This window comes from Brassica napus, chromosome C3 (assembly GCF_020379485.1).
Source record: "Brassica napus cultivar Da-Ae chromosome C3, Da-Ae, whole genome shotgun sequence".
Taxonomy (NCBI): Eukaryota; Viridiplantae; Streptophyta; class Magnoliopsida; order Brassicales; family Brassicaceae; genus Brassica; species Brassica napus.
In genome coordinates, this window is record NC_063446.1 from 27,954,430 (window position 1) to 28,073,003 (window position 118,574).

The 118,574-nt window shown below is 34.4% G+C and overlaps 11 protein-coding genes, 3 long non-coding RNA genes and 1 other non-coding gene across 24 annotated transcripts; 5 read left to right on the top strand and 10 right to left on the bottom strand.

Annotated features, from left to right (window-relative positions):
• Positions 1–4,459: 4,459 nt before the first annotated feature.
• On the bottom strand, positions 4,460–6,408 carry LOC106406818 (protein LURP-one-related 12). The gene is made up of 2 exons (XM_013847556.3): positions 5,989–6,408; positions 4,460–5,027 (listed from the first exon to the last, which is right to left on the bottom strand). Exons 1-2 carry the CDS (start codon positions 6,232–6,234, stop codon positions 4,632–4,634), a joined length of 642 nt encoding a protein of 213 aa, XP_013703010.1. The 5' UTR covers positions 6,235–6,408; the 3' UTR covers positions 4,460–4,631.
• A 4,648-nt stretch (positions 6,409–11,056) lies between these two features.
• LOC106406541 (phosphatidylcholine:diacylglycerol cholinephosphotransferase 1) lies at positions 11,057–20,535 on the top strand. Of its 5 annotated transcripts, none has more exons than XM_048753109.1 (4): positions 11,057–11,071; positions 11,430–11,769; positions 13,082–13,219; positions 20,119–20,535. In XM_048753109.1, exons 2-4 carry the CDS (start codon positions 11,470–11,472, stop codon positions 20,446–20,448), a joined length of 768 nt encoding a protein of 255 aa, XP_048609066.1. In that variant the 5' UTR covers positions 11,057–11,071; positions 11,430–11,469; the 3' UTR covers positions 20,449–20,535. The 5 variants fall into 5 exon arrangements, with proteins under 5 accessions (XP_048609066.1, XP_013702687.1, XP_013702686.1 ...); XM_013847233.3 differs by lacking the exon at positions 11,057–11,071 and adding an exon at positions 11,108–11,315; XM_013847232.3 differs by lacking the exon at positions 11,057–11,071 and adding an exon at positions 11,113–11,246.
• Positions 20,536–21,860: 1,325 nt separating this feature from the next.
• On the bottom strand, positions 21,861–23,757 carry BNAC03G39300D (protein POST-ILLUMINATION CHLOROPHYLL FLUORESCENCE INCREASE, chloroplastic). The gene is made up of 8 exons (XM_013846768.3): positions 23,514–23,757; positions 23,303–23,414; positions 23,128–23,212; positions 22,980–23,058; positions 22,604–22,717; positions 22,387–22,499; positions 22,197–22,307; positions 21,861–22,097 (listed from the first exon to the last, which is right to left on the bottom strand). The coding sequence occupies exons 1-8, from the start codon at positions 23,584–23,586 to the stop codon at positions 21,975–21,977; spliced, it is 810 nt and encodes a 269-aa protein (XP_013702222.1). The 5' UTR covers positions 23,587–23,757; the 3' UTR covers positions 21,861–21,974.
• A 335-nt stretch (positions 23,758–24,092) lies between these two features.
• On the top strand, positions 24,093–25,962 carry LOC106406784 (palmitoyl-monogalactosyldiacylglycerol delta-7 desaturase, chloroplastic-like). The gene is made up of 5 exons (XM_013847519.3): positions 24,093–24,660; positions 24,728–24,868; positions 24,964–25,104; positions 25,376–25,482; positions 25,571–25,962. The coding sequence occupies exons 1-5, from the start codon at positions 24,136–24,138 to the stop codon at positions 25,770–25,772; spliced, it is 1,116 nt and encodes a 371-aa protein (XP_013702973.2). The 5' UTR covers positions 24,093–24,135; the 3' UTR covers positions 25,773–25,962.
• A 2,223-nt stretch (positions 25,963–28,185) lies between these two features.
• LOC106406785 lies at positions 28,186–36,419 on the bottom strand. 3 transcript variants are annotated; one of them, XR_007321428.1, is made up of 7 exons: positions 35,884–36,419; positions 35,403–35,569; positions 35,236–35,306; positions 34,834–34,961; positions 30,499–34,750; positions 28,659–30,422; positions 28,186–28,590 (listed from the first exon to the last, which is right to left on the bottom strand). It is a non-coding gene; the product is annotated as an uncharacterized LOC106406785 (long non-coding RNA). The 3 variants fall into 3 exon arrangements; XR_007321429.1 differs by lacking the exon at positions 35,884–36,419 and adding an exon at positions 35,685–35,879; XR_007321430.1 differs by having other exon boundaries at positions 35,403–35,895.
• Positions 36,420–46,358: 9,939 nt separating this feature from the next.
• Positions 46,359–48,617, bottom strand: LOC125582995. The gene is made up of 2 exons (XM_048749515.1): positions 47,780–48,617; positions 46,359–47,632 (listed from the first exon to the last, which is right to left on the bottom strand). Exons 1-2 carry the CDS (start codon positions 48,615–48,617, stop codon positions 46,359–46,361), a joined length of 2,112 nt encoding a protein of 703 aa, XP_048605472.1.
• A 1,911-nt stretch (positions 48,618–50,528) lies between these two features.
• Positions 50,529–54,542, top strand: LOC106405289. The gene is made up of 3 exons (XR_007321431.1): positions 50,529–53,145; positions 53,457–53,563; positions 53,658–54,542. It is a non-coding gene; the product is annotated as an uncharacterized LOC106405289 (long non-coding RNA).
• On the bottom strand, positions 54,231–61,315 carry LOC106406158 (topless-related protein 4-like). The gene is made up of 26 exons (XM_013846763.3): positions 61,163–61,315; positions 60,853–60,975; positions 60,582–60,761; positions 60,397–60,510; positions 60,122–60,280; positions 59,839–60,016; positions 59,641–59,761; positions 59,397–59,512; positions 59,141–59,309; positions 58,871–58,980; positions 58,574–58,643; positions 58,379–58,452; positions 57,968–58,063; positions 57,800–57,895; positions 57,328–57,455; positions 57,012–57,246; positions 56,769–56,933; positions 56,569–56,667; positions 56,206–56,349; positions 56,012–56,122; positions 55,746–55,925; positions 55,530–55,658; positions 55,360–55,455; positions 55,082–55,270; positions 54,833–54,999; positions 54,231–54,756 (listed from the first exon to the last, which is right to left on the bottom strand). Exons 2-26 carry the CDS (start codon positions 60,930–60,932, stop codon positions 54,561–54,563), a joined length of 3,402 nt encoding a protein of 1,133 aa, XP_013702217.2. The 5' UTR covers positions 60,933–60,975; positions 61,163–61,315; the 3' UTR covers positions 54,231–54,560.
• Positions 61,316–64,065: 2,750 nt separating this feature from the next.
• LOC106402722 (PTI1-like tyrosine-protein kinase At3g15890) lies at positions 64,066–66,461 on the top strand. The gene is made up of 4 exons (XM_013843508.3): positions 64,066–64,593; positions 65,005–65,152; positions 65,244–65,506; positions 65,680–66,461. The coding sequence occupies exons 1-4, from the start codon at positions 64,553–64,555 to the stop codon at positions 66,263–66,265; spliced, it is 1,038 nt and encodes a 345-aa protein (XP_013698962.2). The 5' UTR covers positions 64,066–64,552; the 3' UTR covers positions 66,266–66,461.
• A 1,442-nt stretch (positions 66,462–67,903) lies between these two features.
• Positions 67,904–67,991, top strand: LOC125584963. The gene has a single exon (XR_007321856.1). It is a non-coding gene; the product is annotated as a small nucleolar RNA snoR121 (small nucleolar RNA).
• Positions 67,992–68,535: 544 nt separating this feature from the next.
• On the bottom strand, positions 68,536–69,372 carry LOC106406646 (nuclear transcription factor Y subunit B-3). Its single transcript, XM_013847341.3, has one exon. It carries the CDS (start codon positions 69,276–69,278, stop codon positions 68,718–68,720), a length of 561 nt encoding a protein of 186 aa, XP_013702795.1. The 5' UTR covers positions 69,279–69,372; the 3' UTR covers positions 68,536–68,717.
• A 2,580-nt stretch (positions 69,373–71,952) lies between these two features.
• Positions 71,953–77,773, bottom strand: LOC106402853 (NAI2-like protein). 2 transcript variants are annotated; one of them, XM_048753111.1, is made up of 15 exons: positions 77,624–77,773; positions 77,458–77,540; positions 77,356–77,391; positions 77,155–77,234; positions 76,955–77,015; positions 76,797–76,871; positions 76,664–76,711; positions 75,894–75,947; positions 75,724–75,780; positions 75,553–75,633; positions 75,379–75,462; positions 75,212–75,268; positions 74,581–74,667; positions 74,288–74,403; positions 71,953–72,862 (listed from the first exon to the last, which is right to left on the bottom strand). In XM_048753111.1, exons 2-13 carry the CDS (start codon positions 77,477–77,479, stop codon positions 74,642–74,644), a joined length of 681 nt encoding a protein of 226 aa, XP_048609068.1. In that variant the 5' UTR covers positions 77,480–77,540; positions 77,624–77,773; the 3' UTR covers positions 71,953–72,862; positions 74,288–74,403; positions 74,581–74,641. The 2 variants fall into 2 exon arrangements, with proteins under 2 accessions (XP_048609068.1, XP_048609067.1); XM_048753110.1 differs by having other exon boundaries at positions 75,894–75,974.
• An 8,497-nt stretch (positions 77,774–86,270) lies between these two features.
• On the bottom strand, positions 86,271–87,853 carry LOC106406775 (nuclear pore complex protein NUP50B). The gene is made up of 2 exons (XM_013847509.3): positions 87,705–87,853; positions 86,271–87,464 (listed from the first exon to the last, which is right to left on the bottom strand). Exon 2 carries the CDS (start codon positions 87,448–87,450, stop codon positions 86,431–86,433), a length of 1,020 nt encoding a protein of 339 aa, XP_013702963.1. The 5' UTR covers positions 87,451–87,464; positions 87,705–87,853; the 3' UTR covers positions 86,271–86,430.
• A 488-nt stretch (positions 87,854–88,341) lies between these two features.
• LOC106404097 (coatomer subunit beta'-3-like) lies at positions 88,342–95,420 on the bottom strand. Of its 3 annotated transcripts, none has more exons than XM_048753114.1 (25): positions 95,228–95,420; positions 94,907–94,927; positions 94,738–94,799; positions 94,568–94,622; positions 94,354–94,390; positions 93,933–94,258; positions 93,698–93,829; positions 93,467–93,615; positions 93,258–93,326; positions 92,895–93,045; positions 92,726–92,791; positions 92,289–92,477; positions 91,845–91,985; positions 91,622–91,696; positions 91,343–91,519; positions 91,164–91,255; positions 90,943–91,059; positions 90,552–90,666; positions 90,381–90,452; positions 90,020–90,216; positions 89,830–89,923; positions 89,639–89,745; positions 89,325–89,454; positions 89,116–89,224; positions 88,342–88,743 (listed from the first exon to the last, which is right to left on the bottom strand). In XM_048753114.1, the coding sequence occupies exons 1-25, from the start codon at positions 95,228–95,230 to the stop codon at positions 88,724–88,726; spliced, it is 2,706 nt and encodes a 901-aa protein (XP_048609071.1). In that variant the 5' UTR covers positions 95,231–95,420; the 3' UTR covers positions 88,342–88,723. The 3 variants fall into 3 exon arrangements, with proteins under 3 accessions (XP_048609071.1, XP_048609070.1, XP_048609069.1); XM_048753113.1 differs by having other exon boundaries at positions 89,071–89,224; XM_048753112.1 differs by having other exon boundaries at positions 89,031–89,224.
• A 6,173-nt stretch (positions 95,421–101,593) lies between these two features.
• Positions 101,594–111,421, bottom strand: LOC125584515. Its single transcript, XR_007321432.1, has 2 exons — positions 110,596–111,421; positions 101,594–102,763 (listed from the first exon to the last, which is right to left on the bottom strand). It is a non-coding gene; the product is annotated as an uncharacterized LOC125584515 (long non-coding RNA).
• Between the last annotated feature and the right edge of the window lie 7,153 nt (positions 111,422–118,574).

Genomic DNA, 118,574 nt, shown 5'->3' on the forward strand with positions numbered 1-118,574 from the left:
TGTAGATTTGATAGATTTTTGTTAGGGTGATTGGTTAGGGTTTTGATTTGGTTGTATAATAGGTTTAGAATTGTGATTTGGTTGAATAATTTGTTTTGTTGAATTGATTTAGAATTTTTTTATAATTTTTTTATTTTTTTTGTATTTATAAAATTGATTTTTGTGTATAAATTCGATTTTTGTATTTTACAAAACGATTTTTGTATATAAATTCGATTTTTTGGATTTTACAAAACGTTTTTTGTATATAAATTCGATTTTTTGGATTTTACAAAACATTTTTAATATCTATAAAACTTTTTTTGTGATTAAAAACTATTATTTGAGATTTAAAAATATATATATATATATATTTTATAAATTTCTAAATTTATTAAACATTTTTAATATCTATAAAACTTTTTTTGTGATTAAAATCTATTATTTGGGATTTACGATATATATATATATATATATATATATATATATATATATATTTTATAAATATCTATATTTATTAAACATTTTTAATATCTATAAAACTTTTTTGTGATTAAAAACTATTATTTGGGATTTTTTTTTAAAAAAAAAATTTATATATATATTTATATTATATAAATTTCTATATTTATTAAACATTTTTAATATCTATAAAACTTTTTTTGTGATTAAAAACTATTATTTGGGATTTTTGTTTAAAAAAAATTTATATATATATTTATATTATATAAATTTCTATATTTATTAAACATTTTTAATATATAAAACTTTTTTGTGATTAAAACTATTATTTGGGATTTTTTTTTAAAAAAATAAAATTAATTTATATATTTCTATATTTATTAAATATATTTTTTTAATTTACAGGTCTCATGATGATCAGACCCGGCCTCGACAGCGTCGTGGTCGTGGTGGCACGGGGAGCCAATCTCGGGATTCCAGCCACTTTCTGGATTCCCCTTCGCTCCACAGCTCCTACCATACATCTCCCTCTGCTGCACCCGCTCCTGCTCCTCTCGCTCCCGCTCCTGCAGCCGCTCCTGCTCCTCCGGATCCTCCGGGCGTGATGAGTGTTGCGGAGTTGGTTCGACAGCCCGGTCGTGACCATCTTCCCTATCTCACTCCGTATCCACATGGACGGGGTCGAACATGGTAATTAAACATATTTTTTTTTTCATTAAAATTTGATTCATTATTTAGCGTTTGTTCTTTTTATTATGTTCAACCGATCCGGGAACGGGATCAGCGCATGGATCAACCGTATGATGTACTCGGCCCTCGACAAGGGACATCCGACTTTCACTCACTTCCCTACCGACAAGCAGCATCTGTGGTTTCGTCAGTTTGCGGTAAGTATTCTAATTTTTTACTTATATTTTTAATCTTTAATATAAATTTTCTACTAATTGTGTTTTTTTTTCCAGCAAGAGTTCAACTGGAATTCCGATGAGACGCTCTTTATCTATCACCACTTCGTCCATAAAGTTATGGACAACTACGGGAAGCAGATCCACGAGTGGAAGAAGAAGTGGGAAATCAATAAGGTTTGATTTAATTTATTAAACAATTTTTTAATTTATTAAACTATTTTCTTTTTTTTTATTAAAAGGTACCAAAGTCGATAAACAACACGGTCTGGACGGAGTTGTGTGCGCATTGGGATAAGGAAGAGACGAAAGAAACTTCTTCTACCAACTCCACCAACCGCAGGAGCGACCGCAAAGGGAAGGGCGTCTTCAAGCATAACTTGGGTGCTCAATCTATTGCCTCTCTGGGAGATCGCATGGTAAGTTCAGCCGCTTTTTCTTCAATTATTTAAGTTTTGAAATTTTATTTTTTGTCCATTTCTTCTAATTTCTAATGTTTCTTTAATTTATGTTTTTTTTTCAAGGCGGAAGAAAATGATGGCGAGCCGGTTGATGATCTCGCCCTAATGAAGAGGGCGTATACCAACAAGAAGACCGGCCAGATTGATGACGGTCTTGTGAGGGAAGTGGTCAGCCTGGTCCAAACTCAGGTGCAAGACGTAGTGTCTCAGCTTCAAACCGAGGATGACGGCTTCGACCAACTTGTCCCGGTTTCGAATCAACGAAATCGTTGAATCCGTAAGTTCTTTTTTTTTAAAGTTCAATTCATTTATTTTTTGATTTAAATTTGTAAATTTGGCTATTTTATATTTCAGTCGGTTCCAAAGAAGAAGAGACGTTTGGTCGGTTTGGGTCGTCGCACCCGGTCGGTTCCTCCTTCTTCTGCACCACCGCCTTTTGTTGATCCAGAAGTACTTACGGCTCAGTTGAAGGACAAGGATGATCGCATATCTTGGCGGCTCAACAGGCGGGCTATGAGGCACAGAGGAGGCTGAACCAGCAAATGATGGAGATGATGCAGAGGATGTACCCGAACGAGGTGTTCCCGGACGTGCCAGACCCGTAGTTTTTTTTTTCCAAAAACTCGGAATGTTTTATTTTTATTTGTGAAACTTTGAATATTTTCGAATTTTAATTTTAATTTTAATTTTAATTTTAATTTTAATGATTTCAATTTTAATTTAAATTTTATATTTTCGAATTTAAATTTCAAAAATTTTATTTTAAAAAAAAAATTAACTTTTTTTAAATTCCGAGGAACGGGGTCCGTCGGAATATACCGAGGGACATGTTCCTCGGAATTTTCCGAGGGACACTTTCCTCGGAATCTTCCGATGAAAATTCCGAGGAACATTTCGTCGGAACTTCCGAGGATTGGACCATCAGAAAATCCATCGAAATATCCTGAGGAAGCTCTCCCTCGGTATATTCCGAGGAGCTTTCCGACGAACATGTGGTCCTCGAAATTTCCTCGGAATTCCGTCGGAAAATTTCGAGGGATTTCCGAGGAAAAATGAATTTCCGAGGACTTGTTTCGTCGGTATGTCGTCGGAATAACGTTATTCCGACGACATACCGACGATTTTTTCCCTCAGTATGTCGCTGTTTTCTTGTAGTGTAACACCGGGATAGATCATTACCGGACTCAAGTCTTTTGCCACACGGTGTCGATTTGGGACGTCCTTGAGCGCTCTTGTTTCGGCTTGTGTTGTTATATTTCCTTCTTCACCATTTGTTACCCTTGTCGTGAGAGTTGTGGTTTGGTTTTCAAGGATTTCTAAATTGATTCGTTTGATTATGGAGATATATTGAATTAGCCCTGTAATTCTTCACATGGGAGTGGTAGTGGTTAATCACTTTTGACTTTTCGTTTTCAGTACAGAACTTCATTCTTTAACTACATGTGCTTATTTTGTAAAGATATTGTTTACTGAATTGATATGTTAAAATTTTATAGAGTTGGAAAATACAACAAAATTGAAGAGAGAATTATAACTTGACTGAATGAAACTCTAGAGAACCTTTACTACTATTTTTAGCATACTCAAATATATGATGTTTTGTTTATTATTTAGTTGTAAAATTACTACTATTAGTCTGATGTTAACATCGTGGCCCAATGGTAAGGACGGACTCCTTCCTGCACCCAGGTTGCGAGTTCGAACGCTGCTGGAAGGAACTAACTCATGATATTTTTGGATATCCCACACGGATATGAGCCTATGTTTTAGGGTCCATTTGCATACCCGGAAAGAGGATCTATCCGTGGACTGCACCTTCTCTTGGAGATTAGTCTGGGTCTTTCAATAGGTCTGGGATACTCCAGGTTAAACAAAAAAAATTACTACTACTAATCAAGTTTACGTAATGCAAGGATTGTGAATATGTGTAAGTATATCTATACTATTTAATTGTACGTAATTGACAAATGACAACAGCATGAAACTTTTGATTACGATGGTCGATAGCAAACCAAATATAAGAGTGCATGGGAGCAAGTAGTCAAGAATATACCTTCTCTGTTTATTAAATTCCCCTATGCTAACTGTTTTATGAAATCTTATTCGTCCACCTTCTATTTATATATTAATATTCTTACGCACTCCTGAGCTTATGTCAACATATACCTAAAATAGAACCGTTCTCGAATCAAAAGACTTATAAAATTTCAACTTGGCATTAGCACATGTTACAGACTTACAGTACACGTTACGTGATTAATCTAATATGTCTGATAATAAAATATGAGTACTTCGATAGAAACATATTGCAAATAACGCCATGTATACCTTTTCAAAAAAAAAAAACCATATATATTACTTAAGCTTATAAATATTTGAGAGAATTGGTGAAATAACCAAAGAAAAACTAAAATTAAGAATCTAACTATGAGTTAGAGAGATATAGGAAGAAAAAGGAAGAGTGAACCAAAAGGAAGAAAAAGAGAAGGATAGTTAGTTTTTTTTTATGGCTATAGAACCAAATTTCCCAAAATATTTTTAGGGTAAGATCAAACTGTTCTTTCTTACAAAACATTTAATATGATCTACAAATCAATTTTAAAACATTTTCTGATATAGTGTATATATAATTTAAAAGTAGACAAAGTAAACTTGTAAAACATCACATCTCTTTTATTTTTTTAAACATCACATATATATAGTCAACAAATTTCCAGAGGCGGACTATATATTATGTAACGTAGCAACTTTATGTTTTTACACATAAATGATACACAAACAACCTCAAACAGTACCTCAAATGTCCAAATCCAAAGATCAGCGACTAGTCCTCAACAAAAGGGTGCACCTGTTCATCACCAATCTCAACTGGATCATCACCGTTGATCTGGTCAAGCACAAGGACCAAACCCATCACGAAAGCTCCGTCGAAACCAGGTTTAATCTCGAGAGTGAACACATCTCGTCCAAGCATCACGTTCGTTGACGCGTTCACTTTGCGTTTGATCTCAGCCACAGTTCGCTTATTCGTGTCGTATATGAGACAGCTACGTTGCGAGAAGTCACCATCTATGGTGTACTCTTCTCCTGTTCCGTCGTAAACCTCTACTTCCATCGTGCACCGTCCGATTATTGACGATCTTCGGACGCTGAATATTGGTTTCTGACCGTCTGATCTCTCCCCGAGAAAACCCTCCCATCTTTGGTGCAGAGTTGGTCTCTGTTCATCAAAACATAAATCCAACCAACGAATTGACTCAGTATCATCTTGAATTAATAATTTGGTATAAAGACTTAGTCCATTTGGAACTCGGCTAAAAACAAATAGTTTATTAGATTGTGTAGCTCAAAACAATTTCTTCAGATTCTTTTCTAACAATTATTTAAATAAAACTTTAGCCAAATCCTTTTAATCAAATCATCCAAACACAAAAATTCCAAATGTAAGATATTTTCCCCAAATTATCAAGAACAAGAAGCATAGCCATCTATATATAAAATATCTTTACCAAACAAAACAATAGCTGCCAAGTGATCAATCTACACTCAATTAGATTTGTTCACACATACCATTTGTTTTTATGGACTGCAGCTGATCAGTTTATAATAGATAACAGTCCAAAAATGACTATGTTCAATGCTACACTCAATTTTATTTTTGCACGCATATTAAAAATAAGTATAAATATATCTTTTTGTAATAATTAAATTTCAAATAAATGTAAACTACTAATAATTTATTAATAAAACAAATTAGTTAGTTTATATTTTTATTATTAAAAATAAAGATTACATAGAAAACAGATTTTTTTTGTTTTGTAAATTTTTTTTTGTAAATGTGTTTAACGGAACAGAGAGAGGACATACTATGTCCACATGAACTTGTGATTCCTACCTGGACCAGTCCCAATTCAGTATAATCTTAAATTCTATCGAATTATTGTTGCAAATTTTGATTTACTGATTTTTTTTGTTCTTTTTGTTCAATTATGTTTCATGAATAAATACTTTTGTTACAGCGCAACAAGCAAACCATTTTGATTTAATGATTTTTTTATTTTTATTTTGTTTTTGTTTTAATTATGTTTCATGAGTAAATAGTAAATACGAGCTAGTATCACATATTCACATGAGAGGATGATGGATCGACTTAATTAATTCCTAGATATAATATGTTTTACCTTTCGTTTAACGGTGAGGAGACACTTTCCGGCGACATCCATGAGGACAAACTCGTCGTTATCTCTTGTGTCGGGTCCGTATGAATCGACCCTAAAGATGATATCGCCGTGACAGTCGTAGGCGGCGAAGCCATCACCAGTGTAGAAAAGAGAGGTTTTGCAGACAGTAAGTGGTTTGTCTTCTTCGTAGAGATATGCTTTGTCCACCACAACTCTTTTTTCACCCATCTCTTCAACTAATTCCATTTTCTTTTCTTTGGTGGAAGTTAAATTTTGTAGTTTGATCAACGAATGATTATGATATGGACACTCTTCTCCTCCTTGGCAATGCTTGTATTTATATTATTATATGGACACATACACGCGCGTGACGCGTATGTATTTTCTTAATGAAGAAATATCTCATCCTTCCTAAAGTCTAAATTATTATTGGACAGAAATAAAGTCATGAGTATAAATAGTTTTAATAACATGCGATGACTTTAGAAATGTTTTTTTTTTTTTACTTTAGAAATGTTATTTTTGATCGTTTTTGTTTTGTTTTTGTTTAGACGTAAGTTTAACCACTTTTATGTGTTTACACGCCGGTTTTAAATTGCTATGAATGTTCATTACAAATTTGTATATGTGGGTATTTTGAACATTGTTTAATGTTCTTTTTGTCCACAAATGTTTGATGTATTCACAGTTCACACAGCCTATTTATTGTAACTTCGTAAATATGTCTAACTAAACACTTTACGGTTTAATTAAAGTCTTTTTTGTAAATTATTAAACGATGCGAAAATGATGGATTTGGTGGATGGAAATGTAAATCAACATTTGTATCATCGTGAGATCTATTTGTACGTTAATAAAGTTTTATTAAAGTTAAGAAACAGTGAATCAAGCAAACACCAGCAATGTCCTAATCCTAGCCTCCACAATTAGACAACACACGTCGAATTAGGCGACGATTAGACAAACACGTCTAGTCTAGTTATGCGACACTCAAACATATATATACAAAATCACCATCCCTTGAGTAACATATATATTTGAATGATTACAATATACAACCTTTGAGAAATTAATATTTATCTTAATCATTAAATAGTATCTATAAAAATTTGTATTCTTCTACGCAGCTGCATTTCCGGTATTCTTTTTACAACATTTTATATGCACTAGATCCTTCCTCTACGCTACGCGCGGATAATATATTAAAATTTGTTACAATTATCATTTTTATTTGTATGTAAATTTTTGTATATTAAATTATATATAACTAATTTTTAAATTTGATTTTTTTTATATATTTTTAGTTTGAAGTAAGTATTTCTATTATATGTAACACAATTAACTCATAAAATATGAAGAATCAAGTCCGAGATTTTAGAGTTATGTAAAAAATATATAATTATGTATAGAACATAAATGATCTTAGTTTAAAATATCAGAATCTCATCTCGAATAAATTCACGAAAAGAAAAATACTCCAATAACCTACTTAAAATATAAAACCCAATTTAAAAAAAAAAGCGTACTTAATAATAATTTTTTTTGTGTAATAGTTGAAAACTGACAATTGAATATCGATCTACAATATTATTTTAATATATCTAATGGTGAAATATTAATTGTAATAAATAAATTTTGAATTTTGTAATATTACATGAATTAGAAGTCTTTAAAATCTAAAATCTATTTTATTAACATAATATATTTTTATTCATTTATTATTTAGACGTTACAAAATATTGCTTTAGTTTTATTTGTATATTATTTTTTTAATAATTTAGTTTCTTTTTAAGTAATTTTAAAATTATCAAGAATATAATATATTTAAAATTATTTATTTAAATATATCCAAATATGATGTCTCATTTTTATGTGTGTTTGCGTTGAGCATATTTAATTTGTAGTTTGTATATTTAATAACACTTTGTTGCGTGTCGTTCTATGGTTTTAATAAATGTGTTGTCATTTCATTTTTATTACTACTAACATGATTTTTTAGTGATCAGTGATAATGTATTTTTAACGTTATGTATTATATTTTATCGTATATTTTGTAACTCTTCATGATGGCACTTTTTTTAGAATCATTTTAATTAGATAATAGGTTTAAAGATGTAAATAAAACTGTGTATGTTGTAAATTTAGACTTTTTAGTGTAACTGAGCACTATCAATTATGGAAATTATATTATGATTTTATTTTACTAAATCTTTCTTTATGTGTATATTTTGTTTTATTTTGTATTTTTACAATTTTATTGCTTTATTCTTTAATTGCAGAGAATTGTAATTTCCAATTTTTGTTTCATATACCTTAAAAGTCATCGGTTGATTTTTGTTTGTTTTCTTTCTCCAATTACAATGTACAGTTCGACCGTTTCTTTTTTTTTGGGATCAAACTACTAATAACATCAGATAGAAAAGCTTAAACTCTAAAAATGGAGTGAGTATTTGTGCTAGAGAAAACTGATTTAACCACTAATATAGTGAGATATTATAATATTAGAAGATATGAAAACTTTTCTCTGCTGTCCTACGTTGGACATAATTAAGTTGTTGCCAATTGATTCTATATTTGTGATAACTGGAAATACATCTTTATGTCTTCCTTACATCATCCTTAATTGGTTTACGGTTCGACCATTTCTAATATACTGAGAGTAACATAATATTAGATGTTGATTATCTCCTTCCAATTAGGAATACACAAAATGAGAAAAATTCAAGGTGAGACCACTTTACAATTTTGTCCTCATATCTATATAGAGTTAGTTTATAGATTACTCTATTTGTTTCAAAATGTAATCAGTTTTAATTAAAATCTGTAATATTTAAAAGTTATTACTTTAGAAAATTGTCATTTAATATATAAATTTAATCAATTACACAGTAATTTACATAATTTAACTAGCCATACAATATCCAATAAATATAAAGTTACATTGAAATATAAAAATAATTTATATAGTGAAACAAAAATTACTTTTAAACCATTATATTATAAAACAAAGGGAATATTCAAATTATATTGAAACATTAGAATAGTAAGAATTAGAAAAGCTGAAATCTCAACGTCGATCATTTACGTCGGTCATGCCTTAGACTATCTTCAATGTATTCCTCTATTTTTTTTTCTCTAAAATAGATGAATTTCATAATAGAGATGGATTTGTCTCCGATGGATTTTTCTATTTTCTCTCCTAAAAAGAATATTATTTTCTAAGTTTGCAAATAATATTTTTTATTTGTGATAGTTGAAAACCAGCACAATTTATTTTAGTATTTTATAAAATTATGATATTATTTACACTAAATATTTTTTTTACAAACTATTAAGTAAATAAAAAAATATAATTATATTTATATAAATAATATATTTCACTAAAAAATATTTCCGGTTATAATTGTATAATTAAAAAGTTAAAGGATCATTTTGTAAAAACAAATAGAAGATGTGACATGGGAAAAATATAGTTTCTCATTGGTCGATTATTTTCGCCTACGCGGACACTCTATATGAGGCTTATATCCTCCAGTTTTAATTAAAATCTGTAATATTTAAAAGTTGTTACTTTAGAAAACTGTCATTTAATATATAAATTTAATCAATTACACAGTAATTTACATAATTTAATTGGCCACACAATATCCAATAAGTATAAAGTTACATTGAAATATAAAAAAAAATTGATATTGTGAAACAAAAAATACTTTTAAACCATTATATTATAAAACAAATGGAATATTCAAATTATATAGAAACATTAAAATCGTAAGAATCAGAAAAGCTGAAATTTCAACGTCGATCATTTACGTCGGCCATGCCTTAGACCATCTCCAATGTATTCCTCTATTTTTTTCTCTAAAATAAAGGAATTTCATAATAGAGATGGATTTGTCTCCGATGGATATGTCTCCGATGTATTTTTCTATTTTCTCTCCTGAAAAAGAATATTCTTGATATATTTTTTTCTAAGTTTACAAATAATACTTTTTATTTTTGAAAGTTGAAAACCAACCCAATTTATTTTAGTATTTTATAAAATTATGATACTATTTACACTAAATATTTCTTTACAAACTATTATGTAAATAAAAAATATAATTATATTTATATAAATAATATATTTCACTAAAAAAATATTTTCAGTTATAATGATTTAAGTAAAAAGTTAAAGGATCATTTTGTAAAAACAAATAGAGGAGGTAACATGGCAAAAATATAGTTTCTTATTGACCAATTATTTTCGCCTACGTGGACATTCTATCTACGGCTTATATCATCTTTTTATTACTTGTTTTGATATTGTCAGGATAAAATTAAGCCCATTATTTACGATACTAGGAAAAAAGTGTCCAAAGATTTAAAATATTGTTTTATTGATCAAATAGCAAACATTCAATGCATAAGAGTGAAAAACTTAGATTTAGATGTTTGTTTGTTGTATAAGTAGGTTGGTAGGTTCGTTTCATCTCTTCGAGTTTTGAGTTTGTATTTATAAAGACAATCGAATATATCTTTTAATATCATAAAAAAATTGTGTATATTCTAGATATTATAATATATTTATCTACAAGACTTTTTTTATCATTAAACACGAGTTTCCTCTAGTCCAATAGACATTATGAATTCTTCCTAGCTATGAAACTGGCGTTTGGTGTATTGATTTTAACCAAAATAACATCTTCTGAATTAATTTATGTCCAACATCTAATATAAATATACGAAACCTACAGTAATTATATGATATTGAACAGTTAAAACTCTTGGTTATGTTCGAATTCAATTTCTCGAATATTTTGTGCTAAACCGACATGTAACAAACTAAATGTCTTCTTCTATGTTTTTTTCGACAACTACACTGTTATGGAGGGACGTGCAATAATTGTCTTAAAAACGTGAAACGATGTGCGCCAAAAGGAATCATATAATCCTCAATGACATTATAAACTAGTCCTTATTCAACAAAGGAGAAAATCTTTTGATATTCTCCATTATCTTGAATTAAAGGTATATATACACATTGTTAATACGCACACCACTAACATGTATTAGTGTGAACAAAACTAGTCATTATACTATGGTAAGGAAACTCTCATACTCTTCTCTATCTTTTTGTGTGTGTTTTTCGTGTAAAATATTATACACTTAAGACATATAAAAAGAACAACAAGTAAAGCCCAACAAAGACAGATGAGAAAATAGCAAAGACTTGCGTAAACGTCGCTCTCAAACCTCATCTCATACTCATCGTTTTCGTATGAGTTTCTGTAGCCCAAACAATCTTCCTTTCTACGGTTTATAATATAAGAAACAATACTTCCTTCGTAATCTCCGCCTTGTATCTCTTATATAACTCATCTCTCTAAACCTAAAAAATGTTCCTCTCCGTTAAATCTAACGGTCATGTCAACTAATACCGTCGTCCCTCTCCGTCGCAGATCTAACGGATATCACACTAACGGCGTGGCCTTCAACGGAATGGAGAACATTGTCAAGAAAACCGACGACTGCTACACCAATGGCAACGGAGTAGGAGGGAAGAGCAAGGCGTCGTTTCTGACATGGACCATGCGTGACGCTGTCTACGTAGCGAGATACCATTGGATACCGTGTTTCTTTGCGGTCGGAGTTCTGTTCTTTATGGGGGTTGAGTACACGCTCCAGATGGTTCCGGCGAAGTCTGAGCCGTTCGATATTGGGTTTGTGGCCACGCGCTCTCTGAACCGCGTCTTGGCGAGTTCACCGGATCTTAACACCCTTTTGGCGGCTCTAAACACGGTATGTCGTATGAGTTAATTTAGGTTAAAACTATATTTAATGATTATCTTCAATTCTTCATGCCACACGGCCCACACCAAACATTTTGTATTTTTTCTTTGTCATTTAATTCGTAATAATATATTGAATTAGTCAAAATAAAATAGGTGGGGTTAGTGATGGATATACATAAATCTCAGATCTTTTCCTTTATTGTGTGTGGTATTAAACTATCCAGCTGGAGTTTTGCCGTCCAGGGTATCATGCAATGTTTAAGAGTTGATTTGAGTTTAGAACTCATTTTTTATAAAGATACATGTTTTACAAAAATAAATTTATTTCAAAAATACATTTTCTATGTATTAATTATACTTATTATTATTTTGTTAATTTTAATTTGTGAAAGTAGATAATCATAACAATAATGTATTTATAATCAAAATTTAATATTTTTTAATAAGTATAGAAACTCCAAAACATATATATATCGTGAAACACACAGAGTAGGTAGTGGTAGGTCTGGGACGGATCGGGTATCCGGGCAATTTTAAGGTATCCGGATTCGGATCCTTATCCGGCGGATCCATGATTTTACTATCCTTATCCGGATCCGGGGTTCTCGGATATCCGGGTGTCGGATATCCTTCTAAAAATTGTAATATCCGGCGGATATCCGGATCCGGATTTGGATCCTTAAAATAAATAAAAAATAATATTAAAATTTATAAAATATTAAAATAAAAAAAATATATAATGTTTTTAATTATTTCTATGTATAATATTACAAAATTTACATACAATTTATATATACTCTTATAAAAATGAAAATATATTAAATAAAATTAATTTTTATATATAGATATTACTATTTTTGAAATAGTTATTAGTAAAACTTACGGATCCGGATATCCGGACTAAAAAATAAAGATATCCGGATCCGGATCCGTCAACAACATTTTACTATCCGGATCCAGATTCGGCCACTCCGGATATCCGGATTTTCGGATCGGATCCGGATCAAATCTCGGATCGAATCCGGATCTCGGATAAAAATCCCAGGCCTAGGTAGTGGGCATAAATGTATTTAATGTAATCTCAGCTATCAAAGTAGTTGTATAATTTTATTTTTAACAACTGCCATATTTTTTGTTTGTTTTCTTTATAAAGAAGTAGTACAATAATAGATTAGATTGCTTTTAACTTTAAAGTTTCAACCCAATGAAAAGGGACACATGGTGATGAGTTGGAGACATGATCACATGCAATGTAAAGAGATTGGTTAGATTCGATTTGGTACTTGTAACTATTTAATATTGGTGGATGATGGGGACAGGTATTCGTAGCGATGCAAACGACGTATATTGTATGGACATGGTTGATGGAAGGAAGACCACGAGCCACTATCTCGGCTTGCTTCATGTTTACTTGTCGCGGTATTCTTGGTTACTCTACTCAGCTCCCTCTACCACAGGTCTCCCACCTCTTTACACAAATATTATATTATACTACCTCTCACTCTTATAATATATTTATATTGGCATTGTAGTAAATATATTTAATTATGTCAAGTCTCTAGATATTGTTGGACATGTGATTTTCCCTTGGCCGTTTCCATATAGAAAACAGTTGTAACTTTATAGGCCCCAAATATTTTGAACTTTTTATTTTCATTAAAACAAAAGACTATATATTATAATAATTTACTCTTAAAATTAATATATAGATATTGTACCAAATCGATATATTTATGTAGTCCCTATATATTGTTGGACGTGTGATTTCCCCTTGGCCACTACCGTACGGATGACAGCTGTAATTACAGTCCCCAAATATTCTTTTAATCCGGACATCTAAACTACAAATTATTGTTTCACAAAACACCTGATTTCTATAACAAAAGCAAAACAATTTGATTTATGAATGTTCGTTTTATACCTTTTATTTATAGGGTTAAATTATTTATTATTTTTCAAAATTTATATTGAAATGTTGTGAACTTAATGATTTCGAGTCTCTAAGTTCTTTTTATTATTAATCATAACATAAAGTGCCCTTATATATGAGAATTACAAAGAGATAAAAGAAAATACATAAATATGGAAAGTGTACAGATACAAGAAAAATGAAACTAGGATTTCTTTTCTCTAAGTCGCCTCTCTCTCTCTCTCTTGCGGCCGCCTCTCTCTCTCTAGGTATTGGGCCGGTTCTGGACCGGGCCGGTTATGGACATCCACAATATGATTTATAACACTCTCCCTTGGATGCCATAACCATACATGGATTGTAATACGCTTTGGATGTTGTCTCATTAAAACCTTACCAGGAAAACCCAGTGGGACAAAACCATGGTGAAGGAAAAAGAGTACAACACGTATTACTCCCTCTGTTCTGATCATCACTGAAGATCCTTCAATTTACCCATCCCAATCTGATGCGTGAGCTTCCTGAATGTAGAAGTCGGAAGTGACTTGGTGAATAGGTAGGCTAATTTGTCGCTGGAACGTACTTGGACCTCTCCAGCCTTTTGCAAATCGTGAGTGAAGAAGAATTTCAGGCAGAATATGCTTCGTCCTCGAACATGATAGTTGGTCCTTCTTTACCATCGGCCATGCCACAATCTGATTGAACATATTGAGTCATCGACCTCAAATACACACACACGAAATCTTGGATGATGTTGCTGTGATATGCGTGTACCACCATGTGTAAAACATAACTGTCTGAAAAACAAATCAACAAAACCAGATAACTCCTCTTTGGGCTGGTTAGTATAAAATAAACCAAAATCAAAGACTTCTTCATCGTCCTTCTTATGGACCAAACAGATCAATGTCTAAAACAAGACTTCTGCATCGTCCATCTCAGGAATAAATGGACTTCTTTATCGTCCACCTTTGGACTGAATGGATCAGTGTCCAAAACAAGTGATCTCACGCCCATGTACTAGATAATGGGTGAGGCTGATCCATATTAAATCTCTTGAGTACCCTTTTCTGTATATACTAGTTGATGCACAAGGATTTCATTGTTAATGTACTCAAGCTGTAATCCCAAACAAAACTTTGTTTTCCAAGATCTTTCATCTCAAACTCTTTCTTGAGATATTCAACTGTTTGAGAAATTGTATCCAGAGTTTCCTATGATATTCAGATCATACACTTTGATGATTTATCAATATTGTTCTCGAGAACTTGCTGTACTTTCAGCTCAATACCCTCTAGTACTTTCATTATCCAGTGGACCATATAAATATGCAGTCACTACATCAATTTGCTGCAAGTCTAATTTTCTCTCTTATATAGCCAGACTTATGAGAAATCTAAAAGTAGTTGCATCCACCACATGAGAGTATGTCTCCTCATAATCTATTACTGGTCTTTGTGAGAATCCTTGTGCAACATCAGCTTTATATCTCACAATTTGTATTCTTCACAAGACCCATTTATATCCACTGGTTTTAACATCATATGGCGTCTTAATCATATGGCCAAATATGCCTTTCTTCTTTAAACTATTTAACCCCATGTTTCCATTCAATCCAATCTGTTCTACGAGTGCGCACTCTTATATTGACGTGGGTTCATGATCCTCGCTTATATTCATAAATTCAAGTGCTACATTGTATGCAAATAAATCATCTTATGTCGACATTTCTTATTGGTTCCATTATGTTCCAGACATGATATAATCGATTGAGATTTATTATTATCAGGACCTTTAATACTTTGCAGCTTGGCGTCCCAAGCTACATTGTTTTGGTACCTGTACCTTAGAGCCGGTCGGCCTTATCTTCATGTCTGGGATGGTTTCCTTAGTAACCTCGGATTTGGATTTTGATTATCATTCTTTGCACCTTTTTTTTGTTTCCGAGGATTCTTATCTTTTGGAACCTATTGGTCTACCACGTTTCATACGTTGTCTAGACTCTGTAGCAACTTGACTGTGTCTCTTCTTGGACATCAAATTCGTTGGTGCTTTACAAGCTGGTTTATATATGACTTAGTCATTCTTTTTCGGGTCAGCAAATGTGTCTGGCATTTGATTAGCTAGCTTTGTAAATGTATAATCTTTGGACGTCCATTTCACATTCTTTAGCCCGAGGATCTTGCCAAGACATTGATGATTGATTCCATTATATTTCTTTTACCAGCTTTATTATTTTTCTCCTCATGGTCTTAAAATAATCTGTGTACCTAGCCTCAAATATAATCACCCGTAGTTGGTTCAATGTACTTTATTATTGTGGGAGAATCATATCCAACATATATCCCCATCCTCCTTTTGATGTCTCATCTTAGTTCTCTGTGGTGGAGCAATTAGTACATAGACAGCACATCCAAATGTCTTATGATGGAGTATGTCTGGCTCTTGACCTGTTAATAATTGTGATATGGGATATCTATGCTCACTAAATGGCCTGATGTGTATTAACTTAGGTGCATGTAAATTTCGTGTGGCCCAAGCTGTGAACGGGAGTTTTAAACTCATAAGTTATGGTCTATCAATCAGCTATTTGCGTTTTAAAAGATTTCGGCCAAGCTGTTCTTGGTATGAACATGTATCACAGAATTGTCCACACTTACCCCCATGGACATACCATAATCATTTAAACGCTTGGGACATGTATTCACCAGTATTATCTAGACATATAGTCTTTATTATGAAAAAGGGCTCGTAGCCGTTTTACTGGTGATGGCCTAATGAGTTTCCCTTGTGTACATGCTACACACGTGAGATTCTTTGGGATAACTTTTCTTATCTTTTAATGTGTGCATTTTGAATATCAATTTTCGCATCATGTTTGGACCAGGATGGCCAATCCGGTCGTGCCATAAAGTGTATATTTAGCAGGCTTTTAGCCTTTATCATACTGATCTATGCATAGTCTAGGTCAGTAGAGAATGCAGGTATAGTCTTTAGGACTTATTATGGCCTTGGACGATTTTATACATATATCTGAAGGAACTATTTGTTTCCTTCGCCCATTGTTTCAATATGGAAACCATTCATTCTTTTATCTTTAAAACTCAATAGACTGCTCTTACTCTTAGAGCTGGGTGAATATAAGGCATCACTGATTTCTAGATGCATACCCTTAGGGAATAATATATTAGCCTAACCATAGTCTTCTTTCAGACTGGCGATACCTGCTTTAGTACTTATATTGGCGTTTTTCAGTGTACTCATATAGAAAAATCATTCATTCATTTAATCTAAGCAGACAATGTAATAGAAATAAATTCAAGGAGATAAAAATCAGAGAAAACATACAAGCAAAGCAATCACACAAGTTTGATGTCGAAATCAGATTATCAACTTGATTCTTTTAGGCAATCATAAGTCTCATATTCCATAAGATCATCTTGATCATGTTCGAAATTATTTTCACCATCTTTATAGACCAAGTGGGTTTCAGGATTCTTCCCTTTCAGACTCACTTTGATAGAGGTCACATAAATTTTTGGAAGTCCTTCATATCTTAGTCCAATGGTTCCCCATTCCACATCTATGACACAATGATTTGGTCGAGCTTTGTGGTTTAAAGGATATACCACAACCACTGTCTTGACCATGGCTCAAATTGGGTATACCCACAGCCTCTGCCATAGTGATTCTCACGGCCAAATGTGTTGTAGTGGCCATGGCCATGTCCTTTTTACCCTCCACGGCCATGGCCGTGTGGTCTATCATCCTGGACGTGGTTAGATTCTTTGGATTTTTTCTTTTCCTTTGCGGCCTTATTGGCTTCAGGTAATGGGGTTGATCCAGGAGGTCTCAATTCATTGTTTCTTATTAGCTAGCAATAGACTCATCCACGGACTTGTAGTCCTGGATTTTGAGATTCCTCCATAGCTTTTGGTAATAACACCTTTCTTTGGTGATCATATCTCGATTTGAATTATGTCCAAAGGTCTAGAGGATTCTCAATTGTCAAATACTGATCTTTGAGACTCTCAATAAGATGATGGCGAATAATTAATATTTCCCTGTATCAATTTTTCTCATTTGGCATTATCGTCTTTTTGTGATTCATTCACCAAGTCTTTTGACTTTAGGATAAACTCAGTATCCAGTGCCCATTTCAAATAATTATCTTCTGAGAGATTTGGGGCAGCAAAATCCAAGTTGATTTTCGACATCTCAAATCAAATATCAATCAATTTTAGATCTCATAAAATATTTAACATACAACCATAAACAAGACATGCTATCAAGTCAATACATTTCTAATAAGCAAACAAGCCACACGACCAAAGGTGATATAATGCAATAAGGCCACACGGCCAAAGTGATATATGATGCATAATAAGTCACACAGATTTATCAAGCAAGAGTATCGACCAAACAAGATATTTCTATATGTTTTCATGCGGCCATATGGTTATAATGCAAACCTAGCATACTGATTCTATATGTACATGAGTGGAATTATGGAACCTCAATTTAAAACAATCAGATTCAATTAGGTTTTATCAAGACTAGCAATTAGATCAATAACCTAAAATAATCAAACGGATTCAAGCATTACACAATTTAGGGTTTCGATCCAAAAATAGGGTTTCAATCATGAAAAACCAAAACAATCAGTTTCAAGGCTGATTCTATCAATTTTATTAATCAGTTTCAAGGCTGATATTTATCAGTTTCAAGGCTGATATTAGCAAGATGGAATCAAGCAATCTGATTTTAGGAATACGCAAATTAGGGTTTAGGGTTTCAATTCTAAATTAGGGTTTTATCAATCAATCAGCTTCTAGCAAATAATCTTAAACCTGAGAACAGTTGATTATATCATGAAACTATCAACGTAGTATAATATGAAACCTCAAAACATTCAATTCAGATTATGCAAATACACTGATTCTATTTTAGGGTTTATCAATTCGAATTAGGGTTTATATTATAACAGATTCTAACATGCAATATTAAACCTCAAATCATTCAATCAGGTTATAAAAACTATCAATCCTAACTCACACGGATTTAAACCTCAAAGAAACATTCAATCAATCAAATAAAACAATCCATGCACACGTAATTTAGGGTTTACATATTTTAAAACAAGCAAAGCAATTTCAATTCATTCAGATTCGAGTTTAAACAATCTTAGCAACAGTTCTAGGTGATCAAAACAATCAATGAAGATTCAAATTCAAACAATCAAAATCGATTTTCAAATTAGGGTTTAGGGTTTCGAATTTGATCATTAGATCAAAGGGGTTTGATTTGAGATTCAAAACCATTAATGATTTTGATTTTAATTGATCAATAGATCAATCTCGATTTAGGGTTTGGGGTATCGAACTTTTGAGCTTCGATTTACTCAATAGGGTTTTGATCTATTACCCTATGGTTTTCATAAAGATTAGGATTTTAGGGTTTCATTCTTTATCAACAATCCAAATTCGATTATAGGTTCTTAGGTTTTGAATTACCTTTAACTTAGATGATTGTTGAAACAGGACCACCAAAGATTATGAACCGCGAGCTGCAACACAAACGGGAATGAACGCGAGCTATTCGCGAGCTGGACACGAGCTGATCCGGAACGCCTTGATCGTCGGGAACGCGAATGGTATGTTTGCGCACCAATCGCTATCGGCTTGCGGACGTCTGATCGGGAATGCGGGCTGAGGCTGAGATCGGACTGAAATCATCTGAAGCTGAGACTGGGACGCGAGCTGGAACAGACGCGGGAACAAGAGGCGCGATCGGATTAGGGTTCGTCGGTTCGCCGGCTAGGGTTAGGGTTTTAGGGTTTTGTTCTTTTGGTTTCTTAGCTTAGGGATTTTAGAGTTTCGTGCTGATAACGTGTTGTGAACTTAATGATTTAGAGTCTGTAAGTTCTTCTTATTATTAATCATAACATAAGGTGCCCTTATATATGAGAATTACAAAGAGATAAAATGAAAGACATAAATATGGAAAGTGTACAAATACAAGGAAAGGAAACTAGAGTTTCCTTTCTCTAAGTCGCCTCTCTCTCTCTCTCTCTCTTGCGGCCGCCTCTCTCTCTCTAGGTATTGGGCCGGTTCTAGACCGGGCCGGTTATGGACATCCACAATATGATTTATAACATGTAATAATAAATAACACTTTGAAAACAGAAAGATGTAAATGATAACTCATTTTGAAATGAAAGAGCAATCTGGTTGTTAGCGTAGAGAGGGAGGGTAAATGATAACTCATTTTGTACCGAGTACCGAACTTTTTTCTATCTATCAAAAAATGTTCCACGGGATGATTGACAGGACATATATCACATTGTCTCACTCATCTGCGTTCTACAGTTCTAGTTTCTTTTAAAAGACTACTTTCTTATGTTCAAGGATACAATGATTGAAGGTAATTATTTGACTCTTTTTACAGGATTTTTTAGGATCAGGAGTTGATTTTCCGGTGGGAAACGTCTCATTCTTCCTCTTCTATTCTGGCCACGTAGCCGGTTCAATGATCGCATCCTTGGACATGAGGAGAATGCAGAGGTTGAGACTAGCGATGCTTTTTGACATCCTCAACATATTACAATCGATCAGGCTGCTCGGGACGAGAGGACACTACACGATCGATCTTGCGGTCGGAGTTGGCGCTGGGATTCTCTTTGACTCATTGGCCGGGAAGTACGAAGAGATGATGAGCAAGAGACACAATTTAGCCAATGGTTTTAGTTTGATTTCTAAAGACTCGCTAGTCAATTAATCTTTTGTTTTCATTTTAAATGATTAGTTGAACTTAAAACATATTTGATTTAGTTAAAGTCCAATGAATTACATTTTTTTCTTTCAACTTTAATTGAATAGGGTTTCATTAGTTTACTTGAACCTAATTAAATGTGTACGTTATTGTGAAATATATAAGTTTCTTGTGGCCTTCCTACAACTATTTCATTCTATTCAATGTTAGCAGTTGCATGTGAGTCCATCCGAAATTCATAGGCTCTACAACTTAGTAAAAACATTGCCATATAAATTTGATAAAAATATATAACTAAAACAGATAAATCACAAGAAAATCATTTTATTCGACTGAATGGTGTTTTATAACATTCTGATATAATATAAATGTATTCAAATTGAAAAATCATTCGACCATATTGGTATTGCGTAAACTGCCAATATGCAAAATCTAATGATACAAAAAATCCGACATTAAATTATTAATGTACTTCCTTCACCATTTTTGGTGCAACATGTGTTTTGTTTTCCAAGAGTAGGTCAAGATGGTTTTCGTGTAAGTTAACGAGACAGGTACACCAATCCATGATCATTAATAGTAATTTGGTCCAGGGGAAAGCAACAGATCATAATTTATTTACTTTGTCTTTCTGTTGAGAAAATTCTCCAATATAATAATGTACTTAGCCTTTAAATATGTTAGTTCAACTAAATATATGCATCAACATGATTTACTAGTATTCGGTCACTACAAGAAAACAACTTGTTTCCTACGGACGATTTCGTCGGAAATCCGTCGGAATAAGCCATTTTTGACGAATTTCCGACGAAAAAATTCGTCGGTTCTAATTCGTAGGGAAAAAAAATTTCGTCGGAATTTCGTTGGATTTTCTTATGCATTTCCGACGAAATACCGATGGAGGAGTTTCCGACGAAATTCCTACGGATATATTTCCGACGAATTTCCGACGGATATATGTCCGACGAAATTCCGACGGACGACCGACGAAATTCTGACAAATGTTATCCGTCGGAAATTTTGTAAACTATTTAAAAAAAAAAAAAAAAATTTATTTTAAATATAATGATACAAAAATCTAATGATACAAAAAAATGCGACATTAAATTATTAATGTACTTCCTTCACCATTTTTGGTGCAACATGTGTTTTGTTTTCCAAGAGTAGGTCAAGATGGTTTTCGTGTAAGTTAACTGAGACAGGTACACCAATCCATGATCATTAATAGTAATTTGGTCCAGGGGAAAGCAACAGATCATAATTTATTTACTTTGTCTTTCTGTTGAGAAAATTCTCCAATATAATAATGTACTTAGCCTTTAAATATGTTAGTTCAACTAAACATATGCATCAACATGATTTACTAGTATTCGGTACGGCTAAGAAGAGTAAGATAATTTAAGTGTAAAGCTCTTATATAACTACGTAAAAATCAAGGGACACTTAAAATATTCAGTTACCACATGTATACATATTCAAATACTGATTTTAACATATCTGTGTTTATATATTTACATGAATAAAGATTGGTTCTATTCATCAGAATCAGATAACTCGAGGGGGCAAGAACCATCATCAACATTAGCCAACGGGTTGAAATGTTCTGAATTTGTATCCATGCACCCAGGAACGAGATCTAGATTGCATCTATCTCCCTGAAAGTCATTCATAAGTTAAAAAAAAAACGTAAAATATGTTAAAAAAGTATAATCCCACAAACGATTTGTAGTCTATAGACTTGGTGAGACACATACTCCTTCGACCGTCAAGTTGGCAATCATTGTGCACCGTGTCGCAACAATGTTGGAGTCAGGAAATATTGCTCTCTCACAGGCTCCATCTTGACTCAACTCATTCGCTAGACCCTTTGTGCACCGATTGATAAAAAATAACATTGGCAAAGTAGAAATAATATGACTTGAATAAAACAAACTCGATATATACCTCATTGAAGAACCCAATAGGTTTGTTTTGCCATCTCTTAGGGACTTGGAACTGAAGTCTGTATGGACCGTGCCAATCGACACCATTGGTGAACGAGAATATCAAATTCACAGCTAAAGTCGATTGATATAACACACAAAAATGTTAATTGTACTACTTAATTATAACTACTTTATCAATTAATAATGCTTTTATGTTGATTCTTTTAAAAACGGACCGTGCTTAGGAATGCAAATCTGCATAGTATAAATGGGAGAATCAGCTTTGCCTCTCTCTTTTTTAAGCATTGCTCTTGGTTCCCCACCACACATGATTGGTTGGTTAAAACCTCCTGTATCATTGGTAATCTATTGAATCATTTAATTTCCTTTTTGTTATTCCATAAGACTAGTCTATGTAACGCCCCACTAGTTTAATTTGACAAGAAGTTACTCACTAGTCATAGTTTGATGTAAAATTAGTGGATTAAAATTAGTAGTACTATAACAATTAGTTTGCTAAACAAATTTATACCAAAACGGTCACTTAACCGTCTCAACTCATTAGCAAATATTCTGAATACAAGCTAATTAGATGTTGTATTAGAAACTCACCGTTAAAAGCAACCCCATAGTCCTCGTTAGGAGTGAGTTCAGTTGCAGCTGGATTATAGAAAAGTTTCAACTTTTCACCCTAATTCAAGAAAGTTTTAGATGTTAAAGAGTCTTAGCTTTAATCTTAGCAATGGATAGAGAAACTTACTGCGGTTGGAGGAAGACCGTTCATGGTTTTCCAGTACACTGGAGCTTTCCCCATCTCAAACATTGCCCATGAAGGAAGCTTATATCTACGGAATTAATCAACCATGAACTATTTTGATTTATACTAATATAGTTATATATCCTAAAAGTAACAAGACGAGCAAAAAAGGTCATACTCTTTGATCTCTTCGGGGGGTGCCAGAGTCGTGGCAACAGCTTTAATTACTTGGAGATCAAGCTTCCTCGTTGGATATCGCCTTTGTAGTGGACTAATCGTTGAACTGTACACTATATATTTTATTAAAAAACATCAATTTTCTTGATGCTAGAGCATATTATATAGATTAACATCAGATAATCACATATGTTGAGTGTAAAAGAACTTACAAAGACTGCTTTTAGAGGATAAAGGCTTCAAAGGAGAGGCGAAAATAGCGGCGGTGTTAGCGGCTGCAGCCATGGGAAACCGATCTGATGAGAAGCTCTTGTGGATGGTAGAAGGAAGAATAGTTGATATATGGTTCTAAGATAAGGATTCTTTGGCACCACAAATACAAATATCTTCAAGATTTTTTATCACGTTTAGCAAAAAAAAAAGTTTTTTTATCACCAGATGAAAACAAAAAACTTGCAACTCTCACATAGAAAAATCTTATTTGAATTGTTGGAACATTTCCCTCTCTTATTATGGGTCGAAACATAATAGGATAACCAACCTAAGCCCAACACGGAAAAGTACTCACAAAAACAATTGTATTGGGGCGATTTGTAAGTTTCTGACAAAGACAAGGGCTGATGAGTAAACAAAATTTGAAGAGAACCACATTGATGAGATCTTGCACGTCTCAGTCATTACATTACTACACTACTTGTGTACATACGAAAAGACAGACCCTGTCTTATACACGCACACACATACATATATATATATATATATATATATATATATATATACGCAACGTAGGGTTAAGTCTCTTCTCTTCTTCTTCTCTTGGCTATCACGTCAACAATGGCTTCTCTTTTGACTTCTCCTCTAACAAAGCACAAGCCCTTCTGCCTCTCTTCATCTACACGAATATTAACAACATCACCGTCCTTAAACTTCACCAGAGTCTCATTCACCCACAGCCAAAAGCTCGCTCCTTTCAAGCTCCCGAGTCTCCTCTCCGCATTCTCCGAAAAGGGTCGGAAACGAGATATCACCGCATCAGCTGCGGAGTCGGGAGATTACAGAAGGATAATGCCGTCCGATGTGATGGTGAAGAAGAAGAAGGATGAGAACCCTTGGTGGGAAAGAGAATGGTCACCGATGGACTTTGGAGCTGTTGCTGTGGTGTTGTCAATGCATGTGCTTAGCTTGTTGGCTCCGTTTCATTTCAACTGGAGAGCTGTTTCGGTTGCTTTTGGGCTTTATATCGTTACTGGGCTTCTGGGTGTTACTCTATCTTTCCATAGGAATCTCTCTCATAAAAGCTTCAAGCTTCCTAAATGGCTTGAGTACTTGTTTGCTTATTTTGGAGCTCAAGCTCTTCAGGTGAGTTGGTGAATTCGAACTACTGTATGTAGTTTGGTCTCTATATGATGTTGTGTTGTTTGTTCAGGGGAACCCTATTGATTGGGTGAGTACGCATAGGTATCATCATCAGTTCTGTGATTCAGACAGAGATCCTCATAGTCCGCTTGATGGGTTTTGGTTTAGTCACATGAATTGGATGTTTGATGCCAATACTATCACGCAAAGAGTAAGTACCCTTTTTTTTTTACTTTTATCATTATCTGAGAACGTGGTCTTGTTGTTTATCACTGATCTAGTGTTGTGTGTTTTTGATGTTTCAAGGTTGGTGAGCGGAATAATGTTGGAGATTTAGAGAAGCAGCCTTTCTATCAGTTCCTTAGATCTACTTACATTTGGCATCCCTTGGCTCTAGCTGTTGCTCTACACGCATTGGGAGGCTTCCCCTTCGTTGTTTGGGGAATGGTATGTTCATTTTGAGTCTATCACTGTTAAGTTTGTGTGTGGTTATCAATTTGCTTGTCTCTTAGTGGAACTTAGATGATTTGATCTTTGGCCATGCAAGTTGTGTTAGTTAGACAAAGACAGAACCGTAAGTAAATGTTTTATGTTTCTTGTACGAAAGGTCTCTCTAGCTCATGCTTTTCTCGTCAATGTGTAATAACTTAAAGGTGAAACTACATTCTTGTCCCTTACGTTTCTAATCTCTATTTTATTTTCTTTTGGGGGATTGTAGGGTGTAAGAATAGTATGGGTGTATCATATAACTTGGCTAGTGAACTCAGCTTGTCATGTATGGGGGGAACAAGCATGGAACACTGGAGATTTGTCTAAGAACAACTGGTACAACTTATCATCCATCACCTCCTTAATATAACTCAATTGTTTGTAAGGTTTATATATAACTCTATTCTGAGTTATGCTGTTTCAGGATGGTAGCAGCTCTTGCGTTTGGAGAAGGATGGCACAACAATCACCACGCTTTCGAGTTCTCGGCTCGACATGGCCTAGAATGGTGGCAACTTGATATGACTTGGTATGTGGTTAGATTCCTCCAAGCTATTGGTTTAGCAACCGATGTTAAGCTGCCTTCAGAAGCTCAGAAACAACGAATGACATTGACCAACGACTAATCGTATAACTATGTGTGGTTATGACCAGAATCAAACTATACAATTGGCGCTATGAAAGTTAAAAAAGGTTTTGTGCTTTTTTGTGTGTTTACATAAAGGTATATATGTCTGTGCAAGAGACTGTATGTGATAAACTGATTATGAATTTTAAACTACTATAACATTCAATAAAAAAGGATAATAATAGATTGAAAATCACGTTCTATTTGGCCAAGGTCCCTTCTTTCTATTCTACTCACTTGATTCCTTGCCTTCCACGCTATGTTGTCAATAGCTAAGGTAAGGTCTTCCAACTTCAACATCTCCATTTCATCTAGTTCTTTAACCCATTTAAACGGCTACTTAACTCAAATGGCTCCCTCCATTTCCTACATCTGAACTTGTCTTAGAGGAAAAAAACAACCCTAATCGATTTTTTTTTTAAATAATAACCCTAACGATGTCCTATATATTCCTTCCCTTCGTATAAACGTAACTTAGATTTCCCTTTTACCAAAAGATTAAGTATTCCCCGCAAAAGTTAACATTCTTCACGGAGGATAAACCGTGAGAAAACGAATTAAAACCGGGGGAAGAAATGGAACTATTGGGATGTGATGGAGTAATATGGATCTTCGGTGCTCAGGAGTTGAGCTTAGACTCATAGATGGAACTGGGATTACATTGTTGTATCACCGGAGTCTATCAGTATAATGTTAAAATCGAGACACATCAAAAACACAAGACACAAAGTAATTCCAAGAACTCCTATATCTTTTATTAGAAATCCTTTACACAATTTCTTACAGACTTGTTTGATCTGAATTACACAACTCGACACGGATCGATTTCTAACACACCCAACTTGCTTGACTCAACACCGGTTGATCAAGTCTACCAATCCACTCAGTTATGAAACCCCAAAACCCTTTGTGTTACACTCTGAGAATTACAACGTAAAAGCTCTAACCCTAATCTTAGGTAAAACCACAATATATATTAAATAATCTTTTCTTATTATCTAATATAATATTTCCTATATTTTAGCATCACCAAATCTTCCAATTTGTGATCTATTAACATTCCTTTAATGCTTATTTTGTCAACAGCATATGGAAATATCACACATCATCGCATCTTGACGTTTCCTTTTTATTATCCGAAGCATGTGTCACACATTACTCTCCATGTGTAACACATGTACACGAACCAAAACTCCACCACTGCAGCAACCTATCAAGCTCCAAGTTCCTGAGCTTACATTCTCCCCCTTTTTCATTGAGTTTTACAACTCAAGCTCAATAACCTCAAAGCACAATATGCATCATACATCCAATCAAAGTATTAACTTAACTCCCCCTGAATCAAGTACCATCTCCCCCTGCTTGAGTGAAAAACTCTGTGAAAAACTTCATGATACTTGTTGGACCATAAAAACTCTCAATACCTCCTAGTCCATCGAACTGGTTCTTCAAGTTCAGTATATTGATAAACCATTCGAGTGTATGACACATTGGTATGCTCATGTGACACACCTTTCGGAAACTTGGGATACAAACCATTCTTAGCTATCCATATCTGTCCATACCTTCTAGGTTCCACATAACAAAGATCCATCCTCCAAGCTCGCTCAATCTGGTTTCTCCGAGAATAACATAAAGCAACACTATGTCCAATCTTACCACAAAAGTGACAGTCATTCCTTCGCTTAGCAACAACTTTTATATCTTGTATCTTTGGAATCACAATCTTTGCTTGAGTTTCATCCTTTCGTACAGCTGAAACAGCTGGGACTGAGCGTTTTACAAACTTGATTTCTTCATTCTTGTCAACCGTGTGAGAACTAGTTCCATGATGACCTCGCTTTCTACAAAACAAGCCTCCATTCCCACGAGCTGTGTTTTGATTCTCTTTAGTATTTGTCACTGATCCTGATTTTTCTTAAGCTTTTGGTTTGTCATCTGATTTTACTTCAGCTTTTATGAACTTTATTCCTCCAGCCTCGTCATAATCTTGTGAAGTCGATCCTTGATAACCTAAACCCCAATTAATTTTTGGAGATTGCCCCATTGACAAGATATGATCCAGACTTGCTGATCCAGTGTTCAACATTCTTACTTTCTTGCACTACAGGAAATGTGAGTATTAATAGCTGACGTTAAACGCTATTAGTTCGTTTTAATAGTGTTCCCTAAAACGCTCTGACAGCGCCCGTTATCGTAGGTCTGGCCCTTTTGATAGCGGATCTTTCGGATGCTATAGTTAAATGAACAACGATAGCGATAATTTCTATGCAATTGTTAAATATTTATAATAAAATGATACAAATGTTTATTAAATTAATTTATATACTTAAAATTTCTTTATTGTTTAAATTGATTTATACAAATTCCTTTTATTATATAATTAGCATTTTATATATTGGAATCGAAAATTTATTAAAAATTAAAACCACCAAATATAATTAATTATGGTTTACAAATAAATTCAGGTTTACAAAACCCGGTTTGCAAATGTAAACCTAAAAAGATTAACCTAATTAAATAAATTAACCCTAAATCTAAAATTTTTGCCGTCAACTTCATCTCCTTCGCCGTCAACTTCAGCTCCTTCGGTTTCTTCATCTTTTAGGCCAACTCCACCAGCCAAGAACACCACACAGTAAAGCTTATTCAGCCTCCTCCACCGCGCTAAGCTACCATTGACGAAGTCGAGACCACCACTGACGAAGTCGAGATCACCACTGCTGACGCCGAGACCACCATTGTTGACGCCGAGACCACGACCACAAGTACTTGTCGTTGTTAATAGAAGACCAAAAAGCACCTCATGAACAAGCCTGTAACAAGAACACAAAAAAGTCAAACTAAGATCTGTATAAAAGTTCAAGCAGTTATGAACGTGTACTTGTGCTTGGATAAGATCTGTATAAAGGCAGAATCTTATAGGATTCCTCCTTTGATGAGAGTAACAGCATCCAACCGTCGAGAGAGATGGAGAGAAAATCAGATCTCCAGTTCATCAAAGAAATCCGGTCAAAGGCGACCTAATACATACAAAGGCACATCTGAGCCAGTGGGATACGACGAATCAAACCCCCAGGAGAAGGAGTTCCTCTCCACGCGTCTCCACTCGCTTCCAACCCAAAGATCTAAACCCTCCAGAGAAAAGGAATCTAGAGTACAGAAAAGAGCCTAACAGAGATGAACTAACAATAGAAAGACGAATTAGGGCGAACGAGAGAAAGAGAGAAGAGAAAAGATCAAGTCTCGAGGAGAGAAAGAAGAAAAAAATTAAAAATAATTAATTAAAGTAGGTTAATTTCAGCCTTTAGATCGATACTCATCAACGGCCATGATTAAATATGGGTGATCCCCTTTTTCTAAATGAACCACTCAGAAGAGAACGATTGTGGACCTTTAGATTCAGTTTAATGAATGACCAAGATTGTGATCCACACACTTGTCTCTAATTGGCTCATATTTGCAATCCAAATATTTATTTATTAACCAGTGAGTTTTTTTCTTTTGTTTTTGTACTTTTTTTTTTTTAATGGTTTAGTTTAAATGTTTGGAAGCTATAATATGAAAAAAACAAAATAATCTATAATTTAAATTTTAGGATTAAAAATGTATATACTTTAACATTAAAATGAAAGGTGATCCACACCTTTGTAAAATGAATATCAAGAAAAATGAAATGATATGTGATTAGGGTTAAGGGTTTGACATTAAAATTTTAAAACTAGAATTGAAAGATTAATTAGATTTATGTTATAAGTTTGAAAAGATAAGATTTATGACTTTGTATGTAGGGTTTAAGCTTAGGGGCTATCGTATAAGATTTAGGGTGAAGTTTAGAATTTAAGTATTAAAAATATATTTGGTTGTAAAGCTTGAAGTTTGGAATATGGACTAAAAGTAAGATTTAAAATAAAATTTGAAAAATTTAGATTATACTTTATATTTAGGATTTAGTGTTTTAAGTTTTAAAATATTAATCTGACCTAAACCCTCAACATAAACCCTAACCCTAACCCTAACCCTAAACCCTAAATTTAATCTTTAAAACCATTTTTTGTAATTCTAAAAAAAGTAGATAAAATAGTTATTTTCATAAAAGTTATGGTATTTCTGCATTTTATTTGACTAATGGCATAAGAAATTAAAGTAAGTGTTTTGGAGTTTAAATTTAATACTTTGCTATCATCATAAAGTCTAACGAAGTTCTCTGCCTCTCTCAATAGCTTTGTCAGTCTTTTAACACATAAACACCAAACTAAATAACTTGATGAATCAACAAAGAAGTTTACGTTTTCTGAACTAAACAGCAAGAAGCAGATCCAACATTATACAACCAATATCTATTTCATGAATCTTAGATTTCCTTCTTCTCAAGAGCTTTAAACCAAATAAAATACTTAACCATAAGCCAATTGCTAAACGAAGAACCCAGAATAGAGCAACACAACAACAACAAAAAATCTAACACAAAAACGACAAAAACCTAACACAACGTTTCCTTGCTCTTCAACCCTTGAGGCGATGGGAAGGTCACGGGTTGACCTAAGCAGTGAAGCGTGATGAAGCGACGCTTTCTTGAATTCGCCTTGCTTCAAGACTATGAGGCGGTGACCCCCCAAACAAACGGCCGCAACCAGACCGGAAGTTCCTGAGAAGAAAAAGACGTAGCAATGAGGATCATGTTCATTAATAACCAGAAGTGCTTCAACACATAAGAAACTCACCACGCTCGTCATCATCATCCGCCGCACCACCATGAAGCATTGTCTTCACTTTTCGGTGAGCAGAGGCAGCTAGCACCACCACCACCACGCCGTGCCTCCTCTGTGTTCAAGCTCACGACTACCAAGTCTGCTCACGACAACCCTTCATGTACCAAAAAAACAAAACAAAATGAGAGAGAGAGAGAGAGAGAGAGAGAGAGAGACAGCTTGACAGGTGAGGTTCATGGCAAAGAGAGGCTAAGAACTTCCCCTTTATTCATCTCCGACGAGCTGAACCAACGAAGCCCCGTCCTGCAGAACAACTATGATACAAAATAATCAATCCATAAATGAAGAAGAAAAACATGGATTATTGATTATCAGAAGAAAGCACATATAATTACATCTGAGCGAGCCATATATTACAGAACGAGCTCAAACATACAAGAACACACACCAAGCTCCAAAATCAAGAACAACACAAAGTTAAAAGCCACAACAGTTACTGAACTATACTCATTGATTATGTGCGGACAATGAAAAAAGACTTTGTTCATAGCGGCTCTTCAACATAGAGAGAAAGAGAATATGACCCGTAGCATAGAGAAAACCAGAACACAGAGAGAACCATAAATCGAAACCCTAGACACATAAAAACAGTTCGAAAGACTCAGGAAAAATCAAACCAGAGATAAGAACAATCTTAATCGAGGACTAATCAGAACAATCATTTATCCCCAATTCAAAACACTAACACTGAAACCAATTGAAACCCTACTCGATGACTAATACAGAACAATAAATATCAGAAGAAGAAGAGAGAACGAAGATTCGCGAGTTATCTGGTGGAAGCCATGAGGATTCTGGTCGGAGGAGAGAACGCGAAGGAGAGTCGGGGGAAACTGGTTGGTGTCGAGAGAGAAAGATAGGAGAGTCCGACAGTGAGAGAAAGTTTTGTTTTTTTCTTCTTATAAATGTAGAGAGGAAAAGTACTTTGTGACTTAATGATAAACTTGGCAAATTAACGCGGATAATTTTATTTTTATTTTCCCGCGATAACAAATATAGCGTTTTAAAATGATAAACGCTATTAAAAAATCAAGTATTGATATACAATAGCAGAATTGTTATAAACGCTATAATCTTATGCTATTAATACTCACATTTCCTGTAGTGTTGTAGTTCTCAGTAAGTTGTCTTTCCAGAAGTTGACTCTTCTCAAGTTCTTGATTCAGCAGCTGTTTCATCTGATGAAACTTTATTTCAGACTCTTGTTGAACTCGGTTCTGCTCTGCGATTACTCTCTTAAGAGATTGAAGCTCATCTTCCTCATCATTCTCTGTCATCCTACACTTTGATTCACCCTTCGTGTCAATTTGTTCCATCTCTAGGATGTTGACTTAAGCTTTTAACATAGCTTTATCCTTGATGAGCTGCAAGTTTCCGTGACTGAGTTCTGCAAACTTACCAAAGAGAACCTGGTACTCAGCTACAAGATCCGCATGTAGATCACTTTCTGTATCACTGTGTGACGCATCAGAATTGGTGTATGACACACATGACGCACGAAATTCACCTTTAGTGATGTCTTTTTCAGACCCCATAACTCCATGAAGAGCCACAAAATTGAGAGCATCTTCTTTTCTCTCTGGCTTCTTAGCACTGCAACTTCTCTTCATCTTCATCTTCTTTGTGTTCACACACTCTGATTTTATGTGCCCATAACCATTACATCCATTACACTTGATTTCTTTTCTCTTGAATGATGGACAATCTGTTTTGACATGTCCAATACCATGACAATTAAAACACACCCCTCCCTGCATTTTATGTCTTTCTTCTTCTCTAGGCAGTCTGTCGTTGGACATCTTATACAAGAGATTCATGGTTTCTTCAAGTTTCTGAATCATCAAGTGAATAGATTATTCAAGTTTTTGAGCTCTTTGGATGTCTTCATCAACTGTAACTCTAGAGTCTTGAGCAGGCTTTGAAAAATTAGATTCCAATTCCATCTCCTCAGCCTTTAATATCCCTACTATCTCAGCAAACTTTAGTTCATCGCTGTTCATTGTCAAGTTTATTGCCGCTTTATGTGCTGCAAACTTAGTAGGTAAACATCGCAAAAGTTTCTTCACCAATTTTGCATCTCCGTATTTTTTACCTAGAACTTGTGCTTCATTGGCTATGGAGCTAAGCTTTGCACTAAATTCTCCTATCTTCTCATCGTCACTCATCCTTATGTCTTCAAACTGTGGTGCAAGTAAGTCCAATCTTATCCTCCTAAGCTCAAATTGCTTTCCGTCTACAAAACTGAAAATTATATCCAGTGCTTTTTCATTAAACTTTGAAAGCTTTTTCTCTGTTGCAGTCCACTTTGTCTTCGATTTAAGTGTCTTCAAGCCATCTTCTTGCATCACCCACGGTTCTTCCCATCCAGATTGAACAACTGTCCATATATCTTCATCAGCTCCACGTAAGTTTGCTCTCATTCTCACTTTCCAATATCCATAATTCATATCATTTAGCAGCAAAATATTGTGTGCCAAAGTCGCCATATTCTCTTCTCAGGATCTCACCTTGTTTCGAAGAACCCTCCTTTGTTTAGGTGTTCTACTCTGATACCAATTGTTAAAATCGAGATACATCAAAAACACAAGACACAAAGTAATTCCAAGAACTCGTATATCTTTTATTATAAATCATTTACACAATCTCTTACAGACTTGTTTGATCCGAATTACACAACTCGACACAGATCGATTTCTAACACTCCCAACTTGCTTAACTCAACACCGTTGATCAAGTCTACCAATCCACTCAGCTATGAAACCCCAAAACCCTTTGTGTTTCACTCTGAGAATTACAGCGTAAAAGCTCTAACCCTAATCTTAGGTAAAACCACAATATATATTAATTAATCTTTTTCTATTATCTAATATAATATTTCCTATATTTAGCATCACCAAATCTTCCAATTTTTGATCTAATAACATTCTTTTAATGCCTATTTCGTCAACCAAGCATATGGAAATATCACACATCATCGCATCTTGACGTTTCTTTTTTATTCTCCGAAACATGTGTCACACATTACTCTCCATGTGTAACACATGTACACGAACCAAAACTCCACCACTGCAGCAACCTATCAAGCTCCAAGTTCTTGAGCTTACATATAACACATGACTTTCACACTGCCTAAATAGCTAGAGTGTATATTTGCTTGATGTGCCACACTTCCTTCAGTTTGAAGTAAAACAATAAATTATCACACGTGTTGATCTGGAAATTATTTAAATCTAGGTTTACCCGTAAAATGACACATTCTTTAGGCGGATGAGCTCTTTTTCAAAATTGACATTTGGGGTGCAAGGGCTGAAGGTCTCATGCGGTACGGTTTCTATTTTAAGATTAAGAAAACTGATTTAGTAGATAAGAAAGTTTTCATTTAAAAGAAAGAATATCGAGTTTTTGAGGCTGTATAAATATAGGTCTAAAGAGTTGTAAATTATTCATTTATACAGTCAATATACAACTCGTAAAACGGGTATTTGATTTAGTTGTATTTTTCGTTTTCTTCGAGTTTACTTCGCGTTTGTTCACAAAAACATGTAGTAACCATTAATGTAAAGTGATGTCTGAGCATAGCGGGTGATTTAGTTAATCATTGTTTCCATCACCAATGCAGTGGTACAGCTCGTGATTCTCATTAATTACTCTTCACATATTTTGGTTTGATTACTTCCTCAGAATTGTCACTGCTTCTGTCCTCTAAAAGGTGATAAGTATTGTTATTAAATTTTAAAAAACTGGATTACATCGTTGCGATCATCAGAAATATATATATGGACATCTAGCCATGAGTCATGGATGCTGTAGATTTACTTTCAGTTCTGTATTATTCTACGTAAGTGTAAGTGTAACTCACAGAGTGTGAATGGATAGTTAGAGCATGATTATCTCTAGCGCCTCTGATGGAGCTCTTAATTATTTTTTTAGTAATAAATGTGTCTTAAGAACTTTACTTAAGATATCTCTAAATTTTTGTCCTTCAATGCAAGTATCTTATTTAGGGATTATTAAAAAAACATGTTCTATTTTGGTTAGCTACAAACTACACAATTGGCATCAACACAAGTGTGTGGGGTTTTTTTTGGCAAACCAGTGTCATTGGCGGAGAGAGTGAAGGCCAAGCTTGTCAGTAATCTCAGCAGCGTTCATTGCGTTGGGAAGATTTAGCAAAGACAAGCAGAACCGCATCCCTCAACTCATCCTGCACAGGAAAAAAAAACAATAACAAAGTCAAAACCAAATGGTGCACGCATATAAATCTATTAATTCTTATATATATTGGACCTCGTTCAATATCCTGTGAAGTTCGTCCCTGGCTTCAACAACACGGTCACGATCGTTGCTGTCGACAACAAAGATAAGTCCCTGCGTGTTCTGGAAGTAGTGTCTCCACAATGGACGGATCTGGATGACTAAAACAGAAACGATCAGTAAAGATTTTGATAATAATAATTCTACGAACAGAGCAGAACTCAAAATGAAACAACATAGTCCATTAATATGGGAAATGTCAGCCAGAAAATGACATTTCTTTGAGAATGAATCAAAGTATGCTCGATATTCCAGCTGATTTGATTTAGCTTATCAAATGTAGAGTGTTGGTACACGAACAAAAGTCACCAACACTGAACCTATATAATAAGCAAACCAAACCATCTTCGAAAAGACTAGCAAAAACAATAATACCTTGTCCTGACCCCCGACATCCCAGACGGTAAAGCTAATGTTCTTGTATTACACAGTTTCAACATTGAAACCTGCAAAAAATCAAACATGGAACTGTTTCATACAAAACAAAGTAAAAACATTTTTTAACAACATTACAACAAGATAACAATAGGAAGTTAACTTACCAATGGTTGGGATAGTGGTGACGTTCTCACCAAGTTTGAGCTTGTAGAGGATGGTCGTCTTACCAGCAGCATCGAGACCCACCATCAGAATTCTCATCTCTTTCTTCGCAAACAGCCTGCTGAACAGCTTCCCGAATGACAGACCCATGTTTTTTTTTTCAAAACCTCTTCACACACACAAAAAGAGATTCGATCAATTTAAACTAAACAAGTATAATATGATTACAAATTGCATCGGATCTCAATAATATCAGATCGAATCAGAATCTTAGTTCCCAATACAATATCTAATGACGGAGAATCATTGATCGATGGTTCGACAGACTCTGATCTAGAGAATCAACAGGAAAACACGTCTACTCGTTCGAAGAAATCGAAAGGAACACAACAGATCTGGGAATATGACAGAGCCGAAAGGATCCGGGATCGCGGCAGAGAAATGGGAATCGGAGCGATAGAGATGGAGAAGGAATAAACGTACCGAAGAAACAACGCCGCACGAGAGAGAGACACGTGTGTCCAATAGCACCGCTTCGCTTCTTCCTGCGCTTAATTAAGCATCGACTCTTCTTTAATTATGGGATTTTTCTTCTTTTTTTTTTTAAATCTAAAAATTATTAAGCACCCTTCTAAGCACTCCGTTCTTAGTTAGTTGGATTCTCTTTCGATTACATATAGATATTTTACATTTTAGAAGTCTTTCAGCAATGCTGTTTGGAGGTACGTAGCACCCTCTCTCTCCTCCATTATTTGAGTACTTCTTATAGTCGTGAAGTTGTGAACACTTGTACTTGTACCTCAATTTGTTCGTTGAATGCCAAAACGTAAAACTCACCAACCTAGTGCCGTGCCTAGGTGAGGGGCCTAAGGCGAAAATATTTTTTTCCCTAGAATTTAGTAATAAACTTCTATCACATAAAATTCTCAAAATCATATATTTATAAATATATATGAAAAACCAAACATAAATTTCTTAAAAATTATATAAGCTATTCAGTTCTAAACAAAAAGTAAAAACATATATACCAATATTCAAAATTATGTAAGGCGATTTGTAATATTTATTTAAATATATGTTGATTTAGATAGGCTAAAAGGCAACTTAAAATGTATTATTACAAGATTGCAAATAAAATTACATGAGCTAAAAAAATTCTGATACAAAAATTAAAAAATGAAGACAAAATAAAGCAAAAATATTTTAGGAATACATATGAAAGTTTTTTTTTTGGCCAACTTATAGCATAATATGAAATATATATCTAGACATGTGTAAATAAATTTATAGCAACAAAAATGTATATATCAAAGCTAATAGAAATTTTTTATCTATAAAATTATAAAAAAGTTGAATGAAATATTAAAATAGGATCCCCAAAATATAGGATGCAAGTTGGGGACCTAAAGCAATTGCTTTTCTTATAACATAATGAGCACGGCTCTGTCAACCTAAAACCAAATCTTGTACTAGGTTAGTGGAACGTGTCACCACAAGTCACACAACCAGTCTTTCTTACTTTTCGTCATTTCCTGCAAATGGCAACCACAGGAGTACAGGACAAATAATTGGAGATTAATGAATAAAATATAAAAACTTGCAAAAAAAAAAAATTCCTTTAAGTTGCAAAAGTTATATGATCATTCTTTTGTATGGCAAAGGGATGCGTTACGTTTCTAGAGGAATGAGTAAAATGTTTTCCATAATTTTCACAGGGTATAATTTACTCTAATTTCTGCGCAATACCAACTTTAGTTTTCTTAAGATAAAAAAGCAGTTGGTGGAAACTGGAAAGAAAAAGCAAAGCATCCATCTATATTATTAAAAGAAAAGTAACAATTAAAAAATACCCCTAAATTTTCTAATTTATTTACACTTCCATGCCACTGAAAATTAAATTAAACTACCTATTTTAATGCTTGTCTTTTCCAGTTAAATTAATGAGTTTTCCTTAATAAAATTTAAACTTAATGTCATTAAATAAACCTACCTATTTTAATGATTGTCTTTTCCAGTTAAATTAATGAGTTTTCCTTAATAAAATTTAAACTTAATGTCATTAAATGAACCTAAAAATACATCATATTTAACGTAGCTTATTACGGACGAGTACGGTCCAATAATGAACTTAAATTTTATTTTTACGAAAACATGAATCACTTGACTTATGTAATATTTAAAATATATTAACTACAATATAACAAATGCATATAACTTACCTATACTTTAGTTTGAAATGATCATGCTCAAGTTTTATATAGTCAACTTACATCATGCATCGATCGATGTACAATAGCCAAACCACATATAGTTTTCATTTTCTTTATAGGATGTATCAACCAACCAATCATCCCACTGATTTTCTAAGCTTTATAAAAAACAAATCAATAAATACAAACTCAAAATCCAATATCTTCTATTAATCAAAACAAAATATCTTCAATGTCGTATCTTTAATGTACCTATTAAATATAGAAACTGTAACAATAATTACACTAATTATAAGAATAGATTTGATTCCAACCAACTGATCTATTACTTCGGTAATTGATTTGCTTGTAGAAGAGGAAACAATAAATTTAAAATTTATAAGAATATAAAGATATAGAGATTCCAACCAATTGCCTATATTTGCGTATGATTTTCGCATAATAAGCTTCAAATTGAACATTAAAAAAAATAGAGAGATTTTTTTTAATCTTTTACCGACACAAAACTTAAACAAAACAAAGACTTAAAGGTAATTTTTTTTGTTACACCCGAAAAAAACGGTTACAACATGGACTTTCATAATATGGCCTTTTAACATATTAATGTTATGGACATTTAATAATTATCTTGACGAAAAAAAAGACTATAAATAATTTATTATTAACAAAATTATGAAATTATTTACAATTTGATGACTAATTCATCACCCTTTTTTATATGTTAAATTTTTCATAGAAGTTTAAAAATCATTTTATTTTCTTTAAACATGTATAACTAATTTATAATCTTTTATGCCATACTAAATCATGATATAATATTTCTTCATATTTTACATTAATAACCATTGTTTTTATATATCGTCTACAATTCTCTAATTACGTCTATTTGTTCAATTTTGTATATGATATCGAATATTCATCATAAATAGATGGTTTAAGATGCCAAAAAAATTATTTACTTGGTGAATATAATATACATCAAATATTACAAATACATCATTTAGTTAAATAAATAACCAAAAACCAAAAATTCATATCCGCGCTGGCGCACGGATCAGGGTCTAGTAATTTCATTAATCAGCTAAACCGAAAAGAGAGGTATCAAATATTTTTTGAGGAAATTTTAATTTTACCTTAAATTTGATATCACTTTTCATATTTAATTTTAAATGATAACCATTCTCATAAATATTTCAATTCATTATGAAAATAAAATAAAATAATAATCTTTCTAAATCAATTAAAAATATTTAAAAATTATTTATAGAAATTTAAAAATCCAACCCTACTCACTAAATACTGAACCCTAATTACAAAATTACAATAATCACTACTCTAAATCCAACTGCTATTGTACTAATGATAGAGTATATTTTTGAAAATTGATAGCCAACTAAGTGTATTTCAATGATATACAAGCATATGTTAATGATATAATTGTTAATGATATAATTGTTAAAATTATAATTGTTAATTTTAATGATACAACAATTTGAGTATCGTCAAATTAAATTGATTTAGACACATTAATTAGACGGTCCTAAAGGGACTATGGCGTGTCAAATTACGGACCTCAACAGACATTTCAGACGAAAATCACATAACAAAATTTTAATACCGAAAAAAATAAAACATACTACATATGAAGGTAACAGTGAAACCTAACTATGTATCCAAGGGGCTTTTTAATAATTTAGGGTCTCTTGTGTAGAATTTTGCTCACATTTGACAAAAAAAAGTGAAATTCTAAGAGAATGGCAATGACAGGGTGTGGCAACCGTGGTTCGATCCCACACAACTTTTCTGGTGAATTCAGTTTGCCATATATGGGGAACGCGAGCTTGGAATACACCTGACTTCTCCAAAAACAACTGGTACTACTGTCTACATATATGGGATAATCTCCATTTGTGAAAATAGTAAACATTATAATAATTTGGTGATGAACCAGGTGGGTAGCGATTATAACATTCGGCGAAGGATGGCATAACATTCGGCGAAGGATGGCATAACAATCATCATGCGTTCGAGTTCTCGGCTAGGCATGGACTTGAGTGGTGGCAACTCGACGTTACTTGGTATCTCATTAGGTTTCTTAAAGCTACTGGTTTGGCCACTAACGTTAAGTTACCTACCGAAGCTCAAAAGAAGAGAATGGCTCGTAATTAGTTCCTTCCTATTTACAACATTATATAAGTTACAAGTACTGTGTATGCAAAAGTCAACGAAAACCATGACTTGGGATTCAGTTTCCCAAGTCGTAACGGTTACGTAAGTAAGATAACTATTTAAGTGTGAGTGCTGTCTGAATAAAGAACACGAGTTTCTTATGAATGGTTTTCTCATTACAAACTAGTCGTTTTCCTTTTGACTTTCCTTTTGCAGTAAGTTGCACAAGTTTGCATCTCCAACTCTACGAATCCCTAATGCATTTTTCAGTTCAAAGATCCCTGTCATTGTTGTGCCGACAAATACACTAGGAGTTTCTTAACATTAATACCATACCTGAATCGGTTAATCAATCTTTATTTACAAAGCTTGAAATCTAGTTAAATAGACTGTTTGGGAAGGAAACTTTTGTGATGATATAAATAATCTCAAAAGGAACGATTTTACAATAAAAGAATAGAATTATTGGAAGACACTACAGCTTAACCTACTATGAATAAGACAATACATATAACCTACAATCGCAGAGCTCTCCTCACAAAATGTATAAGTACTAACTTGGAAGGCTGCATCATGGTGCAGAGCTTGCTGAATCAGACTTTTTTTTGGGTGCAATTGCTGAATCAGAGTTCACCTCACCTTGGCTATTGATCTGATCCAGTTGCTAATGAACAGAGCCAGTCCTAAACATAACGAGATGAATCATTCGCTTATGATACCCAAAATATTTGTGAATATTATGGTATATCATTTTACCCATAAATAATTAAGAAAAATATATGTTTAGTAATTGTCTCAAACTCTATAAATTTCATGGCCGACCCTGATTAAAGACGGTTGGTCCTGCACTGTTTTCTGGTGGTGGGACATTATCCACCTCCGTTCTAGTCATGGCATTGAGATCACGTGAAGCCCACCATCGGTAAGTCTAACTGCAAACTGTATTCGTGCGACATTCCACTTTTCTGATGACCGCAGCTTCGCATGTATGGAAAACTGGAAATATTTCCGAGTACAACTGATACAACACAATATTCTGTTTAAGGGGTTTTTGGTAAAATATGATGTTTAAGGTTTGTAATCATAAATTAAAAAATTATTTCTTTTATTTTTTCGAAAATAAAACAACGTGTATCATGTTCACTCAATATGATATGGTCGGAATAGTTGGTATTAGGAAAATACATTTGTAGTGTTCAAAAAAAAGAAGGAAAATACATTTGTCGGTATGAGTTGTAAATAATTAATGTGAACATAAATGTTGCAAAATAATTGGAGGTGGCTGGAGATAGTAACACTAGGGGAGAGAGGTGGCAGAATAACCGTCTTGCGTTGGCGTCCTGAGCAAGAACATTTTTTTGACTATGATCTTCAAAAAATTTCTACTTTTCTAAAATAGAAGAATAATAAAATAGGAAAAATATAATGTGTTTCTCTAAAATAAGTGAATATTAATTCTTTCTTTAAATATAAAAATGATATTTTCAATATATTGAAAAATATTAAACTTTATTTTTAGAGTAAAAATAGATGTAAACTGAGGAAGATTGTCGGTTTTCAATAGCATTTGAATTCAAATGTAAAAAAAGTTAGAGATATCATAATAAAAAATGTTACTTAAAAGGGGCCTAATTATATATTTAGTGATTCGCACAATTTACTTATCATATTCATCCTTTTTAAGTATTTATGTCAGTAATGCATCTTGAATTTCAGTGAGTTTATTCTATCGTGTATCTCTAATTGCATATCATTAGAACAAACAATATGGGATTTCAGTATGTTTATTTTTTTCTTGATAACTCATGTAACTTTTTATATTATTTAGAAAAAAATTGTTTTCCTTATATGTAAAATTTTCAAAAAGCATTTATTCTTTCTATATAAGATAATAAATATGATATTTCCTTCGTTTTAAAATATTCTATGTTAAAAAAAACAATTCTTACAAAATAAATTATTATTAAATTATAATGATAAATTGTAATTTAAGAAAAAAAACTAATTATGTTTATTAAATTTATATTAATCAAAATTTGTTAAAAATAATTAATCACCAAAAATAATATTTATAATCAAAATTAAAATAGTTTTAATATGTGTAAAAACTTCAAAAATAAACATCATTTTGAAAGGAAGTAAATATAATTTTAGTTTGCAATCATATACATGAGTTCTAATCATAGAATCTTTAACAATCTCTTATATATACATGTTGGTTGGTCCTCACATTTATGAAATCCAATACAATTTTTTTTAAATAATTATAAGTATGAAAAAATATATCAAAATTTATTCATCTAACTTTTAGAAATAAATAACCAATTGAAACTTTTTTTTTCTTTTCAGTATCTATATTTACACTACTTCAAATAGTGTAAAATAACTTTTAGACTTTTGTTATTTTAAAGTTGAAAAGTAAATTTTATATATTCTCAAAATTATGGATCTAAGTAAACAGCGGAATTAGTTTTAAAACAGGGGTATTTCCCAATGGTTCTTCTGCATACCATCATAAGGCTGGACAAATTATCTGTTAAATTTGATCCAATCTGTTATTCGTTTTCATTTGATCCGAAAAATATGGATATCCGTAAAGTTTCAAATCAAAGCAAATAGCAAAATGTGATATCCGAAAAGAACGAAACAAATCACAAATATTATTTTTTGGAAAGCCGGATATCCGATACGTATACAAAATCATTATATCTATAAATACTTGTGGTATAATTTGGTTAATTTTTAATTTTAAGTTGTTTTTCAAATTTTTGTTTTGGATTATTGTATAGCCAATTTAATTTTTATGTTGATTCAAAAATTAACATATAGTTTTCTTATTAGGCTTGTTAATATTGAATTTTTCTTTACACTTTCTGTTAAAAATGTTAGTTTGTTAGTATGAAATTATTCTTTTTGCTTTAAATTGATATTTTAAAGTTTATTATTTAATTTAAATGTTATATATTATTTTCTAATTTTTTTTAATATAATTGGCATATCGAATCGAATAATCCACGAATATTTAAAAAATTCTAGATATCTGGAAGTCCAAATATCCAAATTTTCTGGAATCAAAATGAATCACAAATACAGATATTCGTTTAGGACGGAGAAGATCACTAGATTTTTCAGATATCCGCTCCGTATCCAAGCTTACCATCAGAACCGACGCTGCTAGTTATGGGGCTCGCATCCCTATGCATCTAAAAATTATGGGCTATAAATTATTTCCATGAAACTTTTATAAGTCATCTATCCATGCATCATTTGCATCTTAATTTAAAAAACAAATATATACAATCTCTTCGTTTATTAACAGATGTTTTGGAGAACTTTTTTTTTTCAAATTATGTGATATTTTTAGTTTTCAATGCAATTTTTTAAAACAATTGTGATACATAACTTTGTATATTTTTAATAACTAATAAAAAATATAACTTTGTATATTTTTAATAACTAATAAAAAATATAACTTTAAAATATCAAATAATAGAAAACAGAAGGAGTATAAAACTTCAGTATGCATTATATCCAGTGAAAAATATATTAATATTTTCACAATATTAAACTGTAGAATATAAAATATCAAAAAAATCATTGTATTTAGTTTTTTACCCCGGTTATAAATGTTTTAATCATTTATATGCCCTATTTTAATTTCACCGGTTATGAATATTCACAATATTAAACTATAGAAGATAAAATATCAAAAAATAATCATTTTTAATTATTTAGTTTGTTAATTTGTATGCCCTATATTATTACCCGCGCAAAACAAGTGATAACTTCCCTTATTTGAAAAATGATAATATGAAAATTGATCTAAAAACAAGGGATAACTTTCCAGTCGTGCGTGTGTATATATAGTATGGCGCAGCGTATGAATGGGTGAATGGTCGATCTAAGAATTTTAGGGTTCTTCGAGATCTGTTCTTGGATCGATCAAGAGTTTCTTTCGATAGCTTCCTGAGACCAACTTCTTGTTTTGATGAATTTAATCAAATCTAAACAAGTGATAAAAGCAAAGCTCTTCTATTATAAAATCAAACGTATCTAAAACAAGACAACTAGAGTCGTTTATATAGCTATTCCCTTTGATAAACCCTAAAGGAATAGGAAACTTAAGATTAAAGCAATAAGGAAATAAAGCATCATTATCTTTAAAAGAAATAGAACTAAAACCAAATCCTAAATCGATAAAGTTAAAGTATTATTCAAACTTATGATGTTGGCGCCAAAGGTGTATCCGATGCTGCATCAGGTCTCCCCTGCTGAGAAGGATTCGACCCCGAATCATGAGCATCTGATGGAGAAGAATCCGAGAAGAAACGGGACAGATACTTGACATTAAAAACATCAGAAGTGTTCATGTCTGCTGGAAGCTTTAACCTGTACGCATTGTCATTTATTCTTTCAAGGACCTCAAGAGGACCAATCTTCTTAGACTTTAACTTGTTATAAGCATGGGCAGGCATCCTTTCGCGTGTTAAGTAAGCCCACACCATGTCGCCTACTTCGAAAACCAGACGACGACGATGAGAGCACCTCCATTAGTGAACCCCATGAAAGGGGTTCACAAAGTATTTTTTTATTATATTTTTTTCTGTTTAATTTTTGTTTTTAAAAAAAAAAAAAAAATTAATCGGACCAATCGCGGGCCGCCACGTTCCGTGGGGCCCACGCTACAGTGATGAACCCGGTTCACTGGGAAGAGGTGGAGAGAGACAAGTTCATCACTATTCATTATTTTAATATTTTTTTTTTTGGAATCTGTGTGAACCCCCCATAAGTTCACTAATGGGGGTGCTCTGACGATCAGCAGACTGCTTGTACTTGGACGTCGCGGACTCTAAGTTGGACAATGCTTGTGTATGGACCTCTGCCACAGAGTCGACAAAAGCAGTAGCATCACCGTGCAGACGGGAACGATCGGGAAGAATAGAAAGATTCACAGGGCCACATGGAATGAGACCATAGACGACTTGAAAGGGGCAAAACCCAAGACTGCGGTTCAAAGCATGATTATGTGCGAACTCATCCTGTGGTAGTTTCGAATCCCAAGTCCGAATTGCATCCCCGACCAGACAACACAACAAATTACCCAGCGACCTGTTAGTGACTTCAGTTTGTCCATCCGATTGAGGGTGATAAGTTGAACTCATATCCAACGATGTACCAAGTTGCTTCCAAAGAGAGCGCCAGAAGTGGCCGAGAAACCTAGAATCCCGATCAGAAACAATGGAAAGAGGTAGACCATGTAGGCGATAGATCTCTCTGAAAAATAATGTAGCAACCTGTAGGGCATCAGTAGTCTTCTTGCAAGGCACAAAATGTACCATCTTGGAGAAACGATCGACAACGACGAAGATAGAGTCGAAGCCACGTTGTGTACGAGGGAGTCCGACCACAAAGTCCATGCTAACATCGGTCCACGGCTGAGTGGGAACAGGTAAAGGCATGTACAAGCCAGCATTCGTTGCGTGTCCTTTTGATTGCTGGCAAACTACGCACCGCTCGACGAACCTTTCAACGTCTCGTCGTAACATTGGTCAAAAATAGGAGGAAGAGATCAAGTGCAAAGTGCGATCCCTACCAATATGGCCTTCTTGATGGAGCTCCGTGATTAGGAGAAGGCGGAGGCTACAATCCGGTATGCAAAGTCGCATACCGCGAAACAGAAATCCATCATGCAGGGTATATTCCAATGACTTCCCATGAGAGGCGGCATCAAATATAGGACCGAAAAAAGGGTCTGTGGGATAGAGCTCCATGAAGGAACTGAAACTCGTAACTGTGGAATGTAAGACGGCCAAGAGGGAATGGCGGCGACTTAAGGCATCGGCGACACGGTTAGAGGAGCCGGAAGTGTGTTTGATGACGAAAGTGAACTGCTGTAGATAAGAGATCCACGAAGCATGACGAGACGAAACTTTTCCTTGAGTGCTCAAATGTTTGAGAGCATCATGATCTGTGTAAAGTACGAAATCCTTGTGGAACAAGTAATGTCTCCAATGCTTCACTGCTTGAATAATAGCATAAAATTCGACATCATACGTACTATAACGAGCTCTGGCGCCAGCCAGCTTTTCACTAAAGAAGGCGATGGGGCAGCCCTTTTGACTGAGCACCATGCCAATTCTAGTCTTAGATGCATCGCAATGTAACTCAAAGACTAAGGTAAAGTCAGGAAGAGCGAGAATAGGAGCAGAACAAAGTTTTTCTTTGATAGTGGCAAATGCTGTTGCTGCGTCCGGTGTCCATTGTAAGCGACCCTCGCGAATGGTGTCTGTGAGTGGAGCCATAAGGCTACTAAACTGGGACACAAAACGCCGGTAAAAAGAAGCCAAGCCGTGAAAGCTGCGAACATCGGTGACCGTCGACGGCGTAGGCCACGTTTTAATGGCTGAGATTTTCCCTGGATCAACAGATAAACCTTTGTCGGAAACAATATAACCAAGGAATTGAACTTCTGTTGTTCCAAAGTCACACTTTTTAAGTGTTGCAAAGAATTGATCGCGCCACAAGACTTGCAAAACAGCCGTGAGATGTTGCATATGATCTGCCAAGGAGGAACTGAACTTACATGAATGTACTAGGAGCATTAGATAACCCGAAAGGCATGACAAGCCACTCAAAAAGCCCTTCTTGAGTTTTAAACGCCGTTTTCCACTCATCCCCGGGATTGATACGAATATGATGATAGCCGCTTTTCAGATCCAGCTTGGTAAAAATTGTAGCTGTGCCAATCTGGTCAAGTAAATCATCTAAACGTAGAATCGGAAAGCAATAACGAATGGTGATTTTATTTATTGCTCTGCTATCAACGCACATACGCCAAGAGCCGTCCTTCTTAGGTATAAGTAGCGCAGGAACGGGGCAAGGGCTGAGACTCTCAGGAAGAAAACCTTTGGACACGAGTTCTTCGACATGCCGGCGTAACTCCTCATGCTCGCTTGGGCTCATCCTGTAATGCGACCGGTTAGGTAAAGATGAATCAGGGATGAAGTCAATGAGATGTTGAATATCACGAAGCGGCGGTAGTCCGGTCGAAAGATCTTCTGGAAAGACGTCAGCAAACTCAAGGACAATGTTAGCAAAGGCTGGTGGTACAGCGTGAAAACGATCATTGTTCGTTGGTTTGGTGATGAGTATGAAGACTATCCCTTCTTCCCGCAAAGTGTTTTCGAATGGTGAACGTTGTAACATCAGAACCGGAGCCTGTGTTGATGACGAAAGCGCTTGCGATGGTGGTGATGGAGCTTCGCGTATTGTTTGAACCGTTGGCTTGAGTGTGAAGGTTCGACCATTGAATTTGAATGTATATGTATTAAGATAACCATCATGTATAACACGGCGGTCAAACTCCCATGGTCTTCTCAGTAAAAGGTGGCAAGCATCCATTGGGACCAGGTCACAATAGATTTGATCCTTGTACGCATCACCCACTGAAAATTCAACCAAGGTTCTATGGGTAACAGTGAGTTCGTTACCATGGTGTAACCAACCAAGCTTGTACGGTGATGGATGTGGCTCGATTACGAGATCAAGTTTGGGAACTGTCGACTCGGCAATGACATTCTCACTGCTGCCTGAATCAATAATGAATGTGCAGACCTTGCCCTTAATCGTGCATCGGGAAGAAAATATGTTTTTGCGTTGCGGGAATTCGTCTTCGATCTTTGGTGTGAGGCAAGTACGACGCATCATTAGGAGAGTTCCTTCGTCTGCGTCTAATTCTTCTATGGCTTCATCAGCGCTGTCATCATAGATCACTTCAACGTCACGACCCGTAGAATCGAGAAGTAGACCGCGACGGTTACGGTTTGGACATGCGGATTGTCGATGACCGAGCTCTCCACAAGAGAAGCATCATAGCCCCCCAGGTTGAGTCTGTCGCTGTTGATCCGTGGGAACAATAGATAACTCTGTTTTTGGTGTTGCATTGTCTGTGGTCGTAGAAGCAGTTGGTGTAGTTGATGTGCGGGTTTGATGGTTAGTACCCCATGGTGTGTATCCATTGCGATTTTGTGCTTCTACGGTTAATGCTTGTTGGTGTGCTTCGGATATGGTCTGAGGACAGAAGAGGTTAAGTGTAAATTGAATCTGTTGTCGAAGGCCGCCCACGAACCTCATGACGAGTTGTTGTTTAGAATCTTGGATTTCGACGCGATTGATCATCTTAAAGAATTCAGTGGCATAGTCATCAACACTTCGTGATCCTTGGTGTAGATTCTGTAGTTTTTGGAACATCAATTGCTCGTAATTATAAGGTAAGAAGTTCTTTTTCATCTCACGTTTCAATTTTTCCCAAGTGGTGATCTTTGTTTTCCCTAACCGTGCGCGAGTCGTCTTGGTTTGAGCCCACCAAGCAGCAGCGCGGTCGCGAAACCGTGTTGCAATCATGGGAACACAGCGGTCGAGTGGAATATCTTTGAATTCGAGTATCTCATCAACTGTCACAAGCCAATCCAATAAATCTTCTGCGACGATGGAGCCTTTGAACTCGGGTATCTCAAGCTTAAAAGCTTTTTTCCATGAAGAATCATCATGTTCATTGTCGGAATCTGATTCATACGCGTTGTGGTTGCGACGGCGAGGTCGTTGTTGTCTTAGCGGAGCGAAGGGGTTATTGTTGTCATCATCGGAATCGTTGTGTAGCGAGACTTGGTCATTGCGATGGTGACGTTGAGCAGCGGCGTTTTGTTGAGTTGTCAAAGCGGCAACAGCATCAACAAGATGAGTGATTTGTGACTGGAGGTCGATGATAGATTGTCGAGTAGCGGGGATGTCGTCGTCATCGTTATCAGCGTATTGCTGAGCACGAGTCTTACGGACCATTGTAGCGGTTGAGAAAGTTTCGGAGCGTAGCAGAGCTCTGATACCAACCTGGCGCAGCGTACGAATGGGTAAACGGTCGATCTAAGAATTTTAGGGTTCTTCGAGACCTGTTCTTGGATCGATCAAGAGTTTCTTTCGATAGCTTCCTGAGACCAACTTCCTGTTTTGATGAATTTAATCGAATCTAAACAAGGGATAAAAGCAAAGCTCTTCTATTATAAAATCAAACGTATCTAAAACAAGAGACAACTAGAGTCGTTTATATAGCTATTCCCTTTGACAAACCCTAAGGGAATAGGAAACTTAAGATTAAAGCAATAAGGAAATAAAGCATCATTATCTTTAAAAGATATAGAACTAAAACCAAATCCTAAATCGATAAAGTTAAAGTATTATTCAAACTTATGATGTTGGCGCCAAAGGTGTATCCGATGCTGCATCATAGTAGCACACTGGGTATGTATGTAAAGGCATCATCAGCTTTGACAACCTGAACCCATGGTGTCTCTAGCTACAACTCTCAAACCACTCTCTCCGTTTTCATCATTTGTTAAACAACATAAAACCAGTAACAATAATGCTTTCTCTACTTATCGCACCCATACCTATATACAAACTCAGGTTTCTTCAAACGAGGAGGCGCCGTCGCCGTGCCTCACAAGAAATATACGTTCGTGGGTGTTCATGATGCACCAGATCAGGTTGAGAGCTCCTGGGGGATACCATTGTCGGAGGCTGTGGTGGTCAGAAAGAAGAGAGCATTTTGGCAAAGGAGTTGGAATTATTGGGATGTGATCAGGTTAGTCCAAGTTGCTGGGGTTCATTTTCTGAGCCTCTTGGCTCCATTTCACTTAAGTTGGTCGGCTTTTCGTGTTTTCCTTTGGATCGTTGCCATCAATGGAATATGCATCACCTTGTGTTATCACCGGAATCTTTCTCACCGAAGTTTCGATCTACCGAAATGGCTCGAGTATCTATTGGCTTATGGTGGCCTTCTGGCTTTTCAGGTCTGACTATTATATATCCTGGAGATGATTATTTGATCTGAACGTTATATGTATTAAAAGAAGCGCAAAATGAATGTTTAAGCCATAATTTGTAAATTGTGTGCAGGGAGACACAATAGAGTGGGTGAGCAATCATCGGTACCATCATAAGCATTGTGATACACAACGTGACCCACACAGTCCTACACAGGGATTTTGGTTTAGTCACATGGCTTGGATATTTGATTCAGGCCATATCCACAAAAAGGTATGGTCAATTGTTAAAAAAAAATCCAACTAATTTCCTCATATGGCCATGGGAAGGTTATCAAATAATTCAATAGTGAACAAACTCATTGATGGTTAATTGTTAAAAACCAATTTAATCTCGAATTTCCTAATCGACATGGAAAGATAAGGGTATGCGTAGCGGTTCATATTTTCCAGACTCTCATGATTTAAAATAAAATATAAAATAAATAGAAAATAAATGCAAAAAGAAAAGAGAGTGAAGAATCGATTGGTTTTAAAGAAACTAAGGGGGTTATTGGAACATGAATTTCTGTGGAATTTGATGATTTTAATAGTTGAGAGGATTTTACAAGTTAACCAGATTTAACAAACTTTATCAAATACTTTTACATGCATTTTCATTACTTGTGTATAGAATTCTATTGATTGTTATTAACTTTTAAAGTAAAAAATTAATGGTGGCAGAAAAAAATGGAAAGAAAATCATTTCAATTAAGGCAATTCTTAAACAACTTTTAAAAAAGTTTTTCTCACAAAAAAGATCTCAAGAAATAAAATGACAAAAAAATTTAATTTCTACTTTTTACTTTATAGATATATAAATAATAAATAATAAAAATATTTTTTTATATAATTTCGAAATATATGTTTTAAATTTGAATTTTTGTAAAAAAATTTGAATTATTATTTTTGAAATGTTTTTTTAAAAAAATTTGAAAGTGCTTTTTAAAACTATTTTTACAATTTTTATTTTAAATTTTTAATATTTTTTTCTATTTTTTTAAGTTGTGAATTGTATCATGTTAAAGTTGTGATTTGTATATTATTTCATTCTTCAATTTGAGTTTTTGTGTGTGAGTGTATTTTATTACATTGATTTCAAAAATCTTATGGCTATAGATGATATTCTCAAAGTTGAGCACTATGAGTAAAAACAAAGAAAATTTACATCCCAATAACAATAGATTTTAATAGAATCTTAAAATCAACGAAAACTAAACTTTTCCAATAACAAAGGATTTTGAGTGAAATTTAAAAATCATCACCCCAATAACAATGGATTCTATTTAGATTTTAAAAATTCACAAACCAATAACAACGGAATCTCAAAATTTAATAATTCCTCTAAAATTCTTTGCCCAATAACCCCCCTAAAATCTTTCCACAAGAGATTTTTCTCCATGTGTCAACTTTCAATTGCTCAAATTATTTTAAAAATAAATAAATATAATTATAAAGTTAAACCATAATATTTTAGTTTTGTTGAGAGATTCTAATATCATACAACAGTACTGATGCTCTTAAATGTAATTCTAAGAACATCATCAGTGCTTTAAACACGAGTCTCTTCTTACAAAAGAAAAGAATAAAAAATAAATAGTAGGCGAGAGTTACATAAAAAAAAAATTTGAACATTGGTGAGTTTTTCTAAGTGGTTTTCTCAACATTTAATATTAATATTTTAAGACAGTTTAATTATGTGATTAAAATTTAATGGTGAAAACAGAAATCTTGCAATCAAGACGTGAGAGTATTTTCACCATTTCTTGAAGGTTTCTCTTTTTTTTTTCAAGTTCTTGAAGGTTTCAAATGAGAGATTTATGTGAATTTTTCAACTTTTTATGTTTCTCTCTCATACTATATTATTTTATTATTTTGTGAATATTTTTTGAAAAACTACCAATATAAATGCTCTAACGTATTTTTATTAGTAAACTCTTCTATATAGTGTCACTTGTCCTTCTCCTAATCACAATCTTATATTAAACCTTAAATTTTAATAACTCGTTTAAATATTTTTTTTTTTGGAACGCAACTTTCATTAAAACATAGAGTTAGGTGGTTGAACCACCAGATACAAGGTTGATAATCATGCTCTAACAAACTCATTGATTCAAGTCTGATTTGTGAAACAACTTCAAACATGCATATCAAAGATGTTGTATTGGACCAACCTTGTCCCATAACCATGCTAACATCAGGTCTTTTGGATCTGATGGCTAATACATGGTCTTAAAGCCATGAATGGTATTGGGGAAGAAACATTTATCTTTAGCCTCTAAATTTAAGAGTATATATATATATATCACACGGGTCTCAAATTAATAAAAGCCAAATTTTATTAAATTTTTAACTATATTGTCCATAACCTCTAAAATCTCATGATTGGTTTTACTTAGAGCATTTCCTAGGTGAATGAGAGACTAATTTCATACGCATACTGAAATACTCACAAATAGGCCTCGGTATAAAATTTGAAACCTGAAATCTAAACCAAATCTGACCCGTCCTAAATATAAAAATATTCGAACGAAACTTGTAGGGTGATACAAAATATATCGGAACCTGAAGTGTTATTAACCGAACGGGTAACCCAAAAAATAAAAAAAATCATAGTTAATATAAATATTTGAAATATATATAAGTATTTAAAATACTCAATTCAATGTTTATGTTGATATGACATATAAAATAAATATTAAAATTTAAATAAATACCTTAAATATCCAATTATAAATAAGAATTTCATAATTTGGTAATACACATTATTACAAATGATGTTTGTTTTTATGTTTGATTTAACATTTTGTTGTTATTTTATTAGTTTTATGTGTGTTAGATTAATTTCTATTAAATTTAAGTATTTTTATGTTTTATTTTAAAAAAAATTTCTTCAAATATATCCGAGCCGAAATGATATAACACAAATTTGAATGATATAAAGTTACTTTATGGATTGTAGGACGCAATACAAATTTGAACCGAATCCGAATTGTTATTATTTAAACCGACTCATATTAATAAAATATTAGAATGAGACTTAGGAGAGTATATCCAAAAACCCTAAAAATCTAAAAAATCTGATCCGACTCCGAATGGGTACCCGAATGCTGATGCCTACTCACACAACTGAATATTTGTCTTTTGTTTTTATATGAGGAATTCGAAGTGAGAACGAAGTTTTCATTTCTCATAAAATAATATAATAACAATAGTTAATTGTGAGTCTTTTTGAATAGTTGAAAAGCTCACAAAATTTCTTGTTTTGAGCACAATTAAATTAGTGATATTTGCGAGGAGGGTGCCTTTTTTTTTTTTTTAAACTACACATCTGGCCTAACCCTTACTAAATTAGTGGATGCATGCAGTGTGGTGGACAGGAGAATGCAAACGATCTCGTGAGGCAGCCCTTCTACAAGTTCCTCCAGCGAACCATACTTTTGCATGAGATGGCTTTTGCCCTTCTCCTCTATATTTGTGGACGCATGCCCTTCCTCGTCTGGGGAATTGTAAGGACACCTCTTTCTTGTATTGAGATTTGAGCTATGTATAGTTTGATTTAGACATTTTCTCGTAATGTAATAGTTTATTTGGACATTCATCATCGGAATGAGGCAAGTGATCGTAGTATTTTGTTTTTGTACAATGAGGGTAGTATCGCATGTAGCGTTGTAGTCTACATATGTATATATTAGTGTTGTTGATGTGTTCCTATATATATCGGGATTTAAATCCGACGCTAGAATGGATGTCGACAAAAAAAACCTAGCATGAGAAAATGTTATCTTAAGGGTAAAGGTGAAATAATAAGTAACCTCAGGGTGTGGTAAATGTGGCTCGATACCACGGGACTTTTCTGGTGAACTCAGTTTGCCATACATGGGGAACACGAGCTTGGAACACACCTGACCTCTCCAAAAACAATTTGTAATGTCTATACTATACATATTTATATATGTAATCTCATTAAATACTAATAGTAACAAAAAATAGATAATAAATTGGTGACCGGATGAATGAGGTGGGTAGCGGCTATAACATTTGGTGAAGGATGGCATAACAATCATCATGCATTCGAGTTCTCGGCTAGGCATGGACTCGAGTGGTGGCAGCTCGACTTTACTTGGTATCTTATTAAGTTTCTTGAAGCTATTGGCTTGGCCACGAACGTTAAGTTACCTTTTGAAGCTAAAAAGAAGACAATGGCTTGTAACTAGTTGTATTATCGATGTTCTGTCCTATATGTATGAATAATAAAGTCAAGTGAACGAGCCCGTGGTTTGTTAGATAGGATATATTTAAGTGTGTGTGGTGTTGTATTAATAAAGAACACAAGCTTCAGACGTGAACTCTACTTTTTTTGTCAAGGCTGTTGGTTTTCTCTATTATATACACATATGGTATTTCACAACAACAAAGTTTCTCAAGGCTGTTGGTTTGGTCACTAATGTTAACAATACCAATGAAGCCTAAAAGAAGAAAATGGCTTTGGTCTGATCCTTTATAACGGCTAATTCCTTGCATAAATTACCTTCTAAGATTTTAATAATTATCTTTGATTCTGCTCCTCCAATTTCGAATAAATCCCTAGTTCTTTTCAACAAATAAGAGCTTTGTCATTAGCATGCCTCCAAGAAAACTAACATTTCCAGCATTTTTGAATTGCTAATCAACTCTTTATCTACAAACCAAATCTAAAAAAGATACTGTTGGGAAAGAAACTAAATCTCAAAATAAACCATTTTAAAAATAAAAGCGCACTAGACTTAATGGAAGACACTACTGCTTGCTTCACCTTTCACCTACTATGAATGTGAGAATATATAAACCTACAATCGCAGAGCTCTCCTCTCAAAGTATATAAATAATAACTTGGGAGGCTGCATCATGGTGGTGCAGATCTTTGCAGAATACAGACCTCACCTCACCTCGGCTGTTGATCTGATCCTGGTGCTGCGGAGACACTTGGTCCTGCACCGTTCTCTGGCGGTGGAGACATCCCCCACTTCCCTTCTGGTCCTGGTGGTTCGATCACGTGAACACCACCATCTGTTAGTCCAACTGCAAATTGATTTGGTTCAGAGGGATGGGCAGCGATGGTGGCTGGATATACTCTCGAGCTATTCAACAGAGAGTAGGTGTTATTGATGTTGCATAGGCCAATGGTCATAAGTCTGATAACAGCAGGGTTCTTACCTCGGATTTGAAGGCAAATATGAGTTGGGACCAATGCGGCACTTCAGTTGCAATGTCGTAGCCGTCAAGATACTCACACTTCCATCGTCAAAGGCTGCGTAGATTGACTGGCTATCACACGAGTATACAGCATCCGTCACTGAACCACTTGATTCCTTCGGGATCCACTATATATTCAGAAGAAAAATAACTGATTAAGACAGATAACTTTAATGCAAAGCTCTAGAGATATGGGATGTAGCAACAAACCTGCTTCATGCTCTCTAATTTAGGAGCCTCATATATAGCTAACTGGCTGGCATGGACCACAAGAACATGTGTCTGGTCTTGATGGAACTGAACGCGTGTATGAGCAAGTGGGTTTGGCGAATGCCCGTTGGGAATTTGTATCTGTTTGCTAGCTTGCTTTTCCCATCCATCCATGCTCCATACACAAAGCTATACACACAAAACCAAAATTACTTCGGAAAACAGTGACAAGATCTTTATCTGAACATAACTGGAGCCAATGTAGCATATAAGCATACCTGGGAATCAGCACCAGACGAAACAAGTACATTTAGAACGTTTGAGAATGCTAAACCAGTCACTCTCTTCTGATGACCTTTCAGTTTACTTTTAACCTACATGAACCATTACCAGGCAAGAGTTTTAAAAACTATTTGTTTCTTTAATACTTTTAGATAAGTCAAGATACCTCATCCACTCTGACATTGTAGATTTGAATAGAAGAGTCGTCCATTCCAATGGCAATAATGTTATTGTCTTGGGGATGGAAGGCAAGGGAAGTCGCTGCTGGAGGAGGCGCCATGAATGTGGTCATCGTCTGCAAAAAAATAAACAAAGAAAATCTGAGCATATGCAAAGCTTGTACCCCAAAAGATGAACAGGCGTAACATAGAAATGGAGGGACCTTAAAAGTCATCATGTTGAACAAGGAAATTTTTCCTCCAGAAGCTGACATGACATAGGAATCATTCTTTGAGAGCGCAAAGCATGGAACTACATCCTCTTTGCTTCCCTCGCGTGTGTCATTTGTCATTACAACTCCACTAGATGGCTGCCAAAGCTGTGGTGGGATATTGCTATTGGCCTAAACAAGCAAAAACAACATAAGAAGATATAATTATGAGTTTAAGAATCACCACTAGATGTTGAAACACACTGGATATGGTGTACCTTTCCCAAGAGATTCCGCTCATTCTTTTGCCATTTCCATAGTTTATGCAAAGCATTTTCAGCCAATGCCAATATAGCACTTCCAGAATTTGTATATATTAACTTAACAACCTGCATCCAGATACAAGAAGATGACATCATGCCAAAGATAAGAATAGAGAGAGTAGCATGTTTGGGATATTTTGGATACATACTCTTGCTTGTATCAGGCTGTCAGGAAGCCGCAGAGTACGAAGATGAGAACGTTCGCTGATCTCTGTCAGCTTCCAAATCTTTGATTTCTCTGCATCATCAGGGATTCGTGGTTTGACATCTGGCAGACTGCGATTATCTCCATTCTAAAAAACCAACATATTGTAAAATAAACTTGGTAGGAATTCAAGAAAGAGCCAATGTTTGCCTTTGTGGCATTTGAATGAACTAGTAACAGTTACATTATGATCTCTGCCAACTTCACTAGAGAAACAAGTGGACATTTTAAATGGTCAACTACCTCCATTGACTTAATATGTAGATATCTAACCGAACAAAATATAACACTTCACAGGTGGGATTACCATTCCAGTAACAGAAGCCCCTGGTCCACTTCTATCAGCCATTGATAGACTCATTCCAGTGCTTGAACTTGGAGTTCCAAATGCTCCAACAATAGGACCCTATTAGCAAAATCATGCATTTTCAGTTTTTTTCCTTATGCAATAGCACCATAGCACCCAGATATAGCAGAACATATAAGATATGGTGACACGTTTTTTACCTTTGCAACTGACCCAAGAGGAGCTCTAGAGCTTTCAAGGCCACGGTTTGCCATTGAGTGTAAAATTCTGGAACCTTCAGCATTCGCTAGTATCTTAATTCCATTCTCAGTAGTTGAGACAGCCAGCAGAGTTCCTTCTTTATTGATCCTTAAGCAAGGGGAAGACTGAAACTATTACGTTAGCAACCATTCCTTTTAAAGGTCAATTAAACCAATAACTGAGATCAACATATAGAACATTACCGGCAATCCCCCGTCTGCATGTGTTGTAGTCAAGAGATCAACACTATCCATATCCCAGAATTTGACTTGGAACTCATCACCAGCTACCAAAAATTTATTCTTCATGGTATCAAACTGAACAACCCCCACAGACCGTTTCCCCAGTCCATGGTAAGTCCGCTTCACAGCTCCCTCACTTTCATTCCATTCAACAATGAATGATTCCCCCTCCTTACTAGTACCACAAGAGAACAATCTACAACAAACGAAAAGATAAAAGAGACATGAGTTAAAGGATGAATAAGTTAGCATAAAAGGATGGCAGTGGGTCATTTACCTAGTTCCATCAGCACAATATGCCATTGCCGTGCAAGATCTACCGGGGGCATCATAATCCACTCTAGAACCCATGTTGTCATATAACCAAGCCTTTATTTTCCCATCAACAGCAGTTGAGAATATAAACTGACAGAAAGCAAAAAAAAATTCCATCACAACAATCTCAAGGGCCAAAGAGGGTAAAAGTGAAGCTTGCGCACATACTAAAAATGTAAAGCAAGAAGCATAAATTGGACACATCACTATACAGCAAACCACAAGATATTATCACAAGAAAGTGAGTTTCAAGCTTATACATTGGAAACAGAATGTGGCTGCAGGTGCTTCTAGTACATGTATTTGTTCTTTCGTAAAAAAAAATATAACTAGGCGTAAGATGGAAGTTCGAATTCTAATTGAGCAGAAAACTCCAGTTTTCATCTTATGGAATGCCCTAAAGAGCAGGAGACATTTCATGCATATTACACTACCTGAATATTCTCTTTCTGGTGTGGGCACACGGAATAAACAGGTGCATCATGACCTTCAAATGTGTGCAATTTATTTCCAGTAACAGCATCCCAGACCTGTATAAAAAGTATTCAATAAGCTGGATGCTCCAATTATCCAACTTTGAAAACATATTCCAGGATTCAAACCTTTATTGTCTTGTCTTCTCCACAAGTCACAAAACACAACTGCTGGTTTGGCAGGGAGAAAGCAAGATCGTTGACATTACCAGCATGAGCATCAACCTATAACGGTAAACAAACAAACAAACAAACAAACAAAAGCAAATATCAAAGATCTAAGAATGCTTCTCAGTGACAAACACAAATAGGGACCCAAGCCAATAAGACAATAATGGTAGAATCCTACAAATAAAAACAATTGTACAAACCAGGGAATTATACATCGTTCTAGTGAACAGATTCCATGCCTATGTAATCCACATATAACAATAATAGTTCTAAAGAGCAAAAATATAAGCTGAATGGTAACTGACTAGTAAAAGATACAGAGGTTGGTGCAAACTCCACCAAATATAAAGTCCTGAGTAAGGGACAAACCTCTAGATGATTCCGTAGATCATTGCCGCCATGGTATGAATATATATGCACAATATGCTTAGAATATGCGACACCTGAAATAGGAGGTAGACGTTATAATCGCTAGATTTACCACAACGTTAACCAGCACTACACCCAATAGGGACACAAGTAATTGACTCTACAATACGACAGGAAAGTCACAGAATGGCTTACCCAGAAGCCCTCCATCAGGACTCCAAACAACTCGGTTTGCTGCTGCAGTATACTCGCTAGCAAGTGAAGCCTAATGCACAAGAATGAGACCAAACAACAGGTAAGCAAAGGAAAATATGTTCTTGATATAGTATATGGCCATAGTTAAACCTTTTATGAGTTATTTCAAATAACTAGCTATTAACCTTGATGAGTTCCTCACTAGTTCTCTGTAGTTATGTCTTAACATAATAAAAAAACTTCCCACTCGACTATCTGTTAACTGTTACAATATATCAATAAGAAGATGAACCATACCTGAAGATTCGCAGTACAGGAAGCAAGATCCCAAACTTTAAAGCTTCTAGAAACAAGCTTGTCCCTGCTACCCACCTCCCATATTGCAATATCACCAACATTGGTGCCAACTATGAAACCAATGCAAACACAACATTAAAAGCAAGATAAATCAACATATTGTACTGAGAAGATAAAAATACATGCTGTCAGATACAAGTTTTTGCAGGCAACTATGGTATAAACCAGTACAAATTATAGGTGATGCATGCTCCGGTGGAGAAAACTAACCAAGAAGCATCGTTTGTTGTACAGGATGAAAATCCATGCTCTTAATGGCAGAACCCTGACTCAAAACCCTGCTAACATTTTTGGGTAAGTCATCAGTAGAATAAGCTGCATGGGAATGGCTTTGCCCTGGATATGTGACTGGCAAGACATTGACCGGAAGATTATTAACCTGTAGAATGTTCAAAGAAAACTGTGAACTTTTATGATGTTGGGGATGAAACCTTAAGATGAAAAATGAATAAGCAGCCGTTAATACCCCGTCTGATATACCAAAAGGTCTGGGTCTCTTCAATACACTTTCAGAATCTGCTGTCTGATAATCCATTGCAAGGCTATTAGTCGGAGGAGTCCTGGGATGCTTTAGCATAGACACTGTAAGGAGGAAATGATGAATACAGATTATGATGAGGTATCTAATTGGCAAACATAATATTACACAATGAGATTTCCACATCATAAACTACGTAAAATGGAAATAAAATCAGTCGTGACAACATTACCAGCACTGTTGGGGGCTCCTAGGCCGATAGGCCCAGCAGAAACAGTAGGGTGTGATACAGATGGATTAGGCATCCATCCAGCAAGGGACGTTGTAAGAGGAGCAGGTGTTGGCTGAAATGGCTGAAACATGAGATATTCATATAGTAAATTTCATGTCCAGTAATCAAATACAAGTAGTTATATCTTAGAACACTTACACCATGAGCACCTAATGGTGGGAAGCCTCCAACTTTAGGGGCTGAACCCATTAAATGATTAGTTGCAGGGGAAGCAACATGTGAACCATTTGGATGCCCACAACTATGGTCAATAAAGAGTGTTTTTATATCCGGGTTAGGCCTTGGATTCTTGCAAAGCTGATGCTGCCAGTTCAAACTACAATTTTAGCACAATCACATTCAGTTAGTTTCCCCACCGAAAGAAAAAAATGAAGAGAGACAAAAAGAAAACAAAGAAGGTTGTAGCATAGGCTAAACGCACCTTTGGTTTATTAAGGTTCTCAATCTTGAATTCTTCAAAGTTGGAAACTGAAGTTTGTCCCGGAAGAGAGGATTTGCCTCAATCAGTTTCTTAAGTTCCCCCAGCATAATACCTCTTGCAGACTTGGTATCCCCATACTTGGAAAGCTGCTCATTTTCCCTTGAAAAGGTAACAAGTAAACGGATTATAAAACGAGAAGCAAGAAACACATTATCATTGAAGTCTCTCTCTTTCACACAAACATAACCCAAGCGCAAAGAAACTAAAGACTCTACCTGAAGTTCGTCAAGGTTAAAAGCATGGTGATCTCCTTAAAAAGCTCTTCATTGAACGTGGAGAACACTTTCAACTCCTTAACAAGGATTTCAACTGCCTTGGCATTATCTTTCCTACAAAAAGGAAAAAAAAATGAATCAACTCTGAAGGTTCGGGATCCAAACGAGAGCACAAGAACACTTACTTATCAAGTGCTTCAAGGTACTTCTGCTTACGAATCTCGAAAAAGATCTTCATAGAGTAACGGTTATCATCAACCTTAGTGAAACCAGAAAGGTACTTCTCGACATCGTCCCATTCACCAGCGGTCACACTGTCTTCAAAGTACCTCATGTTGAAGTAAAACCCAGACTCCTTCTCCAACCTAGAAACAGAACAAGCCTCAGCACACTCATTTCAGAGGAAACAATTTAAGGGGGAATTTGAATTTTGAATTTTGAATTTTGAATTTTGACCTGTGAACAGTGTCTTTGAATTTCTCTTCGTCGAGAAACTGGAGAATCAAAAAGACGAGTTCTCTGCTGAGCGACGACATAGCCTTGTTCTGATCTCACTACTACGCACTCATGCAACCAACACTTTTCATTCAACACACAAAGACGAGAAATTAGGGTTTCCCAACATACAAAACCCAATCCAAGCGAATATGAGATCTAAACACCCACACGAAAATCGAAATCGAAATCGAAATCGAAATCGAAATTGAGAGGCGAATCCCCAGGTGGAGAGATGGGCACGTGCGAGAGATAGAGTAAAGTAGTATACCTGTGTTGAAATTGACTTTGGAGAAGGAGCGAGACGAAGCAGAGAGGGACGTGGTGGGTGTGGGGGGCTATTTATGCCGATGATTACTGATGCTGTCTCGTTTCCGGAGTTTCCTTTTTTTCTTTCTTTTTGGATTTATTGCTTTTTTATTTTTTATTTTTTATTTCTGTGGTCGTTGGGCGTCTATTTAATAATAATAATATACTCTACTTTTTATTATACTCAAAAGTGGGCTATTTTATACATAGGAATTTAAGTAAAAGGCTAACTAAAACGGATATATTAATATACGTCGCACCCCACCATAATAAGCTCGTTTTTAAAATTTAGTTTAATGACCTATTTTAAATGTGTGTGTGTACTTATGTTGTTGAGAATCTAAGTAATCAACTGATGCTGTCTAGTTAAATGCGTTCTCGTTAGCTTTTGACGTGTACCTCTCGTCTCTTCTTTTTTTTTATCAAAAGAAACATAAAATAAAAAGTAGTATCTGATAATTGGCTTATCTCTGTTCCTTGTTCCTTTTATGACATCAGCTAACGTCAAAAATAATAAACACTTACAAAATCTAAAAGTCCGACTAGTGATCTCGAAACAAGAAAAACAAATAAAAAAACGTTAGAAATAAAATTACACGAATGAAAAGAAATAGTTGTTTCATCTCATATTTAACAAAGAATAACTTTGTTTTTTATTTCTTTATAAAAAAATATAAAAAAAGAATAATAGAGAATGAGAATAAAAAATTATTAGTTGTTGATATTTTTTAAAGAAATTATTCTTGCAATGACAACAATACTAAAGGAAATGAAAAGGGTGATATATGGAATGAATCTGAAATTTGAGAAGAATGCTAATTTCATATGTAAATTACTTTTTAATTAAGAGAAATTTCTTTTCTTTCGTATATTCTCTATTTAAAAGATTTGGAATTTTTGGATTATTTAATTTTAGGAAAATATAAATTACGTGATAAATGGTAACAAATAAACGAATATAGAAATTTCTATTTTCTATTTCTGTAATAGTAATCAACAACAGTTTTATATTCTTTGATGATGTCCAGCCTTTCCTCAAGAAGGCAACAACTGTCAAAGACCTACACGGGCTACAGCCAGTCTTACAGGATAGCACAAGGCGTAACAAATACTGAGACTATGTAGTAGTGAGAGCTCTTGGTAAAAGGATGGCCTAAGGCGCAAAAAAACTTGACTAAACATGAACTTACTTTTAACGTGACGATGAACTCGGCCTTGCCTATATAGTACATTGAGCAAAAATACTGAGACTCGTGAAGACGTGGATCAAGCTGGAAAAAAAATTAGAGATTATGAGAATACGCATACGCCATCCCAAGCACAAATCTTATATACACATACTTATATCACGGGAATTAGACCCGTCTGTGCATTGCCACGGGTATGAGCCTTAGCTTGCCCATGATTCGTGATGAGTTATCAGCATGTGGCTGAACTAAGAAACGGGCCAATAAATTACTGGCAATAATGGCACTCGTTCTAGCTTCTACGTCAGAGGATGTTCTCCTTCTTCACGCCACTATAAAAAGGCTTAGTAAAGCACTTTAGTTTAATTATACTTCTGCGCTTTTGTCTGGAGAACCATAACCTTTTCAGCACATCAAAGTTCGTACTAAAAAGTTAGTGACATCCACACTACTTTGAACTTTTTGTTATGGATGTATAAGGGAAGTGAAACCACCTATCTGAAAATGGTACTGGATGGAGGTGATCGTTTTGTTGGAAAAGGATGTGAAGCACATGACTGACGAGGGTATAGGTCATATTATTTGATTTGACTGCCGGTGTGGGGTTTTTTTTACATCATGATGTAAAGGTGATGATTTACATAATTTGGATGTGTATATTGATGTTGCCAGTGTTCAATCTATAAGCCGAACTTTATAATGTCAAAATTTAAACCAGTCACCTTCAAAAGAGTTTGATGGACTGGAAACTAGCCCACAATATGCTTCTACAGTAAGGATTCATATGCTTAGAACAAATTTCCTTGCAATAGTAATCCTACATCAGTTATGGGTTATGGGCTTTTAAGTCCAGCTTAATGGACATGTACCAGCTCAATTAAGATTAAGGTTTCTTCCAATTTCGTAACATATTTTTCTTCTTTATCTCCATATTTGTTTTTTCTAACATATGTTATGTTAATTATAGCCCCTGTTCGGAAACGCGCTAGGCGCTAGTCGGGCGGTCGGGTTGGGTCTAGCGCCTAAAGAGAAAATCGGAGATTAATCGGAAATTATGCGGGGCAAAATTTGTAGATGGTTTACTGTGTTATAAAACATGTTAATCTTTAATTGTGTATAACATTAATACATTTTCATGTTTAAGATTGTATAAAACACACAAATAGAATATATAAACTTAATATAGTGTATTTTTCATCAAAATTATGAATATAAATGATATTTATAAAATTTTAGATCAAATAAAAAATAAAAATATTATTAAAAATAAAATAAAAAAAAAAATAGATTAGGCGGCCGCCTAGGCGGCTAGGCGGTCATTTAGGCGGTCTAGGCGGAAAAAATCGGATATCCGATTTTTTAAACCGATTTGGCATAAATCGGGGCGGAAGAGTGACGCGTAGCGCATAGACGGCCGCCTAGCTAGGCGGCCGATTTTTAGAACAGGGATTATAGCAATTAATTAGCACATGATTCCTTAAGCCCATGTTAGTGAAGCATCACCTCAAGTAAAATCTCATGATGAGAGCAAACATTCCTCTCAGATCTTTCTGATTCTTTAGCGATTTAATCAAACGTAATATTGCTATAATCCAAAAAAACTTTATAACTACAGCTATTCAGTTATGATACCTTTTTTTTTATATATAAAGAAGATTGGAGAATCATCTTCTGTCCCTTTTATTTGTTTAATATTTTGAAAAATACTGAATAAAAAAGGTTCTGATGAGTTGTCGTGACTCATCAGCCGGCCCTCAACACACAACAGTTCAAAATGCTAAGTTACAAAAAAAAAAACAATTCAAAATGCAAAAATATACAGCAAAAATATAAACAAAAAAAATATATACGCGACCGCTACTAACGTTCAAATTTTTGATTTCTTCTTTTGGTAAAGTTATTATTTTATTGTTTTGAATCAGCTTTATACTTTGTGTGTATATTTTAAAGTTTGTTCAGAGAAGAAAAGGTAAAGCGTGCAAAAAAAAAAAAACAAAAAATTAAATTGTATTCTCTCTCTCTAGGGATAGGTCAAAGACGAATCAGAGCCAACTCTAAAGACTTGTACTTTGCTCTGTAACATTTTTCTCTGTTCCGCAATAACGAGAAAGAATCTACAATCAGAGGCAGCTCAATTTCAATTTTGTTTTGGGTTTGTTCTGAAAATGCAACTTTTTAGTAGCTGTTGTGGAAGAGGATCTGCTGGGTAAGTCTTTGATTCATTAACTCTATGATTGTTAATTCTCCTTTTTTTTTGTTCGTTTTTGAATTTTTCTGATATTTTTTTCTCTGTTGGGTTACTGGTAAAACGTGTTACTGGTTCAATCGGCTTTGGTGTTCCATCCTGATTAGGGTTTTAAAGATTTTATAATCAATTTTGGAGACTATTTATGCTCAATTCTCCTTGCTCTCTAATGGTTTTTGATGTAAAGTTTGTTTCTTTTGATGCAAGTTCGAATATTTTTGTTTTTTGTTTTTTGCAGATTACATGAGTTGTGCAAGTGATGATTTTGAATTAAAGTCTTTTTGCATTTCACAATTTTTGTTTCTTGATTTGTTAATGAAATGATCTAAAAATAGTGTTTTTGAGGTTAAGTTTGGTTTTGATGTCACATAGGGACAAGGAAGCAAAGACAGAGCCACCTCGTAAGATATTCTCACTAAAGGAGCTTCACGCCGCCACAAACAGTTTCAACTACGACAACAAACTCGGTGAAGGACGGTTCAGCAGTGTGTATTGGGGTCAGCTCTCAGATGGTTCACAAGTAACTCATCTCAAACTCTTTAAACCCTTAACTCTTTTGGTACTAGTACAAACTCCTTGTTGCTTTAAAAAAAAACATGATCTTGTTGTAGATTGCAGTCAAGAGATTAAAGTCATGGACCAACAGAGAAGATATAAACTTCACTCTCGTAGTCGAGATTCTTTCACGTATCCGTCACAAGAACTTGCTGAGTGTTCGTGGTTACTGTAACGAAGGTCAAGAACGTCTTCTTGTGTATGAGTACATGCCGAACTTGAGCTTGGTTTCGCATCTTCATGGTCAGCATTCAGCTGAGTGCATTCTGGATTGTAACAAGAGGATCAAGATTGCTATAACCTCTGCTCAGGCCATTGCGTGAGTCTCACAATCTAAAACCATTCATGAGAGAAGTTTAAATTTCGACGTTAGCTCAACTGGAAATGATCCTGGCCATTGTGTCAGAGGTCTCCAGTTCGAGTGACCTCCGGGACGAAACTAATATTATATGTTGTGGTTTAATTTTCTGACAGTGTTTGTCTTTTGTTTAGGTACCTACACCATCACGCAACGCCGCGTGTAGTCCACGGTGATGTGAGAGCTAGCAATGTGTTGCTAGACTCTGAGTTTGAAGCTCGGGTTACGGATTTTGGATATGGTAAACTGATGCCAGAAGATGAAGCCAAAAGTAATAATAATAACAATGGGTATCTCTCACCAGAGTGTGTTGCATCAGAAGCAGGTGACGTGTACAGTTTTGGTATCTTGTTGCTTGAGCTGGTTAGTGGCAAGAGAGCAAAGCTGGGTCTAACGGAGTGGGTGTTGCCACTTGTTTACGAGAGGAAGTTCGGTGAAATAGTGGATCAGAGGGTGAAAGAGGAGGACGTGGGAGAAGGGTTGAAGAAAGTGGTTTTGGTTGGTCTGTTGTGTGCTCAGAGAGAGGCGGAGATGAGACCAACAATGTCTCAAGTGGTGGAGATGTTGATGAATGAATCAAAGGAGAAGATGTCTGAACTTGAATGTAATCCTCTCTTCAAGAAACCGTGTAGTAGCGGCGACGAAAACCATAGAGAGGATCAGGAGGGTGCAGATGTGATCACAGAAGAGAAGGATGATCATCATCAACAACAAGAGTAGGGATCTTTAGGCATAGAAAGTTTGTTCTCTCAGATTGTTTTTTTTTTTTCTACCATCTTCTGTTCATATTGTGGTATTGATTTGATTGATTGGTGTTTGTTAAGGTGTGGTATGTAAAGGCAGAGTTGTGATGCTTTTGGTCTTGCTTGAAAGATTGATACTTTTAATTTATGGATTATACTGAGACTTGTATACTCTAGCATGATCTTTTTTTCACAATGATCTGAATCAGATGAAATCATTTCTCAAGGATCTTGCTTAGAACAGTTCTTGCTAGATCAACACTTCCTTCTTGATCTTGATCTTCTGTTTCGGATTCTCTGAATGATGTTCCATGTCCGAACCAGGAACAGCGAAGAACATAGTTAATCTGCTTCCTTAATCTGGCGTTATCAATCAGAACCTCTGTTAGCATCTTCCTTACGACATCATCTGTTCCACCTTGTTCTTCTGATGTTGCTAGTTTCGGCTTTCCCACTTCTTCTGAGAGAAGCTGCGTCTGTTTGGAACATAAGATTTAATGCAGTAATTAATACTATGGTTGGTGTCACAACAAAGTGTAAGTAGTGGTTGAGTCTGTTATCAGCCGTTGCTAGTAGAAGATCCATCGCTTCGGATGGTGATGATGACTCCATTATTAGATAACAACGATGGTGATGATGACTCCATCAATATTCTGTAGAACATCATCAGACTCATGCATCAAATATCTTGTTTGCGGTTTTAGCAAGCTTCTTCTCTATCCTTCTCCCGTTGAACAATTCTCTGAACATTGCATTACATTTAAAGGGTTTAAAAACTGCAACACACTTGAATACAAATCCTGCAAAGAGCTTATCTTACATCCATCTCCAGCTTTTCTTTCATCGTGCGGGTAAGCTCTTGTTTCGGTTCTGATTGGCTGGTTCGGAAAGACTTGACCTCTTTGACAAGGACCATTAGTTCTGCTTTTGATCTCTCTTCATGTTCTTTACGCAAATCCTCAAACTTGTCTCTTAGATCATCGATCTGCTGCAGCAACATTTGATTTTCTTGAACAAGGGACTGGTTTGTAGTCTCGGTATGTGCTTTCTCGCCCTGTAAGACAAACATAGATAAAGTATCTATCGTTGAATGCAAATAAAATAAACACAGAGTAAGCACAAACCTTCGTAGAGTTCCATCTCCATGCACTGCTTCCGAAGTTCTTCCATATCCCACTGGATTTGAGTGAATCTTTCCTTTTCCTTCAGAACTGTGTGCTCCATTCCTTGCTTGCATTGCATCTGTCTCGAGTTGTTTCAAGTTCAACCTCTAAATCGTTTACCTACGTGACCAATCCCAAACATGATAAAAGCAGAATAAGACATTGGAAACACTTGATTTGGGGAGATCAACCCAAGAGGGGAGAGTGACACAGTAACAAAATATGTTGTAAGCAGAAATAAAACTCAGGACTGACAAGTATACGGCTTTCCCCAAGTCCAACCCTTACCACTGTTAAGACACATGTTTCCTCTCCTCATGTTCTTGCACCCACCGTGTCAAAACGATTCGTTTTGAATGGATATTAATGTTTTATTAGAAGTCATCGCAACAAATGTCACTCTTGCCGAGTGGTTTATCTGTTAGATGAACTCTGGGAGAAACCCGGGTTCGAGCTGTGAAGATAAAACAATTAAAGTGACGGCTTAGCCCGTCGCTGTCGTCCTGACCATCTGTGACGATAGCAAGTGCCGTCTGAGCTCATTTTCTCTCTTTTTTTTCTAATCATGTGCAGGAAGGAAGGATACGTACGTTATACTTTCGAGTTTATTACACAGCTGTTTAGGATTATGGAGAACTCTGAGATATGGGATGCATAGCTTTTAAGTGTTTAAGTTGGTGCTAATGCTGCTGTGGATAATAAGCACGAGGTTCAGTTAATAGGATTAGCTACAAAGCTCTCTACGCTGTTTCATTGATGTAGCCTATGATTCACTTATGGTAGACAGTAACTAATGATAAAAGATTAGCCGAGGACTGTGGCTACCTCTGAGAACGTTTCTTTTTTTTTTATGCCTCTGAACAAGAGTGGTCAGTGATTTTGTGAAGTTAGATATCTCTGAGAATATCTAACTAGTCCAAAACAAAACATTAACACAAAGGAGATGCTTGCTGAAACATCCCTGGATTGTGAACTTTTTTCATGAGGAAACAAACAAAGCAATGGCAGTCTCTCACAATCTTAGTTTCTTGACTTTGTTACATCTTTTGGTTTTGGATTAGTTACTGTCTCTTTGGGAAGTTCCTTTGGTTAAAAAAACATTCACAAGAATTGAGCAAGGAGAAAGATACAAGACATTTACATTTCACATAAGAAGTAGAGCAAGGAGAGAGATAAAACATTTACTAAGCTTAGAAAGCCATTTCGAGTTAACGCAGTCTAAGCTTAATTAATCACCACGTGCGAATTAACGGAGTCAGAGCTTAACTAATCAGCACGTGCGGACCCGCTTTGCTGCGTGTGATGCATCCCTCCACCGTACACGTGTCCTTGATGATGATTCCCCATCGTCACAATCCCACCGTACATCCCTCCTCCCGCCGTCGCACGTCCTCCACCATTGTATCCTCCTCCTCCGCCGCCACTAGAGTTCCCATTTCCTCCAGCTCCACCTTCCTTATCCACCTGTTTCCCCGTGGTCGTCCTCTCCCCTTCCACCTCCCTGTACTTCTGCAGGTAAACCTTCAACGGCTCCACGTAATCCTCGAACCCTAGCGTCGTCATCGCCCATAGAAGATCGTCGCCGTTGATCGTCTTCCTCTTCTCTCTCTGACACTTGTCGGATGCCTCTCCGGTGACGAAGCTTATGAACTCGGATACGCACTCCTGCACCGTCTCCTTCGCGTCCTTGGAGATTTTGGCGTTCGCCGGCAACGCTTTCTTCATGATCCGACTCACGTTCGCGATCGGGAGAAACCTATCCTGCTCACGCGACGATGCGCTGCCTCCGTCCTTGTGGCCGCCTGAATCGTTGTCGGAATCCGCCATCTCGGAAACGGCGAACGGTTAATCGGAGGTGGCGGCGAGAGAGAGAGAGTGGTTTGGGTCCGTTGGATCGAGAGGATAATAATCGGATCGTGATGACACGTGGGTAGTTATAGGTCGTTCGTGCGTCGATAAGGTTAGATACACGTGGCAGTGATTACGTCCGTTGGATTGAAAGAGGGACTTGAGATCTTGGCGGTGCGGAGTCCACCCACGTGGAGTATCTGGTTGATCCTACCTTATCTTCCCCACAATATTTGGGTGATGGCTTTTAATTTTCCATTAACAAGAAGATGGTGGAGTAATCTCTATTTAGTGTGATTTATTTATTAATAATAAGTTTTAGTTAGAAGTAGGCCTGGACATTTGTAACTGAATTTTAAATTCAAATTGGACTCGCATCGAATAGCAGAATCCATCCGATTTCGTTTGTATCCCTCAAAAGAAATTAAATATTTGTGAAATGAGTATTCAAAGCCTAAATCTAATTTATAAAAACATTTGAAAGTATAAATAAACCGAATATGTATCCGAACAGCGAGACCTTGTTACCAAAAAAAATGAGTCAGGATTTATAGTTTTGGACCCTAAACTCATATATTCCCAGCCAGTTGTGGTCTAGACAATTGTTAATAGCATCGAACTACTACTAGCCAGGAAGAATTGGCTAAAAAACTACTTGAACCAATAAGCAAACGTACGAATTTTTTTTTTGAACAAATAAACGACTTGAACCAATAAGTGTGTGCCAAATAACTGTAATTTGCTCCAATTAGCCATGTGGCAAGTTTTTTATTGGGTAAAATATTAAATTATTATACTAAAATTTTCAATTTTTTACGAACGTACAGAGCAAACTAGTAGCAGAAATACAATAATAAACTAAACAGAGAGGATTTAAGAAACGAAATAACAAAATGAAGCAAAGGAGAAACGGACTTTGGACGAAACTTTAATTTTAGCGCGAAAGACCAGCTGGCGAATCGATAACATAGAAAGCTTCCAGTCACCGAAAACTACCAGAAAGAAAACCGCCCTCAAACTTTGAAATACACGGTTCCTACAGCTTTTGAAAAACTCGAACGCCACCAACTGCCCAAAGAATCACAACTCGAACTCGCTAGCTAACCCAAAAGACAACTACCCGGCAGCACGAAGAGGATCTCGTAACCGACGAGGCCGTCGTTCGGAGAAGGGTGTTGAAGATTGCTGCCTCCAACTCACCAACCCGTGACTGTGTACACCCGTTAAACCCAAGTCTCATATATAACAGTGGGACCAGCCTGAAATACCTCTTCCAGAGATACACCACCAAGCACACTGGAAAGCCGGAGCCAAATTAAAACCTATCCATTACCTTCTAACCCAAACAACTCCACAGCTAACCCGAGATCGAGAACCCGAGAGGGTGGAGAGCCAACGACCTCCACCGCCAAACCCCCACAACTTTATTAAGTGAGGTGAGAGAAACCTGAGAGCCACACCACCGGACCTGCACACAAACGGAGACAAGAACAACCGCAACACCATAGATCCGTAGATCAGACGGAGCAATAGAAAATTCTGACTAACACGTGGCCACCAGATACACCGTAGATCAAACTTACCAACCATAGCTCCAGAATAACACCAACGTGTCATTACCAGAATGACACATAATAACCTGAGAGTGAACAGAAATAAGAAGCCCGCCACAAAGCTCCTAGTCAGAGCCAACCATGAACCAATCCTTGACGAAATCTGAGAGAACCACCGCAGAGAAGACCCAACCGGCGTCACACACGCCACTACTCACCCGAGAGCACGCACCAGGCAACACAAAACCACCGGAACTCCAAGCACGAAACCAAAGGTCTAAGCCATAAGAGAGACAGACGCTATCTTCACGCGCCTAGACTCTCCGCCGGAGACCCTGGGTTTCAACTTCTGCATCTGAACTAAGGTGGAGCTCCCCCTGCCGCAGGGAGAAGAGAACACGAAGGAGAGAAAGACAGATGAAACACAAGAGAGAAAAGAGAAGGAGAAAAAAGGGATTCGGTGACCGCGAACTGCGGAGCGGCCACCGGAAAAGCAAGAGGGCTTTGTTACGTGAAGGTTGAAGAAGAGAGAGGGAAGATAGAGGGAAGAAAAAAAAGATGGTTTCACTTTTTTTCCGGGAATCCAAACATTATAAATAATCCCTCCAAATGTAAATCAAACCCAGGTGGTGGTAGTTACAGCCGCAACCCCTTTACCATTAGGCTAACTCAACATTGGTGCCATATGGCAAGTCGGTGTGACCCTTTAATAGATCCTTTTCTCTCAGATCATATCCTAATTGATCATCATATCCTTTGGGGATTTCATTTACGAGGGTTATACTTTTCTTTTCGAAATAAAAAGGAAACTTTTATTCAAATAAAAAATATATATAATTTTTATTTCAAGTTTTAGAGGTATAGAGGAGTAAAACGGCAGTGCGTTAACACAAATATTACACATATTAGATTGGTTGGAAGGGTTGGAGTTAAATTATGTAATTAGAGAGATATATACTTAACTTATTGATTTATGAAAAACGTATGCATGCTTGGAAATAGGTTTATAACTTATTAAATATGTTATTAAATACGTGAAAACATGTTATTGGCTATATTAAATGTAAAACAAAAGCAAAAAGGTATCATAATCTTAAGAGTAGGTAAAACACACACAAAAAGGTTTCATTACATGTAAACAAAATAGATCGAACAACAAGAACATAGAGTATAATAATTCAAAACAAAATTCCTTGTGTAACACAAGACTCGCGCGCACATTATTAATAAAGCAAAGACAAATTTTCAAAGGCTCTCACATGTAAGGATAAAACGTAGACAAAAATGTGTAAACTGTAGACAAAAGATAAGAAGACAAGAGTGTTGTCTCTAGAGAGAGCTGAGAAACTGAACCCAAACGACCTCTGCACTCTCAATGGTCTCACGTGAGAACTCCTCAGCTGCTTTCTCCTCTTTCCACTTACGCAAAACCACAAGATACTCCTCATAGGACTGAGACGCTTCCTCTATAACACGGGAGAGATTCCCAACGATCTTCTGAAAATTCATATCAACTTCTTCCTTCTCGGCCTCAAGCTTCAACACCAACTTCTTGATAGCAAATATCTTAACGTACAACGCGTCTCCTCTCTGAGCCAAAGACTTGACCAACGCAAACTCAGCCTCCACTTTCTTCTGCTTCTCCTCGGCCATATCTTTGAGCAACCTAGCACGCTGCTGCGCAAGTTGAACTCGCTGAGAGGCCTTGATTCCTTCTTTTATAATACTTCTGTACATGGACAGCCTCGAGATATAGCTCTCAGAAGTTGAGCTTAGTTCCTCATAACGCGCAGCCATCGTCAGTATCTTCTCGAAATCAGTACGGGTGACGAGCTCATGTATCTTTATGTTACGATAGCTTTTCAGTTTCACTTTTAGCTTCTTTACTATCTCTGTTTTTTCCTTAGAAGAGGGTTCTTTGATTACACCTCGGGACAAAGTTTTAGTTTTATGCATCTCAATAATTTTGTTCAGGGATATTAGGAGACTGGAGGTCTTTGATTCTGAGCCCTACATATCAAAATCAAATCCATCGATAGAGTGCTAGAAAGCAGTGATCCATAAAACTTTTATTCCGAAGAATTATCATGAAGTTTGAGTTAGACAGGGCATTTTCATAAAATAGAAATTATATGAAATTTAAGGTTTTGAATCGATATCTTTTTATTTTATCTATTAAAATATAAGTTATGACTTTTTTTTATGTGTAGTTTTTTTTTAATTTGGACTACTTTTTAGAAAGTTATGACATTTAATGGTTTTATCATGTATTTTTTAATAATAAAACCTAAGGACATCATTAATGACCCATCTACTATATATAACCAAAATATAATATTTTTATATACAAAATATTCAAATAGTATATAAGTTAAATACAAAATAATCTTGTTGTTTCGCATATAGTATATATATATATATATTTTTTTTGACAGCTAAATACAAAATATAATATTTTTATATACAAAATATTCAAATAATATATAAGTTAAATACAAAATAATCTTGTTGTTTCGCATATATATTAATTCAGCAAGATAAATATATAATAAGATGCAACAAATACATGTGATGGTTTGAAACAATTAATTAATTACAGCATGTAAATTATAAAATTATTATATATAAATAATTAATTACAGCATGTAAATTATAAAATTATTATGTTTGAATATTTTATATAAATATATGTTTAATATTTAAAAAATATATAATGTAAGACAAATATCTATATACATATATATAGGTTATTATTAAGTAAAAACGGTCATGCATATCAAAATCTAGTTGATTATTAAGAAAATTAGAATTTAACTGGGGCATGTGACTACTTTTGTCGCTTACTACATTCGCGCCTGTTGGAAAAGCTTCATTGTTTAAAAGCCCTGTTCGGGAACGCGCTAGGCGCTAGTCGGGCGGTCGGGTTGGGCCTAGCGCCTAAAGAGAAAATCGGAGATTAATCAAAAATTATGCGGGGCGAAATTTTTAGATGGTTTACTGTGTTATAAAACATGTTAATCTTTAATTGTGTATAACATTAATACATTTTCATGTTTAAGATTGTATAAAACACACAAATAGAATATATAAACTTATATATAGTGTAATTTTCATCAAAATTATGAATATAAATGATATTTATAAAATTTTAGATCAAATAAAAAAATAAAAAAATATTATTAAAAATAAAATAAAAATAAAAAATAAAAAAATAAATAAAAAAATAGATTAGGCGGCCGCCTAGGCGGCTAGGCGGTCATTTAGACGGTCTAGGCGGAAAAAATCGGATATCCGATTTCTTAAACCGATTTGGCATAAATCGGGGGGGGGGGAAGAGTGACGCGTAGCGCCTAGGCGAGCCGCCTAGACGGCTAGGCGGCCGATTTTTAGAACAGGGTTTAAAAGTAATGGGAATGTTGAAGTATAAAAAGAAACCTGGGAAATAGATTCTTCCTTGATGATTGCTTCTATATCATACTTTGGTATAATGATGGAAGCATCCTCCTCTTCATTCACTCCATTTCTGTCGTGGTTAACACATCGCCACGCACCTACCAAACACACACACACACAATTTCTATTGATGTTATTTTGCTTCTTTTTTTGGACAAAAGGCCACAATCCATACTAATCTTTCTATGTGAATTAAAGGATGCAATTCGGCACTATATCACTACTATCACTTGGTTCTTTTGATGTTAATATGCACAACATTGTATTATATAAACCTGACGATTGTGAAATTCCTAGAGATCCAAAAATCCTTGAGCCACCATTGTAAGTGCTAGACTATTGAAGACTTTCCGCTGATGAACCTGAAAGCAAAAAATAATAATATATTTTATGGGTTTTTAACTAAAGTTAGGATTGCTAAGGCCATGATTAACCCGGGTTCTTAGGGTAGGGTTTTTAGATTCGGCTAAGAACCAAGCTTTTAACTAAGAAAAACTAAAAATTATCTCTTAAATAAGAGATATTAGAGCATGATTAACCCGGAGTTCTTACGATAGGGTTTTTAGCGGAAGTTAAGAAACTGTTTCTTAACTTCCGCTAAGAACCCAACTCTAAGAACCCCGGGTTAATCATGGTAGAGCATGATTAATAGGGGTTTTTAGGATGGGGTTCTTAGCGGAATATAAGAAATCGTCTCTTAACTTTTAACTATAAAAATTAAGAACCGGCTCTTAAATAAGATATTGAAGAACCGGTTCTTAACTTTTTTAGTTAAAAGTTAAGAGACGGTTTTTTTATATTCCGCTAAGAACTCCAACTTAAAAACCTTCCATTAATCATGCTCTACAAAAAATAAACTAAACGCAGGATCGATTATGGTACAGTCAGATGAAACATTTAACTTACAGTATTCTTTTTCATCCATCCTTCCATATTTTGTTTGATAAGTCTCACTTTCAGCACCTACATTTTCAGCCATTTAAGTTTTAACTATTTAGTTGATAAAGTTCTAGTACAGTATAAGATTGTCATAAGATTAAATCATAACAAATGATAATTAAATCAACGTGTACTTTCAAATTCGATCTCATGTGTTTCCACACTACTCTTTGCTTTTGTAGTTCCTTCTTCTACAACAATTTTTGTTGCAGCCGCAGCTAGGATTGAACGGTAAACATATACAAATATAAGATTGGATCATAAGATTAAATCATAAAAATGGTAAAATTAATTCTATCAATGTCTACCTTCAATTTCGATCTCATGTGTATCCACACTATTTGTTTTTGTAGTGCCTTCTTCTATAATTTTTTTTGTTGCAGCGGCGGCTAGGATTGAACGGTAAACATATACAAATATAAGATTGGGTCAAAAGATTAAATAAATCATAACAAATGATAAATTATATCAACGTCTACCTTCAAATTCGATCTCATGTGTTTTCACACTACTCTTTGTTTCTATAGTTCCTTCTTCTAAAACAATTTTGGTTGCAGTCGCAGATAGGATTGAACGGTAAACAGATACAAATATAAGATTGGGTCATTGGAGTAAATCATGACAAATGATAAGTTATACCAAAGTCTACCTTCAAATTCAATCTCATGTGTTTCCACAGTATTTGTTTTTGTAGTTCCTTCTTCTACAACAATTTTTGTTGCAGCCGCAGCTAAGAATATTGATTGGCAAATAAATACAAACTAGGTGTTTGCCCGCAATTTTGCAGGTAAAGTTATATTATATAAAGAAATATATATTATCTTTATACTACTATAATTTTTGAGTAATAATTAGAAATTTAAAATTTTAATTTTTAATTTCAAATATTTGGATAATCAAAAATTTAAGTATATATTTTTAGAAGATATATGAGATTTAAAATAGTTCAAAAACATAAACCTTAGTCAATAAAAATTTTTCTCTTACAGAATAAAATATTATAATTAATTCAGATAATTGGTTGTAAAATTACTTTATATTTTAGTTTAACACATGAAAAATCGAAAATACTCTAGCTCTCAAGAGAGAGAAAAAAAAGAGTGTATTTTTTTTGTGTAACTCCAATATGACCAATACAATGATCTTAAGCTTTTATCATGAAAGATCTTTTGTAAACGGTTTTGTGTGGGTTTTAAAAACAAAAAATTTATAATAATTTCTTACCTGCAAATATAATTCTTTTATATAATAATATATAACCATTAAATTTATATAACACACAAAATTCTTTAGATTTTAAAACGAACATTTATTGAAAAATAAGCCCTTTTGTCAAAAAAAAAACATTTATTGAAAAATATCAGTTGATGCACCATGTGTGGTTCAACGTTTTATCTCCACACGCATACACAAAGTTACCTTTGATTTGTTGTTCAATCTCTTCCAGCTGTTTCCTTCTCTCAGAATCTAAATCAAACACACAAAATAATCAAAACAAACTATGCGTAGGAGAAAAAGAAGTACAATAGGAAGCTTTGTGTTTATATTATACCATTTTCAATAGCATCCATAGATACACCAATTCTAGTGACATGATCAGCTCTAGGTTGTTTACCACCAAGATGGGCTATAATCGAAAAAGACAAACGGAGACCATCTCATCTTCAATGAATTCTAATACAATTACAATCAACATCTTTGATACTTTACCTTCAATTTCTCGGTTTATTTCGTCCATCATACTCGAACTTTGACCACTAACAACTTCAGTCTATAGATCCAAAGGTGCACATAAACAAGAGATTAGACAAAAATAAGAGCTTGAACTGTTTTTCTTGTTTTTGCAATAATTCTTGATTTAGCCAAGATTGAGTGTTCAACATCAAAATTAATAATCTTTTAGGGTTTACCTTGGTTTCTTCCGACAGAGACGAAGATATTGTAGTTCTCTGCTCCCAACTGCTCTCCTCTTCACTCTCTTTTGTTATCGCTGAGAACATATTATAATGATCTTAGAGAAAGAGAATCCTTTGTTCAAAAAAAAAAAAAGAGAAAGAGAATCCAACACATGTAAAAATAAAGAAGATATAACTAAAGCTCTGATCAATTACATTGACGCTCTAGCTCTTCGGAGATATTGATATCAGCTGCAACCATAAAAGATCCAAAATCAATGCAGGATATTTAGAGAGCAATCAATATTTTAATTATACAAAATATTAAGTTCATCTGCATAATATTGTTTGCACTGAAATTCTTGATTTTCCAACGTTAATAAATCGCTGCTTCCTTCAGCCTGGAAGGAATATAAAGACATGCAAGTTAATTAGCTTGATGATCTTCAGTTTCTTGTTCCTTTGTTACTTGTGTGTTACTTACCTGGCAAGAAACATCATGAAAGCTTGACAGAACAAGACACATTGCTAAACTCAAAACCACACAGTTCCTTCCCATCGCAGAAGTTGTCATTACAATGACCAAGTTGAAGATAATGCCTTGATCCTTCAGACTCAACTTATTGGAAGGTATAAGCAGAATTGATGTGCTTTATATAGAGTCTACGATATTGACTAAACTCGGTACACGTTTTATAATAATGATGTAAGCATCATTACATCATTTGCATAACACACACACACACACACACACACGTATATATTATTTTCTTGATATTTTTTTTTGAACACCATATATATATAATGTATATATATATATATATATTTACGTAAAATATCTATGTTTGTATTGACTAAAAGCTTAGATAGCTTGTTGATTAAGAGTATAGTCTAGCGGCTTGTATATATATTTACATAATCTTAGGTCTTTTTTTTTTTGGCTTAAAAGCTAACTCCCCTAATGAATTAGATCACACACTTCTTGTCTAAGCTGATATATATATATATATATACATAATCTAGGTCTTTCCTTTTTAACTTAAAATCTAACTCCTCTAATGAATTAGATGACATATTTCTTGTCTAAGAATAAAATGGTTCATCTATTTACTATACTTTTTTATAAATGTTTGTGACAGACAGGGGTGGATTCAGAAAGAATTTTAGCTCGGGGCACAATATAAACAATTGCCAAAAACATATACTCTCTCCGTTTCTGAATAAGTGTCACTTTGACACTTTTCACACATACTAATATAGTAGCGGAAATATATATAAGTTGTTATTAATTACATCTTTATGACCAATAGTATTTGAGATAAATAAAATTATTTATAAAACCAATGCAGTTTGCAGTTAATTTTCAGCTGAAAGTAAGTATAATTTGCATTGGAATTGTAAAGTGACACTTTTTGTGTAACAAGAAAAAAAAAACTAAAATGACACTTATTATGAAACAGATAGAGTATAGCCAGAAGTACTTTTCCCTTTTATTTGATAATAGGGGGCACGCGATCCCGTTCCGCTAAGCCTCGTCCGCCCTTGGTGACAGAAATGTTTAGTTATCTATTTAATTTATCTTGCAACAAATCCCGTTTATCATAAGAGCACTCCTTAATATCTTAGAAGAATTTCAAGAGTTATAAAATAATAATAATTTATTAAATATTATGTGAGTATTTTAAAAGATGAGAATAATTTCCTTTTTTGAAAAACAATTGCATGGAGTTCTCATGTTTATACTCATTTAATCTAATTTTTTATTATTATTTTGTAATTTTTGAGAATCTTTTTAGATATTAGTAATGAGGTTAGTGTAATTGTTTGTGCATAGCTATTACTAAAAATATATTTCATATATTTCTAAGAACCTCCACTAATTTTTTTTTTCTTTGTGAATAATTTTGTATGTAGAAAATAGGCTATAAATATATGATGTGGTGATCTAAAAATTATAGAATGATTTTAAAATATAAACTGAAAACCCAAATGGTTTTTAGTTTAAAAAACTGGCTTTTTGTATTATATTGGAAAAAATATCATTTCTTTGTGTTGACTAGTAATATACGTATATACACGATGTAAAAGAGGTAGGGTTACAAATAGTGTCATATCCCTTTCTTTCCATTTTTTCAGTTTTCAACAATGATCGAATTCGTTTCACATGCAATGAACGAGAAAGCGGTATTCACATGAAAAAATTGGAATTAGACGCTTTAAATATATATTTTCTAAACATGAAACTGCGAAATCCAAAATATTTTGACAAACGTCCACTTTTGCATCTTCGAAGATCTCATATGGTACAGGTATGAATACAGAAACTTCACCGTACGTCCAAAAAGGGAAATGAAAGCTCGACCTTCCTCAAAATGATATGACCATATTGTTTTTTTTATATGAGCATATTGTTATTTATATAATATATAGTGAAGGCTTTAATCAGTGTTTTTAAATCTGACGTTGACACTGAATCATGAAATCACATTACTCTCTAGATCATCAGGTTATTAGGTCCATCCTGGTGGTTAGACAATGGATCAATAGATTAATAAATTATAATATGTAGTTATATATTAATATATAAATATAATATTAAGCAATCATTGAAAATATAAGAAAATATCAAATCATGTTTTATTTTGAATAAATTTTAATAGCAAATTAGAAATTTGACTAAAAATTAAGATATTAAACAGTTAAATAAAAATTATTATAAAATTAATTTTTAAATAATTAAAAAATACAAACTCATAATATATTTTTAGAAGTTTTCTGTGAAAGCTCTTTTTAATTTATGTTCACAAAATAGTTTTCAATGAAAAAAAATGACCAAAATAAGTTTTATTAAAGGGTAAAATTATATTTTTATCCTAGAGTTAACTAATCTAGACTTAGGGTTTATAGTTAAGGGGTTGGGTTTATAGTTAAGGGGTTGGGTTTTGGGGATATTGTTACAAATTTTAAAAAATAAATATTAAAAATTTCAAAATAAAAATGGTCTATTTTGGTCATTTTATTTTTTGAGGGCTATTTTTGTGACAAAAATTTAAAAATAACTATTCGAAAGAATTGCCCATATATTTTTAACAATGAAAATAAACTAATAATATCACATCAATAAATTTTAGTTTTCTTTATTATAATTGTTTCATTTTCTTTTAATGCATAGTAAAAGTTTCGTTAAAGTCTAAGAAATCACAAGTTTATTCAAATTTATGTAATATTAAAAGGTATATGAGAATTGTAATCAATTTTTTTCTTAGAAATATCATTACATTTTTGGGATTTTTATTGGGCCAACCAGTATTAGACCGCGAGTTAATGTTGGATTTTTGAGTTTCTATCAAGTTTTATTAAGCTTTTCATTAAATTTGGACCATATTATATATATATGGTTAATGGGTTTACTGGTTCTACTTTAGATCTGGATCGAATATAAAAATACTAATTTTAACTTATAATCATCAAAAATATGAATGAAAATGAAAAATGAAAAGTGAAAAGTGGCAAAATAATATGAATGAGGATGAATGAATATATGTTAGTTATCTTTCTTTCTCAAATTTGATAAAGAAATTAGCTTGCTATCTAAGAATAGCTCCATGGAACCCATCAGAAATGTTTGATGTTTCTTGGGGTTTTTGGACTACTAGTCCTTGTTCTATTTTTTTTAGTATAAAGGAAAAAGATTCATATGAATTTTTTTATTTATAAAAGTATAATTTATAATAAATATAGATGAATTCAATATTCATTTTCATTTATTTAATCACCAGTTAAAACTAGAGGTGGGCGTTCGAGTATCCATTGAAGTTCGGTTCGGATCTATTCGGATTTCGGGTTTTTGGGTTTAAAGAATTCAGCCCCATTCGGGTAATTCTAAATTTCGGTTCGGATTCGGTTCGGATCTTTGTGGGTTCGGTTCGGGTTCGGATAACCCATTTAAATTATTTTTTAAATTTTAATATTCATTATATGCTTAAAATTTCCCAAATGTATAAAAAAAATATAATATATTACATATAAATTTGTATAATATATGTCAAAAATATCTAAAATTAACATATAAATTGGTTTGATTTGAATATTTAGATAGAAAATCAATAGATATTTCAAATATTTTGGTGTTTTGAATATATTTTAGCTATTTTAGACATTTATTTTTAACTATTTATGTATATTTTCAAGTATTTTATACAACTTAAAAATATCTTATATATTTTGAATGTTTTTAATATTTATTAAATCTAAAACTAAGTAATATATTTAGGTATATAGATCTATTTCGGTTACATTCGAGTACCCGAGATACTTCGGTTCGGATCGGGTTCGGTTTCAGTTCTTTAGATACCAAATTTTTGAACCCGTTCGGATATTTAATCAATTTTGGTTCGGGTTCGATACTATTTTTTCGGATCGGGTTCGGTTCTTCGGATCCGGGGTTTTTTTGTCCAGCCATAGTTAAAACCATAGAGTGTAAAAAACCATTGTGCATTAAAATTTGACGATTAGTAAAAAATTGAGAACAATATATGAAAGAAAAGAAATATATATATAACCATATTTTCTCCCTATACAATATTACGATATATCAAACTGTCTTGTTTTATTTCATACTAGCTTAGATATGACAGATATATGTATAATTTAGAATAAAATTTGTTCTATCTAAAACAATGACGTTAAATATATATCTTCACCTCGAAGGCTGGAATATTATATCGGTGTCATTGGTAGGAATCATTTATTTCGTGCAAGTTGACTCATTGTTTATTTGGCAAATTTAGTTGACTTGTTTTTACTATAACTAATGGTTATTCTATTATTCAAATTCGAGATGATTTAGATAACTACACCGGAGTAAAATAATTAATAAAACATGATTTTCTATGAAAAGATTTAGTAATCTTATCTAAAAAGTAAGAAATTCTATTTTGTGCTCTTGTAATGCTAGAAATCTTGAAATCCGGAAAATATAGCCGATTTTTTTTTGTCATTTTCAGTTTCTGTTATGAAAGTTAACTATGTATGAAATTCTTTTATCATTGCAATTAAGTTCTTGCAAACTTAGTTGACTCGAAGAGAAGAAGACAAATATACTAGAATGACTCTTTATAATATTGTTTTTAGATGCATATCATATATTCTATTTTTAACTCTTTATGCTCGTTGAGATTAGGGATGTTCAATCCGGATATCGGTTCGGTTTCGGTTCGGCTTTTTCGGTTTTTTGGTATTTCGGTTAGTAAAATACAACTACCATTCTAAATCCATATTTAATTCGGTCCGGTTCGATTTATATACTGTCGGTTTTTGGTTTATTTATTAGTTTTATAACAAAAAAAATAATTATTTAGTTTGGGATCATATTATATGATTTTAGAGTCATGTTTTCAACGCAGTCATTTATTAAAAAATATTATATGTTTAAATAAAAGAACAAAAAAAAACGCTTCTACCATCTAACAAAATAATCAAATCAAAGCTCAAAATTTTGAAAATAAAAATAAAAACAAAACAGAAACACCAAAGAAAAGTTTTTCTATTCTTCCATATTTAGTGTTCACCAAAGTCATCTTTCTTCGATTGAGCACAAAACTCTTTTCGTTTATAGATAAGAAAAAAGTTGTGAAGAATTTTCACTAACTGTTGTCCATCAAATTAAAGATCAAAAAGAAAGACTAAGAAAATAAGAAGTCTCGATGAATTGTTACTTAATTATAGTTCAATTTTTTTACAAATTAAGGCTTCTTTATTACTGTAAAAAAATATGGTAATAATTATTAACAAAAACATAACTTATATAACAAATAGATTTTCATTCGTCGTTATAAAATATATACATATTTACATGTTTCTACTTTTGATCGGTTTTGATCGGTTTATTCGGTTTAATCGGTTATAAACAAAACCATATCCAAATCCTACGATTTTTATAAAATCACATCCATTCGGTTTGTATGATACATATGATATCTTGCATATTTGCATTGTTTTAGTCATTCATTCTTGCACATGTTGAATCATTTAGGGGGGTGTATTCAATTGAGAGTTTTAGGTGATTTGTGTCAAAATGACAAATCCACTGTTATTGAAACATGAATTTTAAAAACTCATTTAAAATTCAGTGTTATTGGACTTAACATTTTATAAAGTACTCTGAAATCTACTGTTATTGAAAATATTTTAAGTTGTGGAGTTTTCAAGTTTTCAAGTGATTTTAGAGTGTTTGGGTGGAGTTTCTTAGTTGAAAAAAATAAAACTCAAATCCCATAGTTTTAGGTGATATTCTAGAGTGGTTTAACAAAAATCATTTTATTCTCTGCAATTCCTTAAAATCATCTAAAACCTCACTAAAAGTCAAATCACCTCAAATTTTAGATTGAATACATCCCCCTTAGATTAATATTTAGGCATCTTTAGGTTCCATATTGCATACATAAGTCTTTATTAGGTTTTGGAGCATTCTTTGGAGTTTTTGGAGGTATTTGGAGATATTTGGGCTCTTAAAGAGTAGAAAATGATCATCTTATCGAAATGGGAATTGGAGTGAGGTTCTGAAGCGACCTGATGCACCCGCTCTAGACGATTGGAGTGTAGAGCGACCCACTGGAGCGAGGTATGACACCCGCTCTGTACCAGAGCGACCTCTCACAGCGAGGTAGCGTACCCGCTCTGGGCCCAACATCCCATCGACAACTTTCGAGAACCAGAGCGACCAAGACGGAGCGAGGTGGGTACATCGCGCGTCAAATCCATGAAGTGCAAAGGAAACCAGAGCGACGTCCCGGAGCGAGGTGGCGAACCCGCAGTGAAGCTGGAGCGACCCACCAAAGCGGGGTCACGAACCCGCTCGCCTTTTACCACTTACTCGAGTTTTTATGTTTTGTTGGGCTTTCTCAGATTTATCGACTGAGCCCACTAGGTTTTTAGAAGTCCTATAAATACTCTCGAAACCTAAAATTATGACTTATCTTATTATCTATCAAATCAAAGACCACTTTGGAGTGAAAGATCTAATATTGATCATTATCTTTTGTGATTGCTTGATTGCTTTGATCATTAATCATGTTTAGACTTAGATCAACTAATGATTTAGTGTCTACCATGATAATGAGTGAGTAGTCATCTTTGGATTCATGGGCTAGGATGATTAAGTGATGATCTAGAATGTTTTAGAGTAGATTAATATGTTTCCTTGCTTGATTGAGTGATCTTAATGTTATTCTAGAGTTGGCCATTTTAGATTAGATACCTAGACATTTCATTGCCCGGAAGGTGTTCGATGAAATGTCTGAGCCAACTCAACATGTTCTTAGCTTACCCTACCAAAGGGATTTGATGTTAGGGGAGTTTATAAAGTTGAATGATCAATTCTTAATGATTGCTTGATTGACACAAACCAAAGGAATTTGATGTTTGATCAATGAGAATAAATGAGCTTTTGTCTTGGAAAAGAATTTACTTAGAATTGGTATCTAGACTTAGGATAATGTGTTGATTGAAACCTTGTCATTTTAGATTAAATCTTAGTCATCTGAAATCAAAATCCTATGACCATGATTCTTTCTTTATCCATTTGATTGAAATTTGTTAGTTAGTTGTGTTAGAACCTTGTTAGTTTAATCAAACCACTTCAGTGAACTGAAATGCACTTAGATTAAGTTTGAACCTGAATTCTTTTTGATTCAAAACTCGTAGAAATGAATTGACATCTTAATTACTATAATGATTTGATTATTGGACCCTTGAAAAGTACATTTCAACATACCAAAACCAAACCATATTATCAATTTCGGTTCGGTTCGGTTTTACCATATTGAACAGCCGTAGTTGAGATGGATAATTTTTGGCCAAGAAGGAAAATAATAAATGATCATTATGGGTCAATTTTTTAGCTAAGAAAAAAAAAATGATGGAGAACAATTGGTATATTGGCTAAAATCTTGAATCATCTATAATAATATAAGGGGTTCTGGATACAATTTTCGTTGGGAAAAGTCAGCTTTACTAAATAGAATTAATTTAATATGATCTGTTTTATGAAAATATTAATACACTACCTAATCATTTATTTTTTAAAAATAATACATTAACTAATTTTTCTACCATTTCAATTCTTTTTTTTTCTTGCATTTATTGATTGAACCATTTATCTATTTTTCTGACAAAAAGAGACTAAAACAAAAAAAAAATCATATAAGATATAATTTGTGGTTCTAGAAAATATTACGTTAACAAATTGTGAGATGCATTTTCTGTCGTAATTTTCAGGATATTTTTTTGTTGGAATACATCATATATGCGGCATCATAATATAAATACACAGTTACACATTAATGAATTAAAATGAAAAATATAAATGATGTATTGTTTTGTATATACAAAAAGTTAAGTTATTAAAATAGTAGCATTTATTAATTAACATTTAGACCAAAAATAAAATAGTAGCATATATCTAGTTGTGTTTTAATGAAATTTAATTTAAATTTCTAGCTGGACAACATTCTACCAGATAGTAGTGTTTTTTTTAATGGTGTATTTTTCTAAAAAAAAATATTAGAAAATGAATATTCATCTTCAGTAAAATTTAGACTGTAATACCTTTTTAGCGTTAAAAAGAAGACTGTAATACCTTTCTAGGTTCTCTTTACTCAAAAGAAGTATCCAAATATATAAGCGTAAAAAAAATGAGTTCAAAAAAAAAAATATATATATATAAGCGTAAAACATCTTCCCTAAGTTCACACGAGAAGAAAGTAACGCAGAATTGAATAGGTCAGAAGGTATTATTTCGCCCCAAGTTACTTACTCACGTTATCCAAGCTGTCCTTATAGTACATAACACTTATTACTTCCATGACTCAAAAACTTCTCTTCCCGTGGCAACGCGTTTCCACTAAAGACGAGGTGATGTTTAAGTCATGGGTCAATTTTGATGGTGACATTATTATATTTTTTTGAGAAAAGGGTTATGGTGATATTATTGTCAGACTAGATCAAATAAACCTCATTTATTTAAGAACCTATACACATACCCTTTGAGGGAATGAGATGAGATAAGCGAATACTATACACAAATGTAGTGTTTGACCCTTGGGATGAGTTCTTTTGTGTACTGAGTTAGCTACTCTAAGCCGGATGTGTATTTGATATTGAGTTTAAGATAAAAAAAGATTAACGACAACAGCAGGCACATTCAATATTCATACGATTACGAAGCCCATAAGGAGTTTTAAATGATCTGTCTCTCTCAAACAACTAAAGACAAGAACAAAAGGTTCTTCTTTAGCCCTCGGGCGAGTTCTCAGGTGTCGCTGCTGCTGCTGCTTTTACACTAACGGGTTTACTCTTTTTATGTTCTTCGATAACTTCTCTGAACTTTTCCACAATGGCTGGGTCCTTGAACTTGAGAGCAAACGTAGATAAGCCACTCTTGGATTCCCTTACACTATTCACACAAGCAAATGTGATGCTTTTCTTGTCCATGCTCGCCAGTTTCATCTCCGGGTATAGACTTGCGTTTAAGATCAACCTGTAGTTTCCTTTTGATCTCATTAATAGCCTTGCTTTTCTGCTATCGGTTGTCGATACGTTTAGCTTGACTTCTCCTTTCCCACGCTCTTTCCATCCCCCTTCAAGGTATTCGAACAATACTGAATCAGCTGCTGTGAAGGCTGCTCTCTCGTTCTCTTCTCCTGTTTCCACTGAAACCTCTTCCTTTGATGGGAAGATGGTAGTAGTTCCAGCGCTCTCTGTACCGAAGACAGAAGAGGATGGCTGTTCAGTCAGAGACCCGGAACCGAAGGAGAAGAAGCCTGTACTTGCGAACCCTGTGAATGCGTTTTTGCCAGTTGAATGCTGCTCGAATGAGGTAAAGGCTCCACTATTATCAGTGCCTTCTTTCTCAGTCTGATCACCAGCTGAATCCTTGTCAACACCACAGTCACTCCCCTCATCATCTTTAGCCTTTTGAGTCTCTATTGTTGTTTTTGTTCCATCTTCAGCTGTCTCTCCACCATCAACTGCTTCACTCTTGTCAGCACCACAGTCACTACCCTTATCAGTGTTGCTGTTGCCATTGTCATCTTTAGCCTCTTCAGTAATAACAGTTCCACTCTTGCAGCCAACACCTCTGACGATTCTTCTGGTAGCCAACGCCTCCTCACTTGCAGTCTTGAAGGTACCACTCTCAAGAGCAGTAGAGTCTTGATCATCATCATCAAGACCAGGGTTGTCACGTGACAGCTCCTTCAAAGCACCTCTCTTTTTCGAAGGTGGCTGCTGAGCATTTTCTGAGTCCCCCATTAAAGCTAGAGCACCTACAACACCGTGCGCGAGAGATTTAACCATTTAAGATTATAATATCCACACAATCATTGGTAAGAACAACAAATAAACAAGAACCAATCGAATTCATATAATAATATCCTGAAGAAATCTCAGTTCCAATCCTCAACTAAACTAATGATCAGAACAGCGAGGCGTGGCAGTAAAGGGAATACAAGATCAGGTTCCGAAAACGAGATCAGCGAGAAAGCCAAGATCCCGAGAAGACTTACCGACAATCCAACAAGTAGCAGAGAAACCCTGATGCTGCCTAGAGAGCACTGGGAAGGAGAAAGAAGAGAGGCGAATCTTATATTAGCATATTAAATACAAGCCGCATTTACAACAGTGACTGTTGTATGACGGCGACACGTGTTCTTCCTGATATGATAATAAATCCATTTTTAATCTCTTTCTTTTTTCTTCTATTTATTTTTCCAAATAATTTATAAAATATAAGATTAATTTGCTCCCTAACCAACTTTGATATGATTCTGACGTTATTAGGTGATATAGCATTTTTTCAGTATGGTTTATATTATGTTAGATTATTAAACATGGTTTATTTAAAAATAGGAGGTGTTATTGATTTATGTATTTTAATTGATTTAGAGATGCATAATTTTTTTTTTAAAAAATATTGTTTATTTTTAGTTTTCCCGTCCAAATTCCCTAAAATGTGAGATTTTTCAATCAATTTTACTATTTTGATAGCTTACATGCACTACGATGTGTTCATTACATCCTTTCACTGCAATTCATAGCAAAAACTATAAGGTCTCCAATGAATTATATTTATATATGCACGAGCAATTTGTAAAACACATGAGCTGTGAAAATCTAAAAGCAGATTTTTGTAGAAACAAAAGATAAACTCTCTATTGTATAATTTTATTATATAATGATCATTATAAACCACCTGGGAGCAGAGCCGGCCCTGGGCCCAAGCTAAAGAAGCATGGGCTTCCGGCCGCCAAATAATAATAATATAACCGGCCACAAATTCCAATAAGTGTGTCTTTAGTGGAGTGGTTCAATAGCCACAGTTCATTAACTCCGAACCAGAGTTCAAATCCCCCTATCTACATTATTTTATTTTCGGCCACTTTTTCTTTTTGGGCTTCTAGCCTTAAAAATTCTAGGCCCGGCTCTGCCTGGGAGCCCTAAGAACACAAAAGAAAACCACACATCTTCCACCAAGAACTGATTCCCCTGCTCCTTATCCAAAAATGGATCCAAGTACTCTTACTGGCTACTGATGTGGCGTAAGCACTGCAAAAAAAAAAAAAACACAAATTCAAAACGATTAGTTCACACTAACTGCAAAATGATTTAAATTTTGAGAGAGACAAGTCTCCAGATCCTAGCCACAAACAATGCAGAGATGTAACAAAAGTTATAACTCATATAACAACCTATCCCATCTCATGCAAAGAAACAAGGGATGATGATATGTTAGAACCGGGCAACTTTTATTTGCTGTGTGAGTTTCAGTGAATCACTCAGAAAAAAATCTATATAATATTCTTTTCATTTTTCAACATTGATCCTGGACTGACTTGCTTTATTAGGCTGACTGGTTGTCTTTACTATTCGTACCCCACTCTTCCTCACCCTCACTTCTATTAACAAGTACAGCACTACCATCTGTAGAGTCTTCATCAACAACTCCCTCTTCTTGATTCATTTCCTCTTCTTCATTCTCTTCCTCTTCACCTCCTTCATTCTCTACATGACCATTTTCTTCTTCTACCTGCACAGTGTAAAAAAATACAACTAAACGTCGAGTCCTGCTTAGCAAATGATTCAGACGAACCATTTTTTTAAGAAATACAGCTCCCAAAAGAACTTACCTCGTGATCTCCGTCTCCATTTTCAAGTGGTTCCACTGCTTCAACTTGCAGGTTTCTGAAGGCTTCCACGAGGGTAATGAAAGGTTGATCGGCCCGGGTTGCATAATTTTCTGCAGCAGCATAAACTCCCCTGTCGATAAGCAAGAATCAGTTTCTTGGTTTGACCAAACCAATGATACTCTGGGTATGAGCTATCAACACTAACAACCATCTCCATGTGTAAAAAACACGTGAAATAGTGAGCGGCTACCTATTCAGAACAATCGTATATATAACATAATGACCATTAGCTAAAAAGATATGCTAGGAGTTACCTCGCCTCTACAGCATTCGCTTCAACAGAAAGAGCAACTTGCCAATCCTCAAAAAGATTTGGGTACTCTTCAGGATCAGCCAAAGACTCTGCTGCTTTCGAATTAACCTGTTGACAAGTCAAAGGTAACTTAAACCATATTATATTTTCTCTCATTCACCAAAATTCATAGAAGAAAGATGAGTAACCAACCTTGCTTAGATCTTTCCTCCAAAGAGCTACTATCTCTGAAACTTTGCTTGGAAGATAAGAACGTGCCATCAGAGCAGCTTCTGGTATCCGATTGCTGGAGAAAAAACGAAGAAAATCTTGTCATCGAGATAACACAAAGCATATATGGATTTGATTTTTATAAACCGCCATTTGAGCGCTAATGAAATACCTCTCCACCAATAACTGCAGACAATCTTCCAATTTACCCAGCATGAATAAGCAAAGAAAGGCGACATTGTTCTTTCCCTGCTCCTTAGCAAGGGATGCAAGCTTTGACATCCCTTCAGCATCTCCCAAAGAAGAATATAGTAGTAGCAAACCACTCAAATCCATAGCGTACTTCATGCAATCCTCGGCCAGTTGGAGCTATCATGATAGAGTACCAAAGATGAATCCATGACGATTAGAAGATAACTTATGGCATCGTAAAATCGAAAAATAGCAATGTAGTAAAATCGACCGATATAGCATCTGCACATGGAGTCAGTTCCTACGAAACATTAAGACAGAATATTCTAGAGAAGATATACCTTCCCAGAAGACATGGCTAACTCTCCTAACTGCTTCCATTTAGACTCACTCTGCACTTCTTCAGCGATTTCCTACAAGCATGGAAAACATGGATAAGAAACAAAATGCAATTAACAAAAAAGTCAAATTACATCTTAAGCATTCAATCATCATACACATATAATATTTACCTTGGCAATTTGAAGCCTACCCAATTGTATGGCCAGCTCAAACCTGTAGTCAGGATCTGTCGCAACTTCTAAAGCATCTTCAATCATTCCCCGAGACTCCAAGAAATGAGCAACACTAACAATTTGAAGCATTTCCAGAGCAAATTAAGAGAGATGTACACAAAATCATGAAATACCAATAGAAGAGGGAAATATAATACCAAGTTGAGTGAATCCTCATAAACATCTCAAAGAAACCAAAATAACAATATTCTTAGTAAGCTGAATAACAAAGACCATTGGAAATCTAAAAATGACATCACGTAGGACATAGGACGCAGTAGGAGATGAGTTGCGGTACATATTGAATATGTAAATGTTGAAATTTAGACTAAAATAACTTATAACGTACTTGTTATGCTGCTCTTTAGGAATTGTAGGTAAAATTTCATTGGCTTTGTCCAAATCACCCCGCATCACAAGAGTCTTGTATTCAATCAGGCTAAGCAGCAGGGTATATCCTATGACACTGCATTCCCAAGAAAGGTGAAATACGTCAGCATATTTTGAATGAGCTATTAAACATGAGCTATTAAACAGTCTGAAATAAAAAGACAGAAAAAAGGAACGTACTTGAATTCTTTGTCTACCAAGTAGACCCGACTTTGGTTGGCAATATAGCCTAACAAATACATTGGACGGTCCAAATGATACATTGTGGTTACCTGTCATAAGTATATTACCGGCTAAGATATAGTGTAACTCATAAAGATGATTAAATCTTTGAAGATATCAAAATACACGAAAAGTACCTCGCCTCCAACACAATAGTTAAGCTTCGAAGAAGAGTTGTTGTAAATGAAGCAGTCCCCGACCCATATACCTGTCCTAACACGTTCATCATTCTCATGGAGAACCTCAAAAGCATCCTCAACACCTTCTTCATCAGTTTGTCTTCCACTAGCAAAATGGGAGGAAACCAAGTCACGCTACAACAGAGAGGAACACCAGAGTAAGCATTAGGAAAATCCACGAAAGTGGAAATGCAAAAATATATTCCTGAAAATTTTGAGGTTGAGCGAGACCCTCACATTGAACTTCAGGATGTAGAACGACGTATCACTAGCAATGGCAACTAAATCACCACTTTCTGCCCAATAAAGATTCTGCAGATTTTTCATGGGAGCACTAAAGAGTTAGAAAAGATACAAATGGAGACAACTTCCAAGTGAGAAAATAAAATGTAAAATAAGAATAGGAAAAAACTGATGAAAGTTAAATTCCACAACAGATGCAAGTTCAGTGGTTGAATACCTTTACTGTGACATCAATTCGCTGAATCAGCCTACATTCAGCCCAATCATAAAAGCAGATGAAATCATTTGAACACATTGCTAACAAGGATCCTCCAAAAATCTTCTCAGCTGAGAAAGTAGGCCGAATACTCTTCCTTTCCTGAAAATACCAGTGATGTGTTGTGAGCCTTCTGACTGAACTAACTCATATAGAATAAGATGCACTTTATGGAAATTTCAAACGGATACAAGATGCAAATCCTATTACTATCCGAAACCCTAGATCGTTACACAATGTATCTAGGGATCTCTTAACGATCTCATCACGGCCGCCTTGAAGAAATCATAAGGTTCAACAAGTCTCACAACAACAAAATGTATACAAATCCAGAAAAATGTATCTTTAACCTAGATGCCCACTGTAACAAAATGTATTGGAAATGCCATAGTGAGAATAGCAGACCTGGAAATTTTTATTGAATATCTTTATCTTTGACGAGCTCTCTCGAACTGCACATTCCCCCTCGGATGACCAAACAAATTCCAGTCCAGAACCGAAAGACCTATTTCTCCAAGCCAAAGCTGTGTAGATTATGTACTCTCCATCCCCGCAGACTACGACAAACCTCCCGTTTGGGTTATGCTTCAAGCTCTGGGAGTTAGAATGAATAGCAATTTATGAGATACAAAAGATGATTATTCTAAACCACGCTCTTGGGACTTCGTGTTACCCACTTCATTTCAAATAATAAATGGTTTCAACGAGTGATTAAAGCAATCATATTTAGCAGAAGCACGACTCTAGTGATACCAAAAACTTCAAAATGTTATCCCAATAGCTCCTATAATAATTCAGCACAACAGGGCAAGATTCACACGGTGATGTATAGTAACACTCACTTGTGGATAAAGATCACAGGTCCCCAGATCTTTAACAGCCAAGGGAAGTCTTTCTCCATCAGTAACCTAGGTAAAGAGACGGTTAAAATCATCAGACAATACACATAAACAGCTTAGTCGCGCAGGTTCAGCCACGCTATATTAAAGTAATTATAGTTAGAAGTTATACCTCGTAACTGGCACCAATACTTTTGATGTTTGCAGTTTGGATTTCATTATGCTTAGCCCATATAATTTTTCCGCTACTGTCCATGCTAGCCACAGGAATTTCTCGTCCAAGTTTGACCATGATGGTTCCTTCATCGTATCCAATCACAACCCTGTAAAATGCAAGCACACTCGTTAGATGGTCGTGAATGCTCAGTTGAATACAGCGTTAACACTGATCCCACAATAGCTCTTAACTCTTCAAATAGTCAATTTCAGAAGAAAGTTAACAACAAAATGGCAGACACAAAGATTCTTCTTAAGAGAGAAAATCTACCCCTCGAAAGCAAATCTACATAGAGGAAGCAAGAGTCCAAATCCTTACCTACGCGAACTTTTTATGTAACCAATGGCCCAGACTCTCTCGAGAGCATAATTCAATGTGTTCTCTAGCCTGAAAAGATAAAAGTAGTAATAACAAATCAAAAGAAAATGAGTACGAGAAAGAACCTCATGTACCAAAGGCGTAGTTGAATGTTTAGATACCCCTCAAAAGCATCAGCATTGTTACAGAAAGGTTTTAGATAAAAACACCTGTAAGTCGTGGCGTGCCAAATACGAACAGTGCCATCCTCAGAACCTGTGAGTATTATTGGAAGCTCTGGATGGAAACATACTGCAGATACATTGTGGGTATGCCCTTCTAGCGTCTGGACACAACTTTTAGTTTGATAGTCCCATACCTGATTCCAGAAACACTAGTAAATGATCTGCGAATACATATGCTCTCAGGCTAACAAATCACATATATAACTGGAAACAGACCTTAGCAGTATGATCGTCAGAGCCAGTAATTAAATAGGGCTTATCACCCCCTGTGAAATAATCTACGCAGTTGACTCCTTTCTGATGAGCATCCAGTGTAAAATTTGGGTCTGGGGAGCCAAGATTCCATATCTGAAAATGAACAAGCACGAAAAAAAACCGTCTGAGCAAACACTTTTTACAGCACCTATTGCTAAATAAGCCATAAATCTAAGCTTGGGAGCATTTTTCATACCTTTATGGAACGGTCAAGCGATGCACTGGCAAAAGTGTTGGTGTCTTTTGGATTAAATACCACTTGCATCACATAGTGAGAATGTCCCTCAAAGATCTGAGTACAGGCCCAACCATTTTCCCAGTCCCAGAGCTTTATGAGCATATCATCAGAAGATGACAGCACATATGGAAGGGTCGGATGGACAGCAACACACCTAATGTAATCGGAATGAGCCTCAAACACTTTAACCTTGTCCATTGTGTTGTAGTTGTATACACGGATGTACATATCATCCGCTCCTGCCACAACCCATTGCTTGCGTGGGATAAACTTGGCCGACCTAACTGCAAAGTCATATATAAAATTCATCAACAGAAACCAAGTACACAAGGCCATAGACAGCAAGTACAAAAAAGAGATGCTCGGCAAATTATCATACCTGGCAATTCGGTCACCTCGAAGGATTTTGTTATCGTCTGAGAGGACAATCATATTAGATTCAGATTAGAAGGAACTCCATCAAATCATAAAAACTACTAATATACTTCTACTTTACGTTTTGGTCATCCCATGTAATAGGCTGTTCAGTACTTCAGTGTAGAATACAAGCAGAAACAGATAGAGAGAAACAAAATTCAAAAGTATTCACCCACCTGAGTCTGGTAGTTCCAGATACACACGGTTCCAGAATACAAACTTGCTAGAATCCTGTAACACCAACCACCACCATGAGAATAAATTGACATTCCATCACCACATCCAAAATACAAAAAACATGTAACAAAGCTGCAAGTAAGCAAAATCAAAAATGAAAACTACTCACCATGGCTCTGTAGGATGCAGATCCACAGATTTCACTCGCTCTGATCGTTGAGCAAATTTTTTCTGATGCAAAGCAAATCATCGCCACAGCAATCACAGATAAGAACGTTAGTAAACTGTTCCTAATTACTATCCTTCATGGAAAGAAGAAGAAGAAGAACAACAATTACCTTGATATCGAGTCTGAGCGGCTGTTGAAAAAAAAAAAAAACGAATCGTCAGTACAAATCTTGCGCTATAGATAGCGTTAGAAGCCACAAACACCAGATCCATATTCAATCTCATAAACCAAAATGCGAGACACTATACTCGATTTCGTGGAAAAACTACAACGACGAATCCGGATAGTTTCGGATTCCACGATCGCACTGAGATTACGCATAGCTACGGATGAAATGCAAATGCAGGAAACTAGATCGCATCGCAAGCAAGCACAGTTGAGATCTGGGAGAGATGAAATAGAAATCAATGGGAGATTTGAGTTTTCTCACCATCTTTGCAGGTTAAGCAGAGCAGAAGATCTGCTCGTCGGATCTCGTATCGCGCTCAAATCTGCAGACTGGCGAGTGACGAAAGACGTTAGGCTCGGCGTTTGGAGGGATTGCAGAGAAGCGGATGCGGAGGGGATGTATCAAATACGGCGGTGATCAATATCTCATTTATAAACATTAAACACATTGAAGTCACCTCTGCAATCAAATTGTGACACATCATTTAAATTAAAGAAAAAAACAAATTAATAAGCAACAAAAGATCAAGGAAGAGATTTTTGTATGTTATTTTCTATATAAAATTTGTCAATTACTACATTTCAGATAAAAACTCGAAATTAAAACACAACTAGAAGGAAAATAATTTACAAATGAAGAGTTTGATTAGAATGATGTATATTTTGTTGTAGAAATAATAATGTACATGATTATTTTTTTGTTATAGCTGCAAATATTTTTGTTGTAAGATTTTTGGTTGTAAGTCTGAAAATAATAATTAATCATTTGTCTATTTTTCTAAATCCAAGATATGTGTTTTATGTATTTTGCTTTCTAGAGCCAAAAAAAAAAAATTGGTAGGTTTGAGAAAAATCCGATTTTGGTTAGTATATCGTATGAATCATCATTGTTCATGTGTTTAACTTTGATCAATTTGTTGTGATATTAGACAGTTCAAGTTAGGATGATTACTTTTTGTTTGTTTCATCGTTGAATACTACTCTTCTTCTTTGTCGGCAATATATTGTATTAGATGCAAAGATATGTTACAAAGTGTTCTAAGATACACCATATCTTAAAATTTGTTTCCTTAACATAATAGCAAGATCGTCAACTTCAGAAACCATGATTCGGAGAACCTTTTTTTTAACTGTAACACAAGAAGGCTCGGAGGATAATGCATTATTGTCCTGGATGCTGATTGGCTCCAACCAAATAGCATTTTTCTTCTAGAAAGGTATTAACCTCACTGAAGAGGACCCAATTGTCACCAACAAACACAACTTCATCAGAAACGAGTCTATTACTTCTTTGACAACTTCAACTTCCAAAGATCAATATTTGTACTTGCTTTAATGACTTGTAGTCCTTCCTATATGGTGCACATCCTATGCCTGCTCGGTCTTTTGGTGAAGACCATGATGCATCTACAATATATACAGTCGTACTTGTTTTTAATCCTAAGCAGAATTACCGTTGATATTTGTATATTGAATTTGATGTCGCTCCTCCCATGTTTTGGTTTTATCTCAATCCCATAGTTTTCGATTGATAATAGAGTTATTTATCACTTGTGAGATGAATTCTCTATGATTTGGGAAGATAATATACTCCTTATTTTCCAAATTTGCCATTTAGTAAACAAGGCCAAGTCATCAATCAAAGGCGACTGAGGAGGAAGTAACTGATAGTAACCAGCTCAAATATTGAGAATAATCACCCTACTTGGTTGGTTTTCGTGTGGTGCCAGTTCCACACTTATTTCGCAATCCATTGGAATAGTAGATGATTGAGTGATTCAAGTGCTTCCCCACATAGCTGACGATCACTGGCGGAGCCAGAAATTTTTTTACCGGAGGCATAATTTTTTTTCAAATAATATTTACTATTAAATAAATTATTTATATAAATAAATAAATATTTATTATTAAATAAAGTGATAAACAGCTAGTATTTTTAAATAAATATTTTTATTATTTATATGATTTAACATATAACTTAAATATTTTTAATAAAAAATGTATATGGTATTTGTAAAAAAAAAATAACCTAATCATGGCTCATGAGGAAGTAATAAAAACCTAATTATCTCATCAAAATAGTTAACCAATGAAAAATATATAAAAGAGTTATTGAACAACCAAAGATAACAAACCTCTTTAAATTAAATACAAAAATGCATTGAATATTTTGTCATGGATATCAGTGTACATGCAAAATAGGAAAGTACCAATTATTTATTACAAGTGATAAATATGAGATTAAAAAAAAACTGAAATGGTGAGATGTGAGGCTTGAGCGAAGGTTTGGTGGGGGCAGGAAGAAAATTTCAACGGGACCAAGACAAAGTGATCTAGTGAAACTTTGGTTAATTACGTAACGATTTGGATAAATATTTTGTTTTATCTGGTGCAGCTGCCTCCCTCTCCACTAGCGTAGCTCCGCAAGTGCTGACGATGATGATGATTATAACTTAACATCCCCTTTTGAGTTTTTAATCTGTTACGTGTCAAGCTATTATAAACAACTCTCGACATTAGCAACGGATTCTGTCTTGACAATTGTTCGAGGTGGGAGAAATCGAGAAGTATATTCCACTCATCTCGATTTTCTAAAAGTATATTCCACGGTAATTAAATAAGTATCACGATTGCAAATTATGTTGGAACTAAATTTTTATAAGTCTAACGAGCCGAGTTAAAAATCGAATAAATGTGAATATAATTTTTATAAGCTTAATGTGATGTGTAAAAATATGTTTGTTATGAACTAATATGACTATTTGATTTATGGGAAAAAGATAAATCTTACAAAGTTACTCTCAAATAATTATGGAAGGTTTCCAATATTATTTAAAAGAAATGTAAAGAATTGTAGAATATTTCCTATAATTTATTTGGATAAATGCAAAATTGCGTTGAAATACTTCTCAATTAATTATGTTATGTTTCTATAATAATTATAGAATACTTATATTCAAGAATATTTTTTTACTTTTTCACAAGATTATGTCTTGCTAATCAAGTAACTCATACCCATATAAATAGACATCTAGTCTTTTCATTATGAACACACAGGAAAAAAGCAAACACAAAAGCTTCCAAAAAATAATCTCTCTTAGTTTTCTAGTTTTCTAGTTTTAAATTAAGTGTCTCGAGAGTATTCATAGTAGTTACAGTTCGTCAGATTATGTTTCTGGTATTGCGAAACAGTCTTGTCACGGTTGTATCATGGGATTCATAGATCGCATTCAAACTGTCACAAAATACGGGAGATTTATTGAGTTAAGAAAAGAGATCAAATCTCGACTCCGTGAATTCGTCTATTTCCTTAATGATTTTTTAAACGTTTTCTATCTTCATCTTATCGTTTATATCGATTTCCGTTTCATGATTTTCAATCAGGATTTTCGCAGTCCTAAAATCTTAACTCAATAAATCCGCTTTTTGCTTATCGCTTAAATCGGATTGAATATTGCAAACAATATTTCTAAGAAAACGATTTTGTAAAACGTTTTTTAAATCGATCTGAAACGATTTGCAAACCCTCTTTATTTATTCTGCAAAACGTTTTGATCTATTACACGAATCATATAAGAAAATGATTTACGCGACAGTCTCTGACAGGTTCGCGATCTCGTTTTTCTAGATATAAAAACGAAATATTTTTATAGCGTTTAAGAATGTCTTTAAGATGAGTTCTGCGAACGACTATTAAACGTTTAAGAACACCTTACGCGATTCTGAAAACGTTTATTGTGCCTTAAAAGTTTTAATCGAGTTACAAAATTTAAACTCGTAAGATAAGTCTTGTAAAAAATGAATAAATCTTAGAAAACTGAGTTCATAAGACTTTTAAATAAATCTTAGAAGATTGAGTCCATAATATATTTGAAAAAATCTTAGAAAATTGAGTTCATAATATTTTCGAATAAATTTTAGAAGATTGAGTCCAAATAACTATTATGGATAAATCCAAAAGATTGCATTCATATAGATAAATCAATATAAACAGATTGTGTCTAAATGATTATAAATTTTTGAATAAATCTAAATCTTAAAGATTAAAGATTGCGTTCAAATAATCATGAAATATCTAGTTATACAAACATGTCCAATGAGACGACAACCCTGATTGGGAATGGTCATCCATTTGGATTGTCTTCATGTGAAGATTTGTATATGCTTAGTACAGCTACTATACAAGTTTATATGGAGTTGAATACTTTCATGGAACTTTGAGTAAAGCTACAACAAGGCTGGCGAATGTTGTAGCAATATTGGTTTACATAGAGACAATATGAAATCTCAAACCAATTTGACAAATGGAATATTTATATATGTGAAGTGTAGTTTTGGGTCAAAGTTCCATAACATAATGGAATATTTATATATGTGACAACTTAAATGTGAATAAATGTGTTCTTAAGAGAATTAACATTATTCCTCATAAGAATTGCTCCTTATTCATAGAATCCAATAAAGTTGCGGAACAAAAGTATGAATGCAAGCATGCATAATCATGATTTATCTCATGAAATGTGGGGGGAGGGTTGCTTACCACATTCAAACATTGGAAAAAGCCTATATAATTTGAAAAGGTAATGTACATTCATGCACATATCTCAAAGTGTGGGGGTGCTTAGCAAAAGTTGAAAAACTAGCTCCCATAAAATGTCAAAATTAGACCTAAAAACTGTGATCTCAAATCAGCTGACGACCTTATGGATATATACCAAAGATTCAATATGAGATTAAGTTTTAAAATCATCGAAGGGAATGGGTTTATTGCCTATTACTAAGAAGATGTTTGATGGAAATCCCACCAACGCGATTGGAGATCCCAAGAGGTCGGTTCAAAGGGACAAATAAGTTAAACATAATCTGATTAAAGCACTGAAAATTACTCAGATCCCAAGATGATAACAGTACTCCCGTAAGTATAAGGTTAAACATTGGCTTTTAATGAGATAATACCATGGCCTTCATATACATGTACATGAAGTATAACATGGTACTTTCTGTGTATAAGATAAGTGCTTGTGGTAATCACCTAATGAGTGTGAAATGAGACCGTTTCTAGGAGGATGAATTTCAGACTATACTCTCCAAGTTCACTCATGACTAACAGGCAAGTTCATGGCCAAAATGAACACAATAGAGAACTTCACTCTACGAGAAAAAACAGCTGTGTTGTATCTGTTGACTCGGTTTACACAAAACTTCAGGTTGTTCAAGAAATCATATTCACCTCCTGAAATGTAGATCCGACATGTATTAATAATGAGTGGTTCAAGGCTGGAATACGCTACTACCTCATATACAATTTGTTTTTCGCTTATACTCTCGAAAAGTCTGTATGTCTAGTCTGGTGTTAAGTCTAGCTAGTAGAGTCTGTCATGTCTGCATATTCTACCGAGTCTGCATATGTCTAGAATAATTTCTATTCATGTGGGGGATTGTTGAAATTAATTTTTTATAAGCCTAACAGACTGAGTAAAAAAATGAATAAATGTGAATAGAATTTTTATAAGCTTAATGGGATGTGTAAAAATCTGTTTATTATGAAGTAATATGGGTATTTGAATTATGGAAAAAGGATTAATCTTACAAAATTACTCTCAAATAATTATGGAATGTTTCCAATATTATATAAGAGAAATGTAAATATTGCGTTCAAATAGTTGTAGAATATTTCCTATAATGTGTTTGGATAAATGCAAAGTTGCATCCAAATAATAATGAAATACTTCTCAATTAATTATGTTATGTTTCTATAATAATTATGGAATACTTCTACTCAGAATATTCTTTTACTTTTTCACAAGATTATCAGATTATGTCTTGGTGATCAAGTAACTCATACTCATATAAATAGACATCTAGTCTCTTCATTCTAAACAAACAGATAAAAGCAAACACCAAAGCTTCCAGCAAATAATCTCTCTTAGTTTTCTAGTTTTAAAGTAAGTGTCTTGAAAGCATTCGTAGTAGTTACAGTTCGTTTGATTATGTTTCGGGTGTTGCGAAACAGTTTTGTCACGGTTGTATCATGGGATTCATAGATCGCATTCAAACTGTCACACAATACGAGTGATTTATTGAGTTAAGGAAAGAGATAAATCTCGACTCCATGAATTCGTCTATTTCCTTAACGATTTTTTAAACGTTTTCTATCTTCATTTATCGTTTATATCGATTTCTGTTTCGTGATTTTCAATCAGGATTTTCGCGGTCCTATCAATTAAGCAAAAGAACCCGAGAGAAGTGTGCACTTTCTGCAGCTTATATCGTTTTCGTGTATATACCATCATTAGTTAGTTAATCAATTCTACAACATTTTCATACTCTTCTTTTTTATCATGTGCTTTTCTTTATTGAAATGGAATTATAATTGGCATATTACCCTAACTTAATCATAGGTAATCGAGTTTAAGAACAAACAAAATTTAGAAAAAGTGAGACAAAAATTGACGTCCGTAAAAAGTTTTTGGTGAATTTATCATTAGACCTTAGTGCTCGAACTGGTGGTTGAAATTTTGAAAAACAGGTCGGATTAAACTTCAGTTTTTTTAATTAGTTTATGTTGAATCTGAGGAATACCTAGCGTCAGGATTATGTATCCCATATGAATTATTTGAAATAATCATAATTTTCAAATAACAACTGATAATTACGTGTGTCAAAAAGAATATATCATGATTAGACCATGATGTTGAATATATACTTGAATTACTTGTTGTACAGTTTCTTTTTCCACTTCTACTTGTTGCATATATCACTCGGCGCATCACACATCAAGTCCCAAAAGAGATTTGTTGTTTGGATGCTTGTTGTCCCATTATGTTAGACTTTTCCTGGCTCTTCTTCTTCATATTAATGCAAGTTTGCTAAATAAACCCATCGTAGTTATAATATTCAAATACTATAGGGTTTACAATAATGATGTCTAATGTATGCTTTCTTTTGATGGGACCTTGCTTGCACTGGCCGTCAAAGGAGAGAAATTAGCCAGGTCAAAACTAGTGACAAAATAAAATTAGGTCAAAATTAAGATCGAGATGATTGAAGCAGGTACGAGAGGGAAGAAAGGTCGAAAAAGAGAATGAAACTGGTATATTCTCAAGAATATGCCTGTCCACTTATAAATTTTTGTAAATCAAAATAACATTAACCAATCAAAAGTCAAAACTAACAACTCGGACATTCCATTGTTTTACAAAAGAGCTATCTACCATTGGATATATCAATGGACTAATAATGTACAAGTTATCTTCGCATATGTTCAAGATCTCGCTTTTGAATTTAAAGGCTACCAAAAGTGGGATGTGCCTAAGGGTGGACACTAACAAGCTCACGAATCTAATGCGTTCACTGTGGCTGTAGCAGTACAGACTGGACGCTCGCAGCAAACTATATTTCATCACCATTTAACATTTGTTGTTAACGGTTAGTTTATAAAGTAAATGGTTATAAAATGTGAAATGTGCATAGCATGCTTGTTATCTCATTTTATCGTGGAATGCTTGTTATTCAGCATCTTCACTCAACATATGTTATTAATTGCTTCAATTTTTTTTTTCTTGTTATAAATGGAAGATTTTAGCCAGCAAAAGTGTAAAACCCACTAGTTATTAGAGTAGCAAATATTTTTATCATAGTTAATACGTCTATGACTAAACATAATTGAAATGGTAGAGAAACCCAAATTTTCATCTTGATCCTTAGAGTGAAAATCAATTCTAGTTGTTCGAATGTAATTTTACTTCTTCTGTTCACCCCCCACGATGTTTTGTCTCATCCGGTGCATCCTTGATTCCTGATTTTACTATGCGGGCCATTAGTCAACAAATGTATGTTTTTTGTTGTTACAATAGGTTCCAACTTAATATATGTATAACATGTAAGATAATCGCGTCAGTATAATGTATATAGAAGCAGCATATTTACGCATGCATGTTTATTAATGTATTACGGGGGACTTTTATCTCCATTTTCGTTGCCATCATTATACAAGTCAGCATCGGCCAACCGTATGACTAGAATTTTCAAACTAGGCAATATACCGTCTTCGTTCATTGATGTTTAGGTTAAGTATATATTCAAATAAAATTCATCACATGCAGATGGTGTTATAAACGTGTGCAATTAATGTGATTCCACATCACTATTTAAACATTTAGTATAAGGCTATCTAACGTCTGGAGATACTCTAATAAAATAGTTGATATACTCTCTCCGTTCTAATGAAATACTCCATCCGTTTAAAATGTTACATACAATAGAACTTCTATAAATTAATACTCCATAAATTAATAATTTCTATAAATTGATAAATTTTGCCGGTCCCAACTTGGACCGATCCAAAATATGACACAAATTGATAAAATAATAAGATATACTTTTTAAACTCTCATGTAAATATATAGTCACATTAAAATCATAAATTAATAATCTATCTATGTATATATTTTATATAAGTACAAACTAAACATTATATTGTTGGTTTTATATTCACAATGAAAATACTTCTATTTTTCTTAACATTTCAATATATTTTAATAATATTTAGTAAAATTATATCGAAAACCACATAATAATTCTATGAAACATAAAAATATACACCAAATAAGATAATAAAACAATATGAAAGTAAAATTTCTAAAATTTAAATAATGTATATACAGTAAAATCAAATATTTTCCTATTTTATATAAAAAATATTCAAAAATATTTAAAAAATCTAAAAGAGGAAAATTTTATAAATTAATATCTCTATAAATTAATAAAATTTTAAAGTCCCAACATTATTAATTTATAGAGATTTTACTGTATTTTAGATTTTTCACATATTTTAATAAAATGCGTTAAATTTGCATAATTTTCTGTGATTATTTTTTTCCAAAATTTTAAGCCAATAAAAATCTAATAAGTGTAATTAAGTTTTTTGAAGTTTCCAATTAGTTAATAAAACATGCATTGAAAATGCAAAAAATAGATCTTTTTGAAATAATTTTTTTCTCTAAAATATGTAACTTTATGAAACGGAGTGAGTATGTTTTAAGAAATGTTGATGTTCCAATATATAAAATATTTTTATATTTTTAGATAAATTTTAATTTTATAAAAAAAAATATGTGATCAATCATATTTTATAATTTATTTTGTAATTGGTTGAGTAGTTTTTTATTTATATATTTAATGATATTTTAAATACAAATTTTTTTCTTAATATGTGTACTTTATCTAAAATATTTTATGTTTAAAAACGGAGGGAATATATTCTTGGGGTCTGTTTCAAATATGTGTATATTAGAATTTTGACACACATTAAAAATATATTGATTTTGATTCTTAATACATTTTTTCTAATTAACTATTTCCGCAACTTGTAAAAAATATAATTTAATAAACAAAATTATGTTTTACGAAATTTATAATTTACTATTAAGTAACACAAAATGTATTTTTGAAAAAAAAAATTATAAAGCGTGTATGTTTTGAAGTGGAGGAAGTATTGTTTTATTTCATTTTAACGTTCCTTGTGTTTAGCACACTTAACATTAGTAACAGAAACATTTTCAGAATACCTTTCCATTATTCTTTATCAATTGATGTTGAGTTGGAAACTCATGATTTTTAAGACTGGTAAGTGATATAGACATATAGTAGTTACACAAATCAAGCTTGGTTATACAATTTCAATAATTTTGTAATGTAGTTTCTAGATCGAATCTTGACCATGAACTTGCTCAGGCCCGGACAGAAAAAGCACAAATAAATTTTGGTCTCAGCGTATCCAAAATTTAACTGTATTCATACATAACATCTGTTTTTTTTTTCCAATATTTACAATAGTTGCATCTTTGATTGATAAATAAATAAATAAATATATATATTGTTGGGATTCATCAGTACCTACGTCAGAGAATCCATCATTGACTGCGTCAGGATTTGGTGATGGAAATCAAACAAGATTGAGTAACTTAAACCAAGACAAATACGTCATGTTAGGAAAATGAAATGTCACTTTTATGGAGATATGAAAGTCGACAGGATCCTGGAAATATTACTTTCATGAAGTAATGGAATTTGCAAGTATTTTGGAATATTTCCTAATAGGTTTATGGAAAGGGGCGAATGCCCTAATCCGACTAAGTTAACCTAATAGACTCCTACTATATAAGAGGAGCTCGTGTATACTCTTTCTCCTTTGTCAAAGAAAAGACATAGCTTGGTTTGTGAGCTTTGGTTGTGAGAGAAAGAGAGGTTTTATATTCTTTGTACTTGAGATTATAGTGGATTGCCTCTTGCCAGACCCCAATGGACGTAAACCATTCTAGGTGAACCACTGGGTAAACAATTTCTTGTGTCCATCTTCTATCTTTTCCGCATTCTTCTTCCTATCTCGACTATTCTACAAACTCAACTTTCTTACTTACGTTGTCAAGTTCGTCAGATAGTGTATCAGCGAGTTTGTGTGTTTGATTATGGTTCTTGAGTCAAACAGTTTCGTCGTTGTGGTTCAACAAAGTGGTATCAGAGCCAGGTTGGTGTCGTTGTCAATGGCGAAGTCAAGAATTAAGGTGGAACGTTTTAATGGGAAGGGTGACTTCTCATTGTGGAAGAAGAGGATGCTTGCACATCTGTCTGTCCTTGGTTTAAAGGATGTGTTAGAAGAGTCTATGTCACCTTCTGCGTAGTGATGAGAAAGGATGAAGACGAAGATGTATTCAGGGAGAGGTTGGTGAAAGAGGAAGCCGAAAGGCTTGAAAGATCAGAGAAGGCGATGAATCTGATCATTCTCAATGTTGGAGATCATGTGCTAAGGAAAATCGAGTTGTATACGTCAGCTGCTTCTACATGGTCTACACTGGAGAGGTTATATCTTTCGAAGACTCTACCGAATAGAATTCACTTGCACCACAAATTCTATACCTTCAAGATGGTCGATACTCGGAGTATGGATGAGAATATCGATGACTTCTTGAAGATTGTCTCTTACATGTCAAGCGTGAATGTAACTGTGTCAGAGGAGGTACAAGCGATTCTGATCTTGAATTTGCTTCCTTCACGGTTCAACTCTCTCAAGGAAACGCTTAAGTACGGCAAGGATACATTGTCGTTGGAAGAGGTGACAAGTGCAGCAAGGTCTAAAGATCAGGATCTGAAGTCCTCTACGGCTTCACATGATTGTGGTGAAGGATATTATGCTAGAGGAAGGACTGAGAAAAGGGATCCTGTGAGGAAAGAAAAGGGCAAGTCTAGATCGATCTCAGGGTCTAGGATAACTTGCTGGTTCTGCAAGAAAAAGTGGCACACCAAGAGGGAGTGCTACGCCTACAAGAAAAAGAATGGCGGAGGAGAAGACGAAGCTGAAGCAGCCGTTGTGATAAATCGTGAATCAGCGGATGATGCACTGTCGGTAGCAGATATGTGGCATCATGATAAGTGGGTGATTGATTCTGGATGCTCCTACCACATGACGTGTAGGAGAGATTGGTTTCACACGTTTGAAGAGTTGGCTTCAGGACAAGTTCTTGTTGTTAATGATTATGCGGTTGGAGTGCAAGGGATTGGTACAATCAACATCAAAGCTTATGGTGGTTCTGTCAAGATGCTCACGAATGTCAGGTATATTCCGAAATTAAGAAAGAACTTGATATCTACTAGAACCTTGGATGTGTTTGGCTTTGTGCATAGTTGTGGACATGGGAAGACTAGGTTTTACAAGCATGGTAAACTAGCTCTTCAGGGAACCTTGTCTGGGTCATTGTACCTGTTAGATGGTGAGACTGTGTCAGGTGAAGTAAACAACAGTGTCATGAAAAAACCATCTATGGATGAGACAGTCTTGTGGCATAGACGTCTTGGGCACATGAGTATGAAGAATCTACAGATTCTTACCTGGAGAGGGGTGATCGATAAGAGGAAGATTGGAGTTTTGGAGTTCTGTGAGAGATGTGTGATGGGGAAGCAGAAGAGGTTGAGCTTCAACATCGGAAGACATGATACAAGTGAAGCTCTTAGGTATGTACATGCTGATTTATGGGGATCTCCAAATGTGACGCCAAGTCTGTCAAGGAAACAATATTTCCTATCTATTATCGATGATTACACAAGGAAGGTCTAGGTATAATTCCTAGCTGCTAAGGAGAAGCCTTTAGTAAATTCTGTGAATGGAAGAAGTTGGTGGAGAATCAAGTCAAGAAGAAGGTGTGTTGTCTTAGAACAAACAATGGACTTTAATTCTGTAACACAGAGTTTGACAACTTCTGTAAGCACCATGGAATCAAGAGACATAGGACTTGTGCATATACACCACAACAGAACGGTGTAGCTGAACGTATGAACATGACTCTGATGGAGAAGGTGAGGTGCCTTCTGGTTGAGTCGGGTCTAAAGGAACAATTCTGGGCTGAAGCTGTGTCTATGTCATTGTATGTGACAAACAGGAGTCCATCTTCTGCAATAAATGGGAACATTCCGGAGGAACTTTGGTTGGGCAAAAATCCCGGTTATATGCACCTAAGAAGATTTGGATATGTGGTTTACATCCATGCAGATCAGGGAAAGCTCAAGGCCATAGCTAAAAAGGAAATCTTCGTCAGCTATCCATCAGGTGTGAAAGGATACAAAGGTTGGCTTCTTGAAGAGAAGAAGTGTGTTATAAGCAGGAATGTGTTATTTGCAGAAGATAAAGTCTACAAGGATTTGAGTGTCTGTGAGGTTAAAGCAGATGTCACAGAGAAGCTAAGAAATCAGACTGTGCTAGAAGAAACAACAGGATTTGTTAGAACCGGAATTTGGACCTTCAGGTGGAGCTGTTGACGAAACAGCTGAAGTAGCTGTTGACGTAAATGATGAACAAGGTGAATGTCTTGAAGGATATCAGCTAGTAAGGGATAGAGTTCGGAGAAGAATAGTGCCACCTGCACGGTACTCTGACTCGGAGGATATAGCAGCGTTTGCGCTATATGTAGCTAATGACGTATGTGCCGAGGAACCTCAAGACTATCATGGAGCGATGAACATCAAAGAGATAAGTCAGTGGGATGAAGCATGTAGTGAAGAGATGACTTCACTGGATAAGAACCAAACCTGGAAGCTTGTGAGAAGGCCTAGTAAGCGTAATAGGCTGCAAGTGGGTTTTTAAGTTGAATTCTGGTATACCTAGTGTTGAGAAGCCTAGATTCAAGGCTCAGTTAGTTTCTAAGGGATACTCTCAAAGGGAGGGTATTGACTATCAAGATGTGTTTTCACCTGTCGTGAAACATGTGTCCATAAGGTTCATGTTGTCAAATACAGTGAACCAGGATTTGGAGCTTGTGGAACTTGATGTAAAGACTGTGTTTCTTCATGGTACACTTGAAGAAGAGATTTACATGGAGCCACCAGAGGGATTTCAGGTTAAATGGAATGATGATCACATTTGTCTACTTCAGAAGGCTCTTTATGGACTAAAGCAGGCAGCAAGATAATGGAACAAGTGTTTTGATCAGTTTGTGGTTAGTCATGGATTTATGAAGAGTGAATATGATCACTGTGTCTACATCAAGAAGTTAACCAATGGTACATACATCTATCTACTGTTATATGTGGATGATATGTTGGTTGCGTCAAAGGATGCAGCAGAGATCATAAAGGTGAAGCAGCTACTCAGCAGCATATTTGAGATGAAGAACTTGGGTCCAGCAAGACGAATTTTGGGAATGGATTTTGAGAGAGATCGTGTGAAGGGAATTCTGACACTATCTCAATCTAGTTATATCAGGAAGGTTCTCAAGGTATCCGACATGGATGAGTCAAAGAGTGTGTCAACGCCTGTTGGTGCACATTTCAAATTGTCTGCCTTAGACGATGCTGAAGCAGAGACAAGTATGGAGGATATTCCATATGCTAATGCTATCGGAAGCATAATGTATAATATAATAAGCATGAAGTGTGATCTGGGATATGCATTGGAGTTGGTTAGCAGGTTTATGAGTAAGCCTGAGATGGTTCATTGGACTGCGGTTAAGTGGGTATTAATGTACCTGAAGGGAACACAAGATCTGAAACTGTGCTTCAGGAAGAATGAGGTATTTAAGGTTGAAGGTTTCTGTGATTCTGATTTTGCTTCAGATCTGGACAAGAGAAGGTCGATCTCAGGTTATGTTTTCATGCTGGTGGTAATACAATCAGCTGGCGATCAAGTCTACAAAGTGTAGTGGCTCTGTCAACGACTGAAGCAGAGTATATGCCGCTGGTTGAAGCGGTCAAAGAAGGAATATGGTTTAGGGGCTTAGCGGAGGAGCTTGGATTCAAGCAAGACACAGTGGAGATATCGTGTGAATCTCAAAGTGCATTGTGTCTAGCCAAGAACAATGTGTATCATGAGAGGACTAAGCACATCAGCAGAAAGATGCACTTCATCAGGAATATTATCGCTCAAGGTGATGTAAGTGTGAAGAAGATCTGTACTTCTAAGAATCCCGCTGATATATTAACCAAGGTTGTTATGGTTAAGAAGTTTGAGGAAGCGGTGGACTTCCTTTGGATGTCTGAACACTGAGGAGCATTCGGCATCGCCTGACAAAGTACGAGTTTGATTAACCTAAGTAGTGGATCATGTTTGATGTCATCAAGGTGGAGTTTGTTGGGATTCATCATTGGCTACGTCAGAGAATATATCATGGACTGCGTCATGATTTGGTGATGGAAATCAAACAAGATTGAGTAACTTAAACCAAGACAAAGACGTCATGTTAGAAAAAGGAAATGTCACTTTTATGGAGATATGGAAGTTGGCAGTATCCTGGAAATATTACTTTCATGGAGTTATGGAAGTTACAAGTATTTTGGAATATTTCCTAATAGGTTTATGGAAAGGGGTGAATGTCCTAATCCGACTAGGTTAACCTAATAGATCTCGTGTGTACTTTTTCTCCTTTGTCCAAGAAAAAACCTATCTTGGTTTGTGAGCTTTGGTTGTGAGAGAAAGAGAGGTTCTATATTCTTTGTACTTGAGATTATAGTGGATTGCCTCTTGCCAGGTCCCCGTGGACGTAAACCATTCTAGGTGAACCACTGGGTAAACAATTTCTTGTGTCTATCTTCTACCTTTTCCGCATTCTTCTTCCTATCTCTATTATTCTACAAACTCAACTTTCTTACTTACGTCGTCGAGTTCATCAGAGAGTGTATCAGCGAGTTTGTGTGTTTGATTCTGATTTTTGAGTCAAACAGTTTCGTCGTTGTGCACCACGACTTATCGCTGCTGCTCACGCCCGCCAAACGATAATGTCCACAGAACCAAAACCCCACGACTTCATCACCCGATAGGAGGGAACTCTACTCGGTGCACACAACCTTCGGATACAGATATGATGCATTCAGCACCCACTTACTCCCAGATAGAAGCCCATACATACTCTCAACCAACATTAAGCTTTAACCGATGAACCACTCCGGAAAGACTCATAGAATAATAAACGAACGGCAAACGACCATTGAGACACCACCATACGAACCAAATCTGCTACTTAAACCTTTACAAAATACTAAAACAGAACTACTTTAACTGCATCCGCAATACACTCAAACTCTGAACTTGGACACCATCCAAACGGACTTCTGAACCAAAGCTAGAGAAGAAGTGAGAAACCTAACCGTGAAAATCATAAGCGATGTGGAGATTGAGTCCATACAAACTCCAGATCCGTCCACATCTTCCATGGAACCCACCAAAAGAGACGTCAATAGCTAGAGTATGAAGAGACGAGTCCATCCCCGGTGGCGGTGAGAGAAACAGACCACCAAAGAGGGAGATCGAAGGAAGAATAGCTGCTGTAGCTTTAGGTCAAAAAGAGTGGCCACTCTAAAGCTGCTCAGATACCACTCAAAAAGAGTAGATTTATATACTTTACTAAACTAATTAAATTACGAAAAAAAAAAAATAAAGGAAAAGAACAGAGATAATTTTTTTTTCCCAATAATTTCTGAAAGAAGAAATAAATAAATACAAACAACAGGAAGAATCTAACTAAGAAAAAAATAAAAAAAATATCTGCAACAAGTAAATGGAATATAATGGGCGCCTCTACCTCTTGCCGCATAACAAGAGAGGTCGCGTCCTCATGCTCACTTCTGGAGATTCTTCTTGGCCTTCTTTCTTTCCACCTTGGCCTTTTTGCATATTGCATTTTATATACAATTAAGGTTTCCATTATATGCGGTTTCTATTATAGTTTGACACAAACATATTGATCAAAAGATATCGTAAATGATAGGTATTTGATAAATTTAATTAGTCTATATGCACTACAAGAGAACATACCATATTCCGATAAAAATATTTCCTACAAAATGCATTGTCAGAAAATTACCAACCATGTACTGAGAAAATGGCGAGGAAGACAAAAAAATCGTAGAAGCAGGGCGGCCCAGGACATGAAATATCTTGGTTTATAGTTTTTCAACGTTTAAAAGGCCTAAATATGTTTAGCTGTTTCAAATATTTCGTAACTTGTTGAGCATATAAATCAATACTCAAATCTATACAGTTAAAATAGAAATCATGATTTTTTTCATGTGTGATTTTTTTTATTTAGACCATCCGTAAAAAATTTTACATACCTTAATTATAATATCTTTTAATATCTTTATTTTATCTAAATATTAATAAATATATTTAACAATGTCTAACAAAATCTTTCAAATATCTTTTAGAATCTTTTTAAAACATATTTTTTGAAATTAGCTAATTAAAATTTAATTATCAAAAAGTATAAATAGAAACTAAATTTTAGTTTAGTTTTGGTTGCATGGAAAAATTAATAATTATATATAATACTTTTAATAATATTTTAATGATAATAACAATTTTAAATTGATTTAATTTTAAAAATTAAATTTAAAAATAGTTTAAAAGATGTTTTTAAACAGAAATATTCATTTCTATTTCTAATTTAAAGATAAAATATCTTATCTATTTAGCACATAAATTATGACTTATTTCATATATGATTTTTTTTTTTTTAATTTTGACACTTATAAGTCATATATTTAAATGCTTTTACTATGTAATCTATATATATAAAGAAATGTTTCTTTCGCTCCTAGAGCATCCACATCAGATTCCATGTCACTAATTCGGAGTCTGTAGTGACGACACGTGTCACGATCAATCAAAAGACAATGTTTCATTAATTTTTGAGTTTAATGGGTTTTATGTGTTTACTACGGTCCAAATACACCTTCTCTAAAAAAACTGTGTACGAAACTTATGGAAAGTGGCTGTCGAGCAACAATTCCCGTTCAGTCAACTGTCAATAGAAATCCAATCGGCGACGAACGATTCGATCAATGTCAGTTGGAAGCCAAAAAGACTTCTTTAATCTGGCGCCGTTACGGAAATTAACTTGGTTCATGCATCTTCATTAACATTCACATTAATACCTACTCTCTACTTCTCACACGATTTCACATTCAATGAATCTCTTCATTCGTTCTTTTGTGTTAATCTTTCATTATAAATATGAAGGTTTTCTTCCAACAAAATCATCAGTTCATTTCTCTTAATAAACAACACAAAAGGGTGATGAAATTTTTTTTTGTTAAGCCCATAGTTGTACTCAATGGATTGTGAACAGAAAAGTGATAAGAAACAGAAAAAATAAGATGAGAAACAGAATAAACAGAGAAGAAGAGAAAAGAGGAAGACGGTAGAAGAGGTGAGATGACTTTTTTTAGTGAACTTTTTCTTTAAAAGATCTATTTATCTTTAGCTCATAATAATTTCCAACATATTGGTGTTGATTTTTCATTACTGTGGTTCTCTAAAAGGTTGTTGGCCCTGATCTCAAGGATACAACAGTTAGTGCAGACACTTATGGATATAAAATCCTGTGTGAGTATGCATGATTGTGATTTGTGAGTATATTTCAATTACATCTTTTCCATACCGACTACTGGACTGTGAATTCTATTCAACTTGGCTGCTTTTGTGTCTCCAAAATTGGCTGAGTTTTGATATATTCATAAAATGCATTTTTCTTATTATATACTTCTAAGTTTGAGTCTGCATATATCACAATAAAATGAGAACGGTGGACGAATGAGCTGAGTGTGGAATACTAAACATGTTCTTACATGAAATTGAAGCGTTGTAGTTTTGTCTAAACACTAACTTATGCCTTATTTAGAGCACTCACTTCCCATAACATATATATTCTCTTCTCGACAAATGGCACCTGCTAACCTAATTAAAAAAACAATCACATCGTTGACACATTTGAAATAAAATTCGTCCAACCGCACCTCCTATTTCGGAAAAAACAACTAAAACTAATACGATATGAAAAACAATAGTTTCAAATATATATATATGAAAATAATGTTTCATTTGACATCAACCTAAAATAATATTTTAACACCTAATTAATAATATAATATCAAAAGCATAAATTTTAAAATATTCATAAGAAAAAATATAATCTAAGATTTTTGTATTAAAAATTATTTTACTTATTATAAAAATTTAATTATTTTACTTATTATAAAAATTATCATAATTACAGTAGAATAAACAAAGAAAATATGTAAAACTATTATGTATTCATGAACATTTTAATATTAAGATGATCATAATCTATAAGAAGAATAACAAAACATACACAATAAAAGTTAATATCACCTTAAATTTTAAGTAAGCTAAATATTTTGAAATACTTTTTAACTGATATATTTATGTATTTTTGGTTACTAACACGCCCGTAGCGTGAATAGAGAGAGAGAGACAAAAAAAATAGTTTTTTTGGTTAATTTTAAATTAAAAAATATTATATCTCATATACATCTCTTGCAAATGTAAACATAAAACACAAACCACAAATCATATAAAAAATAATAATCTTGATTACAAGTAAAGTATATCCCGCCCGTAGGACGAGCCGACCCTAGTACAATTAATTTACACATATTTTCATAGAGGAAACATTTGATTTTTATTCAGATTATATATATATATATATATATATATATATATATATATATATATATGTGTATATAAGACTTAAGTCTACTGTCCGAATTAAAAACTAATTTGATTTATTATTTAAACAGTTATACTAAATTGGTTTAGTTAATAACACTATATACCAAATTTTCTATTATGTAGGTTCAACTTAATTTAATTTTCACATATATTTTAAATCTAGAAATAAAACAAAATTATGTAAATAAGCATTGTTACATAATAATTTTTTCCAAAATAAATTTTGTTACAAAAATACAAAATTTATAAATTTTATAGTAATAATATTATACGCCACACAAATATTATTATAAGATTAGATAAAATATAACACCAATTATATTAATTATTGATATATTTTATTTCATAACCTAAAATATTTTTGTATTAAAGAAAACCCGTACGGTTGTTCGGGTCAAGATAAAAAACAACTCAAATATAAAGACATGAAATGGTAATTCGATATATCTTATTTCAGCGTTAAGATATGCTTTCTGTTTTCTTATTATTTTTTAGAAATTTGGGGAAGGATTAGTCATTTGTGGGATGGAGATTTAAAGCAACACTTTTCGATACATGAATATATGCATTTTTTTTTCTAGTCTAAGTTCTCATTTTCTCATTACTAATTTAGTTAATATCATTTTTAAGTTGTAATATGTCACGTCTTTGTTAGAAGTAGCGTATTCCCCTTTTCTTGTATTTAGTTTACATTCAACTATATTATGATATCAAAAGAATACATGTAAAATTCATTAGCATATGTCAAACTTGTTGTCACTAAACCAATAGTAAATAAGTATTAACTACCGTGTTATTAGGAAAATTATCTGTTAAATGAGCACTATAAAGATAAAATAACCACACATTCATGAGACATATAATACTCAGAGGCGCAAAAGGTGTTTATGAATATGATGTTACATAACCAAGTGGTGATAGTCTAGTGGTAATCTCTTGGGGTTTGGTGTGTATCCACATCAGTTTTGGGTTCGATTCCCCCCGGAAACTAAATTATCACTATTTGACCAGTTTGGGTTTGGGTTTCGGCTCAAGTGGTTTACATGGTGGACCATAACAGATGATTGGTTCACCCCCTGACATTAGTCGGAAGGTATTCCAAACTCGGGTCAAGCAGTGTGGTGCGCTTTCGGGCTAGTTCGCTCTGTAGCACTAACTGCGTTCCTCCCGGGACCGACCGGATCAGCCGAAAGGATTTATCAAAAAAAAAAAAAAAGATGTTACGTAAATTGCCTAAGTTCACGTCGACGGATAATGATCAAAATTAACTGAAACGAATCTCAAGTAATAGATTACTCTTAACCAAAAAAACACAGCTGCAGAGAAGTTTCTCTCTCCTTTTGCTCTGTCTTTTCTCTAAATCAGACACAGAGGAAGGATTGAGATGAAACCGGTTAGTATCTGGGAAGCGGTGATTCTCTTACACCGCTATCGCCGACTTTTGCTTCCGGGAAACGGTGGCTCTGACAGCACCGGTTTCGCCGGCTTTCATCTCCGGGAAAGCGGTGGCTCTTATAGCACCGTTCTTTCGCCGGCTTCTTCTCTGGTTTCATCCGAAATCAAGTTCTCGATCTATGCTTCTTCTCTTCCTCTGTCCAATTGACTCTCGGTCTGAAAATCTCTGTGGATTTTTGGATTGATCGAAGATGATTGATGGTTTCTTCAAAGCGTAGATCGATGTTTCTTCGAAATCTACAGTTTTCCTCGGTGAAGGCTGTTTGATCTTCTTGAAGGCGGGTTGTTATGAAACAGAGAGTATGAGTTTGGATGAGATCTCGATTCTTTTCGATTGATGCTCTCCAAAGCTTAAGGTGTGTGTAGCTGATGAAACCTAAAGCTTCCAATACAGTTGTTGGAGGTGGTTTTTTCGGTAGCCGTGGTTGAATCTCCGGTGGTTCCGGTGGCGATTTGCATAATGTGGTTTCGGTGAGACATGGTGCTTTCGGTGACTCGGCGGTTGTTCTCCGACGTGGATCATCGAAGCGGTGATAGTGGTGGGGCATGGGTGACACGTGGGCTCGGAGTCTGAAAGTCATACACGTGGTTTACCTAGTGTTCCGTTTGGGTTTTGTGGTTTTGGTTTGGGCCTCTATATGAGGTTTTGTATGTTTGTTGTTTTGGGCTTTGCCCGATTAATAAAATCAGATGAAAAAAAAAAAAAAAAAAAAGATTACCCTTAACCAAAAATAAGTAAATCACATAAGAAAAGGGAAGATACTGTTGATAAGCTTTCTAAAAAAAATAAAAGATACTGATGATAACTAAAGTGTATATCGGCTTTAGCAACATATATAATAGATATAAAAAAATCTTACAGAACCGGTTGGAGCTCTCACAGTGGTCCACCATATAGTATACATGCCACTTAGTATTTATCATAACCTTCTTTTAGTTTGAAATATACGTTTTTTGTAACTTGAAAGATAAGTTTTCTTGGAGTATAGATATATTTCTATTGTAAGACTATATGGATGTCGGTTGTAAAGTAGGTTTGCTTTTGATTTTCTTGTTTATCTAGTAAAATCTGTTTTCTGTACCGAAATTTTTAGAAAAAATTGCCAAAACAGAACAAAAATAATAACATAGTTGTCCCTATGGTATAAAACCATCCTAAGTTGTCTATATAGTATAATATTTTTCATAATCCCAAAACTAACTTTTCCTTAATCAAATTAAACATAAATTAAAACCATTTTTAAAAAGTTTTATGGAAAAAGATAAAAAAATAAGGTAATCCCATAATGTTTTAGAAAAGAAAAAAAAATGTAAAAACAATTTAAAAAAAGAAGAACACACTTCACAGATCAAAAATATCCCGTAACCTAATTGCATTTGGTTTCTAAATTCCTTCAAAACTATTCTTTTAAAATCCTTTAAGGTAGAACTTGATTCCAATAACAATAGCATACCCCCTTTATCATCAGCCAAAAAAACCCATCATGTCCTTACACTAAATTCTCAAACACCACATATTGTATAGATATGCATCATAGAACAAGAGTTTTTGAAAATCACACGACAAACTAAGGAGAAATCATAGATTGATGAAGAAGAAAAGCCAAAATCGTTTTTTTTTTGATATTTTGACAAAGAAAATCGACCAGGACACGTTTTAGGAAATTAGAATATTTTTAGAATATTTTCTTAACCGAAAATTTCTTAATTTTCAAAAAACTGATTTTTTATCCGTAGAATACACCTTCTACACTGTGTAGAACTATGACAAAAATTCTGAATACAATTTCTACTTTTTGTATATGTTTGTGTTAAGTTTAGATTTCGCATACCCGGAATTTTAGAATACTTCATAAAAGTAGAAACTGCATTCAAAAGAAAAGTAACGATCTTTACAATTAGTAGAATTCGCATTCTCCATATTTAGAATTTTAATCATTTTTAGATTGTTTCTTTTTAAAAAAAAGTAGATGGACTTGTTTATTCTGAAATTCGTTTTCTACTAACCCATTTTCCGTAGAAGACGAATTCTACTTTTAGTGGAACATAATTTTAAAATTTTATTTATCAAGTTTTTTAACCAAAAAAAAAGTGATTGTGTATATAGGTGTTTTATTAATTGTTTATATTTTTAATATTTTTTTGGATTCATAAAACTATTCATTTCATTAAATTTCAGAAATGAAAAGGGTAAAAGGGAGAATAAATGGACAAATATGGTTTTATATCATAGAGACAACTATGTTCTTTTTTGTTCCGTTTTGGTAATTTTTCTTTTTTTTATTAACTGTGAAAAGTTCAGACTTTTTTTTTTTGTAACTTGGCTTAATTCCAGACTTTAAGGGGGTGGTTGGTATTGTCTGTAGAAGCTTTAGACAGCCTTTTTAATTTTTAGAGTTATCTTTTAAAGCAATCATGCTTTTAATTCAAAAGGTGTAAACAGACTTTTAATTTTTACAGTCATTTTTAAAATCAATCATGCTTTTATTTTAAAAATTGAATTCAAATCCAAAACATTAAAAAAAATATATGTTAGTTTTAGAAAGCACTTTCTCTAGAGCTTTATTTGGTGCTCTGAAATTTTTTTTACAGCAAAATAAATTAAAGTCAAAGCTAAATATTTAAAACCTAAATCTTAGAGCATAAAATAGAAAGCTACAACTTTTCACATGTTTGAAGTTAGTTTAGCAAAAAATCTGACTTAAAGAATAGCATTTCGTACCACAAATGTTTTAAATTAGAGATATAAGAAAACCGATCGTTTGGAGATATGAAAAATTGCTATCAATGTTTTTTTTTGTGAGAACTATTGCGATAAATGTTGGGGTACATAGAAAGCATTATAGGTAAAAAGAACGGGTGTGATATCGTATCTAGCCGCCTCCGAAGCTTCTCCGCCAATGAAGATCTCTCACTGGTGCAGCCCCACCTCTTCCTCCTCATGAAAGGCGAGGTATCCTCCGCCGCGTCGGTGCTTGAGTCACACACTGGCGTGAAGTCTTTGTCTCCCTCCATGGCGTTAACTGTAGCTGGCTCAACTTCTCCTCCTCTCCCGCCCTCTGAACCTCCAGATCCAGACATCGGCGTAGCCTTTCCGGTGGACCCTCCTGACCTTCCAGTCCCTCCTGACCCCCCACCG

Excerpts from the sequence above, each read along its gene's own strand:
- LOC125582995 (XM_048749515.1), bottom strand. The coding sequence starts at position 48,617 with ATGGTCCGTAAGACTCGTGCTCAGCAATACGCTGATAACGATGACGAC. Across the intron at positions 47,633-47,779 it reads CAATGGATACACACCATGGG|AGCTCGGTCATCGACAATCC; the intron begins GTACTAACCATC and ends TCTCTTGTGGAG.
- LOC106406818 (XM_013847556.3), bottom strand. The coding sequence starts at position 6,234 with ATGGAATTAGTTGAAGAGATGGGTGAAAAAAGAGTTGTGGTGGACAAA. Across the intron at positions 5,028-5,988 it reads TCCTCACCGTTAAACGAAAG|AGACCAACTCTGCACCAAAG; the intron begins GTAAAACATATT and ends TTTGATGAACAG.
- LOC106406541 (XM_013847231.3), top strand. The coding sequence starts at position 11,395 with ATGTCAACTAATACCGTCGTCCCTCTCCGTCGCAGATCTAACGGATAT. Across the intron at positions 11,770-13,081 it reads TTTTGGCGGCTCTAAACACG|GTATTCGTAGCGATGCAAAC; the intron begins GTATGTCGTATG and ends TGATGGGGACAG. Across the intron at positions 13,220-20,118 it reads CTCAGCTCCCTCTACCACAG|GATTTTTTAGGATCAGGAGT; the intron begins GTCTCCCACCTC and ends CTCTTTTTACAG.
- LOC106404097 (XM_048753112.1), bottom strand. Across the intron at positions 93,327-93,466 it reads TGGCACGCCACGACTTACAG|GCTAGAGAACACATTGAATT; the intron begins GTGTTTTTATCT and ends TTATCTTTTCAG. Across the intron at positions 91,986-92,288 it reads TATTCAATAAAAATTTCCAG|GAAAGGAAGAGTATTCGGCC; the intron begins GTCTGCTATTCT and ends TGGTATTTTCAG.
- LOC106406158 (XM_013846763.3), bottom strand. The coding sequence starts at position 60,932 with ATGTCGTCGCTCAGCAGAGAACTCGTCTTTTTGATTCTCCAGTTTCTC. Across the intron at positions 60,017-60,121 it reads AGAACCTTAATAAACCAAAG|TTTGAACTGGCAGCATCAGC; the intron begins GTGCGTTTAGCC and ends CTAAAATTGTAG. Across the intron at positions 57,896-57,967 it reads GAGAAGACAAGACAATAAAG|GTCTGGGATGCTGTTACTGG; the intron begins GTTTGAATCCTG and ends CTTTTTATACAG.
- LOC106406646 (XM_013847341.3), bottom strand. The coding sequence starts at position 69,278 with ATGGCGGATTCCGACAACGATTCAGGCGGCCACAAGGACGGAGGCAGC.
- LOC106402722 (XM_013843508.3), top strand. The coding sequence starts at position 64,553 with ATGCAACTTTTTAGTAGCTGTTGTGGAAGAGGATCTGCTGG. Across the intron at positions 64,594-65,004 it reads TGTGGAAGAGGATCTGCTGG|GGACAAGGAAGCAAAGACAG; the intron begins GTAAGTCTTTGA and ends GATGTCACATAG. Across the intron at positions 65,153-65,243 it reads AGCTCTCAGATGGTTCACAA|ATTGCAGTCAAGAGATTAAA; the intron begins GTAACTCATCTC and ends ATCTTGTTGTAG.
- BNAC03G39300D (XM_013846768.3), bottom strand. The coding sequence starts at position 23,586 with ATGGCTGCAGCCGCTAACACCGCCGCTATTTTCGCCTCTCCTTTGAAG. Across the intron at positions 22,718-22,979 it reads CTATGGGGTTGCTTTTAACG|GAGGTTTTAACCAACCAATC; the intron begins GTGAGTTTCTAA and ends CCAATGATACAG. Across the intron at positions 22,098-22,196 it reads CCAACTTGACGGTCGAAGGA|GGAGATAGATGCAATCTAGA; the intron begins GTATGTGTCTCA and ends AATGACTTTCAG.
- LOC106402853 (XM_048753110.1), bottom strand. The coding sequence starts at position 77,479 with ATGCAGATGAACTTAATATTTT. Across the intron at positions 75,463-75,552 it reads ACATGAGATCGAAATTGAAG|CTGCGGCTGCAACAAAAATT; the intron begins GTAGACATTGAT and ends GTTCAATCCTAG. Across the intron at positions 74,668-75,211 it reads GATGGATGAAAAAGAATACT|GTTCATCAGCGGAAAGTCTT; the intron begins GTAAGTTAAATG and ends TTTTGCTTTCAG.
- LOC106406775 (XM_013847509.3), bottom strand. The coding sequence starts at position 87,450 with ATGGGGGACTCAGAAAATGCTCAGCAGCCACCTTCGAAAAAGAGAGGT.
- LOC106406784 (XM_013847519.3), top strand. The coding sequence starts at position 24,136 with ATGGCTTCTCTTTTGACTTCTCCTCTAACAAAGCACAAGCCCTTCTGC. Across the intron at positions 24,661-24,727 it reads TTGGAGCTCAAGCTCTTCAG|GGGAACCCTATTGATTGGGT; the intron begins GTGAGTTGGTGA and ends TTGTTTGTTCAG. Across the intron at positions 25,105-25,375 it reads CCTTCGTTGTTTGGGGAATG|GGTGTAAGAATAGTATGGGT; the intron begins GTATGTTCATTT and ends GGGGGATTGTAG.